The following is a 144,179-nucleotide window of genomic DNA, read 5'->3' as shown; positions in this document are numbered from 1 at the left end:
CAAAGATCATATGTGATGAAAAACTGAGTCATCGGCATTATAGAATTTCCCTCAAGAAATTCCCCCAACTTTTAACCGAAATCAATTTTTTGGGTGATTTTACGTTGAATTCACGTTAATTGACAACTCAACCAAATGTAAATCAAAACTAGACTGAACTGACATCTGTTCACAGTGGGTTGATTTGAGTGGTGGATTAGAGAATTTAATTGTGATTACAGAAAGAAGAGATGTGATATTATGTGTCATCTCACAACCATTATCATAAGCTGCTAACAGAGTTTTAAAGTTCTAATTTGTCATTATATTCTAGAATAGAAATGCTATAAATAATTTATTATAGCATACTGCAGATATAGGGTAATTTAGTTTCTTTTTGCATATTTTATAAACCGGTTGAATATCTCATGATATAGCCTATTTTACCAATTTTCTCCTTATTATAGCGCCGTGGGGTTATCGTCATTATAGTTATTACCATGGGTACCAGTCTCATGGTTGTGTACAACAACAGCTTCACGGACACGTCAGGGACAGCGTATCCCACGGATGCTGCTGCTACTGGGCCGCAAATGGATAAGCCCAGGAAAGCGCAGCCTAAACCAGGAAGAGCCCTGTCATCAACCCTACAGGGCTACACTGGAGTCATCGATCAAAAGGTAAGCGGTATACTGACTATAAGAACGCAACATCTGTAGAAATGTGTCAAGACATTTAAAACATGTATGGACAACCAACAGTGGTTGTTTCCTGTGTCATTTATTCAAAAGGCTTTGTAGATATTTATTCCAAAGGCTTTGTAGATATTTATTCCAAAGGCTTTGTAGATATTTTGAAATTGTAAGTAGGTATTCGGCAAAAGTCTACAGTGTATTCCAAAGTACCATCAACAGCACTTCAGTCTGTCGCTTAAGGTTCAATCGTTTAGAACTAAGATGAGGGTTAATCGATTCAGTGTCTTGTGAGTGTAATTGTAATCAGTGGCCACAGCCAATATGTTGGACATTAAGCACCTGAGAGGCACATTGACTACTCTAGTGATGTTGTGCATGAATAACACGAGCTGCACCTCCTGATCTGCATCCAGCTGTTATTCAGGTAAAGCTGACCGGCCAGCTCACAGACAAATATCCCAGGTAGGCTACACTCGAAGTGGCTTATTGATATAGCTCGGGAGATTTCTTCTTGAAACCACACGAGTGGGTGGGACTTTGAAATTGGCAACCGTTTGCAGTACGTTTGAATCCCTGTTCCAAAGACTGCAGCCAGTGAGGTTCCCAGGCAAGTTGATGGAAAGAGAGATAGGTAGTTCAAATCAAATCACATTTTATTTGTCACACGCTCCAAATACAACAGGTGTAGTAGACCTTACAGTGAAATGCTTACTTGCAAGCCCTTAACCAACAATAAAGTTTTAAGAAAAATAACAACATTTTGTATTTATTTTTAAGTAACAAATAATGAAAGAGCAGCAGTAAAATAACAGGGGGTAACGGTATGGAGTCAATGTGCTGGGGTATCGGTTAGTTGAGGTAATTGAGGTAATATGTACATGTAGGTCGAGTTATTAAAGTGACATAGATATGCATAGATAATAACAGAGAGTAGCAGCAGTGTAATGGAAGGGGGGGGGGGCAATGCAATTAGACTGGGTTGCCATTTGATTAGATGTTCACGAGTCTTATGACTTGGGGGGTTGATTAGAAGCTGATTAGAAGCCTCTTGGACCTAGACATGGCGCTCCGGTAGCGCTTTCCGTGCGGTAGCAGAGAGAGCAGTTGTTTTGGTACCTTTGAGTTTTTGTTGGTTGTTATTCCTAAATAAGAGACACACACAGCGTGCTGGCTTCTGTATGGGCTGACTTTAGCAGCATGGCTCCAGAGTGGGAGAGATACGGGAGTAGAGAGCGGTAGCGTGGAAGGACACTGCGTCTCTCAGGTGGCACCGGACAAGAGAGGCTACAACGGAGAGGAGTTGAGAACAGGATTATATGGGGGTCTGTGTCTGGAGCGGTTCTGTTCACTGCTCACTGTTTAACGACTATTAAAAGCGTCAGAGAGTTGTGTGATTTGTAGCCATTGTACTGTACATGCCCAGCACAATGAAGTTGTTTGTTCTTGCCCAGCCCAAACTTTTCAATAGATTCAGCAGCAATATGAAGTCCCCTTCCAGCCAACAGCTAGAATATGATGATGAAAGAACTTAGTAACTCAGACCAAACAGGACACACAGAGGTCTTTCTTTGTGTCCTATTTGGTCCCAGTCCAAGAAAAGGCAGCACAATGAACACATCTGGATTATATTTCCGTTCTCACCCCGTCCCCTGATATGAATCTTCTCTCCAGTCGTTCCCTGCCATCGTATTACTTAATTAATCCGCAAACTGCCCCATCTCAGGTCTGCTCTCCACTGTAGGGACTCTAAAGTACCGCTGTAGTGTAGCTGCCATTACACCCTGAAAATCACGATCTGGACTATCTGAATTCACAGACCATCCCAGTCAGTTGGTATCGGCTTTAGCTGCGGGGCCTCTTGACTCTGATCACTTAACATACACAAAGCATTCATGCATGCACCCCCCCCCCCCATGCACACACACACACACACACCACCGTATTTACAGTATTTACTGCGCCTGAAGGATTCTGGTTATGCCCCCCATTAACTTATGTGCATAACTTTCTCTTTCATGGGCCATGATTCCACTGAGCTGGGTGTTGGACCTGTGAGTACCACCACTACTCCTCTAGCTGCTTTATGGCTCATACTGGGGGCTGAGAAAGGCCACACATTAATCATGGAGAATACACAGGAAAGGTCTGCCTCCACCTACGTGCCATAGAAGGTTATTCGTTTGCTCACAAGCTACCCAAAGCAAACCCTTTCTACTTCGATACCTGGGAACATGTCATGTATCTCTTTCTAGTTTCATCTCAGCATTTGTGAATTGGGATGAGACATAAGATATACAGTACCTGTATACTGGTGGCCTTTGAATATTTCAGGACAAATCATTTATGATAGCTGAAACGCTGCTGATACATGTAGCATAAAAGGAAATATATAAAAAAGGAAATAGGTGTATCTTAGATGTAATCATAGAATTTAGAATGAATCAGTGTGTCTACCCCTTTGTGTTACTTTCTCCACTGTCCGTCACAGTGGTTTCTTTTCTGAGAATGTCCCTCCTTTATGGCTTTCTCACTTTTGACAATCTGATTACAGCTGCAGTCACACGCACGCACGCACACATACACACGCACACACATACACACGCACACACATACACACATACACACACACACACACGCCTGGTGGACTAGGTACAGTTAGTGACAATCCCCCCTCCTCTGATGTTTTACCGATTCCTATTAAAGAGATGTTGACCTTTAACACATGGCCATCAGCATCAATATGCACTGGCCTTTACACATGGTAATCACAAATCATGTATTTTCTGTAAATCTCCTCACTAAATATGTGTGTTTTTGCACCAGTGCTGAAATCCACCACTTTGCTTTCAAAGCCTTGCTTTTTGATGTAATCTCTGATGATTAGTTGGAACTAGAAATGAAAATGTAGATAACCAGAGAAAGTCAGAAATGAGTTACTTGTGAGACTCCCTCTTAATGATGCCCTTTACAAATCCCAGTTGTATAGAACAAATATAGACAAAGGATCCAGAAATCCCTTTAAAAAACGACTACCTAAGACGAGAATCAGTGCATTCCTCCCGAACATCTAATATCTTTACCAGTATAGGCCTAGACAGAGACTAGAAGATCAACGCTTAACTGAACCACGGCTAACCTTATTGGACATCATTCTCTGGATGTCATTAACATAAGTAGCCCATTAGCTGTGCACCCACCGCACTTCCTCCTCACTGAGAGAACTTCTTCTAAAGGATCCAAGTCCTCGTTAATCCAAGAGGACCTACTCCCTCATAAACGGATAGATAGACAGGGCTAATCAGAGCCTTGAGGAAAGCTGACAGGAAGCAATGAATATCATCATTTTGTAAGAGGCAGCTGTTGACTCCATCTTGGATCTAAGTGGGAATTGACGGTTTTTAGATTTCACTGTTAAAGACGAACTTTGACATTTTTTAAAGAACAAAATGGCAGTGATATATACAGAAAATATCGCAGAGCTGTGAGAAGAATGCTGGTGCCCTCATCATTAAAAAGCAGTTGTAAATCAAACAAATACACGTGTGAACACCAAAGATGATTTCAATTTCTACTTATTTGAGAAGAAATTGGGAAAAGTGCAACGCTGCCAATATATTTGACCGTATCTGTTAATACAGTAACCCCCCCCCCCCCCAAGACAATTCCCCCTTGTCCCTCAAATGCCTCAACACCCTCAATTCTGACATTTCCTCTGATATGTTGGCCTACTGTCTCTAGTCATCATAAAGGAAGGGCTCTGTGCGCCTGGTCTCACTGTCAAACCGTTGTTTTTGAAATATTACATTTACCAGAACTGCGAGACATGAAATCGAGGCTACTGTCCGCCTTGGGTGCTGTGAGTATTCTGGGAGGTAGCTAGAGAGAAGCTGAATGGACGCGGCTGTTCTCAAAAGCAATTATGATCCTGCTTTCCTCTGGGGAGGAGTCTAAGCAGGATGATAGTGATGCGTCTGGAGATGCTGTGTGGATGGTAATTGACTGGGTTGAGGCACTACTCATAACTGTGTGTTGTGCTGTGAGCTCTGTGGTCTGTTTATCATGGCTCAGCTAATCTAATCTACTTCACATTAGAGGTCAATGAAGTCTGAACCTGCCAACGCGCCATTACTATACTAACTCTGGGACTACGTCCCAAATGGCACCTTCCCAAATGGCATTCCCTACATAGAGCCCTTTGGGCCCTGGTCAATAGTGGTGCAATGTATAGGGAGTAGGGTGCCATTTGGGATGCACAGTTTGAGTGGAATATGTATATTTTCGGTTTATGAATGATTTATGACATAGTCGTATTAGTCAAGTTCCTACTGCATAGGTAGGTGTGCTCATATTGAAATGAGTTCATAATCATATAAAACTATCAAACTATTTGGGTACAGGTGGATCCATGAAGACCTCTACCACAGACTACTCCCAAATGCATAGGCCTAATAAGGATCCTCCCAGTTATTATTGCTTTCAAGCAGGTAGCTTCCATAATGATGGAATATGTAATAACATGTGATTCAATTATCAATTAGGTTTCTCCCCTAAAAGACTCGGTTTCAACCTTTTCCTCAAAATGAAGGTCGATAAGTCATTGCTATTTCTGCCTAGAAAGAAGCATTGAGCTGACAGAAGCTCTGGGCTATGTCAAAGACAATTTAGTCTTCCTGTCAAAAACACTTATTACTGGTGCTGGGAGAATTTCCCTGGTGCTCTAGGCCACAAGGAGGATCCAATAATAAAGTTGAAAGTTATTGCTTGGGTTCTAGGTCCGCGTTTTGCTGCACTCATATTCCTGAGCGTTTTTTCAATTCCAAATATCAATCTTATCTCTTGACTCGTTAAAGGGGAAACGAATGTGCCGAGAAAATGTTCCCAGACAAACATAGTCCGTTCAGGTAAGAAAGCAGCAGAGATGAAAAGGAAAGAGCAAAATCTTCCAGGAATAAAGCACCTGCAGTTCATTAGAAGAGACAGGCATGAAGACTAGCCAATAGAGACAATGCAGAAACAAAACCGGCATGGTTTTCTTTTCTTGTATCGAACTGCATTAAGTAGGAAGTTGTAAGGAAGAGCGGTTCGTATTGCCATGGGGAGTACGTGTTCCATATCTGCAGAAACGTAAAGAATACGAAAAATAAATACGATTTATGTCCTCCCTAGTTATTTTTCGTAGCCTGGCAGGGGATTGTGTATAATCGTGTGACGTGGCGTGTCATTTTTTTCCTCGTCTACTTGTAGGATGTCTGGCTAGCGCGAGCAATTGATATATCCACACTATGTCGATGAAAGATGCGGTAGTTTGAAGTCGGGAAATTCAAAATTCACAACCTGCTACCATGACAGAAGAACCCGGATCACTCATCACACACACTTCCCACACCGTGCCCATTCCCTTCTCCGTTTCCTGGCAGCTTCCCTTGTTAATTCATCTGTGTGTAATTACAGAGATTACAGGAAGACACATGTGAACAGTAGAGCGGGATCATGAGGCAGTGAAGTCTGTAATCTCACCCGTATGCACAGTATGTATTTGTGCACAGGCCACACGGGCCACAGTCAAGCATGAAGCTAAGAGTACAGCTCTGAATGCCAATGGGCCTCGGCATTAAGCCTTGGAATAATTCATGAGAGGGTCTCAGGATTTTCATTATTAGATATAGATGCCCTTTTGCCTGGCCTTCTACTCTATGCTGTAGCAGGTATTGATTGTGCTGTTGAATTTTGGGGAACACAGTTTTCCTCTTGGCAGGGAGATCTGAATCTGGTGCCATGGATCTCAACTCTCCGTGTGCCCATTGACATCGATGAGAGAGAGGGAGGATTACATTATTTTTAAATGTTTTTACTTGTTTTGTTAACCTTTTACTTCGCGGGCTAAGTCAGGGTCACACATTCTTGGTAGTCTTAAACACAATGACTTTGAAACAAAAGTATACAGCTGACACACATGGTTATGGGCTTAAACAAAATAAAACACCTGTACCATGTCAGATATAGAGTTGAAATGTGTTCAATTTTGAGTGTGCATCCTAATATTACACTTTATATAACTCACAAAAGACTGAAACATAACAAAACCGTTTGACATAGAAACCGGATTCTCAGTGTGTTTTTGACGTAATGTTTATTAATGATGAAATTATGAAAAATATGAATAACATTCCACCCATGAGGCTACTAGGTCATTTGACTGCAGGAAAGGGCTACAGGCATCGTTACATACTCCAAAATGAATATGTGAATATGTCTCATATTTTATTTAATGATAATGGGTTGTGTGATTCCTGTAGAAGACCCTTTGGGCTTCAGTCAGCCCCAGAGAGCGCAGACTCTGTTTGAAAACTTCAAACATGCATCCTTCTTTCTTTTCTGCCTTCTGATAGGCTTGAGCAATGTGGTGGGTACCGTGGTTTCACTTGTCCAATGCTGTTAGCTACAGGTAACTGCCAAAATAAAGGAATAACCAACCTAAAGTGTCACATCCCTTTCCTGCAGTCAATGACCAAAAACACCTTCTTTGGCCTCATGGGTAGAATGTTATTAATATTTTAAATTCTTTCGTAATTAATAAAGATTATTAATAAAAAAATAGACAAAAATCCTGAATCAAACCTGATTTAGCCCACTGCAGTGTAAGGTTGATAGGGTGTTGGGCCACCACGAGCCGCCAGAACAGCTTCAATGCACCTTGGCATAGATTCTACAAGTGTCTGAAACTCTATTGGAGGGATGCGACACCATTCTTCCACAAGACATTCCATCATTTGGTATTTTGTTGATGATGGTGTAAAACGCTGTCTCAGGCATCGCTCTATAAGTATTCCATTGGGTTGAGATTTGGTGACTGAGACGGCTATGGCATATGGTTTACATCATTTTCCTTCTCATAAAACCATTTAGTGACCATTCGTGCACTGTGGATGAGGGCATTGCCATCCTGGAAAAGACCACAGACTAGAGGCCTTCACAGGTTCAAAAAGTTGGACCCGTTCCGCAATGGACCTGGGGCTTTCCCATCCGGACCCAATATGCATAAATCCATTTCAAACGTAGAGATCCGTTTCAAACGTACCCGAGAACAACTAGACCAATTCCGTATAGAGCTGGTCGGATCCAGACCCGATCCAATCCGAGTGGGGGAAGCAGCAGAGAAGTACATTTTCAAGCTACTTTATTATCTGGAGCTGATAAAGCGCGAGGGAGATGAAGTAGAGAGAGGTAATGCTCTAGCATAGGCCATGCTGTGTGTGTAGGCTACTGTGAGTGAGCAAGTGACACGGAACGGAGCTGGGCGGAAGAGATGAGAGACAGCAACCAACTAAGCCGACAAGTGCTATAGTAGACTAATAGCTGCCTTAGCTAGGTTATTTATCATCCAATATGATATAGGTAACCTGTCCTGACTGCATCAAACCGAGAGGAGCTTGTTAAGATAGCTAGCTAGCTGGGCTATTAAAGGCTATATGCGCATTCTCATCCTACACAGTTACAACCAACAATTCCATTCAGAATATAAAGTAGCAGCCTACCTGTTGGCTCTTGGCCATTGTAACCTATCCTTTTAATTCCATCATTTTAATTCAACATTTTCCATTGATTAGATATCTCCTAACTTTTGCTCCTAACAGAGGCTCTATGACTGTAGCCTATTGCTGTTTTGATGACTTATGATTGGCCAACAACAACAACAACAAGCTACATGCGCCACTCTCATGGAAAGCAAAGAGCAGCCGTATGAATTGCACATTTTCTCTCTCTTTCTACTGCAACAGTCACATTCAGGTCTGTATGGATCCTTACAGAAAAGTATTTTAAATTGACACATACCCGAGACATACCCGAGACAATAATATCAGATCCGACCAGACCTGTGACATTATTTCGACTTATGGATCCGGACAGGTGGATCTGTGAAGACCTCTACCACAGACCACTCCCACCAGAATAGAAATGATTCCCATAGGTTGAAGGTAATCACTCGGAATGGCTGTGTATTTGTTGGTAGATACCAACAAATACACAGCCATTCCGAGTGATTACCTTAATGCTCTTGCCATCTAAGGGGTTGAAAGGACCTAAACCATGCCAGGAAAATGCATCCCACACCATAACAGAGCCGCCAGAACTCTAATTTAAAGTGTTTCCTTTATTTTGGCAGTTACCTGTACATAATTTCAGTGCAAGGAAATAAGGAAGCATGCATTTTTTATGTTGTTTAATGGCCACAGTTGAACTTCTGTAACCTCTGACCTCACTTTACTATACCGTCTTTGACCTCTTGACTTTCCCCCCGAGCCTCTGAGGATGCACTGTAACTGCTGTGCCCTGGTGACCAGCTCTGGCCACCTTACCGGCAGCAACCGTGGGGACGAAATCGACAGCACTGAGTGCGTCATCCGCATGAACGACGCCCCGACTGGGGGTAGTTTCCAGCGGGACGTGGGCCGGCGTACCAGCCTGCGCGTCATCGCCCACTCCAGCATGCAGAGGGTACTGCGGAGCCGGCAGGAGCTGCTCAATGCCAGCCAGGACTCAGTCTTCCTCTTCTGGGGACCCAGCAGCTGTATGCGACGCGACGGCAAAGGCCGGGTCTTCAACAACCTGCGTATGGTCAACCAACTGCTGCCCAAACTGAAGGTCTACGTCATCTCCCAGCTCAAGATGCCGCAGTTCGATGAGCTCTTCAAGAAGGAGACAGGGAGAGACAGGTAGGGTTTTGACATTTTGACCCTTGGGTCAATGATGCCATTGGGTTTTGGCTTTGTGAGTCTGTCCGTCTGTCCAATTCTGTTCAAGAATGACTTCCGAAAAATACAGTCAGTGTGTTTGAGGACTTGAGCCACTTGAAGCAGGATTTGCCAGGGAAGTCGAATGCATTGTAGTCAGTGCTCTTGGGCATACACATTCTAATTCAAAAGCTGCTTTTGAGCATTTTTAACAAAAGAATAAGAAAGAAGTCCCAACAACCACCCAACCACTCACACTATCATTAATGGGATTTAGTTCAAAGCACTCTGAATATATGTTAGGAACTAAGAGGATTAGTTGTAGACGGTGGGGTATGAGAATCTCATTGAATGGGACAATGCAGCTGGAGAGGGATTTTAACAATCTGTAAGTACAGAAACTCTGTCCCAAACAAAATGCTGGATCATGTTGTGAATGGAAGTGGTTGAAGAAGAAGAAACAATAAGTTGTGTAATAACATTGAGACAACCTAATGCCAACTACCAATTTTACATTACCAAGTGTTAGGTTCTAATTCTCAGAGTAAAAACTCTACGGACACTGTGAAAGCTCAAACCAAGTGTATTCTTCCCAGAGGGCCAGTACAGCGGCATTAGACAAAGACATGGTTTCAGCCGAGGTAGTATACATACCCCACTCTGGGTGGAGTCTCCTCCTTATAGCTAAACATTGCATCATTGTTGCTGGGCAGGTAGCCTAGTGGTTAGAGCATTAGGCCAGTAACTGGAAGGTTGCTAGATCAAATCCCCGAGCTGTTAAGGTAAAAATCTGCCGTTCTGCCCCTGAAAAAGGCAGTTAACCCACTGTTCCGAAGACACCATTGTAAATAAGAATTTGTTCTTAACTGACTTGCCTGCTTAAATCAATGTGATATGGGCCTTAAATGGTTCCTTATCAGCACTGCCACATGTGACTGTTCTCCCTGCATTCACCCCTCGTGTCTCTTTTATAACTAATGATTAATAATATAAGTAATAATTAATAATAGTTAAAGCTCAGAAATCCAAAACCCATCACACGGCATTGCAGGCAATGTTGCGACAAGCTGACACATTGACCAAATGTTTCTGTGTTTCTGCGCAGGAAAATCTCTTCGACAACAGAGCGATCGAAATAAGATAGTACATTTGTACATGACAGTTACATATGCTACGATAATACGAGATAATTGGTGTCTTCATTAACTGTTGACAGGAAGTGACAAAAGCGCTACACAGCCTCACAAGATAATGTCACTGAGGCAAAGCTAGGAGCAGAAACCGATTGCAGGTCCTACCAGACTTTCACTGTCTGGCACTCTCCCTGGTACTCTCCCTGTGCCCCCCTGGCAGAGGCTGCCAACAGTAAACAGAATGAGCCCAGACAGAAGTGGCACCGCTGCCAGCTGGGATATCCCCCAGTGAGGGGCTGGTATGGCTGGCAGGTCCACCTCGACAAACTAGCCTTGACGGTTCAGTAGATGAAAGGGCTCCATTTTACAGGGGGCACTGCTTTGATGGCTGTTTAACAGCACTGAAATTGCGATTTCATGTCAAATCATGTAAATTAGGAATATGCCCGTGTGAAATCTTATGGTATTAAAAATTAAGCAATAAATTGAAGGCCTTGGGCAGAATGGATATCACTGCAAGCACCACATAGGGCCAGTTTTTTTCTCTCTCACAATTTCTCTCATTTAAATCTATCTGATTCATGCAACACATTTCGTTGAACATATAGTATATATTGTGTCTTGTTTCCCCTCACCTTGTCATCCAGGAAGAACTCTAACTCATGGCTGAGCACTGGCTGGTTCACCATGGTCATTGCCCTGGAACTCTGTGATACGATCAATGTCTATGGCATGGTGGCTCCTGACTTTTGCAGGTGGGTTGGGTTCAGCACAGGGCACAGTGGTGTCGGACCCAAGAGTTTCAATGACGTATGCCATAAGGGATTATTACCCCAATGATTACTGAAAGGCAACTTATCACTTTTATTATTAATATTATTAATATTATTATTTCTGTTCTGGCAAATACAATATACCTGCTTGTGTTCTAAATATCTTGACTATGCATCTTAAATACATGAGAGGGGAAGGTCTAATAAAACAAAAGATAGCTAGGTGGAGGACAACAGGTGCTCCAGATATCGAGCTGATATCCACAGGCAGGTCCATGGGACCAGATCAAATGTCTGTGTTATGTGAATTATTCATGCTGGCTCAAGCTCTCCTCTGGGGCCAGAGTGTACTGAGTCTAGGACTGAAGAATTATCACAGGGAAAGAAGTAGCTTTGATAAGCACATCTCGGGGCTAAGAAATATGATATGCAGGGCAATCAGAAAGTATTCAGAGCCCTTGACTTGTTCCTTGTTTTGTTACGTTACAGCCATATTCTAAAATTAAGAAAAAAAAAAATTCTCTCATCAGTCCAAACACAATACCCCATAATGACAAAGCAAAACGTTTTTTAGACATGTTTGCAAATGTATATATATATTTAAAAAAAATACAATATCACATTTACATAAGTGTTCAGATCCTTTACTCAGTACTTTGTTGAAGCACCTTTGGCAGCGATTACAGCCTCACGTCTTCTTGGGTATGACGCTACACGCTTGGCACACCTGTATTTGTGGAGTTTCTCCCATTCTTCTCTGCTGATCCTCAAGCTCTGTCAGGTTGGATGAGGAGCGTCGCTGCACAGCTATTTTCAGGTCTCTCCAGAGATGTTTGATCGGGTTCAAGTCTATGCTCTGGCTGGGCCACTCAAGGATATTCAGAGACTTGTCCCTGAAACCACTCCTGCGTTGTCTTGGCTGTGTGCTTATGGTTGTTGTCCTGTTGGAAGGTGAACCTTCGCCCAAATCTGAGGTACTGAGCGCTCTGGAGAAGGTTTTCATCAAGGATCTCTCTGTACTTTGCGCCGCTCATCTTTCCCTCGATCCTGACTAGTCTCCCAGTCTCTGCCACTGAAAAACATCCCCACAGAATGATGCTGCCACCACCATGCATCACCGTAGGGATGGTGCCAGGTTTCCTCCAGATGTGACGCTTGGCATTCAGGCCAAAGAGTTCAATCTTGGTTTAATCAGACCAGAGAATCTTGTTTCTCATGGTCTGAGAGTCTTTAAGGGCCTTTTGGCAAACTCCAAGTGGGCTGACATGTGCCTTTTACTGAGGAGTGGCTTCTGTCTGGCCATTCTACCATGAAGGCCTGATTGGTGGAGTGCTGCAGAGATAGTTGTCCTTCTGGAAGGTTCTCCCATCTCCACAGAGGAACTCTGTAGCCATGTAAGAGTGACCATCGGGTTCTTGGTCACATCCCTTACCAAGACCCTTCTCCCCCAATTTCGCAGAGCGGCCAGCTCTAGGAAGAGTCTTGGTGGTTCCAAACTTCTTCCATTTAAGAATGAAGGAGGCCACTGTTTCCTTGGGGACCTTCAATACTGCAGAAATATTTTGGTACCCTTCCCCAGATCTGTGTCTCGACACAATCCTATCTCGGAGCTCTACGGACAATTCCTTCGACCTCATGGTTTGGTTTTTACTCTGACATGCACTGTCAACTGTTGGACCTTATATAGACAGGTGTGTGCCTTTCCAAATCATGTCCAATCAATTGAATTTACCACAGGTGGACTCTACAATCAAATTGTAGAAACATCTCAAAGATGATCAATGGAAACAGGATGCACCTGAGCTCAATTTCGAGTCTCATAGCAAAGGGTCTGAATACTTATGTAAATAAGATATTTCAGTTTTTTATGTTTTATAAATTTGCAACAATTTCTAATCGCTTTGTCATTATGGGGGTATTGTGTGTAGATTGATGGGGGAAATAAAATATTGAATTGATTTTAGAACAAGGCTGTAATGTAACAAAATGTGGAAAAAGTCAACGGGTCTGAATACTTTCCGAATGCACTGTACTGCATCTCCACCATCTCTCCGTATTTTACAATCCCTCTCTCTCTCCCTCCCCTCCCCATTCTGTATCTGTCTCTCGCATGCATGCACACACACTCTCTCTTTTTCTGTTGATCTCTCTCCTCTCCATTCTCGCTCTCTCTCCCCCCTCTTCCATTTCCCCCCTCAAACTTCTCTCCCCCTCATTTCCTCCTTTCTCCAGGGCTCCTTCCCATCTCTCGGTGCCGTATCATTACTACGAGCCTTCGGGGCCTGACGAGTGCGCAATGTATCTCTCCCACGAGCGGAACCGGCACGGAAGCCACCATCGCTTCATCACAGAGAAGACAGTGTTCGCCAACTGGGCTCGGATGTTCGACATCCACTTCTACCAGCCAGACTGGACCCCGTCCTCTACTCTCAATGGAAACAGCTCACTCACACCAGCTTCAGATGGCTCTTGATACCAGACATAGACAGAAAGGTCCCCAGGACCTGGGGAAGATGTGACTGTGTGTTTGGACTCCAACATGCTGATTTTCCTCATCCTCCCCTTGGCTCCCTTATGGGAGTGTCCCTTATGGGAGTGTGTGGGAGGAGTGGAAAAGTACAAGGGTCATTCCACCAATTCAGTGCCCGTTGAGAAGTGTAATTTGACATAATTTTAACATTCTGACATAAAGAGCACATGTTCAACTTCATCTCAGCAGGTTAAATTAAAAAATGACTATAGTAAGTGCTAACTAAGTGGCAAATAAAGTAACAGGGTTGACTGTTTTCTTAAATCAGCCATAAATCCCCTTGTGACAGGGGGAATGGAAGCTCACTGTGTGCAACAGAGGGTGGCAATTGAATGTAAGCTTCACAAAAATATTATAAAAATTGTTTAAAAAAAAGAAAAGAAATGCCTGTCTATCTATGGGTAACAGGGTTGACATGTTATGTTCGACCCGCTCAGATTTCCACCACAAAACACCAGAACGTGGCAAAAAAAAAGAGTGGAACCAGCTCACCTGCTTTTACACTAGGATCTGACTATTAAATGAGAGTTCTGTTCGCGTAACGTGTTGACCTTCAAATAATGGACAGATGTAAATGAATCACTAATCACATGAAATAAATAATCATCTTCAGAAATGACTTAGTTATTTTGTTGCTTTGACAAAGGCTTTACAATGATGGTGATACTTTGAGAAATGTTGGGATTAAGTGGGTTAACATCTCCTTAGAAGTGACACAGGGCTGAAGGAGGGAAATGTCAAAATGCAGAATTTTGGCACTTTAGCAAGTGTCATAAAAAATTGGATTTATTGAATTATCCATATGGTCTATATTAAATATATTTTAGATTCATATAACAGGCTTTAAAAATATATTGGTGCACAATTCTTACTTAAAATATCAAAGGGACTCAAAAGGCACTCTTTTCATGGAATGACCCGCAAGCTGCAGTTGCTGGAGAAGCAGAAGTGGGTAGCTGCTCCTCAAAATAGTTGGCACAAACTTAGCTCCAACTTGAGAAAACTTGAGGTGTTTGCTCAACTTGTGTTCATTCTACTATAAAATATTATTTGGGCAGCTTAACTAAAAAAGGCTATACAACTGGTTACACACACAAACAGTGCTTTTAACACACATGATTAAATTGTGCTTTTCAATTTATACATGAATTATTATTCAACATGTCCTCACCTGGGATTTGAACTCACAACCTCTTGGTTCGTGGAATTCAGATCTTCATACTACGCCACCATGTCTGTGTCAATTACCATTTAATCAGACTTTTCTCTCATTATTGATTTGATTGACCTATTTCAGCAATTAGGCTAATTTATAACTCTGGGATATACCAACTCAAATAATAATGACAGACGCAATATCTCCTTCACAATACTTAAAATAAATGATTTTGTTGAATTATTTACACATTCTGTAAGTAACTACATAGGGCCTATATAAAACCAACTGGGCACAATAAAAGGAGAGCTCAAATACAAGGACAACTGGCTACCAATCTGTTCTTCCACACTGATACAAACTGGGAAGAGAGATTCTATGTAAAACTACATGATCGCATTGTGTCGTCGTAGTGCCCTTTCCTTTATGTTTATGGAGAAAACAGAGCTGGAAAAATATACATTCTTATCAACTGAGCCTGACTTGATCACCTAGATCACCTTGCCCCCCCCCCTGAATACTTTAACGTGTTACTTTTGAATCCTAATGCCAGTAGCTACCCTCCCAAACAGGATGTTGCCACAGCGGCAACCCTTCGGAATGATGGGATGTCATCTACACAGCGTCCACCTGAGACCTGGATCATGATGAGCATCCCGGAGGTGGACCTGGTTGGATTTAAGGGCTTCAAAGGACAAGCAGGGTTTAAAACAAGCTTGTTTTTTAATTAGTCCAGTCCCTATAATCACACTCTCGGGGCGACATGGTAATAACGTTTGACCTTACCTGGTAAAATAAAGATGAAAACAAAGGTTTGGAAATGCGGTGTAAATTTACAAGTAGGTTTTCGTGCTGACAAACTATTCGCCTCCAAGCCTCTTTATTTGTATTTTTGGGAAAAGGTTAGTCCCGAGTTTTTACAGGACCAAAGTGCCAAGGTGGTGTACTTGGTATACACAAATACACAAATAATAAGCAGTCTTGTCCTGACTTCATTTGGGTGAGGAATCCTGTTTCCAAAACCAACCTGACAAAACGGGCGTTAAAAATATTAAAAACAAATCATAAGCTATCCCCCCTTCCTCTTTCAACAGTGTTCAACTTTATCACCATTGACATCATACCGTTTGGGTGCATACCGTTTGCGGATGCAGGGCGTAGAGTACATTACAGTATGTGTCAGGATTTGACACCTCATTGAGCCGGAGGATGAACATTCAACGTTCCATATCATGGTCGGATCATTTCATCTTCTGAGCAGCAATTTCCATCATGACACATATCCCCATTCCTGACATAGATAAGCACTGGCGCTAAATTGCTGAAATTACAAATGTTTGATAGCCCCTGGTAGTGGGGGAGATGGTTTTGGGATGTTTTGGTGGTGATTCTTGAATGGTTTTATCAGTCAAAAGTGGCATCATTATCCAGTGGGACCAAACTGTTTCCTGCACATAGTTGAGATGAAGTATAAGATAAGTATAGGAAAAGATTGCATAGCCTACGCACATCCAATACGGAGCAGGTGCTGGAGATCAAATGACATGATCAGCAAAAGGTAAAAACAGAAGGCAGTGTACAGAGTCTGGTGATTTATGAGGTATTATAACTTGTCTTTTTCATCGGCCGTTAATAACTTTTAGAGGACCAGAAGGTAGGCTTAAAACAGACGGTCATTTCTCTAAGTGTCAAAAGCTAGTGGAAATTCTTGGCAAATTTGAAATGTGAAGGTTATGAGGCGTTTCAGGAGATATTACTCATGTTTGCCCTGACACCTAGTGGCTATTTGTGTCCTCCATCTGTATGGACTGGTCTGTGGGTGCGGGAGAATGAACGTCTTGTCGTCTATTACTGTTTTAACGTTGATTGTGGGCGTAGCGGGGGAACTTTGCACTGTGTGAGTGGTCTATATGGACAACAATTGTTCCAATCACCCGGGGAAAATTACAATTGCCATGTTTTCCGCCTTTATGTGTTTTTCACCAGTAGAATATAGGCCCAGCCTTTGTCTTTAGTGGATAGTTCATTGTTGACAAAATATTCTAAATATGGGCCTTACAGTCTGTGAGGAACCTTTATTATAGATCCATCTGCGAGGCCCTTATTTAAACTGGCAAGCCTGAAATGAACCTTTACCATGATAGACCAGCCTGTAAGGCCCCTATTTGCTCTGATCAGCCTCCGAGGAGCCTTTATTATAGATCCATCTGCGAGGCCCTTATTTAAACTGGCAAGCCTGAAATGAACCTTTACCATGATAGACCAGCCTGTAAGGCCCCTATTTGCTCTGATCAGCCTCCGAGGAGCCTTTATTATAGACCATTAGATCAGCATGTTAGGCCCATATTTACTCTGACCCGCCTGAGAGGAAACCTTATTATCGATTCGCCTGTAAGGCCCCTATTTACTCAGATCAGCCTCAGAGGAGCCTGTATTGTATTAGTTGTATGAATAGATAGCTCTATTTAACCAGCCAGCTAAGATACAGCTTGCTATATTAGCTCATTGCTCAAGAGAAAATAGCTAGCTATGAAGTTAGCAGTGGTGTAGTACTTGTGGAAAAATACTTTAAAGTACTACTTAAGTCGTTTTTTTGGTATTTGTACTTTACTTTATTATTTTTATTTTTGACCACTTTTACTTTTACTTCACTACATTCCTAAAGAAAATAATGTACTTTTTACTCAATACATTTTCCCTGACACCCAAAAGTACTTGATACATTTTGAATGCTTAGCAGGACAGGAAAATGGTCCAATTCACACACTTATCAAGAAAACGTCCCTGGCCATCCCTACTACCTGATCTGGCGGACTCCATAAACACAAATGTGTTGAGGTGTGGCACCAGCTATCCGTAAATTTGAAAAAAGTATAAAAAAAATGGTGTAGTCTGGTTTGCTTAATATAGGGAATTTGAAATGATGTATACGTTTACTTTTGATACTTAAGTATATCTAAAATCAAATACTTTTAGACTTTTACTCAAGTAGTATTTTACTGGGTGATTTTCCCTTTCACTTGAGTCATTTTCTATTAATGCATCTTTACTTTTGCTGAAGCGTGACAATTGGGTACTTTTTCCACCACTGGCATTGGTAGCTTTGATTGCTGCATTATGTTGTCAGATGAAAAACATCAGCAAAATAGTCAACTAAGATGCAAGCTCCTTTAAAAAGATAACTAACCAGCTAAATAGCTTAGATTATATATATATCAGCCTGTATAATGTCTAAGTAGTCTTGCTATTTCAGTGTTTTATATGTTAGCCAGTATCATTTGAAAACATTCCAGCCATTTCAGTGTTTTTGGATCAGCCAGCTTTCAAAATGATTATTCTCGCTCTCCCCCTTTAACAATTTTTAATTTGAATTGGCGGAGTTGCTTAAACATCAGCCTGTGAGGCAGCAGTGTGTAAACATCAGCCTGTGAGGCAGCAGTGTGTAAACATCATCCTGTGAGGCAGCAGTTTGCAAACATAAGCCTGAGGGAGCAGTGCCTCACAGGCATAAGTCACTTGTGCTAGTAGTAGATTGTATTTGTTTTTCGCAGTTATAGACTAAATTGTCGGTGGCGTGCTAAAATATGCTATTCCTGCCGTTGACCTGTGACCTGTTGTGTTCTTCAACAAAAAATATACATATTTTCACCCTGTCTTTGTAATTCAGCTACTGTGTGATGTGTATCCGTTTAGAAATAGCATCATATGGAACTGAATAACATTTAAATTAATACATTTTTCTCATGTGGGACAATGTCTTTACATTTACATTTTAGAAGGATATGCATAGTTTATGTGTGGCCAAACAACTGGAGTGGAGATTGATACGAGTCTTAAGGAAATAACAGTGGTTGAAGTGTGCTTTTAATCCAGCAGATGGAAATACAGTCCCACCCTTGGGAAAAACTTCCATCCAAATACATTTTGAATGCTGGAAGCCCCCACCCTTGAATTTACACACCGACCTGTTTTTCCTCCCTTTTTTGGGGGGTAATTATTGCGTTTAACCACACGGAAAGGAATCCTCAGAGAGGACAGAGCAAATCCTTTGGCTTACCACACCAGGATCAAGCTACAGAACAAGCTTTGCAGAGTTATTTCAGGAAAATGGACCCTAGGTCCTGATCCTGCGTTGACCATTATTTTAATGAACACATCATTTCAGTTAATCGTATAATAACTGCACACAGATGTGTCATATCAAATGTAGCTCATCATCCCTATGTGAGTGAGTGCCCTCTCCCATCTCTGACAGAGCAGTGTAGCCTATGTCCCTTTGCAACATTTCTGCAATGGCCATGTAATGTTTCTGCAATGATCCTGTAATGTTTCTGCAATGTCCCTGTAATATCCCTGTAATGTTAATGCAAAGTCCCTGTAATGTTAATGCAAAATCCCTGTAATGTTAATGCAAAGTCCCTCTAATGTTAATGCAAAGTCCCTGTAATGTTAATGCAAAGTCCCTGTAATATCTCTGCAATGTCCCTGTAATATTTCTGCAATATCCCTGTAATGTTTCTGCAATATCCCTGTAATATTTCTGCAATATCCCTGTAATATTTCTGCAATATCCCTGTAATATTTCTGCAATATCCCTGTAATGTTTCTGCAATATCCCTGTAATATTTCTGCAATATCCCTGTAATATTTCTGCAATGTCCCTGTAATATTTCTGCAATATCCCTGTAATGTTGCTGCAATATTCCTGTGTGTAAAGTTTCTGCAAAGTCCCTGTAACGTTACTGCAATGTCCCTGTAATGTTTCTCGAATGTCCCTGTTAATGTTCCTACATCAAATAAAAGTTTATTGGTTGTGTGCACAGATTTGCAGATGTCATCGCAGGTGCAGCAAAATGCTGTTTTTCTAGCTCCCACAGTGCAGTAATACCTAGCAATACAAAACAATGCACACATAATCCAAAAAGTAACAAAGAAATATCAGAACGAGCAATGTAAGAGTCCGTAATATGTCTGTGTACCCCATTCACCCTCTGCAATGCTGCTGGGTTTTTCACGCTCAACAGTTTCCCTTGTGTATCAGCAATCGGGGGGTGGAAATCAATGTTAGGAAGGTGTATATAATGTATAATGGTGTGTATGGACCGTATACATTTTTTATTTACCCTTTATTTGATCAGGGAGTCATACTGAGACCAAGATTTATTTTACAGGTGAGCCCTGAATTACATAAATGACATAAAATACACACACTGAAAAAAATATAAACACAACATGCAACAATTTCTAAGATTTTACTAAGTTACAATTCATACAAGGAAATCAGTCAATTGAAATAAATGAATTAGGCCCTAATCTATGTATTTCACATGACTGGGAATACAGATATGCATCTGTTGGTCACAGATACCTTAAACAAATGGGGTGTGGATCAGAAAACCAGTCAGTATCTGGTGTGACCACCTTTGGCCTGAGTGTCTGTGAGAGCATGGTGAGAGCATGGTGAGAGAACACAGTTCGAAACAGAGTGTGTTGGAGGTGGGGGTGGAGGGATGATTGCAGATAGAGAGGAGAGACCTCTCCAAACCAATGTGACTAAATTGGCTTTTTATCACCTAAGAAATATTGCAAAAGAGTGTCCATTTCTCTGCCAGGCCAACACTGACAATAATGCATGCTTTTATTACTAGTAAGCTTGATTATTGCAATGCTCTCCTGTCTGGTCCTTTCCCCCAAAAAAACATGATCCAACTCCAAATAATTCCCGAATGCGGCAGCACGTGTGCTAACGAAGACCAGAAGGAGAGCACACATTACCCCTATTTTTAAAGTCCCTGCAATGGTTGCTTGATGGTTTTACAATATATTTTATAGTTGCTTTATTGATTTTTAAAGCACTACGTGGCCTTGCAACCGAATACATGTCTGATATGCTTTTAGGATATGTGCCTGGTTGGTCCCTTCAGATCCTTTGGCACTGGCCTCTTAGTTGATCCAAAGGTCAGAACCAAAACGTTTGGTCAGCCACTATGGTCCTGGTCTTTGGAACAGCCTGCTGGAGGATCTGAGGGCCTCAGAAACTGTAGAAATGTTTATGAAACATCTTAAGACGTCTTTTTAGTCAAGCTTTTACATATGGTGCTTTTAGTCGTACTATGTATTTCATGTATTTTATCCCATCCTACATGTCTTATTCATTTGGTATTTATTTTATACATTAGTCTCTCGTGTCCATTGTTATTCTATTATTGTTTTACTATTTCAACTTCTCTCATTCTCTCACCTTTTATTATTTTATCTGTCAAACGCTTTGAAATGCATCCCCTGTAAGACATGAGCACTATAAATGAAGTTTTGTTTGATTTGAACAGTCTTGCTTTCACAAACTACTTCAGGCAGGTGATGCTTCATTCAAAGACTCAATCATGGACACTCTCACTGACCGTTGTGGCTGCTTCGCGGGATGTATTGTTGTCTCTGCCTTCTTTCCCTTTTTGCTGTTGTGTATGCCCAATAAAGTGTGTACCATATTTTGTGCTGCTACCGTGTTGTGCTGCTGCCGTGTTGTGTTTCTACCATGTTGTTGTCATGTTGTGTTGCTACCGTTGCTGTGTTTTCATGTGTTGCTGCCATGCTGTGTTGTTGTCTTATAGGTCTCTCTTTATGTAGTGTTATGGTGTCTCTCTTGTCGTGATGTGTGTTTTGTCCTATAAATATATACTTTTTTTATTTTTTATTTTTAAATTTTTACCCCAGCCCCTGTCCATACAGGAGGCCTTCTGCCTTTTGGTAGGCCGTCATTGTAAATATGAATTTGTTCTTAACTGACTTGCCCAGTTAAATTTAAAAAATTTAAATTAATCATAGCTATTGGGTACATATTTTCTGTACGTTTGTGTAATGATGTCAATGCCTCAATTGCTAATGATAAAACAGATTGTAGAGATTATTTAGATATAGTGCAGCAAACTTTGCTGGAATATGTAATAACAAAACAGGAACATTGTTATAGTGCATTATTTCTGTCCATAAATGTACCTTTAAGCAATTTGTAATCAAAAATGTGTAATGAAAAGGCTTGCTGGCTATACTATTTCTTGAACTTTTTTACCATTGGCTGTGAGCATCACTAAATGACCTCATACTCCTTTTCAGGAGTACATGATGCCAAAAGTAGTACACTATGTACAGAATAGGGTGCCATTTGGGATGCAGACATGGTCCCTGGCATCATGAACTTTGGCCCTACCACATGAAAGGGATTATGAGGTCATTTAGTGATGCTCACAGCAACTGATCTTGTAAGGATGAAGAAGTTCAAGAAATAGTAAAGGCACCAAACCTTTTCATTATCATTATACACTATACAGGTCTAGGTTCTTAATTATAATGAATGGACATTTTTGTTGGGGTTGGTACATTTTTCATAAGGGGAAATCAAGTCTGAAATCTCAAAGTGGAAATGACGAACTTCAGAAGCCTTTTTAAACCTCAAATACACCACAAGTAAAAAATACAAATAAAAAAGTCCTGCATTGCAGGAATGTTCTCCTGCCACACTATGATCAAATTACGATACTACATATGTATAGGGAATAGGCTCCCATTTGGGACGCAGCCCATAAATCTATGCTTGGGCCACGATTACACGGGCGTCATGGATCCAATCAATCTTGAATATGTTGATATCAGTCTATCGTGATTTTGCTAACATGGGAGATCACATCAATCGTGAATATGATTACTTTAACGATCTGTCAGAAAATTATGAGGAGATGAGTTTTAATATTCTGTCATTTACCTTACGTGACTCACCTTCTAAAGCCTCCCTGAGCGAGGCCGTCTTTTTCATCACAACACCTTCGATAAAGGCTTGTTTTTTAACGTGAATGTTTTTTAGATATCATTTTTTATTATTATTATAGCATTTTCCTTGTTTCAGGTCAACATCATAAGCAAATTGTACATACAGTATGTACATCTATTTACATCTATTTTAATAATTTGACTGTCGCAAAATGTGTGGCTGTAGTGTGTAAAATACATTTAACAGAGTATAGAGCTCTGTATGACAAAATGATTATTTTATACAAGAAAGCGAACAGGGTCCAGCTGACCCATAGATTCATTGAATTCTTACATGGACACTTATCTGCAAGATTAGGGGGAAGAGATAGAAAAAAAAGGGGTCCCATATTTTATAGAAATCTCCTTTCTTGCTATTATTTTCTCCAGTGGTAAGACTTTAAACATCTCACAATACCACTGATTTATTGTTGGTGGCTAGTCTTTTATCCAAATCAAATCCAATGTTATTTGTCACATGCAATAAATACAACATGTATAATACCACCACAGTATCACGGCTCAGAAAACAGACCCAGATGCAGACAGTTCGAATAACGGACATTTATTATATAAACAGGGGGCAGACAAAGGACAGGTCAAGGGCAGGCAGGGGTCGGTAGTCCAGGGCAGAGTCCGTAAGTTACAGAGCGGCAGGCAGGCTTAGGGTCGGGGGCAGGCAGAGGTCAGTAATCCAGGGTAGTGGCAAAAGGTACAGAACGGCAGGCAGGTTCAGGGTCAGGGCTGGCAGAATGATCAAAACCAGGATAACTAGAAAACAGGTGCTCAAAGAAACAGGAGTACGAAAAACACGCTGGTTGGCTTGACAAGACAAGACGAACTGGCAACAGACAAACAGAGAACACAGGTATAAATGCACAGGGGATAATGGGGAAGGTGGGCGACAACTGGAGGGGGGTGGAGACAAACACAAAGACAGGTGAAACAGATCAGGGTGTGACACATACAACAATACTACAATGTAGATTGAGCTGTGCTAAGGTAAGAGAGGGCCTATTCCCGACAACACCCAATACAAATAGCCATGGGTCCATTCTTATAAGACATATCAACATTCCCTCCAGCTCCGTTTTGACATTCTCCAAGAAGACTGTACTTAATGGGCAAGTCCAAAATTGATGGCCATGAGTGCCTTTTTCCTTCTTACACTTACAACAGGTATCTGAGAATTATGCTTTCATTTTACTACATATAATGGGAGTCGTATGAACCCTTTGTATAATCTTATATGGTGTCTCTTGCACCTTGTTGCAGGTGAACAGTTGCTTCGAGCATAGCCTTTGTCTATATTTGAATTTATGTGCCTCTTCCCAGCTCCGTTTCCCGTACCCTGATCAGAGCACTTGAGTTACTTTCATAGCAAGGGAATGTTAAACCTTGTCTGTTCACTTTCAACTTTAATCTTGCATTTTGAATTGAAACTTGTTTACTCTATTTTGTAATGTAAATCACAAGACTCCTTCTCTGACATGTGAGTGAATGTACAAACTTGAACGTGAACTTCGTAAAAGACAAGCTGTTATCGCAATTTACACCAGTGGCGATCAGTGCCGTTTATGATAAAGGAGGACAATTTATTGTTTAATGAGCATGGCCTTATTTCTATTACAGCATGTTGGATGACTGTCATTCATATTCCATTCAGCCAGTTCAATGTAATATCGATAGGTTTAGGCTACTACATGATACTCAAATTTTCGTAGGTGCACACAGGTCGAGATAAAAATGTGAGATGACAGAGTGACACATTCAATACTGCATGGCACACTCTTGCCTGCATCTGGCTTATCTAGGGTGCAATCATTAGTCCAACAGTTGCAAACGAGAGTTTATATGGGAAAATTCAGGTATTTTTATCCTTGTTTCACAATTCACTTTCATAGCAGTCACGTTGTATTCTTTCTTGCCTCTATGAACTCTCCTCCTCTCACCATTTCCTTTGTGGACTTCAATGAACAACACATCAGCTGTATGTGACCAGGTGAAAAAAAACGTTCCTAGCCAAACCATGTCATAACCACTACACACAGCCTACATCATTGTCTCCATATTAGCTAAAGTAACGTCATAGTCAACATAGCTAAAATAACTCATGCGTTAGTAAACCCACTACAATCATGCAGTTACACTGGCGGGCCCCGGTGGCAATAAATTAATACATCCAAAAGCTTGCCTTGACTTGGAAGAGTTCCAGTGTTGTGTTGGATAGTCATAGCCAGGTAACTAACATAGCATCCCTCTGTTTGTGCCGGGTGTTTGAGTAACTAAACTAGCCAGCTGCATTTTCTAGCTAAGTAAGTGAAACTGAAAAAAAGACAATCTCTTTCTCTCGCTTCTCTTTCTTTTTTGAGTAAATTAATTTGTTGAAAACTGTTCAACTATTGTCTTTCTCTCTTTTTGAGTCAACTACTCACCACATTTTATGCACTGCCGTGCTAGCTAGCTGTAGCTTATGCTTTCAGTATTAGATTAATTCTCTGATCATCTGATCATGGACAACATGTCAGTTCATGCTGCAAGAGCTCTGATAGGTTGGAGAAGGTCCTCCGGAAGTCATCATAATTACTGTATAAGTCTATGGAAGGGGGTGAGAACCAAGAGCCTTCTAGGTTTTGTATTGAAGTCAATGTACCAAGAGGATAACGGAAGCTATCTGTCCTCCGGCTACACCATGGAGCTATCCTACAGAGTGCTTTTGAGGCTGCTGTAGACCTTCACTGCAAAACAGTGTGTTTTTAATCAATTATTTGGTGAAGTGAATATATTTAGTAAAGTTTTAGCTAAAAAGGATAACATTTTCAATGTTTTACTATTTTTCTTTTTCTGAAATTCACTGAGGAGAAAGATTCTCCCCTTCCTCCTCTGAGGAGCCTCCACTGATTTACACTGTGCTGAATCAAATTGCAGTCATTACACTGAGCTAATCATTTATTTTACAGTTGTAATGGGGAATATGGGTGGAAGTTCTAAAGCAGTAATTCATCGGTGCAAATATATTGATCATAATTAATAATTGCATTTGTTTCCAGTCTACTGAGGTGTTCTGTTGGTTGTGTTGTCGGCCTACATGAGACCCAACCCAAAGAGGTCATGGTTATGTTGTGGAAATTCACCACTAAGGACTCAAACTCAATCAAAATTTCTCCTCTCTCAATGTACTGGGTGTACTGCCAATTGGTCTGAGGAGGAGGTCACAGTCACCTGCACGAACCAAGATAGAGTGAGAGGAGATGCTGTGTACAATTCAAGGCTATCTCTTCAAACAATAACATTTTCCCTCACAGTTATGTCTAACTGGATGCTGTGATCACTGGGGGAAAATAACTCCAAAGTAGAGACCATGTTGCTCTGCTGATTTCAGCGTTTCTTCATCTCTCAAAGCATCAGTCATGTTCAAATTGTAGCCTATTACCACAGAAAATAGATTGCTAGTATTAGATAGCTACCCCCTATTGCCAGACACCAGAATGAGATAGCTACCGCCTATTGCCAGACACCAGAATGAGATAGCTACCCCCTATTGCCAGACACCAGAATGAGATAGCTACCCCCTATTGCCAGACACCAGAATGAGATAGCTACCCCCTATTGCCAGACACCAGAATGAGATAGCTACCCCCTATTGCCAGACAGCAGAATGAGATAGCTACCCCCTATTGCCAGACACCAGAATGAGATAGCTACCCCCTATTGCCAGACACCAGAATGAGATAGCTACCCCTATTGCCAGACAGCAGAATGAGATAGCTACCCCCTATTGCCAGACACCAGAATGAGATAGCTACCCCCTATTGCCAGACACCAGAATGAGATAGCTACCCCCTATTGCCAGACACCAGAATGAGATAGCTACCCCCCATTGTCACACAACCCCAAAATGAAACGTGTATTACTTCCCTTCCAAATACAGACATCAGTGGAGCAGAGGTCAGTGCACTATGAGTACGGTGTTAAGGGTCAAAATGAAACGTGTATTACTTCCCTTCCAAATACAGACATCAGTGGAGCAGAGGTCAGTGCACTATGAGTACACTGTTAAGGGTCAAAATGAAACGTGTATTACTTCCCTTCCAAATACACACATCAGTGGAGCAGAGGTCAGTGCACTATGAGTACGGTGTTAAGGGTCAAAATGAAACGTTGGTTCTGATGTTATACTTTGTATTCCATGTTATAGAGCAGCTTCTCAGGAACATATAACACCTTACTTCACGAGGAGAGGACCATTGCTGAGATCTGATTTTCAAGTGATCAGAAAAGGTCAAAGATAATCCATGAATCTAAACGGCACAAAATCAGGTCAAAGATAATCCATAAATCTAAAAGGCACCAAATCAGGTAAAAAATAATCCATAGTCAAAAAGGCACCAAAATCACCTGTCTAGAATTTTAAATTCAACACTTTTTGTCCAGTATCAAAAGATAGGGTGGTCAAATTGTTATGCCATTTTCAGGCTGATGTAGAACACAGAGATGATTCAAATGAAAGTACAATTTACTAAATTAATATGCAAACTAGGCAGTATGGAATACATAATTACAGTCATTTAAGACCAATAATTGAAGGTAGGGTGGTCATATTATTAACAAGTCTACACTGAGGAGTAAGGTGCTGAGCGAACACACACACACACACACACACACCAGGGGTGGCAAAAGAGTACATATACAGTGCATTCGGACCCCTTGACTTTTTCCACATTTTGTTACGTTACAGTCTTATTCTAAAATTCATTAAATTGTTTTTTCCCCCTCATCAATCTACACACAATACCCCATAATGACATAGCAAAAACAGGTCTTTAGAAATGTTTGCTAATTCATTAAAAATAAAAAACTGAAATATCACATTTACATAACTATTCAAACCCTTTCCTCAGTACTTTGTTGAAGCACCATTGGCAGCGATTACAGCCTTGAATCTTCTTGGGTATGACGCTACAAGCTTGGCACACCTGTATTTGGGGAGTTTCTCCCGTTCTTCTCTGCAGATCCTCCCAAACTCTGTCAGGTTGGATGGGGAGCGTCGCTGCACAGCTATTTTCAGGTCTCTCCAGAGATGTTCGATCGGTTTCAAGTCCGGTCTCTGGCTGGGCTACTCAAGGACATTCAGAGACTTGTGCCGAAGTCACTCCTGTGTTGTCTTGGCTGTGTGCTTAGGGTTGGTGTCCTGTTGGAAGGTGAACCTTCACCCCAGTCTAATGTCCTGAGCGCTCTGAAGCAGGTTTTCATCAAGGATCTCTCTGTACTTTGCTCCGTTCATCTTTCCCTCGATCCTGTCTCGTCTCCAAGTCCCTACCACTGAAAAATATCCCCACAGCATGATGCTGCCAACACCATGCTTCACCGTAGGGATGGTGCCGGCTTTCCTCCAGACGTGACGCTTGGCATTCAGGCCAAAGAATTCAATCTTGGTTTCATCAGTCCAGAGAATCTTGTTCCTCATGGTCTGAGAGTCCTTTAGGTACCTTTTGGCAAACTCCAAGCGGGCTGTTATGTGCCTTTTACTGAGGAGTGGCTTCCATCAGCCACTCTACCATGAAGGCCTGATTGGTGGAGTGCTGCAGAGATGGTTGTCCTTCTGGAAGATTCTCCCATCTCCACAGAGGAACTCTGGAGCTCTGTCAGAGTGACCATCGGGTTCTTGGTCAACTCCCTGACCAAGGCCCGACTCCTCGATTGCTCAGTTTGGCAGGGCGGCCAGCTCTAGGAAGAGTCTTAGTGGTTCCAAACTTCTTCTATTTAAGAATGATGGAGGCCACTGTGTTCTTGGTGACCTTCAATGCTGCAGAAATGTTTTGGTACCCTTCCCCAGATCTGTGCCTTGACACAATCCTGTCTCTGAGCTCTACAGACATTTCCTTCGATCTCGTGGCTTGGTTTTTGCTCTGACATATATTGTCAACCTCTCGCATTTGACTAGAATCCAAAATGTGCTCAAACGGCTGCAGTTGCATGACCGTGTTTTAGAATCAGTTTCCACCTGTTATTGACAAACTGGACCTGATGTTACCGCTCAGATCTTCTGCTCTTTTCTGTACATTTGAGAAGTCGTGGTTAAATCAAGGTTTTTCATTGTTTTTGCTATTGTAATCTCTGCAAATTATTCAAATTCAATCATGAAGTTTGATTATCGCTTGCATTTGCATTGACGTCAGAGTGATGAGAAGGACAATAGAGTGCTGAGTGCGAGGCCATTAGTTACTTGATGGCTGTTGGCTAGTGCATAGAGTAACCTAGTTACCGTGAATCAACGGTCATGTGGAATTTGACTGCGGTAATGACTCGTGACTGCCGGTGCTGCGTAATACGGTCACCGTAACAGCCCTAGGTCTGCAAGGAAAACCGGTGGCGGATTTTATAAAGCTGTGGGAAATTCCTGTCTGACCATAAGACTACGAGACCTGCCCAAACTAGACCCTTACTGTGAGCTGCCCAGAAGTAGACAAATAATCTGCAAACAATTGAATTTTATAAATTCAAATTTAAAAAATATATAAAACCATTCAAATTAAGGCGAGTAAACGCATAAAAAGGTACCCATAGTCTTATAGAGAGAAGGCTATTCACTTGTCTTGTGAGAAGACTGTCTGTAGGCATTTAGAAGAGCCTTGTTTTGAGAAAGGGATATCTCAGATTCAAGGTCTCAGCTTAAAGAGAAGACGCCTCATGAGGTATTGGTCTGTCACATGCATGACCCAGTATAGGTTGTTCACATGAATGAAGAAAACGTTAATGATGAATTAATTATGAATGATGAATAAGCTAAATCATGCAAAAATATAACTTGCCCCGGGTAGAGCTCCTGATCGACATGTGTACTTGGTGCATTGAGTTGGTTGGAACCTCTCCAGCGCGCTGATAATAATGATTCATTTAAGATTGACTTTGACTGTCCCTGTGTAGAATTTCCATGACACATATCGACAGCCAGATGTACAGCCAGATGTCAGTTTCAACGCAACCACTGCTAGCTAGCCTACATTTCCTCTACCAAAACTAGCCTCTCACAACACAAACTGTAGCTAATACAACAAACTGTCTTGCTAAGAAACAGTTAGCCATGTTGAATCTAAAGCTGGCCAATGCACATGCAAGTAGTGTATCAGCTGTGCATTGCAGTGAGTGTACACATGCTAATTAGCTAGATCAACATACGAGACAGACATGTCGCTGTTAGATCACGCAGAAAAAAGGTCAGCCTTTACCTTATGATCCATTAATTCAGAACTCTCTCCTCTGCAAATGCAATTTTCTTTCTGTCATTTTAATCCATATTAGCGCTGACTGATCGATGTGTGCTGCCAAAAATATTAATCCACTAGGCAAAATTACTTTTAAAAGACGCTTTTCCAGACATTGAAGTTGCAATTAAAGTCAGAAGTTTACATACACCTTAGCTAAACACATTTGAACTCAGTTTTTCACAATTCCTGACATTTAATCCAAGTTAACATTCCCTGTTTTAGGTCAGTTAGGATCACCACTTTATTTTAAGAATGTGAAATGTTAGAAAATTAGCAGAGAGAATGATTTATTTAAGCTTTTTCAGCTTCATCACATTCCCAGTGGGTCAGAATGTCACGCCCTGACCTTAGAGAGACGTTTTATTTCTCTTTGGTTAGGTCAGGGTGTGATGTGGGGTGGGCATTCTATGTTCTATTTTCTATGTTTTGTATTTCTTTGTTTTGGCCGGGTATGGTTCTCAATCAGGGACAACTGTCTATCGTTGTCTCTGATTGGGAACCAGACTTAGGCAGCCCTTTTTCCCACCTGTCTTTGTGGGTAGTTGACTTTGTTAGGGGCACTATAGCATGTGTAAGCTTCACGGTTGTTTCTTAATTTCTTGTTTTGTTGGCATCATTTTAAAAGAAAAAGAAAATGTACGCTCACCACTCTGCACCTTGGTCTTCTTCCAGCAACGGCCGTGACACAGAAGTTTACATACACTCAATTATTATTTGGTAGCATTACCTTTTAAATTGTTTAACTTTGGTGAATTTTGGCCCATTCCTCCTAACAGAGCTGGTGAAACTGAGTCAGGTTTGTAGGCCTCCTTGCTCACACATGATTTTTCAGTTCTGCCCACAAATTCTCTATAGGATTGAGGTCAGGGCTTTGTGATGGCCACTCCAATACCTTGACTTGGTTGTCCTTAAGCCATTTTGCCACAACTTTGGAAGTATGCTTGGGGTCATTGTCCATTTGGAAGACCCATTTGCGACCAAGCTTTAAATATCTGACTGATGTCTTGAGATGTTGCTTCAATATATCCACATAATTTCCCTACCTCATGATGCCATCTATTTTGTGAAGTGCACCAGACCCTCCTGCAGCAAAGGACCCCCACAACGTGATGCTGCCACCCCTGTGCTTCACGGTTGGGATGGTGTTCTTCGGGCTTGCAAGCCTATCCCTTTTTCCTCCAAACATAACGATGGTCATTATGGCCAAACAGTTCAATTTTGTTTCATCAGACCAGAGGACATTTCTCCAAAAAGTAGGATCTTTGTCCCCATGTGCAGTTGTAAACCATAGTCTGGCTGTTTTATGGCGAATTGGGAGCAGTGGCTTCTTCCTTGCTGAGCGGCCTTTCAGGCCGTGTCGATATAGGACTTGTTTTACCGTGGATATAGATACTTTTGTTCCTGTTTCCTCCAGCATCTTCACAAGGTCCTTTGCTGTTGTTCTGGGATTGATTTGAAGTTTTCGCACCAAAGTATGTTCATCTCTAGGAGACAGAACGCGTCCCCTTCCTGAGTGGTATGGCGGCTGCGTGGTCCCATGGTGTTAATACTTGCGTACTATTGTTTGTACAGATGAACGTAGTACCTTCAGGTGTTTGGAAATTGCTCCCAAGGATGAACCAGACTTGTGTAGGTCTACAATTTTCTTTGATTTTCCCATGATGTTAAACAAAGAGGCACTGAGTTTATACGTAGCCCTTGAAATACATCCACAGGTACAACTCATATTGACTCAAATGATGTCAATTAGCCTAACAGAAGCTTCTAAAGCCATGACCTAATTTTCTTGAATTTTCAAAGCTGTTCAAAGGCACAGTCAACTTAGTGTATGCAAACGTCTGACCAACTGGAATTGTGATACAGTGAATTATAAGTTAAATAATCTGTCTATAAACAATTGTATGAAAAATTACTTGTGTCATGCACAAAGTAGATGTCCTAACCGACTTGCCAAAACTATAGTTTGCTAACAAGAAACTTGTGTAGTGGTTGAAAAAGGAGTTTTAATAATGTATATACAGTTGAAGTCGGAAGTTTACATGCACCATAGCCAAATACATTTAAACTCAGTTTTTCACAACTCCTGACATTTAATATGTAGGTACATTTTAGGTTCTGAATGAAAGGTGAATATACGTCTTTTCAGGAAGTTTAAGATATTTATATTCCTGATGTTGAAAATACGTCTTTCCGGACTTTGAAATCTGGTTCATTTTTTGGTTCTGAATGAATGTTGAAAAGACTTTCTCTACTTGTTTTACTGTAATGTATTGCAGTTTGCTGTGCTCTACTGCAGTGGTTCTCAAACCTCTTCTCAGGGACCCCGTGACGTTTCACAATTTTGCTGTAGATCTGATCTAGCTATTCAAGAGCTTGAGGATTAGTTGACAAGTTGAATTGGGTGTGCTAGCTATTAAATAGATTAATTACATGGAATGGTCTGGGTTCCCCATGGAGAGGTTTTAAAACCATTACTCTACTGTACTGTGCTGTTCAAACTTGTGAAACATAGATGTCTAGGATTGTTTCAGTTTTGGTCAAGTCTCGATCGGACCTAATCTGAATCAATCCTAGATGTTTATGTTTGTGCCAAATCAAGGTTGGTCCGGATCAGACTGGACCAAATCTTAACCAATTTTAGAGGTCTATGTTTGGACCAGACCTCTGTGGACTTTGAAATAAAGCCAAATCAAGGCCAATCAAGGCCAGATGCAATGCCTTAGACCACTGCGCCACTCGGGAGTCCCCCTAACCCTAACTTTAAACCTTATAGCTAACCCTTCCCCTAACATAACCCTAACCTTAACCATTTAACCCAACTGTCACGTCTACACCCGCTCCCCCTCTCCAGTGCTCGACATAACCGGTCCTGGAAACCCATCATTATGCACACCTGGAAATCCTTATTACGCACACCTGCGCCACTTTATGAAGTACACCTGGACTCCATCGCTATCCTAATTACTCCCCCTTTATCTAGCACTCCCTAGCATCACTCTTCAGGCAGTATTGGTTTTGTTTCCTTGTCCTTTGCCATCACCATAACCAGCTGGCAAAACTGGGAACAGCTATGGATGAGGTCCTCCGCATTCTTCAAGGTTTTGACATTTCCGGAGTGGCATCACCTCCAACAGGTGGAGGATTCTCTTTCACATGTCGACCAGCCCAGCGAGCTAGCACCCCAGACCATCCAACAGTCCGCCAAGGTCCATGATGCCCATTTGTCACTCCCAGGCAAATATGACGGGTCTCCATACAAATGACGTTGCTTCCTACTCCAGTGCTCCCTATATTTCACTCATCAGATGTGAGCCCCCACCACCGAGAGGTCCAAGGTTGCCACGGTTATTTCCCTGCATTGGAGTGGGCTATGGCCATCTGGGAGAGAGGAGGAGGAGCTGAGTTCCTGTGAGGGATTCATGGCTTTGTTCAGGGGGTCTTCGACCATCCACCGGAGGACAGAGAGCAGGGTGAGTACCTACTCCAACTACGACAGGATGGCCAGACAACGACGGAGTATGCTCTTCGGACAGTGGCAGCATCCAGCGGATGGAATGAGCCGGCGCTCTGCACACTATTCTGTCTGGATAACCTTCTTCGGGAGCATTGGCACCCCCATCGCCTCTCTCCCTCCTTCGTTGACCGTCAGAGCCTGAACCCATGGAGGTAGGGGCCACACCTCCCCGCAGCTGAGTGAGGCTGTTGTAGACAGTTTGGGCCCTGCTCCTATTGTGGCCAGGAGGGGCACCAGCTTCAACAGCGTCCGGGAACGTCACATCCCGGAATCCACGAGAGCAGAGGGACGGCCCCGTGATCATCCGTCTCCTGGGTTAGGCGTGAGTAATCCATCATCATCACTTTCCGCCAAACCTTTTTTAGTATCGATTTCACTAGCTGGCTGTCCATCATCTATTGTTTCTACAGCTCTAGTGGATTCTGATGCGGCAGGACATTTTATTGACCAGGTCCTTGCCTCCTCCATGCATGTCACCTCATACCCGCTCTCCTCTCAGTTTTTGGTCCAAGCTTTGGATATGTGTATTACGCACGTCACAACTCCACTCACCGTGTGACCAAAGCAGCAGGAAAGCCTTCCCTTCCTTATTTTGTATTTTTGTACATAACCTTTTATTTAACTAGGCAAGTCCGTCAACGGGAAAGTTGTAAATCATGCAGATTAAAAAAATCATGCCATTTCATCCCTCTCTCTGGTCTCCCTACCGCTCTCCAGGTCGCTGACGCACTGTTCCAGCAGGTCTTCCGGCACTATGGCCTTCTGGAGGATATCGTCTCTGATCGTGGTACCAATTCACATCACGTGTATGGAAGGCTTTCATGGAAAAGCTGGGGGTCACGGTCAGCCTCACTCCCGGGTACCATCCTCAATATAACGGGCAGGTGAAGAGGATGACCTAGGAGCTGGGGAGGTTCCCTAGGAGTCACTCCCAGGACCGGCAGGGGGAGTGGGCCCGATTCCTTCCTTGGGCTGAATATGCCCAGAATTACTTGCGACACTCCACCACCGAGCTGACTCCATTCAAGTGTGTTCTGGACTACCAGCCAGACCGAAGCTCCTGTGGTGGTTGAGTGTTTTAGGTACGCAGAAGAGGTATGGAACGATGCCCACGTGAGACTCCAGTGTGCTGTCAGAAAGAGCAGGCGGATCGCCACCAGATTACAACACCCCGCTAACTTCCGTATTTTTTCATGTTTCCTCCCTCAGGCTAGTGGTTCTTGGTTTCTTGGCTGATGTCATCCCCCATGACACTCCTCAGCCTCCCTTGGACATTGAGGGGAGCCCTGCCTATGCCATCAGATCACTCCTGGACGCCGATGTTGTGGGGGTCACTCACACCAGTACCTGGTGGATTGGGAGGGCTACGGTCCAGAGGAGCGGTGCTGGGTTCTTGTGAACAACTTTCTAGATCCTAACATCATCTGCAAATTCCACCTGCTTCAGGCGTGAGTAATCCATCATCATCACTTTCCGCCAAACCTTTTTTAGTATCGATTTCACTAGCTGGCTGTCCATCATCTATTGTTTCTACAGCTCTAGTGGATTCTGATGTGGCAGGACATTTTATTGACTAGGCCCTTGCCTCCTCCCTGCATGTCACCTCATACCCGCTCTCCTCCCAGTTCTTGGTCCAAATTCCACCTGCTTCATCCGGACCAGCCCATTCCTCGCCCCCGGGGCCGTCCTCCTGGCTGGCGTCATTCTGTGCGTTGGGGGAAGTACTGTCACATCTAAACTCACTAACTGCACCTGCTTCCTGACTCCCTGTGTCGACGTTACACTAATTCCTACACTTACCCTTAACCCTAGCCTAGTTAACATTAGCCAGCTGGGTAACGTTAGCAACCTAGCTCAAATTCGTAACATATCATACTTTTTTCAAATTTGTACCATTTTACATTTGGTCAATTCGTCACTTACAGGAACTGGTATGTGCTTAATGTAAAGCATGAATGCAAATAACCATGTCTATGAAGTAATAGCCAGGGCCCGCTTCCCGATAGCGATGGAACTAAAGCTCATGCGTGTTTTAACGATGCGTCTCTTCAATAACGGCCGAAGGACTCACATGCGTTTCCCAAAACACCACGTAGGGAGAACTTTAAATCATTGCATGTGTAAATACTGATACAGTAGGGTCGAAAGAAAGCCACCACTACTCTCGGATCCACGTTCTCCATTCACATCTTACCTTAACATTAAATACTGACGACGGATCAGCTCCTAGAACTAAATTAACAGCTATGGCTGCTAATATTGAGGCGGCTTATTCTAATGCTTAGGCTATGCCACAAATTGAATATTTGGCATATCCTTGCTTACATGTTGTTAGGTCTGAAATTGAGGCCAAAATTTGCCAGTAGCCTTCAATTAGCAAAATAGAACTCGATCGTATGAACGTGACATTTATTTCAATATGATTTAAATACAGTATATAGGCCTATGTAGCTTCATGTATTTGTCTTTTAAAGCAGTCATCTCGGTTTTAATTTGAAACATCTTTTTACCCTTTGCTTGTTTATAACAATTGCAAAGACATTGGCAACTTTGTATTGTAATCAGCTTGGTTCTGAAGTTATATATATTGGTTACGTAATATTTTTGAAAGGCCAAAAATGTTATTTAATTGTTTTGTTTTTTGTTAATTATTTGTTACACTTACTCAAAAAAATGTAGCATAAGCAAGTGAGTTGGGAGAAATTATTTTTGTTATTTTGTTTCCTAATAATTCTACACACTAATAGTTACCTAATAATTGTGCCCACTTATATATTCCCCTGAGAAAAACAAAACTCAGATATCCTTTGTTAAACATTCAGGTTAGAGGTTCAATAACATTTTGGATTGACTAAGAGCGATGTGTTTGTTCAACAATAAAATGAAAACTGAGGAATTCAATTTGCCTAATAATTGTGCACACAGTGTATTGCGCATTCATGAGGCACACAGAACCTAGCAACAGGCATGTTGCTTATCATTGACACACAATTAATGCCTGGATGAATATGGACCCCTGAGTTAACCTCATTGACTGTTGTTTCTAGCTAACCTATTACTGTACAGCACCACTTGACCTTGAAAGGATGAACTCTGCAATCTGCACTAGCTGTCAATGTTGTTTTTTTGAGTCTTCACTGTGATTTTCAGTAGTATTATGATAGATGCAGGTGCTCAGAACTAAAGAGATCTGCTACTCTCGAGGTCCCCAGAGCCCTTAGAGCCTGTGCAGAATGACAAGGCCAATTGATTGTTTCACGCTCTGTTTCAAGCTCGCTATCAGTCAGTGAGAGAGTGCCGGGCAATTTGAAACATCAACTCAGCGGGTGTTCCTCCGTTGAAGCTAATAGTTCTGTTTCACAGTCTTCTGGAATCCCAATATGGCAGCTATGCCATTGTTACCACGTGAAAATATGGGTTTTGAATTCTTAAGAGACTTTTCTGGCTGGCCCAGCCGTTGAGGTTGCTGTTGTGTCTTGCAGATGGTTGGCCTATCTCTTTGACCTGCTGTGGTACTGTGGACTGATGAAAAAAAATGGTTTTTGACACATTTGAAATTCATGTCTGTCTGTTCTAACTGAGAGTACTCCGTTCTGCTACCTCAGGTCTATTGGCCCTACCCACCCCTACGGGAGGGCAGCTCCCTCTCAGCCCAGTCCAACTCTTCCTCTGTCCTGGCAACCCAATGGTGGAACCAGCTTCTTCCTGAAGCTAGGACAGAAGAGTCCCTGCCCATCCTTTGAAAACATCTGAAAACCTACCACTTCAAACAGTATCTTAAATAATCCTCCTATGCCTGTGTTATGTGGCTGTCCCACCTAGCTATCTTAAGACGAATGCACTAACTGTAAGTCGCCTGGACAAGAGCATCTGCTAATTGACTAAAAGGTATATATATTTTTTTATAAAGTGTTGTACTTTTTGTACAACAAAATTTCTATATTAAGATATTTTTAGAAGGGATTCTCTCACCATGGGTGCTCAGCCAGCTTACCACTTACAGCGCAGTCAGTTTAGCTCATCTGATGATGAGTAGATCACCTCTATCCTTTCAGTGGTTTTAAAAGGATTTAATTTAACGTAACAGTGTTTACTTAAACCGTGTTGACATCACATTACGTATATTTATAGACTATGTATACAGCTGAAACAGAATGGGCAAAGGTATCCAATGAAAGTCACATCGGTGCAGTGTAACATATATCAAGTCACTGCAGTATAACTGTAAATGCCTCATCTGTGTTGAAACATGGCCTGGAAGTGTTTTCCAATCCCAAGGCTCAAAGTGGTTTGAGATTTGTGATTAATAAATTCATTATGTGTTCTTGAGTAAAAAATTAAATGTGCAGATGTTGTGTTTGTGTTTAACCATCATGCCAACAATATGCATGCCAAAGATCGGCATTGGTGAAAAACATCTGGAAATTAAAACACATTCATTGTATTGTTGAAACTTTGCATTGCTATATCTGCTCTTTCCTACTTGAAAAACAATATAGGCTACAAGTTCAATGATCCCTTTAGTATAAACTAAATGATATACATTTTTCTACAAATTGCCTTTTATGTTCAAACTGTGAATTTTAAGTGTTTTGCAAGTAGGCCTAGGCTATGTTGACAGGTAATAAAAATTCAGTTCAAATTAATTTGCCGTTATGAGGAAGTGATTTATAGAGACTTGTTAGAATAGTTCTGTTTGATTGGGTTTTAACACACAAAGCTTTTCAAAATGTTTTTTTTCTTTCTGACAGGTCAGCCTGTATATCACTCCCATACGGTAGGAGGGTTAATGAGTTTCCCCATTTCTCTCACATATGTGAAATGCACTTTTCAAACTGAAAGACAACTATACCCCCCCCCCCAAAAAATGTATAAATATAGGCTAAAACTGCTTTTCCAATAGAAATCCCCAATCACACTTGTAGGCAATGTCTTGGAGACATTGGCTGCATTCCAAACTCAAAGTTGACAGCCCTTGGCCCTAAGCCCTCAGCCATTGGGGGAATCCCCGCAGCCGTCGGTTCAAATGATTAACCAAGCAAGGGAAGTTTGCAACTTAAGCCCTCAGCCCTCGTTTTTAATGGAGTTTGCGAGTGTACAATTACGTTCACTTCGGGACCTGAAAGGAAAGTCTGCCAAAACTTTAAACCTCAACGTTAATATGGAGTCAACATACAAATGTAAGTTCAAAGAAATGTAAATAAGTTAGAAACTGTGCTACTAATGCACAAACACATCTCGTAAAAGTGTTGATGTGTTTGTTTGGTTATCTTTTGGAAATTGTAGAAATAAAACATTTTCTTTCTTCAGAAGTTCCAGCTAGGCAGGCTAACGCTAGTTAGTTAATTTGCTAGCTATCATACAGTAGGCGTATATTAATCATATCGTTAATATAAGTAAACATGCAATCATAATTGACTGTATCTCATATTAAGCTTCCGATGGCTGAAAACACAATCTTCGCGGGATGAAGGAATTTCTGCCACATCAGAAGTGTCCAGTGTTGCCAACTAATTTTCAGGGTATGTTGCTAGAGGCAGGTTGATTTGTTGCTGAATGACGTTGTGATGTCATTGTGTGATAACATAAAAACTGTCATTACGTAGAATACACAATAACGCTACTCAAATTGACTGGCCATCTCGGCAAAAAATATGATTTGACATTTGTTCAGGTACAGACTCCCACTCTTTTCTGTACTTCTGGCTGTACAATTGTGATTGAGACATGTTGATTGATGTAAGTTCTGTTCAAGATCAAACATTCATGACCAACTATATTCATTGGGTTTGGCTCGTCGAACCCGTACTACTGCTGCTGCAGTCCGCCAACAATGATTTGCAATTTACTGAAATTGCTGCTGGCCTGCTGCTGCTGTGAACTAGCTGAGCGCCTGCTGCTGACGTCACTCACAATGCACTTTTGCAGCCAGGCACGTGTGTTGTGACTGAGTGTGTGACAGACAAAATCATTTTTTTGTCATTTAGAGGGAAAATGCGTGCATTTTAGTGTTGGAGTCACTTTTCAAAAGTTGCTAAAATTTCCCAAAACGTTTTAAAATTAGCTCAATTTGTTGCTAGGTGCTGTTTGAAAAAAAAAGTTGCCAGGTAGTCTGAAAAGTTGCTGAATCTAGCAACAAAATTGCTAAATTTGCAGCACTGGAAGTGTCCACTTAATTTGAGGGGAGAGGGTGTGTCTTTTCAGTGTTTGGAATGCAGCCATTGGCTAGATAAGCTATTGCGTGGCCACACGTCATCGGCTCTAACGCTCGTCTCGCCCCGAACTGCGAATGTGCAAGCACTCCTTCAATATAAAGTTATTTTTGAGGAAAATGAAAACGTGTCAGTTTGTCACTTTCACAAGGTTGGAGTAATAACATGTTCAACTACTTAGGCCGTTTGCTCGAATCTTGGTTGTACTCCTCAAACACCGGCCTGGATATTTGGTCTATTTTCGCAAGCTGTTTCACGGAAGTCTTCGAATGTTGCGCTTCTGGGTTTAGAAACTCAATGCCAATACGCAACAAAGCGTCCAGGCGGCTGGAAAACCACTCGAAGAAGAAGATATGGGTCAGTCGAAGACCGCGGATTGGATGATGAGTTCGAATCAAGCAGCGCGTCGGGCAAAGTTTGTGAAGATGAATGTTATGAATGGACAACACTAGTGTCGAAAACTGGAACCGGTGTAGGGTTTTTTTAGCTGAAAAGTTTTGTGATTTAGTTCAGTTTATTTATTTTAGTTTGGTCGTTTATTTTTGTATTTTGTTACATTTTTGGGAACCCTGTTTCCATCCCGCACAGTAGGTGGCGGAATGCACATTACATTGTGCGATCGCCAATATACCATAGAAGAAGATCTTCGTCATATCCTCCTATCTTTCGTTGCCGCATGTTTCCTCTGATATTTGTGGATCAGGTCTGGTATATTGTTTTTACGTCCATTTTAGAGTGGTTTTATGGTAAACAATTACGTGTGTGTTTGATATTTGACTGGGATTGATGTACCTTAGATGAAAAGAGGCAATGACACTTCATAGGATACCCAGCAAATTCACTGTTTTCATTTTGTTAACTGGCTCGAGTTAGCGTGCTAGTCTGTCTGGTTAGCCTGGCTATATCTGGCTATTTGTTTGTGTCTTCAACAGACAGCATCCCTTTTGTGAAAGATGTCGCATGTGGATTAGGCTCGTTATTGAAATTGTAGCTATGTTCTTTGTTTCACTGTTCTCCGTGGGTAGTTAAAGTTCGATAGCTAGTAACAACGCCCTCTTGACAAATGTGGTTAACTAGCTCGCATATTGAGGTTCTCTAGCGTGTACAGTTGTTAGCTGGCTATCTTAGCTAGCAGCTAGTTAAGTGAGGAATGCTGAACTCCATTCTCTGAGCGTTTCTCGGCTAGTTGGCTTGGCAGCAAATGTATGTTGACGCAATCCATAATACTTCCAGTCAAATTATGGATGAAACTGGTCATCTGGAGCAAATAGTTCTGATACTAGTGTAGATAATTGACAAGATAACAACCCATATGCCTCCACTTGAAAACAGTTCAGTTGCTAGTTTACATGTTTTAGTTGAACTTCTACTCATCTGTCATTTTTCCAGGTAGAAACATGAACCAAGAAAAATTAGCAAAACTTCAAGCCCAGGTCCGGATAGGAGGAAAGGTAAGCAAATTTCCCTATTTAGAGATTCAACAGGAAGTACATAGAGTGCGTTCAGCAGGACCGAATGGTGTGCAATGTTTAAAGGTAGTCAGTGAAATGACGTAGATGCGCTAAGTAAACCGCATAGTGGGTCAATTTCCGCAACAACTAAGTGCATTGGAGCGCAAGACTAAACTTATCCACTGTTTGTCCCATGCCTACCTATAGAAGTTTGACGAGAGCCCGTGCACATGTTCAGATACTGTTTGAGAGTGAAGTCTTGCATCATGCTCATCGCAATATCTGTGGTGCTGCTTGTGCAATGTAATTTTGCTGACTCTATTTCAATAGAAACTACTGTTTTGTATGAAAAGTTGAAAAACGTGATTATGGAGTGTGCTGCACAATTCCGTCATGGTCTCAACTACTCTTGGGTTCAAATTTGAAGTTTGGTTATGCATCAGCATTCTTTCTCTTGTCAGTCACTCAATTAGCCCAAGGCGGCCACTCAATTTCGCTTAGGGCCCCCAAAAGGCTAGGGCCGGCTCTGTCTGCATGTGTGGGTATGGATGTGGGTACACGGACACATGAGCCACTCTGGCCCCTCATGGGGTGTTTTTTTTGTTTTTGTCCCATCCCCCACCCCCATCAAAGTTGCACATCCCTTTTCTACATGTTGGAGGCATGTTTGTTATACATTAACGTGTCTGTCTGAACATTCCAAAAACATTGTGTCCTGTTGAACGTGCCTCTGAAATGTGTATTAAATCAAGTCAATCTTGATGCGTTAGACCTATATAATACATTTTTATCAAATTACAATATAGACTAAAAGTTGTTTAAAATGGCACATTATTTTAGTCATTTAAGGTGACATGTTTAAAGTGAATTTTATATATATATGTTATATATTTGCAAATCTTTTATTTTTAATCATCAGCCGTATGGTTTCCGATACTCCTGATAGGTTGGTAGAGCACTGGGCACTCCACTGCTTTATTTAACCTCTATTGATGTACATTCTTACATCTCCCTGTGTTGTTTTCAGGGCTCTGCACGTAGGAAGAAGAAGGTCGTACACAGGACGGCAACAGCCGACGACAAAAAACTTCAGAGTTCGTTAAAGAAATTAGCTGTCAACAACATTGCTGGTATTGAGGAGGTAAACACAGCTACCATTATACATTTTGTGTCATCTTAAGTTCTTAAATGTTGTATTTTGTTAGTTTCATGCCTCCCTTATACAGTGCATTCAGAAAGTATTCATACCCCTTATTCCACTTTTTTTTTTGTTACAACCTGAATTCAATATGGATTCAATTAGGTTTTCTCACCCATCTACACAAAATGGCCCATAACGACGAAGTGAAAACCATGCTTTTGGAAATATATTGAAAATTAAAGAAAATATTTCCTATACATAAGTATTCACACCCCTGAGTCAATACTTTGTAGAAGCACCTTTTGCAGTAAGTCTAAGAGCTTTCCACTCCTGGATTGAGTAACATTTGCGTACTATTATTTTCAAAATTCTTCAAGCTCTGTCAGATTGGTTGTTGATCATTGCTAGACAACCATTTTCAGGTCTTGCCATACATTTTCATGTAGAGTTAAATCAACTGTAACTTGGCCACTCATGAACATTCACTGTCTTCTTGGTAAGCAACTACAGTGTAGATTTGGCCTTGTGATTTAGGTTATTGTCCTGTTGAATGGTGTCTGGTGGAAAGCAGACTGAACCAGGTTTTCCTCTAGGATTTTGCCCGTGCTTAGCTCTATTCTGTTTTTTTTGTGGGGGTTTTCGTCCTGAACGATCATACCCATCACATGATGCAGCCACCACTATATGGAGAGTGGTACTCGGTAATGTATTGGAATAGTTTATATTCAGGATAAAAAGTGACTTGCTTTGCCATATTCTTTTAAGCATTACTTTAGTGCCTTGTTGCAAACAGGATGCATGTTTTGGAATATAAAATTTAAAAAATCTGTACAGGCTTTCTTTTCACTCTGTCAATTAGGTTAGTACTGTGGAGTGACTACAATGTTTTATCCATCCTCAGTTCTCCCCTATCACAGCCACTAAACTCTGTAACTGTTTTAAAGTCACCGTGAGCCTCATAGTGAAATCCCTGAACGCTTTTCTTCCTTACCGTCAACTGAGTTAGGAAGGACGCCTGTATCTTTGTAGTGACTGGGTGTATTGATACAAAGAACTTCACCATGCTCAAAGGGATAGTCAATGTCTTTGTGGTTGAATCTGTTTGAAACTCACTGCTCGACTGAGGCACCTTACAATTATCTGTATGTGTGGGGTACAGAGATGAGAGTAATTCAAAAATCATGTTTAACCTTTTTATTGCACACAGTGAGTCCATGCAACTTATGTGACTTGTTAAGCAAATCACTACTCCTTAACTTATTTAGGCTTGCTATAACGGAGGTTGAATACTTATTGACTCAAGACATTTCAGATTTTCATTTTTAATACAGTTGTAAACTGTTTCTAAAAACACAGTTCCACTTTGACATTATGCGGTATAGTGTGTAGACCAGTGACGCAGTCTCAATTGAATCAATTTTGAATTCAAACTATAACACTCCAAATTCTGGAGAAGGTCAAGGGGTGTGAATACTTTTTGAAGGCACTGTAGATGTTGAAGTCTCCCCCCCCCTTACTGTCACCAGGTAAACATGATCAAGGATGACGGCTCAGTGATCCACTTCAACAACCCCAAAGTGCAGGCATCTCTGTCGGCCAACACTTTCGCTATCACCGGCCATGCCGAGACCAAGCAGCTCACGGAGATGCTGCCGGGCATCCTCAGCCAGCTGGGCGCCGACAGCCTCACCAGCCTGCGCAAACTAGCAGAGCAGTTCCCTCGACAAGGTGGGTTGGCCCTCATGTAAAATCATTAGGTTAGGGCTGGGGTATATTCACAAGGAACCAACTGGGACAAAACGGGGAGGGACCAAGCAAAATGTGTCAAATAGAAGCTCTCGGTTTTTGTTGCAAAAGGAAATTGGCACTGGGGATTATTTTGAGACCTGAGGAGCGTCTTGATGCTTACTATATATACAATTGAAGTCGGAAGTTTACATACACTTAGGTTGGAGTCATTAAATATCACTTTTCAACCACTCCACAAATTTCTTGTTAACAGACTGTTTTTGGCAAGTCAGTTAGGACATCTACTTTGTGCATGACACAAGTCATTTTTCTAACAACTGCTTACAGACAGATTATTTCACTTATAATTCACTGTCACAAATCCAGAAGGTCAGAAGTTTACATACACTAAGTTGACTGTGCCTTTAAACAGCTTGGAAAATTCCAGAACATGATGTCATGACTTTAGAAGCTTCTGTTAGGCTAATTGACATAATTTGGATCAATTGGAGGTGTACCTGTGGATGTATTTCAATGCCTACCTTCAAACTCAGTGCCTCTTTGCTTGACATCATGAGAATATCAAAAGAAATCAGCCAAGACCTCAGGAAAAAGTATCTATATCCACAGTAAAACGAGTCCTATATCGACATAACCTGAAAGGCCGCTCAACAAGGAAGAAGTCACTGCTCTAAAACCGCCATTAAAAAGCCAGACTACGGTTTGCAACTGCACATGGTTACCAAGAGTGTACTTTTTGGAGAAATGTCCTCTGGTCTGATGAAACAAAAATGACCATTATGTTTGGAGGGAAAAGGGTGAGGCTTGCATGCCGAAGAACACCATCCCAACCGTGAAGCATGGGGGTGGCAGCATGTTGTGGGGGTGCTTTGATGGTATCATGAGGAATGAAATGTATGTGGATATATTGAAGCAACATCTCAAGACATCAGTCAGGAAGTTAAAGCTTGGTCGCAAATGGGTCTTCCAAATGGACAATGACCCCAAGCATACTTCCAAAGTTGTGGCAAAATCGCTTAAAGACAAAAAAGACAAGGTTTTGGAGTGGCAATCACAAAGTCCTGACCTCAATCCTATAGAGAATTTGTGGGCAGAACTGAAAATGCATGTGTGAGCAAGGAGGCCTACAAACCTGACTCGGTTCCACCAGCTCTGTCAGGAGGAATGGGCCAAAATTCACCCAACTTATTGTGGGAAGCTTGTGGAAGGCTACCTGAAACGTTTGACCCAAGATAAACAATTTAAAGGCAATGCTACCAAATACTAATTGAGTATATGTGAACTTCTGACCCACTGGGAATGTGAAAAAAGAAATAAAAGCTGAAATAAATCATTCTCTACTATTATTCTGACATTTCACATTCTTAAAATAAAGTGATCCTAGCTAACCTAAGACGGGGAATGTTTACTAAGATTAAATATCAGGAATTTGTGGGGGGAAAAAAAGAGTTTAAATGTATTTGGCTAAGGTGTATGTAAACTTCTGACTTCAACTGTATATTTTTTTTTATTGCAGTGCTTGACAGCAAAACCCCTAAAGCAGAAGATATTGAAGAAGAAGACGACGATGTCCCAGGTAAGGATGATTCCATTTGCAAGGGAAGTATTTCAGACACTTCAGAGGAAACATTACATCATTTCAACCTGTAAAACCATCCTTTGTTTTTCTCTTCTCTTCAGACCTGGTGGAGAATTTTGACGAAGCATCAAAGAATGAGGCAAACTGATTGATCTTCCCCTTGAGACCCCATACAAGGATTGGAACTGCAATTAAGAAACTAAGGCGACTTCTGATGTTTTAACTTCTAGCTACGAAGACCTATCATTTCAAACACTATCCCGTCAACCAGAGACTTGTGTATTTTGAAATGTCCCAAGGATGCAGTCCTTATCAGACTTGCTTGCTCACTTAAACTCCCAACACATTGGTCAATGGTCCAGTACTTTTCACCACATTGTTAGTCTCGAACAGGATTGCGGTGGTCATTTTAATTAAAGCTAGTCTTAATAATCATTTTGTTTTTACGAAACAAAATAAAGGTGATTAACATTTTCTACATGGTGCTGTGGTCTTTCTGGCTGTTGAAAGGGGATATTTTGTTTTTGAAGACTTGTCACAACAGCTGCCACCCTGGCCATCATTGTGTCAAGATGCATAACTATTTAGTCACGATTTAATTTCAATCTGCCTTGCAGCGATGATGACATCCAATGTGATATTACACTGACATGGATGATATCAAAGATGGTCGTAAGGACTTTTGTGGTATTTTTTTAGATCCATATGTTTTCTGTGGTTTCATGTACACAGGTCATAATACCCATGTCATAACACTTAAACCACATAAAGACATGAAAATGTAATATGTCATATGTGCAGTAGACACATTTTTGGCTAGAAATAAGAGCACATTTTCTGTAATGGAATGATCTCATTCAGTAAACATATATTCTAATCCAGTGTACACTGCTTTAGAAAAGGACATTTAAGGACATCCTTGAGTTCACTTAAGACCTGCAGTGAGAGAGAGGGGGGGCGGGGGACGCAGAAGGAGAGCGGGGAATAGTGGGAGGGAAATCGTCCCTCTGCTAGTGAGCAGGACTGCTTTTCTTGTCTTCTTCGTCACTAATGTTGCAATATGTTGAAGTTCTTCAGTGCCCGGGACGATGAGAATGAAAGCCTATTGGGTTCATTGACAGAAGGTACGTTTGTAATTCTATTCCAAAATAAAATCCTACAGATAGAACTACATCATCTGGCGCTATCGTAGGGGAAATTGTAGCTGATCTGTGCAATCATGCGTCTTGCCGCGTGCGACACATTCATAGAAAGGCAGAAGCACACGAGAATATTCCTTCAGCCTATATGAATTAATGGGAAACTACGACTTGAATTATATGGAAATAACGCGATAAAGGGAATAATGCTGCGATATTAACCTGCAACGATTAATGAATCGGGATGGGGAGCAAATGTCGCATTGCCGTGTTCACTGGTTGAGGGGATTTAAACTGTTGCACGTGTGCTGGATGCGTCACCGTCCCGCGAAGCAAACGCTCAGTCAGCTGTACTGGTTGAGTCCTATTGTAGTTTATATGCGCCGTAATAAAGATGATATATTTACCAGTAATCTGTGATCGTCAGCATGAATGGTTGGGGTGCAATAACGGGGGGGGGGGGGGTAAAGCTGCAATGCAGTTTTACCCCGACAAGAATTCACCAACGCTAAAGGGTAGGCCTATCTGAAATTGTGCAATAGGCAATAACCAACCAAGGCTCAATCACAGCATAATGCAACCCCAAATCTGATTTATGAATTTTTCTTCCTCACAGGCGTAACATTTTGTCTTAGTTCAGTCGATAGCGGAGTAGAATGTTTAAAAAATATATAGAAAAATATATAGAATGAAATGTATAAATATCTTTATTTGTGTTAACATTAACATTTCTCGAAAATTCCAAACTAATTGTATGCACCTTTATTAATAATGTAACTCTTATAATAATAATAATGTACATAATCTAACATCCAGTTTTGCCACTGAAGCCTGTATTTTTTTAATGCTGGTGTTTCACTACAGCCCTATTCCCCAGAGAATGAGTCAGCTTTACCTGGCTCTCTGGACCTGTCTCCCTCTGAAATGGCACCCTATTTCCTATATAGAGCATACTTTTGACCAGACCACTATGGGCCTGTAGTGCACTACATAGGGAATAGGCTGCCAAAAGTAGTGCACTTCATAGGGAAAAGGCTACCATTTGGGACGTATCCTAGCTCTCTCAAGGATGACAGTGCACATATGTTGGCCTCGGTGGACGTTTTAACTTATCCAAACAATGAGATAAATGGCCTCCCATTTATTGGAACCATTACCACCTAGGAACACAGACTGTCCCATCTGGGATCATGGGCGTGAGTGAGTGCTTAGGTGCTCTTGTGGACTAAATGTCACGTTCTTCGTATATATGCCTGTTTGTTCTCTTAGTGAAGTAAAATGTCTGTGTCAGGTTCATGTCACATATACCTTTACATAGTATTGATCTGTTCCCGCGTCTTTGTATGAACAGATGAATCGGATGCTCCGTCTCTGATGGATGCTAAGCACCACTGGCTCCACAGACCCTGTCTGCTGATGCTCAAAGATGGGGATGTCACAAAGCCAGGACAGCTGGGCTGTGGACACATCGGATCAGATTCCCCTGCAAAACCCAAAGTCCATTCAGAGGGGGTCCTGAGCCCAGGGGTGGCTCCTGTTTCCCAACTGGAGACCCCCGCTCAGAGACTGATGAGACAGCTGGAGGAGGGAAACTGCACTGTGACCACTCTTTCAACATGGGGAGAGAGGAATTTTGGGGAGGCTTCTACCCCCCTAATGCTCAGCCCCTCCAAAGCTGCTGGGCCAGAGGTGGAGGTGGAGGTGGAAGAGGAAGTGAAGAACAAGCCCCAGCCAGCCTCCTCCAAGGAGGACTCTGTGGTTGAGGAAAAGGAGCTGGAGGAGAGTGGACTTGAGCTGCAAGACCCCCCCAGTGGCTCAGATGCCCTAGGCCCTTACATTGACGACCCGTCTGGTCCCCCTGTGGAGGAGCCCTATGGAGGCGGCCATGATGCCCAGATCCAAGGGCCTAGACTGGGGCTTCAGAGCCAGACCAAAGCCAACGGACTAGCTAATGATGAGACCAACGCCAACAGAGTTCAAGCAGATAGTGAAGAGGGAGCTGTGGGGGACTGCACACCTTCCCCTATGTCTCCATTGGTGGATCCAGACAATGAGCTACAGGCCGGCCCCGCGGGCATTCTGTCCAGGGAGCGAGGCACTATCCTCGGGGAGGTGGCCCCCGTGTGGGTCCCTGACGCCCAGGCGCTGGTCTGTATGATGTGTGAAGTCAGGTTCACCTTCACCAAGAGAAGGCACCACTGTCGCGCCTGTGGCAAGGTGAGGGTCTTGCACCACTATTTTGTGTGTGTGTGTGTGTGTGTGTGTAGGTTGTATTTAAAGTAAGAAGGGATTGGATGTTATCCCTGAGAAATTAGGTTGACCATTTGTGATCGTGTGTCTGTGCTACAGGTATTCTGTTCAGTGTGCTCCGGTCTGAAGTTTCGACTAACACACCTGGATGGGAAGGAGGGGCGTGTCTGTGTCTCCTGTCACTCAACTCTAGTGAAACGTGAGTATCACATGACAACACTGTTACCATGACACTACAGGGTAAATCCATTTAAATTCAATCACTTTTAGACAGGAACCCTTTTGATTTAAACAAAACCTTCCATACATATTTGCCCATTGTAGAAGTGCTCATAAAGTGATTTGGAGTCGAATGCCAAAACATGAGATTGATATAATTTAAAAGCTTACAAACAGGGTTGTCAAACTATTTCATAATTTCTGTGAATAAAAAAGAAATAATAATATGTGCCTTTTTAACCTTTAATGTAAAATGACCTAAAAAAAAAACTAAACCCAGATGTTTTTCATATTTGCATATGTTGTTGCTTATACACTATTTTACATTGTCTGAGGTTTTTGTCTTGTTCCCGCTATCAGTTGAGACACAACATGTTCCTGAATACAGGGTAGATGTCATGTTTTGGCTGATGAATGCACTAAAATGGGAATAAAATACAGATTTCTACTTTCAAATGGTACCACAAACACCAGATAATGTTGACTTGAATGGGAATATCTGTTGTTTGAAATTACAGTCCATTTGGAAGTATTCAGACCTCTTGACTTTTTCCACATTTTGTTACATTACAGCCTTATTCTAAAATTTATTAAATTGTTTTTTTTCCCTTCATCAATCTACATATATTTCCCCATAATGACGAAGCAAAAATTGTTTTTAGACATTTTAGAAAAAACAGAAATATCACATTTACATTAGTATTCAGACCCTTTATGCGGTACTTGTTGAAACAACTTGTACTCGTTGAAACAACTTTGGCAGCGATTACAGCATCGAGTCTTCTTGGGTGTGATGCTATAAGCTTGGCACACCTGTATTTGGCGGAGTTTCTCCCATTGTTCTCTGCAGATCCTAGGGAGTGTCGCTTCAAACCTATTTTCAGCTCTCTCCAGAGGTGTTCGATCGGGTTCAAGTCCGGGATCTGGCTGGGCCACTCAAGGACATTCAGAGACTTGTCCAGAAGCCACTCCTGCGTTGTCTTGACTGTGTGCATAGGGTCGCTGTCCTGTTGGAAGGTGAACCTTCACCCCAGTCTGAGGTCCTGAGAGCTCTGGAGCAGGTTTTCATCAAGGATCTCTCTGTACTTTGCTCCATTCATCTTTCCCTCGATCCTGACTAGTCTCCCAGTCCCTGCCTCTGCAAAACATCCCCACGGCACAATGCTGCCACCACCAGCTTCATTGTAGGTGCCAGGTTTCCTCCAGACGTGACGCTTGACATTCAGGCCAATGAGTTCAATCTTTGTTTCATCAGACCAGAGAATCTTGTTTCTCATGGTTTGAGAGTCCTTTAGTTGCCTTTTGGCTAACTCTAAGCAGGCTGTTATGTGCCTTTTATTGAGGACTGGTTTCGGATCTCTATGGACAATTCCTTCGACCCCATGGCTTGGTTTTTGCTCTGACATGCACTGTCAACTGTGGGACTTTATATAGGCAGGTGTGTTCCTTTCCAAATCATGTCCAATCAATTGAATTTACCACAGGTGGACTCCAATCAAGTTGTAGAAACGTCTCAAGGATGATCAATGGTACACCAATTTTTGTGGTGTACCAGCTAAATTACAGAAGGGATAGGTCCATTCTATGAGTTATATTTCTATGATTGAAATGACACCCACCCTGTCTTCAAGAGCATGTTGTGTCTCATGTTGTGTCTATAATTGATGTTAAAGGTTTAAAAAATGACGAGAATTCAAAAAAACTTTGTTTGACAACACTGTTTGTGGGCTTTTAAATTGATCAAACTCAACCGTTAATCTTTTCCAGTGATGAAGACACGGATGTCTCATGGTGGGGTATGCAAGACGGATCAACTTTGAGCACCGTTATCTCCTGAATGTTTTGGCATTCATTGTCCAAAAAGTCACTTTCTGACCACTTCTTCCATGGGCGAACGTGTATGGAACGTTTTGTTTAAATCAAAAGGGATTCTGTCAAAAAGTGATTGAGGCAATGAATGTCTTATAAAGTTAATTGGTGCAATATGTAGACATTTGTTCCCGTCTATATTATTGACTTTCTCTCATGTATGTTGTTCTTTAGGAACCCCTCCAAGGGGGAGGAGGAAGGTGTGGTTTGCTGATGAGATCCTATCCAATGAGAAATCCGACTCTGCACCTTGTACCCCAATCAGAGGCCCCACCTTTTCACCGCTGTTATTGAGGAGAAGTATAGCTGCTACAATCAGAAGCGCCACTGGCTCACCACAGACCAGCAGGAGGGCCCCAATAGCACAGGAGATGCCCCTGCTCAATGTATGTAAACATTTTTTTACAAAAAAACTTATCAGACCAGACTGATTTGCTACAATTTATACAATTCAAATCAAATAAAAGTTCTAAGGATGTAGTAACATGCTTTCTGTTGGTATCTTTGATATCCATAACCCCACAGTATTCCACAAGCTCTCTCTTTTTGACTATCTTTCTGCCTCACTATCTCCCTCCTAGTCCTCCTTCCCCTCCTCCCTCCACCTAGGGGCAGTAGGTAGCCGAGAGGCTAGAGAAGCAGGCCAGCAACCGGAAGGTTGCTGGTTGGAATCCTATGTCTGGTGGGAAAATCTGTCTGGGACTGTCCTCGATGCTTTCACCTGCCGTTAGGCCCTTGAGCAAGGCACTTAACCCCTAAACTGCTCACCCGGCGCCGTGTGTGTGTGTCAGAGCGGACCAATTTCTGCCTTAATCAAGTGTTCTCCTCCTCAATCCTTCTTCTCCCTTCTCCGTATAGCCTCTGCAGGAGGCGTGTGGGCCCTGTGGCTGGGGTACGGCAGCCTTGGTCAGCAGCCACATCAGCAGCTCTGCCAACCTCATCCCACTGGAGGGCCTCCCTCCCATCCTCACCTCCACCGGAGTCAAAGGAGGTACGACCAGGCTGCTATCACTGGAGATGCTAACGGCTAGCTTACTGCAAAGCCACGTTTGGGGAAACCCCAGGCTTACTGTACTGGGACTGTCGTACAGTTAGGTAGACAGCGTTAGAGGTGTTACTCTGGTTCGTTATCAGGCGTTATGTCTTCGTGTTGGGCAATTTAATAGGATGTAAACACTAGTGGCCAGCTTACACATCTTATTTAGACACAGAGGTTAAACTATGGCTGACTGTTTTTAAAGGCGGTATTTGCGTCTACGGGTGTCTAGCTCACAGTTTCCTCTGTCTCGCCCAGACTACACAGTCGAGGAGAGGCCCTCTGAGATGGTTCTCATCCAGGAGCTGGAGAGCGGCAGGCCCAACTCCCTGGTCTTTGTCCTCAACGCCAACCTACTGGCCATGGTCAAGCTGGTCAACTGTATGTGACCTTTCCTCTCATCCTTCAACCTTTTTTCAGTCACTGACAGAGTGTATACACTGTTTACATGTATTCCTAGCTCACCATTGACTCAAGTCACATGTATATTTTATAAGAGTGTCAGACCGTGTCACCAGCAGTGACCTCACATTGAAGCACTGCCTCTCATTGGCTCTCCCCAGATGTAAACAGGAAGTGCTGGTGTGTGACGTCCAAGGGCATGCATGCGGTAGGCCAGGTGGAGGTGGTGGTGCTTCTGCAGTGTCTGCCTGAGGAGAAGAGCTTCCCCAAGGACATCTTCAGCCACTTCATACAGCTCTACAGGGACGCCCTCACAGGTGAGACTGGCGCTGACATGGTCTGGCAACTTAGCTACCGTTGACCAGCACTGGACAAAGCTCTGAAGCAGGTCTTGAAAAGACTTCCAAGTCTGTTTAATGGTGGGCTTGTCCCTCTCTCTATATCTCTCATTATCTCCCTCCCTCCCTCCATCTCCCCCCCCCCCCCCATCTCACTCTTTCTCCTTCCATCTCTTTCCCTCCATCCACCAGGCAAGGTGCTAAGCCACCTGGGTCTCTCCCAGTTCTCCAGTAGTTTCCTGAGCAGTGAGGAGCATGCAGGGTTCCTCTGGGTACGCTCCACTCTCCAGTCCCTGCAGGGCCTGCCTATGCCCAACCAGCCCTTCCTGTTTGGCCTACTCGTCCACCGGGCTGAAGTACCCTGGGCCAAGGCCTTCCCCCTGCGCCTCATGCTCAGACTGGGGGCTGAGTACAGATGTGAGTCAGGGCTCTAGAAGCGGGAGAGAGATGTAGCTGGGTAGAGAGAGAGAGAGTGTGTGTGTGCGCGTGCATGTGCATGCAAGCAATACCCACATGAAGGCAGGATAGCTGTCGGGTTGTGGTATCTGTTACATGTGTTGCTCTGGCGACGCGGCTTTTCTCTTCTTTGTATGCGTTTCACTGCCACATCCATCCAGTTTCATCCCCATTAAGGCATTCCTCTCCCTTCCTTTCCAGTTTACCCCTGTCCTCTGTACAGTGTGCGCTTCAGAAAGGCTCTTTTTGGGGAAACTGGCCACACCATCATGAGGCTGCTAGTAGTAAGTAGCTTGCCTCTCATGACAATAACAGCAATCAACACCAAGGTTGTATTCATTGGGGCACACCGTACCAAAACGATTCTTACTGGACAAATTCAGATAGTCCCTGCCTGTTTCAGTCAGTTGTTTCCATTTGGTGCCTAATGAATCACACATTTTTCCCTCATTGCTTCCCAGGACTTCAGGAATTACCGGTACACTCTGCCAGTGGTGCCTGGACTCACTGTAGATCTGGAGGCTCAGAGGACCTGCATTAAAATCCCCACCAATGGCTATGAGGAGGTACAGCTAAACCATGAAACAACACTTGGTTAACTGTGACCAAGAAGCTGCTATAAATGCTTATAAATACTTTGTAAATGATAAAAACACTCCTTTATAAACAACTCTTTCATTAATAGATCAAGGGTTGACATCAATACATTCTCCCTCTCTTTCTCCCTCTCTCTCTCTCTCAGCTGATGAGGGCTTTGAATAAGTCCAATGAGCATGTGCTGGCCATGGGGGCATGCTTCAACGTGGCGGCAGACTCCCACCTCATCTGTGTTCAGGGGGACGATGGCCAGTACCAGACTCAGGCCATCAGCATCCACAATCAGCCTCGCAAAGGTGAGAAGCCCCTGGAATCAACAGACGGTGATGGGGACTATGGGAGACTGCAGACTGCCTGTCCTGTAAACAAAGAGAAATACCAGTAGAGGGGGAATGCTACACAAAGGGCAAGCAGCACATCACCTACCATCAGGGAGAGGGAGGGAGAGAGATTACAGTACAGAGAGGTAATATTTACTGCCACGTAATCTGGCTTTTGGCAGCCTAGGGGAAAATCGTATGCGTGATTTGTCATGTTTTTATATGCTCACTTGCAAAAACCGTGCCTTTGCTGTCACTTCTTTTCACCACTGGAGGGCAGTGTCGTGTCACGTGAGAGGGTGAACCATCCTGAGAAAGTTACTTGCTGTAGAAAGCTTACCTCTGTCATTAGTTTTGGTTAGTCCAACTGTAATATTTAGATGTTTCTATCTACAAGTCAGGTGGTTATATATGGGTCTGTGTTTTGTTTCAGTCACCGGTTCCTGCTTTTTTGTGTTCAGTGGAGCTCTGAAAGCAGCATCGGGATATCTTGCCAAATCCAGCATCGTGGAAGGTAGGATCACACTTGTGTATCTTCGCTTAAAACTGGAAAGTTGCCTTACTAGTCGTATTTAACTAAAACACAGAAAGTCATATTATGATTGCTTTACTACTAACTTATCCTAAATAAGATTTCCTTATTTAGTCTGTCAATGTTTGTCTGTATGTGTGTGTCCATGTGCACTCAAAGTTGTGTGTGTGGCTGTATGTATGTGCATGTGAGTGTGTGTGTGTCCTTGTTGGTGTCTCTCTCTCTCTCTCTGTGTGTGTGTGTGCGTGTGCGTGTGTGTTTTTTTTTTGCTTTTGCTGTCCCCCTCTCCAGATGGGCTGATGGTGCAGATCACCGTGGAGACCATGGTGGAGCTTCGCCGGTCGCTACGGGAGATGAAAGACTACACCATCACCTGTGGGTCGATTGACCAGTCAGACAGCCAGGAGCATGTCCAGGTCCAATGGCTGGATAAGGAATGCACTTTGAATAAGGGGTGAGTGTTAGGTCATTAAACTTCTGATCAGTGTCCCATGATTTGTTTTTGTTTTTTGCCTATCGTTATCCTACATTTATTCTACAGCGTTGTTGGGTGCTTGTTTCTGATTGGCTAGAAGGGCATTCTAGAATAGACATTAGAACCAGATGACGGGCCAGTGGGAAAAGATATCGGGACGTTGGAATAGATATCAGAACTCTGTGCGATCATGACTCAATAAGCACCTACACATGCAGACAGTACTTGCTACAAAGTTACAGAACACTAAACCAGCCACCACACAAACTGAACATGGATACATTGTAAATGCAGGTCCAACGAGAACCCGATGGTCACTCTGACAGAGCTCCAGAGTTCCTCTGTGGAGATGGGAGAACCTTTCAGAAGGACAACCATCTCTGCAGCACCAATCATCCCTTTATGCTAGAGTGGCCAGACGGAAGCCACTCCTCAATAAAAATCACATGACAGCCCACTTGGAGTTTGCCAAAAGGCACCTGAAGGACTCTCAGACCATGAAAAATAAAATTCTCTGGTCTGATGGAACCAAGATTGAACTCCTTGATGAAAACCTGCTCCAGAGCGTTCAGGACCTCAGTCTGATGCGAAGGTTCACCTTCAAACAGGACAACGACCCTAAGCACATAGCTAAGACCACGCAGGAGTGGCTTCGGGACAAGTCTCTGAATGTCCTTGACTGGTCTAGCCAGAGCCCGGAATAGAACCCGATCGAACATCTCTGGAGAGACCTGAAAATAGCTGTGCAACGACACTCACCATCCAACTTGACAGAGCTTGAGAGGATCTGCAGAGAAGAATGGGAGAAACTCCCCAAATACAGGTGTGCCAAGCTTGCAGCGTCATACCCAAGAAGACTTGACGCTGTAATCTCTGCCAAAGGTGCTTTAACAAAGTATTAAGTAAAGAGTCTGAATACTTATATAAATGTAATATTTCAGTTTTTTATTTTTAATACATTTGCAAAAATGTAGAAAAACCTGTTTCATTATGAGGTATTATGTGTAGATTGAAAACTATTAAATCCATTATAGAATAAGGCTGTAATGTAACAAAATGTGGAAAAAGTCAAGGGGTCTGAATATTTTCCGAATGCACTGTATTGGCACGGTTTTCCCGCCCTCGACGTGCCAATATATCCTCCAGACACCGGCTTTCGGTGATCACATGATCACTTAAGTCTCAACGAGTGTCCCCAACGCTGCGTCGTCAATTATTTCCAAGGTAACGTAAAGAACGTTGGCGTTTTATATCTTGCTTAAACCTCTCTCACTAACCCCACCCCCTTGTCGCTTCATCCACCTTTCAAGTCTTCCCCAGACTATCGGACCCTCTTGTCCATCGCCGTAGAATACCCTTTATCGTCGCTTGCCTTCTTTGTATGGCTGTGTGCGTGCGTGCATGCATGTGTATCTTGCAGTGTTATCAGCCCCATTGATGGGAAGTCCATGGAGTCCGTCAATAGTGTGAAGATGTTCCAAAAGTCCGAATACAAGTCCAATGGAAAGGTCATCCGCTGGACAGAGGTACGCACGTCCCAACTTTTCACCGCTACTCTTGGCTCTTGCGGTACTCTTACTCAAAGCCATTTGTCTCTGTACTGTATTCCCCTAAGTGCAGGCCTATGTCTTTGTGAGTCTCTTGTGTGTCTCCCAGGTGTTCTTTGTACAGAGAGGGGATCGTCCTAAGAGCCAGGGTGACCACCATACAGAACACAGCCGGCTGACAGAGCGACTGGCCCGGGCATTCTGCCTGGCACTGTGCCCACACCTCAAGCTGCTGAAGGAAGATGGCATGGCCAAGCTGGGGCTGCGTGTCACACTGGACTCCCAACAGGTGAGGGTGCCCATTGAATGAACATACTGGACTTGGACCATTTAGATGTTAAGAAATACAACTTTCTGGGAGTGGAATCTTTCAAATTGCACGTCATCTTACTTTAGTAGTTGTAGTAACTCTTGAATGCCTAAGATGTGAGTTGGGGACCACCTTTTTTTAACAGGAAGTTATTAGTCATGTAAACAGTGATGGGATATAAGCCTTCGTGATGTTGCCAAAGCTGGCAGTGAAAGCTATCGAGGTGTGGCGGGTTAACATCGCTGTTTCATGTTCCAGGTGGGGTTTGTGGCAGGCAGCAATGGCCTGCCACTCCCAGCCCCGTACCTCAGCACCCTGGACACCGTGCTGACGCCCATCATCCACAGCAGGGGGCGCAAGAGGAGCGAGGGACCCGTAGTCATAGAGCTCATCTTCTACATCCTGGAAAACATCTCTTAGGGGAGGGGGTCAAAGTGCACACGCTCATCTCCACATCGCGCCGTCCACTCACCGTCCTCTCTCCTGGCTCTCCATTTGTGCTGCTGTGAGTTCGAACGAGCTTCAAAACAGCGTTGGTTGAAGGAGTACGCTCATTTAATGGACATAAAAGCTCACCTCCAGGCTCTATATGTCTCAGCCAGCCTGTGGCAAGAGGTGGCTGGGTGGTAAGTGGTCTGACTCACCAAAGCTGTTCCATAGGTCACCCTGCCTTGGCCTCTAACTCAGCAGCAGAAAGAAATGCCACCCTCATGTTGTTTTTCCCACTGTCAGGCTTTGTACCAGTGTCACCAGTGTTACTGTGGAATAACACCAAAACACACACATGAAACCCGAAAGTGGCCATGAGATCAGGGTATAGTAATCTGCTTCATTTCGTGGCTTTAGACCAGTACGTCTGTATATTTTCAATAGAAATGCCCATATTTTGAGAATGCCTTTAAACTGGGGACTGGATTCAGCCCCTGACCTTAAAAAGCAATGGGAAAAAGAGAATGACTACAAAAGAAATATATCAGTAGATCTGTAGCTAGCCGTTTGATGCATACTGAATGAATGAATGTTTAAGAATGTTTTCATATTTGAATGTATTTGAATTCCTCTTGATTGCCCCTGAAATGCATTACTGTCAACCTAGGATGAATTAAACATGATATTAACACAAGGAAATCATACAAGGTTTTGATTTTTTGAACCAAATCAGATCTTTATTGGTTGCGTACACCTATTCTTCCGATGTTGTCTCAGGTGCAGAGAAATGCTTATGTCTCTCTTATGCTTCGACAGTGCTGTAATCCCGAACAATACAAAACAATATCAGAACAGGCAATGTCAGTCCGGAATATAAATATATATGTATATGATGGTGTGTATAGACAGTATATGAATAGAATTAGTGTGTACAGCAGTAGTTAAATAAGATGAGCCTTGACTAGAATACAGTATAAATATGAAATTGGTTAAAACAGTATGTCAACATAATTAAAGTGACCAGTGTTCAATGACCATGTACATCGGGCATCAGTCTCTACGGTGCAGGGTAGAGCAACGGGTGGTAGCCGGCTAGTAACAGTGACTAAGTTCACTGCAGGGTACTGGGCAGAGGCCGGCTAGTGGGGACTATTTAACAGTCTGATGGTCTGGAGATAGAAGCTGTTTTTCAGTCTCTCGGTCCCAGCTTTGATGCACTTGTACTGCCCTCGCCTTCTAGATAGTAGCGGGAAGAACAGGCCTTGGCTCGGGTGGCGGAGGTCGTTGATGATCTTCTTGCCCTTCCTGTGACACCGGATGCTGTAGACGTCCTGGTGGGCACGCAGTGTGCTGGGCTGACCGCACCACCCTCCGGGAGCCCTGCGGTTGCGGATTGTGCAATTGCTGTACCAGGCGGTGATACAGCCCGACATGATCGTCTCAATGGTGCATCTGTAGAAGTTTGTGAGGAGCTTAGGGGCCAAGCCAAATTTCTTCATCTGCCAGAAGATGTCTTTGTGAATGGACCATTTCGCGTTGTCAGTGAGGTGCACGCCGAGGAACCCTCTCTACTGGTCCCTGTCGATTTGGATTGCGTTGTGCTCTCTCTGCTGACCCCTGAGTTCCACAATCAGCTCCTTAGTTTAGTTGAGGGAAAGGTTATTTTCCTAGCACCGCTCAGCCAGGGCCCTCACCTCCTGCCTGTAGACAGCATTCTCACAGTACATTCGAGAACTATTCAGACCCCTTGACTTTTTGTTACATTACAGCCTTATTCTAAAATTGATTAAAACTTTTATTTTCCTTCATCAATCTACACACAATACCCCATAATGACAAAGCAAAAACAGGTTTTCAGTTAAAAAAATAAAATAAAATAAAAACTGAAATATCACATTCAGACCCTTTACTCTGTAATTTGTTGAAGCACCTTTGGCAGCGATTACAGCATTGAGTCTTCTTGGGTATGATGCTATAAGCTTGGCACACCTGTATTTGGGGAGTTTCTTCCATTCCTCTCTGCAGATCCTCTGAACTCTGTCAGGTTGAATGGGGATGTTGCTGCACAGCCTTTTTCAGGTCTCTAGAGATGTTTGATCAGGTTCAAGTCCGGGTCCTAGCTGGGCCACTCATGGACATTCAGAGACTTGTCCCGAAGCCACTTCTGTGTTGTCTTAACTGTGTGCTTACGGTTGTTGACCTGTTGGAAGGTGAACCTTCGCCCTAGTCTGAGGTCCTGAGCGCTCTGGAGCAGGTTTTCATCAAGGATCTCTCTGTACTTTTCTCCGTTAATCTTTCCCTCGATCCTGACTAGTCTCTCAGTCCCTGTCTCTGAAAAACATCCCCACAGCCTGATGCTGCCACCACCATGCTTCACCATAGGGATGGTGCCAGGTTTCCTCCAGACTTGATGATTGGCATTCAGGCCAAAGAGTTCAGTCTTTGATTCACCATACCAGAGAATCTTGTTTCTCATGGTCTGAGAGTCCTTCAGGTGCCTTTTGACAAACTCCAAGAGGGCTGTCATGTGCCTTTAACTGAGAAGTGGCTTCCGTCAGCCAGCTCTAGGAAGAGTCTTGATGGTTCCAAACTTCTTCTATTTGAGAATGATGGAGGCAGAATTTCTTTGGTACCCTTCCTCAGCTCAGTGCCTCAACACAATCCTGTCTCTGAGCTCTACGGACAATTCCTTTGACATCATGGCCTGGTTTTTGCTCTGACAGGCACTGTCTACCTTATATAGAGAGATGAGAGAACCTCACCAAATACAGGTGTGCAAGTTTGTAGCGTCATACCCAAGAAGACTCGAGGCTGTAATTGCTGCAAAAGGTACTTCAACAAAGTACTGAGTAAAGAGCTTGAAAACTTATGTAAATGTGATATTTTCTATTTGCAATCGTTTCTAAAAAACTGTTTTTACTTTGTCGTTATGGGGTATTGTGTGTAGATTGGTGAGGAAACAATTTAATTCATTTTAGAATAAGGCTTTAACGTAAAAAATGTGGGAAAAACGAAGGGGTCTGAATACTTTCCGAATGCACTGTATATAAAAGTCTGCTTATCATGATATACCACAAACAAAAGTTTAAAAAAAATGCTTTTGACCAAGATGACCGGTTCAATGGCACGAAACGTCGCGGCTTTCTATCAGCACCATGGACAGCGCCCTACACACTAAAGCAAGATTCTGACAAAAAAACATACCAGCAACATTGTTTCAATCTTACCATTTCAAAAAGGTTGCAGCTTCCTTGGTGCTCTGTGGAACTTCCTGAATAACCGATCATTCCATTCTCCCCAAAATGTTCTTGTAAGATCCCCCTCAAATGGCAGTTGGATTAGATGAGCTTTCCTTAGGTGTAGCATGCTTCCTCTGTGCTGACTGAACATGTTTGTCAAAGTGGGAAATGAGTTCTCGCATGTAGCTGTGGCCGCCCCAAGAGTCAGTCCATGTTGCCTTGCAGTTAGCATGGTCAGCATAGCGGAGAGAGCCCTAGAGAATCGTTGCAAGATAGATATCAAGTGTGGTCAATTTGTCCTCATTGGAGCAAGAGCGACACTTAACTCAAATTCCACCAAATCTGTTTTTGCTTAGATCTAACAGAGGTTGCACCACTGCCCCCTGTCTCTTGACTCAATCGCATCCAATGTCCCCCTCAGTTATTACTGGTTTGAAATAAGGAACTCAATAAAATCCACAATCGCCAACAAACACATGCGATTTCTTGCCAGCTGTCCATCAATAAGAAGTGTTGACAGTGACACTGATGTTCCCCAATAACACATCGAACTAGTTTTTCTTTCCAGAGTGCAGTGCATTACAAATGCCCTTTGCTTGATTGTGTGCCTAGCAAATCCTTTGGTACGATCAATAGCATTCTTCCAGTTAGAATACCCAGCTTAGGTGGAGGCCTTGTCTGCGTTAGCATTGGATCCAACACAGATCTTTGGACATGGGAAACAAAATGCAGCAGCTGCAGTAGCCGTGTATTCCAGCCACTCTCTTCCTATGAAACAGTTGCCATTAAATTCATGTTGTTTTTACAGAAAACCTGTTGGCTAGGATATGATTTCTAGGCTAACCTAGGCTGGCTCCTCTGTTCCAAGATCATCAGGAACAGTCAGAGGTGGAGGCGGCTGTGGAGCCTTTATGGCGGCGCTTGTGGAAGGGGTGGGTAGGTGGGTAGGCTCTGTACACGGCGCTAGCTGGAGCTCAGGAACATCATTGCTGCTGGTCTTGGCAGCGGCCTCGGTGGTTTGATGCTGCTTCCATTGGTCTCAGAGCATTTCGTATTATTGTGTACGTAAATCTGAGATACTCCATTTAGTATGATATATTCATTTGAGTATGTCCATCATCCATTTTCGTATGATATGTTACAAATTTGCTAAACGTACATTATGTTACAAATTTGCAAAGCATATGATATGTTTTTGCCTTAATACTGCAATATATAACATTTTGGGAGACCCAACCAAATTAAATAGGAAAGTTGAGTTGTAGATTTGTCATCCTCATTGAAAGCAAGTCTAAGAAGCAGTAGATATGTTCTATGTGGACAATTTCTATGTTCCCTTCCTAAGTTTGGTTTTTGTACACCAGTTGAAAATACAATATTTTTGGTTATGAAAAATATATTTCACAGTGGTTTAGATGGTACAATGATTTTCTACACAATGACTGTTGTTTTGTCACATAAACTGAAATTATGCAAACTATAAACATTTTAGCAACCAGGAAATGGCGGCACGATTTCTGCATTTGTGACGACCGCCTCGATTTGGTCTTATGTAGTGAAATTTGAAATTGGGTAAAAGTTGAGACTCAGAGCTAGATAATGGTATATCATACACTGTAGTTGAGGAACAAATGGGGAAAGTAATTATGCTTTGAAAGTTGATAAACTTTATAACCCCACTTTTGAGAAAATGGCCCCTGAATATTTTGGGACACCTGCTCGAGAGCTCTTCTTTGTCTACAGATATTCAGCATCGTTCACACCCTCTTAATCCTTAGTCCCACCCATCTCTTTACGGATTCATGTGAGGCCATGTGCTAAACAGTGAGTACGGTAGTGTACAACCAAATATTTCAAGACTAAAGGCTGGTTTAAACTATTTCTATTGACATGTCTATATACTGTTGTTGTCCCAGTGACATGAACATTCTATTGTAGTCCGACATCAAACTTGTCATTGTCGTTATGAAAACATATAAACACAAAACGACAGCATGCATGACATCAGCAGCCTGGGTTTCCAAAATGGCTTAACATCTTGTCGCACCGATCCCTTTAGCGGGATCATTTTCGTCAACATCCGGTGAATTGTAGAGCGCCAAATTCAAATTAAATTACTAAAAATATTTTATTTTCATGAAATCACAAGTGCATTATACCAAAACACAGGATAGCTTGTTGTTAATTCACCTGGCATGTCAGATTTCAAAAAAGCTTTACGGTGAAAGCAAACCATGCGATTATGTGAGGACAACTTTCAGCAGACAAAACATTACAAACAGCTAGCAGCAAAGTAGATTGGTCACGAAAGTCAGAAAAACATCAGAAAATCACTTACCTTTGATGATCTTCGTATGTTTGCACTCACGAGACTCCCAGTTACACAATACTTGTTTGTTTTGTTCCATAAAGATTCTCTTTATATCCAAAAACCTCCATTGGGTTGGTGCGTTTTGTTTAGTAATCCAGGTCACGACGGGCAGACAAATTCCAAATAATATCCATAAAAGTTCATAGAAACATGTCAAATGTTTTTGTATTCAATCCTCAGGTTGTTTTTACAATAAATAATCGATAATATTTCAACCGGACGGTAGCCTTTTCAATAGGAGAGAGAGAGAAAAGGTCTCGCTCCAGGCGCTTGCGCATGCACAAATCTGGGGACACCTAGCTATCCACTGACACGATGTGATCATTCTCGCTCATTTTTCAGAATAAAAGCCTGAAACTATGTCTAAAGACTGTTCACACCCTGTGGAAGCCATAGGGAAATGAATCTGGTTGATATCCCTTTAAATGGAGGATAGGCTTGCAATGGAACAGAGTAGTTTCAGAAAAACAGCACTTCCTGGTTGGATTTCCTCAGGCATTCGCCTGCAATATCAGTTCTATTATACTCACAGACAATATTTTGACAGTTTTGGAAACTTTAGAGTGTTTTTTATGCTAATCTGCAAATTATATGCATATTCTAGCTTCTGGGCCTGAGAAATAGGCAGTTTACTTTGGGAACGATTTTATCCAAGCATCAAAATACTGCCCCCTTGCTTCAAGAGGATAACTGTTACATTTTAACACCAATAAACCTAACTGTTTAAAAATGTATTTAGTATATGTCAATCTAGCAAACCAGGCAACTAAAAGCAACTTTCTAAACAATGTTTTAGGTTAGTTTCTAGCTTGTTAGAAGGTGTAAATGGTACAATAAAATGGTTACTTGCATATTGGACTCTTTTGTTTAGACATGTAGCTAACCATAATCCCAACTCATAACATTACTACCCGTCATGAATCTACAGGTAGCTAAAGCTAAACAACAAGCTAGGTTCAATGTTAGCTAGCTAGCTAGATTAGAAATGAATAATATCTGAAAATGTAGCTAGCTAGATTCTCTTACCCATATACATGGATGAACACTTCTCCCTCTCTTTCACTGATGCCATGGTTGCCCTTAGTTTGATGATGTAATCCAGACAGGTGTTTTATACAACAGCCTATACAACAGCCTTCTTCAGTGTTCTCTTTTTGGCTCCCTCAGCATTTGCAATCAAACATCTGAATTTTCACCTTCTCCTTCGCTATCATACTCTGCTTCCACCGGGCATTACACTGATTTCAAAACTCAGTCCTCAAGAAAGTGGAGAGCCTTAGCAACACTTGTGCAGTTCTTTTTTGACATATTTTTAAAAAGCCACATTAGAAAGCATACTAAGCAGCTCATGTTATAACCAGAAGCCTGCTACATGGCAGATCTGAACTCGGATCAATCTGAACTCATCTTTCAGCATTTCCAGCCCATCCATTATAAGCCAATCATGGCTAGGGGAAGGTTCCTTACTTCTTCCATGGCTAAACCAACTGGGTTCATAATTTAAAAATTGTATTCGTATTTACAGATGGCATACAAGTTTGTTTTTAAGGCACATTAAAGTTAATATGTTCCAGAAAGCATTTTTATCAAATAGAAAATGCACATTCAAATGGCTGTCCTGTAAAGTAGTGACGCATATATGCCTAGTTTCCTGACAAGAGTTACATATTGCACCTTTAACTAACCTTATGTCTTATGAAACCATACCAAATGTAACATAGCATACTAATTTGAGTATCCCGGATTTATATTTACTATGTTACGTCTAGTCAATCGGACCAGGCTGCCTACACACACTGCAGCAGTATGCCCTGTCCATTGTGCTGACACTGCAGCAGAGATTTTGGGTGCCAACAGATTTTTTGGGTGCCAACCTGTCATTCAATCTTTTAACTTTTTGGCTATTTTTATATAGGGACATAAAACTAAAACTAAAACTGAGGTGGCTAAGGTTTGAACTGAGGGGGCTAAGCCTTCTTTAGCCCCCTCGTGGTTACTGGCTCGCGCCGAATGCAATTGGTTTAGACTTTACTGTGAAATGCTTGCTTATGAGCCCTTCCTAACAATGCAGAGATTAAAAAGAATAATACAAATAAAAAATAGTAACACAAGAGGAATAAAATAAAATACACAAGAATGGAGCTATATACAGGAAGTACCAGTACCAGATCAATGTGCAGAGGTACGAGGTATTTCAGGTAAATACTCTATGTACATGAAGGCAGGGTAAAGTGACTAGGCATCAGGATAGATAATAATAAGAGTAAAATAAAGAACAGAGTAGCAGCAGCAAAGTGTATGTAGTTTATGTTAATGTGTGTAGGTGTGTCAATGTAGTGAGTTTGTATACAGTGTGTATACTGTATATAGTCTAGTGAGTGTGCATAGGGTCAGTGTAAGATAGAGTTAGTGCAGATTGTTCAGTACCAATAATTTACTATTTAGCAGTCTGCCTATGTAGCAGTCTTGTGGCTTGGGAGTAGAAGCTGACCCGGAGCCTGTTGGTCTGAGAGCCGATGCTCCGGTACCGTTTGCCAGACTATAGCAGATTGAACAGTCCATGGCTTGGGTGGCTGGAGTCTTTGGCAATTTTTTGGGGCTTCCTCTGACACCGCCTGATATAGAGGTCCTGGATGGCAGAGAACTCGGCTCCAGTGATGTACTGGGCTGTCCGCACTACCCTCTGAAGTGAGGTCAAAGGTGGTGCATTTGCCATACCAAGCGGTGAGGCAGCCAGTCAAGATGCTCTTGATGGTGCAGCTGTATAACTTTTTGAGGATCCCATGCCAAATCTTGTCAGCCTCCCGAGGGGGACTGTGCAGGTGTGTGTGAACCATGTTAAGTCCTTTGTGAGGTGGATGCCAAGGAACTTAAAGCTCTCGACACACTCCACAACAGCCCCGTTGATGTGGATGGGGGCGTTTTCTCCCCTCTTTCTCCTATAGTTTCAAGATCAGCTCCTCGTCTCACTGACGTTGAGATAAAGGTTGTTGTCTTAGCACCAGATTACAGATACTTTTCAAAAACTAGATGAATACTTTTTGGATTACTTTAAATCCCCCCTAAGATTGATGTCCGCATCCCTGTGTAAATCTAGTTAGCATATTAAAAAATCCCCATAACAAACAGTTTAAACTAGAGCAATTTTTTTGCGTTGGCGGTAGCTTCCGAGCAGTTTGGCCTACAAACTATTATGACCCCTCTATGGAAAGATGAGACTCTCACGAACACAAAGGTGTTCAATCTCTACGACCCTCACAAGCATCTTGGGACTTGTTTGGGACTTGTCTGAAGTCGGTACAGACAATCTGCCAACTTCTGTCAGTAGCATCCGGACAGTTTGGGCTACACACTAATGTGACCACTATGTGGAAAGGTGAGACTCCCACAAATACGTACATGTCGGTTGTTTTGCTCTAGGATGCCCACAGACCTCACAAGACTCGTATGAAGGTCCCCTGTTACCAGTTGAAAAAATAAATGTAAGTATACTTTATGTATGTAGAGACAGTTCAGTTCCAAAAATAATGGGTTAAATACATGCAAACAAACTGTTTCCTGATATTTCTTATATATCTCAGACATAGGCCAGGTACTTCAGAACAAACTTCTTTTTTTTGGGGGGGGGGGGATATCTGTTGTTTGTATGGGCTAATAGTAATAAGGCCAAAAATATTGTAATATTTTTGTTGATACTACAAAGGGTCTTAATATTCTAAATCAAATAGAAAAGGAGCATTGGTATGACATTCTTAAAACAATCCCATATAGATTAGCATAACCCCCCCTTCCCTTTTTAGACTCTTTGCGGAAAAATACATTATGACACCCTTCTGTTTTCTCAATGACATTAAATTCAGATTGGAAAAAACGTGCAAGTTTAAGTTTGTTCCACCTGGAGCGAGTCTGACCAGAATGTCGTATACCACTATTATGAAACAACAAATGCACATTTCTGTTTTCTCAACGACATTAAATTCAGATTGGAAAAAACTGGCAAGTTTAAGTTTCACCTGAGCGGGTCAGAGACCACTATTATGACACACCAAATGCATTCAATGGATTATTTTTATCTTCTTCTAACGCCTGTTAAGGGGAAAGTAATCCAAAAGAAAAGGAAAGTAATTCGATTAAGTTACCGAGTTTAGGTAATCCAAAAGTTATGTTACTGATTAACATTTCGGACAGGTAACTAGCAACTGTAACGGATTACATATAGAAAGTAATCTACCAAACCCTGTGTACAGTGCACTTGTCACCAGCTCCAAGTCAAACTCATACATATTGTGTTTGACCTAACCCAACCCTGAACCAGGCCCCCTCCCCCACACGGAGAAAGCTGTGGGCTGGGTGCTGACACTGAGCGGTCGGCAAGGCGCTCTGCTCCCCGGGTCTTCCGATGCATCTCATCAAACAAAGCAGAATGGGCCTCTTGTTTACATCCTACATGCTTGACGTAGTTTAGATGACTGAGATAACACTACAAGGCAGGCATGCTACTGGAAATGCATTCATACCCATTTGAAACAAAACACTGTTCTATTCACTTTGAGCCTAGGCACAAAGAAATTCAGCTAACCGTTTAGACAATAAGCGTTATGTAAAACCATGTGTGCCTACAGGACCAGAACATTAGCTAGTTTCATGAGAAAGTATGTCAAGGTTCAATCTCATAAGTATGGGACTATAATGCAAAGATGTCAATTAGCGTTTCTCAAACAGTTTAACTTATGAATTGAATCACTTAGCAGCCTCCAGCTACCAAGTAATTAACAGGACACCTTTATAAGACCTTCCACTGTACAGGTGAAATTATGTGTGAAATGCTTGATAATGTATGCGATATCAACATAGAAGTATATTTTCTGGGTGATTTAAATAATGGGGGTGGCAGGGTAGCCTAGTGGTTAGAGTGGTGGACTAGTAACCGAAAGGTTACTAGTACAAATCCCTGAGCTGACAAGGTACAAATCTGTTGTTCTGTCCCTGAACTGTTCCTAGGCCGTCATTGAAAATAAGAATTTGTTCTTAAACCTTTTGTAACTAGGGGGCAGTATTTTCATTTTTGGATAAAAAACGTTCCCGTTTTAAACGGGATATTTTGTCACGACACGATGCTCGACTATGCATATAATTAACAGCTTTGGATAGAAAACACTCTGACGTTTCCAAACCTGCAAAGATATTGTCTGTGAGTGCAACAGAACTGATGTTACAGGCGAAACCCAGATAAAAATCCAACCAGGAAGTGCCATATATTTTGAAAGCCCTGCATGCCAATGACTCCTTATATGGCTGTGAATGGGCTACAAATGAGCTTACGCTTTCTACGTATTCCCAAAGGTGTCTACAGCATTGTGATGTATTTTTACGCATTTATGTTGAAGAATAGCCGTAAGGGACCACATTGAGCAAGTGGTCACATGATGGCTCCCGCAGAAAATCTTGCGTAAAGTACACAAGTAGCCATTTTTCCAATCGCTTCTTATGAGAAACCAATTGTCTCGGTGGATATGTGAAAAACACCTTGAGGATTGATTCTAAACAACGTTTGCCATGTTTCTGTCGATATTATGGAGCTAATTTGGAAAAAAGTTTGCCGTTGTAGTGACTGCATTTTCCGTGAAGAACAAATGGAGCTATTTCACCTACAAAAATTATATTTTGGGAAAAAAGGAACATTTGCTATCTAACTGGGAGTCTCCTGAGTGAAAACATCCGAAGTTCTTCAAAGGTAAATGATTTAATTTGATTGCTTTTCTTATTTTCGTGAAAATGTTGCCAGCTGGTAGCAGAGCCTAGCATAGCATCATGCCATGATAAACTTACACAAATGCTTGTCTAGCGTTGGCTGTAAAGCATATTTTGAAAATCTGAGATGACAGTGTGATTAACAAAAGGCTAAGCTGTGTCTCAATATATTTCATTTGTGATTTTCATGAATAGGAACATTTTCTAGGGATATTTATGGCCGCTGTGTTATGCTAATTAGTTTGAGGCTATGATTACGCTCCCGCATGCGGGGTGGGTAGTATCAAGAAGTTGTTCTTAACTGACTTGCCTAGTTAAATAAAGGTAAAATAAAAATATTGACAGTCTGTCATCAAGCTGCCCATTCAAGAAAAGACGTCAAACTGTAACCAGTGTCTGCAACCTGGTTCAGGTTGTCAACCTACCAGGGTATTTACAAACAGCACAGGAATGAAATCATCATCATGTATTGATCACATCTTTACTAATGCTGCAGAAATTTGCTCAAACTAAAATTGTATAACTGCCTTAATTTTGCCGGGTCCCAGGAAGAATGGGGATCCATGATATAAATAGAAAATACTTAAGAAAACAAATGAGTTGTACAAATATATTCCTGGGCAAAGGTTGCACTACTAAACTTCTTCTGAGGATAGAAGGGAAGAGAGACCCACTACAGAGACGAGGCCATTGGTTAACTCCTTATTCGAAGTATACTTGGTCATTGTCGGTCACCGATCGTCAGGGAAGGCTTTTACAGCTTTCATAGCCATAATGCGTTTTTAATGCAGACTGAAATGTGTCAACTAAACTTGTGTGTAAAAAATAGGTTTTTGGAACGCTGTCAACCTTTGGGTCTTTTTTAAAAAGCTACAGTATTCAACAAAGGTTCAAATTGTCATGAACATTTCCACAGGTAATACCAGTTACTTAAAATGTAATTTATTGGTATTTCATTTAACATAGATAAAGTAACAAAATTCTAAAGCATACCATCATTAGTTGTTTTTGACAGTAAAACTATTTACAAAGGTGTGTTCAAGTTTGATGATAGAAACTGTACAGTGTAATCTGTCCACAGGGGGTCAGAGGGACATGATCGTATGGCGACAGGTGAGTGGGTGTAGGAGTGTTTGTGCGCACATATACATACAGTGTGTAACCTTTCATGGGAGCTGTCTTCATTGGCAACATCAGTGAAGATAACATTAGGCCATAATAACATGTCTTCTCTTCATACATTGTGTTCCATAGTTAGTTTCCCAGTTTAAATTTAAAAACTGTTAATGTGGGACCCCAACTGAGGAAATCATTGACCACGTCATTTCCCCAGGTTGTTGTGCGGAATAAAACATAACGATCAGAAAATAAACATAACCAAAACATTCTTTGGAATCCATGGTAGTTTGTGCGGGGGATCTCATATTCATGCGTCTTGGGTGTTCTTTTCCGAAGATCCTAGGACTTCTTCATCTTGTCCGCATGGGCACTGCCATTTTTGTGGTGACTGGAACTGTTGCTGGTGCCATTGCTGGTACTGTTCTCATGGTATTTGCCATTGGCGACCAAGGTGGTCCCGTTGGCCTTGCCATTGAGGCTGGGCTTGGTATCCTGCTTGGGCAACCTCTTGCCCTTTACGTAAGCCTGGTACCAGAAGTTGGAGAAGAGCACAAAGAAGAAGGTGCCATACATCCAGATGAGGTGGATGAACAGGGGGACCTGGTAGTCACAGCTATTCATGAAGTAATACTGGGTGGCGTGAAGGGACACCATCACAAACTGAACCTGTTGGGTAGAGTTGGTGGCATGATGAGGAACAATGCATATATGGGGATGGATGTTCTGAAGTGGCACAGTGCTTGCACTGATGAACAATGGTATTTACTACTTTAGTATTCTGCATCTACAACAGTCCCCCCCCCCAAAAGAAACTAGTAAATACAACCTTTTGGAGAAACAACTAAAAACTAAACGGCAATAGCAAACTACTCATAGTACAAATCCACACGGGAAATGACAAAGCCATATACATCCGTTTAAACTAACAAAAACATACCAGCTGGATGGCGGTCATGTACTTCTTCCACCAGAGGAACTTTTGGAATTGTGGTCCAGCCGCAGACAGGCCGTAGTAAGAATACATGATGATGTGGACGATGGAATTCACCATGGCATGGAAAGAGCCCATTCCCCCTGGGGTAAAACACACAGAACACTTCAAAGCAACCCTGCCCACATTACACGGGGTCCACCAACAAAATACCTGTCTACCAAGAGTTTCTTTAAAGTCCTGAATGAATGGGTGATGAGCAGTTTGTGGTCTGTATTAACAGCTAATACATGACAGTCATTTATGTTGTTTCGGGAACCCTTCTCGGGTAAGCATGTAATCACGGGTAACACAAACACATTTTTTCGAAGGCATGAACTTTTGGACTACTACACTTGAATTGAAAAGGCTCAATTTCCTCCAATCGTTTGTCTACTTAAAATGGAATTGTCTTCCCACCCTTTCACACATCCGGTATTACAATACCAGGGGGCAACATGACGATAAATGTTTTCCTTTTTTTTTTTTATGTCAAAAGTTGAACTAGTAGTCCAGTTGACTGGTAGAAGGCCAGGCGGCAGTATGGACTGACCGGGAGCGAAGCTGACGCCCCACCACCAGGTCCAGGGCATGAAGGAGTGGTGGAAGACATGCAGGAAGGTGATCTGGCCATGTTTCTTCCTCAGAACGAAGAACACCTGACGAGAGGAATGTCAAACACGGCGATGATTACCTCAATGTGAACAGAGGGAGAGAGACTCCAAATTGAAGGGAAATCATCTGAAGTCTTACCGTGTCCAAGAGCTCAATGAATTTGGAGAACAAGAACAACCAGGCCACTCGAACCATCTAGTGAGGGGAACAAAACATGAAAAGGGTGAGAATTTGGACAAAACAGCCTCGTCTAAAGATAGTATTGATGCAATGGATCGCTAGGAATATTGTAAGAATGTTGACCTTGTCATGCATACTTTCTTTCAAAGAAGATGCATCTCATGACCATCACGGGGAACCCATGAAGCGCGAAGATTCAACACTTACTCTAAGGCCTTGGGGGCTGTCTGAGTAATCAATTGCGTCACATCTCCATGTGTATGTTGTGGCCCAGCCAGACATCAAGAACTAAGAACACAAGAGGACAAAATCAGTTTAGACATACTGTAGCTACCGGTAGTCAAACTGGATTGGTAGATTGGAAAGAACCCATACTGTTATTGACATAAGCAAGTGTATTTAATTTAATTTACCTTTATTTAACCAGGCAAGTCAGTTAAGAACAAATTCTTATTTTCAATGACGGCCTAGGAACAGTGGGTTAACTACCTGTTCAGGGGCAGAACGACAGATTTGTACCTTGTCGGCTCGGGGGTTTGAACTTGCAACCTTCCGGTTACTAGTCTAGCGCTCTAACCACTAGGCTACCCTGCCGCCCTGTATATTGACTATATGGAAGTATATCGGTTGTCTTTATGTACATCTTAACTCTTATTTGCCTCCTGCCTATCTAGGCAATAGTAATTTAGCTAGTGTAATTATCCAACACAATCTGGCCAAGGAGGCGAATGACCCATTTAGATAGAGCAGCCACATACCAAACACCCAATATACTGCCAGGGAAAAGACTAGCTCCAAGTGCTGTTGAGATGCCTCTCAAAAGAACCAATCAAGAACCTGATCTTGGAGAGACTTCACAGTGTCTCACCTCATAGACAATGAAGGTTGACATCGCCACCATGGTAAAGTTGTAGGCGATCATGGCCTCCTTGAGCTGGAAGGGCTTGCGGTTGGCCATGAAGCGTGGCCCAGCGACCAGCACAAAGAAGATGTAGGTCAGCAAGATGGCCGTCATGTTCACCGGACTCTGCATGAGTGGGTAGCCCCACAATCGCGGGTCTGAGAAAAAAGAACATTCTCAGAGTTGTAAAAACACACTACAAAACAGGTCTATGAGCAATATGTCAGTTAGCGCTTTCAAAGTACACAAAGCAGAGGTATAGTCAGGTAATTAACTATGTCGAAAAAATACCTCACCTGTTCCCTTCAAGAGGAACTCGTAGACCTCCATGGCTCTAGCACCAATGTCCTGAAGCATTTTGACTAGCTTCCCCCTGTGGTATCACCCAATCACCTGTGGAAAAGCAAATGGATGAGTCATTATGTCATTTTAATAATAGCTACTACACTCAGCAAATACATTATACTGTATATAGAGGTAAGTGTAATATGCTACTGCAATACCCTTACATATTGGCTTACAGTGCATTCCAGAGGTATTCAGACTCCTTGACCTTTTCCACATTTTGTTATGTTACAGCCTTATTCTGAAATGTATTAAATAAATAAAAATGTCCTCATCAATCTACACACAATACCTCATAATGACAAAGCAAAAACAGGTTTTTAGACATTTCTGCAAATCTATAAAAAAAAGAAAAAAATGCAGAAATAACCTATTTACATAAGTATTCAGTCCCTTTGCTATGAGACTCAAAATTGAGCTCAGGTGCACCCTGTTGATCATCCTTGAGATGTGTTTACAACTTGATTGGAGACCACCTGTGGTCAATTCTATTGATTGGGCATGATTTAGAAAGGCACACACCTGTCTATATAATGTCCCACAGTTGAGAGTGCATGTACGAGCAAAAACTAAGCCATGAGGTCGAAGGAATTGTCTGTAGAACTCCGAGATAGAATTGAGGCACAGATCTGGGGAAGGGTACCAACACATTTCTACAGCATTGAAGGTCCCCAAGAACACAGTGGCCTCTATCATTCTTAAATGGAAGAAGTTTGGAACCACCAAGACTCTTCCTAGAGCTGACCAAACTGAGCAATCAGGGGAGAAGGGCCTTGGTCAAGGAGGTGACCAAGAACCCAATGGTCAATCTGATAGAGCTCCAGAGTTCCTCTGTGGAGATGGGAGAACGTTCTAGAAGCACAATCATCTCTGCAGCACTCCACCAATCAGGCCTAAAGTACTCTCAGACCATGAGAAACAAGATTCTCTGGTCTGATGAAACCAAGATTGAACTCTTTGGCCTAATGCCAAGCATCACGTCTGGAGGAATCCTGGCACCATCCCTACGGTGAAGCATGGTGGTGGCAGCATCATGCTGTGGGGATGTCTTTCAGCATCAGGAACTGGGAGACCAGTCAGGATCGAGGGAAAGATGAATGGAGCAAAGTACAGAGAAATCCTTGATGAAACCTGCTCCAGACTGCTCAGGACCTCAGACTGGGGCAAAGGTTCACCTTCCAACAGGACAATGGCCCTAAGCACACAGCCAAGACAACACAGGAGTGGCTTCGGGACAAGTCTCTGAATGTCCTTGAGTAGCCCAGCCAGAGCCCAGACTTAAACCCAATCGAACATCTCTGGAGAGAACTGAAAATAGCTGTGCAGCAACATTCTCCATCTAACCTGACAGAGCTTGAGATCTGCAGAGAAGAATGGGAGAAACTCCCCTAATAAGGTACAGGTGTGCCAAGCTTGTAGCGTCACACCTAAGAAGATTCAAGGCTGTAATTGCTGCCAAAGGTGCTACAACAAAGTAGTGAGTAACGGGTCTGAATACTTTTGTAAATGTGATATTTCTGTTTTTTATTTGAAATACATTTGCAAAACTTTCAAAAATCCTGCTTTTGCTTTGTCATTATGGCTTATTGTTGAGACGGGGAAAAAACAATTTCATCCATTTCAGAATAAGGCTGTAAAAAGTCAAGGGGTCTGAATACTTTCCAAATGCACTGTACATGCTATGCTATTGCAATACCTTAATTTACTGAATTTACAATGTCATTACAGTGTCATTACCCAAACATCATTTATGGTATTAAACATATCAGTGCTGCCTGCGTCAAATTAATCATTTTGTATTTCCCCAAAACCATCAATCCTTGTTACTCCCCAAAACATAAAATACAATAGTACGTCATAGCATAGCATTACTATGGCATCACTTTATAGCTGGTATTTTAGTTGGTTTCATGACATGAGAGAATGAGAAAGGAAATGTGTGCGCGGCAGTCGATAGTCCTTGTTCAGTGGCAGAGTGCTCTGCTTCTGAACGAGTATCACTGACCCAAACGGGTTGTCGTCAATGACCCAGCATTCCACACTCTGCCCCTCACATCCCAGCATGCCTTGCCCCTGTCCCTACCCCTCGGCAGACATGGCCTGACAGTAGAGGGGAGGGGCTACAGGAGACAGGCGAGCATCTCGATCCCACAGCACAGAGGCAGCCCTCGCCTCAGTTTGGGACTGCCAAGTACAGGAACCAGGCCAAAACACAGAACAACGGCAAACCACAAACTCTCCCTCTGTGCTCTCTGCTCTCCCCAAATGACCCCGGCCGTGAGAGAGAGAAGGCAAAGGCAACAGTCTTTGATGTTTAAATTTGTTCTAGACCGGTCTCAAGCGATCAAGGTGCAGACATAACCACACTGACTGAAGAAGGGAGATCATACAGGCTTATTTGAAGACATGTTATCTCTGGAAACGAACAGGGTGTGATGGTTTTATCTCAGGTTTATGAGGACAATTCAATTGAACTAATTGACCTGCAACTTTTATCCTCTACCAAACTACAAGTATTTTAATCAAACTAAACAGTAACCATCTGATATTTGGATGACAATGAAATATGTGGATAAAGGGAAAAAAGTACAACTGTAAACATTTGTGTTCATTTATTTTGTTGAAAACAAGGAATGTTTTTTCAAATGTGAAGAGGTTTGTGCGTGCGTGTGTGTGTGTGTGTATGTGAATGTTGCTGACTTTGTCAAACAGATTTTGACAAACAGGTCTGAACCAATCTTAGACATCAATGTTTCACAAGTTTGGACAGCACAGTATAGAGTGAGTACAGTACAGTACAGAACAGTAAAGAAAAGTAGAGTGTATTCAGTACAGTAGAGTAGACTTTAGTTCAGTACTGTAGAGTATGGTTCAGTGCAGTATAGAGTAGAGCACAATAGAGTAGAGCAGGGTTTCCAAACTGTCTCACTTGGGGCCCCCCTTCCAGCATTGGGGAAGATCCCGTGTTCACATTCTGTCATGTGGTGCAAAGAAATTTGAGCAGTTTTTACGCTAATCTTCTTGCAATTCTTTACATTTTGTCATGTCAGAGACCTGGCCAGGTGGTGCCAGAATAAAAACCTATCCTTCAACGTGACCAAGACTAAGGAGATGATTGTGGACTACGGGAAAAGGTGGACCGAGAACGCCCCCATTCTCATCGACGGGGATGTAGTGGCATCAACAACAAACTAGAATGGTCCAAACATACCAAGACAGTCGTGAAGAGGGCACGACAAAGCCTATTCCACCTCAGGAAACTAAAAAGATTTGGCATGGGTCCTGAGATCCTTAAAAGGTTCTACAGCTGCAACATCTGCAACATCATGGTTGCATCACTGCCTGGTACGGCAATTACTCGGCCTCTGACCGCAAGGCACTACAGAGAGTAGTGCGTACGGCCCAGTACATCACCGGGGCTAAGCTGCCTGCCATCCAGGACCTCTACACCAGGCGGTGTCAGAGGAAGGCCCTAAAAATGTTCAAAGACCCCAGCCACCCCAGTCATAGACTGTTCTCTCTACTACCGCATGGCAAGCGGGACAAAAAGGCTTCTCAGCAGTTTTTACCCCCAAGCCATAAGACTCCTGAACAGGTAATCAAATGGCTACCAAGACTATTTGCATTGTGTGCCCCCCCAAACCCCTCTTTTTTACGCTGATGCTACTCTCTGTTTATCATATATGCATAGTCACTTTAACTATACATTCATGTACATACTACCTCAATTGGGCCGACCAACCAGTGCTCCCAAACATTGGTTAACCGGGCTGTCTGCATTGTGTCCTACCACCCACCACCCGCCAACCCCCCTTTTACGCTACTGCTACTCTCTGTTCATCATATATGCATAGTCACTTTAACCATATCTACAATGTACTTCCTCAATCAGCCTGACTAACCGGTGTCTGTATGTAGCCTCGCTACTTTTATAGCCTTGCTACTGTATATAGCCTCTCTACTGTATGTAGCCTCGCTACTTTTATAGCCTTGCTGCTGTATATAGCCTCTCTACTGTATGTAGCCTCGCTACTTTTATAGCCTTGCTACTGTATATAGCCTCTCTACTGTATGTAGCCTCACTAATTTTATATCCTCACTACTGTATATAGCCTGTCTTTTTACTGTTGTTTTATTTCTTTACCTACCTATTGGTAATTACTTAATTAAAACTCTACTGTACAGTACTCTAATGTACTGTACTCTACTATACTGAATTAAACTGCACTTTACTCTAATATACTGTACTCTACTTTGCTCTACTGTACTGTACTCTACTGAATTAAACTGTGCTGTACTGTGCTGTCCAAACTTGTGAAACATAGACGACTTTTCATTGTCATTTAGCTTACTGGGTACATTGTTACAATGGGGATGATTGTGACAAGCAACCCTGACATCAATGCTAATTAAGATGCTAGTTACCACATGGCTTGACCTAGAAACTCACAAATAAGCTTGAAATAAAGCTCTCCCTTTCCACCTTTCAATAAAATGGATTGTTTATGGATACTCCCATCATACAACTATTTATGAAAGAAGGTTTCCACCCCCCCCCCCCCCCCCCACAGGATAGACCAAACCTAGTTGACCCTATTTCTGTTCTTGACAAGAGCTCTCTAGGCCTATTCCATATAGGGTGAGCAGTCAATGTTATTGGTCATCAGCTGGGATGTGTGTGTGCGGTCCCATCCCACTACACTACGGAGCAATAGGGATCCATTGTTCAGAGCAGCCTACACTGCGCTCTCCCTGCACTTGGAGTACAGTCTCGTCCACCCTAAAACAACACCATTAAAGGTAATGATACAGTAGAATGTGCAGCGGGAGAGTTTGAGGCCAAATGAGAGGGATATCAGGGCCAACAAAAGACAACATTGCGGAGAGTATAGAAAAGTGTCTTACCATGCAGCAAAAATACACAGTACAGAATCGTCATGGAATGAATCAAACAGTGATGTCTGAGCATACAGAGTATAGACTATAGCAGTATAGAAAACATTGTCAAAGTGCACAAGGTGTGAATTAGAGGAACCCTGCACCAATACAACAATAGTCCAAGTGGAAGCTCCCATCCGCTGGTATGCTCACGAAAAGCCCTTTCAATAAACCAAACACTAGGCTGGAGGTCTTTAATACAGCAAGAATGTCAAACAACAATGCTTTTCAAGGGGGAAAACTGAAGGCAAGTGCTTTGTTGAGGGTGGCAAACACAAACGTCTTTTTTTTTTTGTGTGTACATGTCAATGGTTACCAGTTCATGCACTTCCACACCGTTTGAAACTGTGACCGAGGTGATTCAGATTTATTCAAGTGGTGTAAATGACGACCCGTGACCTACCTATGACAAACAAAAGTTTGTCAACACTAGGTTAAGGGAACTAGCTTACGTATGCACTATTCTGAAAGGTGTTGACTAGCAAGCCATTCCCTTTAATCTGTTTCACCATCTGTAGTCTATCATGAGGAAAATACAGTGTCTTGTTCTTTTCCTTTTGACAGTGGTGACCCACTGGGCAAAAACTGGTTGAATCAACGTTGTTTACATGGCGTTTCAACTAAAAATCCACGTGATGACATTGAATCAACATGGAAAGATGATTGGATTTCAAAAAAGTCATTGGCGTAAGGGAATTGTCTTTTTTTTCAACCAACTTTGGACCTAAATCCAATGACATGGTGACATTTGTTTATTTCAGGTTGAATTCAAGTTAGTTGACAACTCAACCAAATGTAAATCAAAACTAGACGTTGAACTGATCTGATCTGTGCCCAGTGGGAACGAACTTGAATTCAGCAGCCAGCCATTTTCAGACCAACAGAGCTTTCTATAAAAGGTATGGACTGTAATCATCTGAACTGCAAACAAACCTGTATGCAAAGGTAACTGGCATTAGGTTATCTGCACTGTACATCTCTTGAACCCTGGTAAAGGTGAGGAGTACCAGTAACTGTAGCCACAAGGCATAGCAAATGCACACAGCAAAGAGGCAAAGGAATGACCCGTTTGCGAGATCCAATCTAGTGGCCAATGGCATCTGCACATTTTGTTCACCTGGATCAAGGACACAGATTAAAACGGCACGGCAGGGGATATCAGGTTAATTTCCCATTGTCTTGATTCCGTGTGTGATCATGGCAACATTCCTGAGCAATGTGAGTGGAAATCTGACACGTAGGCCTCAAAATGTTAATGACACATGTCACATGTCACATTATGGATACACCACCTGGAAAGGTCAAGGAAATGCCTGCAACTAAAGTAGAGGTTAGCATTTACGCAAATCACATTTTATTATGAGTTTCAGGCAAAAAAGCGGAGCGTCATGGACGCCTACAGGTGACATAGGGCAAAGTTCACAGTATGTAGGTCTACAGTGCATCGGCAGGCCTCGGAGCTTCCTGGCTGTTGAATGAATGCGCACGTGTCGGTGTGATTGCCCTTTCCATTCCGATTCATATCAGAGACCAAACATTTCAGGAAGCTCTTACATGAAAAGCTGCGGAGAACGCGGTGAGTCGGCATGAGCAACATATCTGTGGTGCCGGCACACGTCACAGTGCCTTTAACTCATCTACCGTCTGTCTTGTTCTGAGGAAAAGCACTTTCATATTAAGTAATCACGTGAACATTCTGACAACTGTTGGAAATCTATTGTAATAATCTATTGGTCCTTAGAACCCTAGACAGACTTGTGAGTTGTTAAAAATCTCACTGAACAACTGGATCTATAACTGAATGGAATTTACTGCCAAAGATCTGAGGACGGTGCACAAGAGGATCAGTTCATATCGAGAGGCTTTCTAATAAGGATGTAACATTCTCTGATATGCATCGGTCCCCGATTCAAATGTTTCAGGTACAAGTGAATCGCCGGTTCGCTCAATTCTTTTGCTCATATTACATTCTTTCTACCTTCCTAAAATACCTCTCGTCTTCTGTGACAACTGATGAATCCTCTCAGTCAGTGTCGAACTGAGTGTAACTGTGTTGACAGTCATTAATCTACAGAGTAATTCTTCATGCCGAACGACCCCAGGCAATGTCAGTGGCCTAGTCGAATTGCGCACTGGGCACAAACTGATAGAATCAATGTTGTTTCAACGTAATTTCTCAAAGTATTGTGATGTGGAATCTAAGTGGAAAATACAATGTTTTTTTTTTTTAAGTAATCAATGTAAACTGCTGTTTTAAGAGTGGAACTTCAACCACAGGATTATTTCAACTGGAGATCTATCTACAGCTATTCATTTGGTCTCCCATCCAGGGTTTAAACTAAGCCCCGTTTTGAGATTACCAATATGCTATCATGAGAATGATTATTGAGAGAGCTGTTAATAACTAAATAGATTCACTGTTGCTAGTAGAGTCACTCCGAGAGGTAGGTTTAACAGAGAAAATGTAATGTAACCATACTTTGTAAGTATATCATCAATGATACTATTTAGGATTATACAGCTTTTGTTTCAATTCAACCCAGGATTCAACTGGCATAGGGCTTCAATCTTTGGATGATTTCAAATGGAATCTTCAAGTTAATCATTAATATGTTGGATTCACGTCTCCATCTCATCTACAAGTCAAAGTTTAAAAATACGACTCAAATCAAATCAAACCTTACACGCATTTCACTTCAAGTTTGAGTCCTATTCTTGAACTTTGATTCTTGGTTGACATAATTATTCATTTGTAGACAAACTGGAATTAAAGCCAGACTAAGTCAGTGGCACAAAACATACGTCCTTTTCAAATGTTGATATTTTGTTGCGTTGACAACTGAACACAATTCAATATCACTTTTGCAATACAATAAATAGCCTACTAACTTTAACAAATGATATGGTGGATTCACGTCTCCAACTAAACCAAAAATGAAAGTCCAAGGGTAGGATTAAGTCAGTGGCTCAGATTAAACTATCCAAGCATTAGATATCCTTTAAAATGTTGATATTTGGTTGCATTGTCAACCAAACACAACTACTTTTGTAATGCAGTGAATAGCTTAAAGGTAAGGGTGGGTATCTTACAAAGTAATGTCACAGAATTAATCAACTTAAAATGAGTAACACATCCATGGCCACATTTTGAGGTTAGCCTACAGTATCTATGAACATCTTCTTATGTAATCATAGAAAGCCGTGCATGTTCAAGATAGCATGCAAAGGTCGCAGGTCGGTGGAGATCTTCAGAATTGCTTTAATATTGATCACTTGCACTATGCTGCCATCCAGGTCATTTGTTTCTGCTATTTGATGAAGTACAGTGTTATCACATTTAAGGTGTTGTATAAATACAAACTATCTGACATTGTATTCCCATTTAAACGTTGTTGTGTTTTTAAATGGTTGAAAGAGTGGCGATAAACACATTTAGATGAACACTAAACTAATAATCAGACATTGTTTTTACAATGGAATTTGTCTGTGCTTTTAGATGGTTGAAAATATAGCGATAACACATCAGGAATTCAATTTGACTGGGTGAATAAAGGTTGAAATGTCATTGATCAACGTCCCAACCAAATATTACCCAGATTTCCACGTTGAAATGATGTGGTGTTCCCAGCGGACGGCTTCGCGCGCTGACAAATACGAGGTAGGTGGGCCTGTTCCTGATCTTGCACATCCATGTGACACCTTCAGCATACAAACACTAAAATGGCTTGGGCGATATGAGGCTTTAATAGTTGAGTGACAACCTATGTAATTTGCTAGGTTATTGTTATCTATGTGCTCTTGTGTTTTACTGGAATAAAAGTCCATTTAAAGTCTTTCCATAGATTTATAAGGCCATTTAAAGTCTTTCCATAGATTTATAAGGCCATTTAAAGTCTTTCCATAGATTTATAAGGCCATTTAAAGTCTTTCCATAGATTTATAAGGCCATTTAAAGTCTTTCCATAGATTTATAAGGCCATTTAAAGTCTTTCCATAGATTTATAAGGCCATTTAAAGTCTTTCCATAGATTTATAAGGCCATTTAAAGTCTTTCCATAGATTTATAAGGCCATTTAAAGTCTTTCCATAGATTTATAAGGCCATTTAAAGTCTTTCCATAGATTTATAAGGCCATTTAAAGGAAGATTCCACCAAAATTAATTTGATTTAGATTGTTCAGATTCACCATCAGCAATAATTATTGTTTAGCTTTAAACAATCAGTGCATATGGTCCTTTTTATATACTCAGGGTGAAGTTTATAATTTCATAACAACAATCACTTTTGCGAGAAGCACTGCATGGCCAAAGCAAGAGAATTTTGAGATGGGGTGAAATCCAAAAATTGTGATTATACATTCATTGGCTACGTCATAGCTAATTTATAAATGATAAATATTGATACATTTCTAGCTCAAACCCTTAATCTGCAAAAATTACAAGTTAATTAGTGGGTGATGGTTAAACTTGGGCGATATATACCGTTTATACCATATACCAAGGTATTTTGAAGTACAGACGGCAGGATTTAACTATAAATTAAGTATAACTATAAGAAATCGAAGATGTGTGAAATAAATGATATCCAGCTCAGGGCTCCAGCTATGCATTTGGTTTTTGCTAACACACACACACACAGAGACACACAGCTCATGAGCTCCATCAGCAGCAGATTTTAATTTAGAATGGAAAATGGATGAGTTTATTCACATCGAATAGTATCGCAGCAGTTGAGCGCGAGATAACTGGGACGCTGATCACATTTGTTTGATTCATTATAAAACCATTTTGTGGGATAACAGATTCAGTTATAATCTGACAGCGTCATCACTTCAATCTGGCCATCTCTACCGAATGCCTCAAGACGTACCAATCACATGAGCTCACGACAAACTCTTGAGCTTTGAAACGCCACCTAAGACTCCCCACTGACAATGTAACAAAGCTCTCCGAATGTTGTAAAGAAGTAAAGACTTCCAAGGAGAATTTCCTCAATGTGTCGTGACTGCGAAGTCAGCAATAGTTGTTTTGCTGTGACTGCGAAGTCAGCAATAGTCGTTCCCCCAGCAGACAGTGGTGGATCCCAAGGTGGCAGGGCTGGCGTTATGGGCGGGCCTTAGGGGGCCTGGCCAGCCAAAACATACCTCCTGGCCCGCCCTACCTTGCCCATCCAAATAAAATATTTAAATATTGATCCTTTATTTGACCAAGACACGCTCTGACAGAAAGACCCATCATTGTCAGATAAAGCATCCAAGCGAGCGAAACAGCGCCCCTCTGTCTCAGTATGTGTAGCCCATGTATATGATGCTGTCTGGACTAAAATAGTATGGCATGACATTCTCTTTTTTGCCAGACCACTTTAGATACACAGGGCTACATATTGCAAGACAGAAGGGCGCTGTTTCAGTCAATTTGATGCAATGTTGGACTAAGGTGTGAAGGCAATCTACTTTTTTTTTTTTTACAATCAGATACTTTTTTTTTTTTTTTACAATCAGATGAAATCATCATGACTGGTTGTGTTCATGCCACATTGAAAGATAGGCTAATACATATTTACAGTTAAATTGCATGTCGTTACTATAAAAGCCACAATACAACAGCTAAAGCAGTCGTTTGTACTGCTCATGAATTTTGTAAAAATGTATAACTCTGCCATTTTTTTAAGTCATGCCACCCTCTGTCCTTGACTTTTCCTAAATACATGTAAGTCTACAATACACACTGTCGTTGTTCTAATTCTAATATGACAAACAGAACTGTTGTTGTAGACATTTTGTATATGGTTTTCCCCGTTGCCCCTCCTTCTCTCGACAGTAGGGCCTGCTCCCCCTCTTCTCCCAATAGTTGAAGAGGCCGTGCCCAGTTGAAAATCACCCCGATAATTGCCTCGAAAGTGAACCCGAAACTAATTTCACACATATAAGAGATTAAATAAATGAAGTAGCCTCAAGTATGATGGGGAAGAACGGATAAGTTGATGAACGAGGGGAAGCGAGCGATGCATAATTATGTGATCACCAATGTTGAATGAAGAACAGGCATTCTAATGTATTGATCTATTCTAATTATAATCTCAAAATGTTCTGTCCTCTATCATTCTGCTCCGGCCTCCTTGGAGTACACGAGAGCGTATGTAATTTACAACGCCAAGATGAATGGATGCACTAGTTAGCATTGCTACAACATCTGAAGGAAAACAACTCCGAAGGTGGGGAGAAAAAAAAAATCATTATGACATCTCCGATGAGAATTCTTCTGATTCTGAACCTCAACCTGAACCTACACCTCTGAGGCCTAAACGCAAAAAAAGGCAGAATTGTGCGCACTGAGCAGGTGCCCACGCCACCACCAAATGAAACGGTGCGACTGGAGAGGGGACGGCACCGTTTGGAATAGAACACGCCGGTGAGAATTCTACGGGCTACTATCAGCACATAATGTCGTCACTGCGGGAGTAGGCCCTACATATCAAGCAAGAAATAATATCATCAATGCACTCAACAGATTTTGTAGTTTAAGCTATGTGAAATGGACATGCTGTCTTATCTACACTTATATTCATAATGACATTATTGCCTTTGTGATGATTTTCACTATTATCAAGCACACTTGGCGCTTGTAATGATGTTTAGGCTACTGATGTTTTCATCTTGCTGACCGTGCATCTTGGTGGTTGGGGTATTCATTTTTTTATTTAGTTTAAAAATAATCTTATACCGGGTTCCAACACCAATGCTTTCTGTTTCATAGCTGTAACAAAGGCACTCCACGAATACAATTTATTGAACACTTATTTTTTAAATGTACATACATCCACATAAGAGGCGGAGTGAAAACAACATGCCCCCCTATGGAAATCAAATGACCATCCAACAGATTCGGTCACCTTAACACCTTAACCATAGGGTCACAAAGTCCATGTGCTACACTACCTCAATTCCATGAGGGAAACACCACATAGGCCGAGCTAACCAGCTAACCTTACTGTAAACAAATAGACAAATGTAGCCAATTGATTTACCCCTTGTTGGTATTTAGAGACTGCCTGCTCCAGAATGGATGGAGGAGATACTTCCACGAAGCTATCAACCTCGACCTGTCATGTGATGATAAGCCGTCTCGAAACCTTGGCCAGACGCTATTCTCAGTGACTTCACGATTGACATTGAAAACCCAGAGGAGAGGCAGAGGAGAGGGGGGAAAAAAACATCCACAGGGAGAGGGAGTCAAGGAGGAGCCCATTAGAACAAACACACAGTGCAGCATCTGTTTACCAGGAGTGTCTGCAAGGCTGCTACACCTACTGTACACACACACCGGGTTTTCTACCTCTGCACACACACACACACACACACACACACACACACACACACAACGTCCAAACAATATCTGTGTGTTTACCCCAGCCTGTTAAGACACAGAACAGAGCTATTCCCTGAGGTGATACAAAGCCTAAAACCAACTTAGGGACACAAATGCGACCGGTAAAAACCATTGGCTCAACAAGTGTGCTAAAATTTTAGAAAGGGGTTAGGGTTAGTTTCCTGGGTACTCCATCTTGTGCTTAAGTGGGTGGACTTACCTCGTCGTTGCTGTGGTAAACTTCCTGTTCTCCTCAGAGCGGGCTAATGGATGCCAGTGTGGACGCCAAGTCCCGTTCACCGCAGAGGACAGCTTGCTAGCTCTCCCTGTCCTGATGGAGAGAAGGGCCAGGACAGCAGTCGGGGGAGAGATATGGAGAGAGAGAGAGGGAGGGACAAAGAGAAAGAGAGGAGGGAGAGGGAGTGAGTTAGAGAGAGAGAGAGCAAACTGACAAAGTGTGACTGGTACTGCTGCCCTCCAAGTCCCCACCCTTCCTGACTCATAAACACAGTGGATGAATAACTAGTTCAGAAAAAGAGAGCAAGGCATAAAGAGAGGGAGCGCAAGGGAGGGAGGGAGCCGTGTATATGTGTCAGTGAGAGTGCACGCCAGACAAGTGAAAAAGTAAAAGCAAGAGGGAGCTGGCCTTCTATTTCACCCAGCGGTGTGAAAAATAGTATAAAAAGGTGCCCTGGTCTTGCTGGAGTTGCCCCATCCCCCTCCTCTCTCCCCCCATTCCTCTCGCAGAGGTAAACACAGCAGAATATGGTATCCTCCTGCGGCTGGTTTCTCTCCCAGGGGGCGGGCTGATAATATAATTCTCAGGCACAGCAGCAGAGAAATCACTGGCGACTCTGTTATCATGAAGGGGGCCATTGTTGCGCCGCTAGCGTCTCTGTCCCCCAGCCAACACAAAGAAAGCGAAGCTAACATCCATTTCACCCTCCATCTGGACTGGAAGTCGAAGTCTTTCCTCAAATAAACATGCACAACCCCACAATGACACCTACAAAACAGTCATGAGATTTCTAAACGTAATTGGAAAAAATGCATTTCTCATCAAACAACATGGAGCCCTTCCCCTAGTCTATAGAGACTGTGACATTCAGAACACATAAGAGAAAGAGACCAGTTGGCGGATGCAATAAAACATGTCATTTTCCTGTTTACTCAAGGCTGGTGGTCGAATCTTAGAACACAGACACAGCCATTATGGTTCCTACTACACGACGACAGTGACTCACTGACTAATACCACAGTACGTTGTAAGTGCTGCTTGCTCTCACTCGTGTGAAAGCACTTAGTCTGATCTCCCTGCCACGCCCCAGATTTAAAAGGAGGAACAGATGTTTAGGTGATCTTTAACGCTGCATAGTTGTGACATAGCTATGACGCTAGAAGAAACATGTGCGACACACACACACACGTCTTGGTATACCAGTCCTGGGCAACACAGAAGAGTTAGGTCGGAGTAATTTTAAATTGACAGCGTAGCCCTTTCCTGCCTTCATTCACCCCACTCAAATTGAATTCCTGAAGTGTCATCACTGTGTTTTCAGCCATCTAAAAGCAGAGTCAAATTCCATTGTAAGTACATGGGTGGAATGTTATTCATATTTTTCATCATTTCATAATTAAATAAAGATGATTGAAAAATATATATCTATTTCAGATTTTGGTCATGTACATAAAGTGTAATATTAGGAGGCAAACTAAAAATGGAATAGCTTTCAACTCTATATCTGACATGGTACAGCCACAAATAACCGTGTGCATCAGGTCTATACTTTTTTTTCAAAGTAGATTTGTTTCAGACTACCAAGAATGTGTGACCTTGATTTAACCCACCGCGGTAAAAGGTTATTAAGTAGCCTACTAATTTCTCCCTACTTTCAGCAAGCTCTTAGATTATTTGTGATGTAAAACAGTTGGCAAACAAGCCATCACTAATTAAGAATGAATCTACTGTAACGAGGTACTTAGCCATGACTAAGACCTTCAAGTGTGCATCACAAATGGCACCCAATACATATTCACATCAACTGTTAATAGTTGTGCAGATGTACTTTAATGGCCTCTTAGTTTCTCTGTCAGCCAAGGCCATGTTACCCTGTCCCATAGGATAGAGTAGAGATGAGGGATACAGAGGGTTAGAGGCAGGTCTCTCCCTCCCTCCCAGTCCCTCCACTGCTCTTATCCACAGGAAATAAGGTTAAGTGCCTTGCTCAGAGGGAACATCAGCAGATTTTTTTCACCTAGTCGCTCAGGGACCTGCTCTTAACTGCCAGGCTACCTGCTGCCCTCAGATTTTTTTTTTTACCACAATGCTATATGCCTGCCAGTATAAACTGCAACACTAACCCATCTCTTCATGTAGCCTAGTGTTGGGCCAGAAACCGAAAGGTCACTAGTTTGAATCTCTGAGCTGACAAGGTGAGAAATCTGTTGATGTACCATTGAGCAAGGCACTTAACCCTAATTGCTACAGGGTCACTGTTGATAATGGCAGACCCTGGCCATGGGACCCCACTCTCTGAGGGTCTCTTAGAGAGAGTAGCATATGCCAAAAAACATATATGTGTGAAATAGGACCAATATGAACACCCACCAAATTATGAATCTGTGCCCTGCTGACCTGGTGTGTGAGAGTGTGTGTTTTAATACGAAACAAGTAAGCATTTGTCTCCGAGACTTCTCTCTGTACCCTAGACTGTGCTGTACCAGGGCCTTCGCTATTCTCACATTCCACTGAATGGAATGAGGGCCCAGAAATGTTTTGGGGTGAATTTCCCCTTTAACAATGGTTTTCCAATCATATAAGAAAGAAATCACAATGAACATTACACACATATGCACACAACATTATGAACCAAGAGTAATCGAAGAGTGACCCAAGACTGTACTGTACATTCTGGCAACAAAAAAATCCTTCCAATCTTTGCAATATGGCTGGACTCTCAATGACCGACATGTTTATGCCACCACCGCTAGCGTTTTTGGCTGGGAGTAAGCCTGGGGAAGGGGTGGCCTGCACCGTAGGAGTACAGCCCCTACCTGCAGGAGCAGACCAGACAGAGCATGCACACTGTACGCTGGTCTCGTTCTGTCGGCGGCGGCAGCGGCCCCCCCTCCCCCTCCTTGTTGCTCCCTCACTGAGTACTCAGGTTTCTGGAACTTTCCACAGAAACACAAGGTCACGTTCAGGGGCAGGCTGAATGCATGTGAATGTGTTCCTATGCATATGAAACCTGGCTGTAAGACATTTTACTACCCTCTAAAAGGTGTGGGTGGGGAGGGTGGATAGTTTGAGTCAGAGGTGTCCACCCTTCAGAGGGATGCGAGGTGAAAGTGCTCCACCCTATGCTGAAACACAAAAATCAATGAAACTTTTCTGAAATGAAGGTCATGCTACTGAAATTCTAATATCGTCATTCCAGAACATTGGTAAATGAACAGTCTTGAAATAGCTAAGATATACCAGATATGTACCCAATTGTGTAGGTTGTGTTTTATGTACCATGCCATGGCGGTCTTCTGCATGCCCGGCCACACAAGGTTTGAGACATCTATCTCCACTTCCCTTCTGATCAGTAGCAAGGGATCTCAACACTTCTAATTGGATTGATGTTCTAATTATGTTCTATTTGTGATATGTTTACTGTATTTGTGTATGAACTGTACTATGAGAGAGCTCCAACAAAAAATCCCATGAATGTTACTTTAAAAAAAAACATTTGTAAAATTTTTATTTTATTTTTTAATACCGGCAAATGGCAAATAAACGACTTAAACTTGAAAAAAGGAGTTACTAGATCTTTCCTCACATCCTCTCTCCTCAAGGTACCTCATCTTGGACTTCCTTCTCGAATGCATTTTGAGACTGGGGAGAGAGAGAATGCAAGATAAGTTGCTTTCAAAATGTCAGCCCAGTTGCTAGACATTGTTCAGTCTGTTTTTAGTTAGCAGTGAGATCCTAAGCTAAAATTGAGCTGTGGCTCCCTTGCAACATGGTCATTGAGATAAAACTAAGCAGGTAAAAGGTAATACCCTGAAGGTAGACTTGACCTATTTGTGTAGAGCAGGTCTGGCAGACAGCGTACTGTAGGATTATGTAAGACTATGTATATATCGAATGAAATGACACCATTCATGATGAATGTGAGGAATGCCTTGCCTCTGGTATGAAAATAACTTCCACAATCTGATGTGTCCAAATCAAATTCATTCATTCACTCATTCAACGCTCATGGTGAACCTGGGATGATGTATATGCTTGGGGAAACATACTCATGCTCGATCCAGGTGCAGTTCTCTCGGTCGTCTGAGGTGATTGAAAGGGAAGGTTTGTCTGCAAAAGTCTTATGAAAGAAATGATTGTTTAGTACCTTCTCACTACTCACTGTGCTGAGACAAATTAAGCGATTTCATTTCTGCCATCGTGTGGTTCACGAGGCTCCTCTTCAGGACACAAGCAAATGTCTGCTTAATCTAATGGGAAAGTAGAGCACATAGCCAACTCTTAAGTGTAACAAGTTAAGCCATTGTCCTCTCTGTATTCCTGTATTCCTGGATGACTGGAGAAAGCCAGTCATCCACCCAGGAGAAAGCCAGCCCATTGCTTAGTGGCCAGTCAAACAATGAGCAAGGGGCATAAAATGTTGACCCAAAGCATTTTATTCAGTCCAGTCAGGGTCGTCCTTCCCTTGAGAAGCTGTAGAGGACCGGTTTCCCTGTACAAACAGTCCTGAACTAAAAGGCATGCTCAATGGACAATCTCAGTTGAAATAGATTTTATTTCAGGCTTAATCTGTGACCGGGAAACTGTCTGAAAATGTTCTGACACATCTGACGCAATCGCTTTGCACAATTAGCCTGGAGACAAGGCTATCCTTTAGGCAGCAGCCATTGACACTTGACACTGATTGGGGGAATAGCAACATTCAAACTAACTGTGTAAACCAGGGGTGGAAAACATATTGTCACACCCTGATCTGTTTCACTTGTCTTTGTGCTTCTCTCCACCCCCCACCAGGTGTCTCCCATCTCCCCTCATTATCCCCTGTGTATTTATACCTGTGTTCTCTGCTTGTCTGTTGCCAGTTCCTTTTTTTTCGTCAAGCCTACCAGCATCTTTCAAGCCTACCTGTCTTTTCTATAGTTCCTGTTTTCCATTTTTTGACGATTCTGCCTGCCATCCGGTCCCTTGGCCCGCAACACTGGATTATTAACCTCTGCCTGCCATGACCATAAGAATGCCTGCCATTATGTACCTTTTGAACTCTGATCTGGATTAATGACCTCTGCTTGACCTGTCATTTTACCTGCCCCCTGTTCTAGTAATAAACTTTTGTTACTTCAACACTGCATTTGGGTCTTCCCTAAAATGTGATAGTATGAACTGGCCATGACCGACCCAACAGACTCAGACCAGCTCAAAAATGCTGTCTCCCTGCAAGGAGCCATTAATGCACGACACAAGGAGTTACTGCAATGTCTTATGGAGGGACTCCATACCCTGGCAGAACGTCATAAACAGGCATTCAAGACTTTGCTGGAGCAATTCCCCGGATTCATCACTAGGCAGCGCGTCACATCTGTAATCTCCCAGCCTACCCCAGTGTCCCGAGAACCCTGCTTACCTCCTCCGAAGCTCTATGCTGGAGATTCTGGAACCTGCCGGGCTTTTCTCTCCCAGGGCTCCCTCATTTTCGAGCTGCAGCCTTCTTCGTTCCCCTCAGACAGCTCGGGGATAGCGTACATCATAATGCTGATTTCCGTGAGGGCACTCGCCTGGGATACAGCGGTGTGCGAGCAACAGTCCACCATCTAACTCAGTCTAGAGGAGTTCGTAGCGGAAGTTCGGAAGGTGTTTGATTCTACGTTGTCCGGGAGATAAGCTGCTCGTAAGCTGCTCCAGCTACGCCAAGACTCCCATAGTGGCAGACTACACTGTGCATTTTCATATGTTGGTGGCTGAGAGTGCCTGGAACCCGGAAGCATTGTTCGACATGTTCCTTCACGGATTATCGGAGGTGGTCAAAGATGAGCTTGCAGTCCGGGTGCTGCCCATGGATCTTGACTCCCTCATAGCCTTGACCATCCGGGTTGATGGGCAACATCTAGAACGTGGGAGAGAGAGGGAATCTATGCCCTGTCGCCCTCGATTCCTGCCTTGCCTCCGAAGAATCCTGAGATCCCCGAAGTCCACATGTCCGAGTGACCCCGACGTCACCCAAGTTTCTCTCGGGAATCACCGTGGGCTGTCAACTCGCCCCCTTCGGAGTCCAGGCACCTGGGCAGGGCTAGATTGACTCCGGCTGAACGCTTACGCCGACTCCACACTCAGAGCTGTCTATGTTGTGGAGCCAAGGGACATATCGTAGCTACCTGTCCATAAAAAAACTAGGCTCATCAAGAAGGGGCTCTGGTGGGCCATATGGAGAACTTTTTCTCTCCCCTTACTCGCACCCCTTTCCATGCCATCCTGCTGTGGGGGAACCAGTCGAAATCTCTCCGGGTACTCATCGACTCTGGGGCCGATGAGAATTTTTGGGATGCTACCCTGGTGTCCGAGCTGGGCATCCCCACTCAGCCCCTCTCCATTCCCATGGACGTTAGAGTGCTGGATGGGTGCTCTATAGGCCGAGTCACTCACAATACCTCTCCCATCAACCTACGAATGTCAGGGAACCACAGCGAGGCAATCCAATTTATGCTGATTAAGTCTCCTCAGGTTCCCGTGGTATTGGGATTCTCTTGGCTCCAGCAACACAATCCCATCATTTTTATTTGTTGAATTTTTATTTATTTAACCTTTATTTTATTTAACTAGGCAAGTCAGTTAAGAACAAATTCTTATTTACAATGAAGGCTTACCCTGGCCAAACCCCAACGATGCTGGGCCAGTTTTGCGCAGCCCTATGGAACTCACAATCACGGCCGGATGTGATATAACCTGGATTCGAACCAGGTACTATAGTGACGCCTCTTGCACTGAGATGCAGTGACTTAGACCACTCAGACTGGAATGCTGGTGCCTTTAATGGGCTGGAGCCCGTTCTGCCATGCCCACTGTCTGAAGTCAGCGCAGACTGCCCCAGGATTTCTTCCTGTGGACTCGGAAGTTGCCCCGGACCTCTCCGCCATTTCCGCAGAATACCAGGACCTCCGGAAGGTGGTCAGTAAGGCCCGGGCCACTTAGCTTCCACTGCACCGACCCTATGACTGCGGGATTGACCTTCTCCCAGCCACCACTCCACCCCGGGGACAACTGTACTCTTTGTCGGGGTACGTATACCAGGGCTATGGAGACCTACATTGAGGACTCCCTAGCTGCAGGGTTCTTTCATCCTTCTGCCTCCCCCGCTGGCACAGGGTTATTCTTTTTGGAGAAGAAGGACAAAACCCTGTGCCGGAGCATCGACTACCGGGGCCTCAATGACATCATGGTGAAGAACCACTACCCGCTACCACTCATCTCCTCGGTCTTCGAGCAGCTCCAGTGGGCCACAGAGTTCTCCAAGCTTTGGGGCGAATATGCCAGCAACACCCTTGCTCTGCCACGGGTCTCTCTCCCTTTGGGTGTTCCCTGGGCTATCACCCCCCGCTCTTCCCTGAGGAATACCTTCAGCCCAGATGTTTGTCCGCAGCTGTCGTCGTACCTGGAAGAGAGCCCAGTCGGCCCTTACGACCACCTCCACGTATCGACTACAACCGGACCACCACCGGACCCCGATTCCCCAGTATGTCTCAGCCCTTTGTCTCCTGTTTCCAGGCCCACTCCTTTCCCCGTCTCATCGACGGCCAACCGGCATACCCGGTGAGACGTCTTGCTGAAGGTTCGACCTCTGTGTAGGGGATTCTAGTACCTGGTTGACTGAGAGGAGTATGGCCTGGAGGAGAAGTGCTGGGTCCCAGCTAGTGACATCCTTGTCCCAGGCCTCATCGCTGATTTCCAAAATCCGCACCCCGGTCAACCAGGTTTTCTCCCAGGTAGGATGCCAGGTGGCGCCCTTAGAGGGGTGTGTGTGTGTGTGGGGGGGGGGGGGGGGGGTTCTGTCACACCCTGATCTGTTTCACCTGTCTTTGTGCTTGTCCCCTCATCTGGTGTCTCCCATCTCCCCTCATTATCCCCTGTGTATTTATACCTGTGTTCACTCTTTGTCTATTGTCAGTTTGTTTTGTTCGTCAAGCCTACCAGCGGTTTTCCCCTTGCTCCTGTCTTTTCTATAGTTCTTGTTTTCCCGGTTTTTACCATTCTTCCTGCCCTGACCCTGAGACTGCCTGCCGTTCTGTGCCTTTTGGACTCTGATCTGGATTACTGACCTCTGCCTGCCCTTGACCTGTCATTTTGCCTGCCCCCAGTTCTAGTAATACACTTTTGTTACTTCGACACTATCTGCATCTAGGTCTTCCCTGAAACATGATACATACGGCCTGAGGGCCAGATTCGGCCTGAGAGTACACTCAATCCGGCCCGCGATCCCACTGAATCCGGCCCAGGTAAGGTTTGAGTAAACTTGTTTATTTTTTAAATCTAATGTCTCTGCCCAAAATGTTGGGACAAATGTTCCACTGTCCAATAAATCCATATTTTTGTTGTTGTAAACAGCATCCCTCAAACATTGATTTATGGCACAGTGGAAAAATGCATTGTTGTCAATTGCAAGTGATGGCTCGGCACAATGTGACAACCAATTTTCTCTGTAACGAAACTGTGGTTTGGGGGATCAACTACTAGCACAGAGTAGGCCAGATTCAGTGGGGATTTTAGCATGTAAATCTTGGTGGGGCAAACAATTACATATTTGTTTATGCATGCCAGCAAAGCCACTACACTACACAATATGGTGACAAACGGTGCCCCAAACTGTTAGGGCCTACATAAAGCTGTCCCAACACCTTACCACTGCTACACCTGTCCGTCAGCGGAGCATTTTCTGGCAGTGATCAGTTCATTCAGCCTCATTAACTGTCTTTAAAAAAAACATAACTGATATGACTGACTTGCTTAAACAAATGTGATTTATACGGAGAATTGAGATGTACAAACTATGGCACAAGGAGACGACGAGCGGATAAGAGGCAATCCGTAATTTTGATTAAGACCTTAATGAGTGAGCTAGGACGGATGTAATAGTTCAGCACTTTTGAAATGTACAGCGACAGAATTAGGAACATGGGCTGTTCATACAGTATTCTCCCTGCACACCAAGTCAGAATCGTAGGATAAATAAAGAGGGCATATAAGCAGACAATGAAAGCTCTTGCAATTTATGGTGCTTTCGGAAAAAAAACCAAGGTAGAATCATGATGACGTCAGTGATCTTTAGGTCAGAGCTCTAGAAAGTGACTTGAGTTCCTGACTTGCAATACAGAGTTGGATGACCTTTCAAAATGTATTTTACCAGTTGGAATTCGTTGTCTTGAACTGAAGTCAGATTTCCCAGTCCTTAGTTTTCAGTTGTTTGAGCTCGGCAGAAGTCATGCTGAATTGACAGCATGGCCAATGTTGAATGTTTATCCTTTTAAGCTTCGAAAAGAGACCCTTAAACACAGACTTGGACCACACATCCACTCCACTGAATAGCAGGCTAGTGATTGCTTTGCAACTCTTGCAGTTAGCCACTGATTCCTTCCAAACCACTCATTTGCGATTTGAGATTTCCAATTTGTATAATACTTATGTCCAATGGCCGATGAGCACCGATACGTTTTAACTATAATTTCTCTTCTTATTTCTCTTCATATGACAAGGATTAAAAAGGATTTGCCTGTAGATTGTTGACTTGATTCATGATGATGTCTGCTAGCTTGCTAGCTAAGATTTTGAAAGTATGATCCTGTAGATATAGCTTCATTTTATCTGTGGCCAATGACCTTGAGCCTTCTTGGATGGGCACTTCTATTGTAACTCTATGGCAGCACCCAAGGGGAATTTTTGAGCTCTACCCTTAGATTAGGAGGTGACGTTGCGTCCCCAAGAGTGACAGAACACTGAGCCAATCATGGCACAAATAGAGTACGTTACCAACCCCTATGCTCCACATTTTCTGCTGGCTCCCCACCAACAAAGAAGCACTGAGCTAGGCTGAAACACCTACATTTTGGAGCTGCTTTACTCAAGAAAGCCAAAATTAGAGACCAAAGTTTGTGTGCAGCTTTATTAACTCAATATTCTTTTAGTATTTTTTTTTTTACATTGTTTGCAAACTGATATGTGACACGTGGTAATTCCAAAATAACATGCAAAACGGGCAACCCCCATCCCCCTAAAAAATGGTCGCCACTGGCCAGATGTAAAAATGACACAAATGGCATTGTGATTGCACAATTGAAGGGCCACACACTTCCTGTTCATGTAGTAACAGTAGTAGCACGCGCATGATCTTGATTACAAATATGACTGTAATTTGTAGGAATTAGGAATAGCATATTCACATAGTAAGTACATAAAAAAAACTTGTTACTTCAAACTTTTACAAGTTTATCAAGTCAAGTGGTTTTTAAATCTCCTACTATGACTAATCATATGTATGCATGCAAGTATAATAGGCAACTGTTGTGACATTGTGACAGCCTAGCCAACAGTATAATTTAGATACCCTGCAGCCACATACCTATAGGTTACCTGTTTTACAATAATAAAACTACAATAGTTATACTATACTACAATAGTTGTACTTTTGATTCAAATTTCAAGTGGAATACGGCAAGTATCTAATGATCTGTCAAATGAAAGTATTACCCACCTGGAACAAAGTGGTGGAGAGCGTGACAACTTGAAGAGGGAACCGTTAAGTGTGTCGTGTTTCAAGTGAAATGATTTAATCCCTTTGATGGAGCAGGAAAGGGTGGAGTCGTTTCTCACCAGAACTAGACCGGTGAGAGCATTTTATGTATTTATTTAACTAGGCAAGTCAGTTAAGAACGAATTCTTTATTTACAATGACGGCCTACCCCGGCCGAACCCTAACCCGGATGACGCTGGGCCAATTGTGTGTCGCCCTATGGGACTCCCAATCACAGCGGTACTGTACACACACGGGCTTATTTTATTAGTAATTGACGATACATTCTTAGGTTAAACTTATTTGATTGAGTTCTGTTATAATCTGTTTTATTATCTCTAATTAGTTTATACTGTCCTATTCAGTGGTGGTGTCATTTAACAGATTACTTTGCTGTAATTTGTGTGGTAAATTTCTAATCTTTCTCTTTTTTTATTTCACTTAGTGTGAAAGGAGAAAAAAGTAAGAAGACACCCGAAACACTGCTCTTGATAGCGTTACTGCTATTCAATAAACTTTACGTATCGGCCTCACGGCCTTCGGCAGAGCTTGTACTTAGTGTGAAAGGGAAAGGCTTGTCATAGCATGGCAAGGCTTGACAATGCACATCATTTTTGTAAATCTAACATTCATTTCATAATTGATTATTGGCAATGACTTATTGACCGTAGCTTCTGTTTAAGCTCTGGATTTCATGAGAAACTTTTCTCGTTTCTGAGCCCTCAAGACCAAGAGATATGGAGACGCTGACACCCAGTGGATGTTGTGGGTCACTGCATGGAGACTTTTACCCGTAATTACATGAAAACCTCTTCACTGCAGCTGTGAGATACAGAATTCATGATTTTGAAATATGCACTTTGATGATCAATATTCAACATTTATTTGATTGGGTGGAGGTCTATTTTTGCTTAATAGGTTGCAAACCTGTTATAATCGTTGTGTAAAACACAGTACGTAACATGTTATGGCCAATTACAATTGGACTGTTTATTCACAGCAACATACCAAGCGGGTTAGTGTCTTCCCTACATGACATGCACTTCAGAGAGAAAGGCCTGCTCTCTCTCTCTGCCGCTCCCTCCCTTTCTCTCATGCTGCAGGCCTGGAGCCCACTGCTTTATCACGGCACTGCAGGAGGGTCCACTGAATGCAGCCAGTGTCTGACCAGGTAACTTTAAACTACAGAGAACTCTTCCTCTGGATGGTGTCCATAGCATCGTTAGACCATTAGGGAACAAACAAGCCTTACCCTTTTACTGTGGAAGGGAGCTGGTGAACAAGAACATATCTGCCAAACATGCTGAATTTGATTACTCACGGCTGTTGTCTCTTTAATTCGTCTCCTTTGTAGATTTGTGACACTTGCTTGTGTACGTGTGGCACCACGCGATACATTTCTGCGGGCCAAAATTGATGGATTTGGTTATGACTTGGCAATGACAGTGAAATGATATGTTTTTGAGAAATGACAAAGGAGAGAGCGAGAGACTGCATGCCAAGAGGCCCGCAGCACTTATGCGCAGTGTGTGTCCGCTCCCCCTGCTCTGGCTCTGTGGGATAATAAGAGGGTTTGTTTTCCCAGAGCTCCCACATGAGGGCTGGGCCTCGTTGGCTAAGGGGGACGGGCTGCCTTCCTACAGGATAAGTAGACAGAGAGAGAGAGAATGAGGAGTGGCAGAGAGGGAACCTCCTTTGTCGATTTATAGGTCTTCCATGCACACATACACACACACACACACACATAGATAGACACACACAGACAGCAGGGGCCTCTCAGACAAAGTCAGGATGTGACATCACTCACAGGAAGAGAAGCCAAACAACTTTTTGACTTGTACTTTTTTGTCTGCGCTGCTGTGTCGCTGGCTTCTCAGTGAAGTTGGAGCCTCGAGGTCTGTTGGTAGCTGGGAAGGAGGGAGTATCTGTAGGAACCGGAGAGGGACAGATCTGCCTGGATCGTTGTCCATATTCCCAAGTCGTCCACATTGGGAACCCAGCCAGGTACTGTGGGGGAAACTTCTCCCCTTTTTTTTATGTCTCTGTTGATCTCCTTGTATCTCTTCTCACTCTTTCACTTTGATGCATATAACTGGATCCAACTGTGTTTGGTCCATTGCATTAGCGACTCTTTTCTCTCCCACATATGTGTGTAGGATCTAGAAAGAGCTGCTGTTATTCTCCACTGTCCGAAGGAAATTCCATGGAAAACTCAGTAAAGTGTGCAGTGTGCACAGTGGGTCTGGTCCGCCATCCCCCGTACGTGATCAGACATGCACCAGTCTGTAATTGGAGAGGCATGTGGAGACTGAGAAGCAGTGAAGTCAACAAAGCGAATGTATCCCAATCCCTTGGCCTGTATAGAAATGTATCCTCTGTGCACTGCGAATGTTAAATACAGTAGTACTCTGAGGTGTACGGTCCACGACTGTTATTCACATCTGTGCATCTGAAAGTTAGATACCATAACTAATGGAGTGTAGTAGCCATCACTAAATCAGCCAACTATCCAGTTGTGGACCAGCACATATTTTTTGGTCATTCTCCAATGGACTACAAACTCAGTGCTTTCCCAATGTTGAATGCCTGTATTATCGCCAATAGAAATTCACCAGTAGAGCTAATACAGTGGGGCAAAAAAGTATTTAGTCAGCCACCAATTGTGCAAGTTCTCCCACTTAAAAAGATGAGAGAGGCCTGTAATTTTCATCATAGGTACACTTCAACTATGACACACAAAATGAGAAAAGAAAATCCAGAAAATCACATTGTAGGATTTTTTATGAATTTATTTGCAAATTATGGTGGAAAATAAGTATTTGGTCAATAACAAAAGTTTATCTCAATACTTTGTTATATATCCTTTGTTGGCAATGACAGAGGTCAAACGTTTTCTGTAAGTTTTCACAAGGTTTTCACACACTGTTGCTGGTATTTTGGTCCATTCCTCCATGCAGATCTCCTCTAGAGCAGTGATGTTTTGGGGCTGTTGCTGGGCAACACGGACCTTCAACTCCCTCCAAAGATTTTCTATGGGGTTGAGATCTGGAGACTGGCTAGGCCACTCCAGGACCTTGAAATGCTTCTTATGAAGCCACTCCTTCGTTGCCCGGGGGGGGTGTTTGGGATCATTGTCATGCTGAAAGACCCAGCCACGTTTCATCTTCAATGCCCTTGCTGATGGAAGGAGGTTTTCACTCAAAATCTCACGATACATGGCCCCATTCATTCTTTCCTTTACACGGATCAGTCGTCCTGGTCACTTTGCAGAAAAACAGCCCCAAAGCATGATGTTTCCACCCCCATGCTTCACAGTAGGTATGGTGTTCTTTGGATGCAACTCAGCATTCTTTGTCCTCCAAACACGACAAGTTGAGTTTTTACCAAAAAGCTCTATTTTGGTTTCATCTGACCATATGACATTCTCCCAATCTTCTTCTGTATCATCCAAATGCTCTCTAGCAAACTTCAGACGGGCCTGGACATGTACTGGCTTAAGCAGGGGGACATGTCTGTCACTGCAGGATTTGAGTCCCTGGTGGCGTAGTGTGTTACTGATGGTAGGCTTTGTTACTTTGGTCCCAGCTCTCTGCAGGTCATTCACTAGGTCCCCCCGTGTGGTTCTGGGATTTTTGCTCACCGTTCTTGTGATCATTTTGACCCCACGGGGTGAGATCTTGCGTGGAGCCCCAGATCGAGGGAGATTATCAGTAGTCTTGTATGTCTTCCATTTCCTAATAATTGCTCCCACAGTTGATTTCTTCAAACCAAGCTGCTTACCTATTGCAGATTCAGTCTTTCCAGCCTGGTGCAGGTCTACAATTTTGTTTCTGGTGTCCTTTGACAGCTTTTTGATCTTGGCCATAGTGGAGTTTGGAGTGTGACTGTTTGAGGTTGTGGACAGGTGTCTTTTATACTGATAACAAGTTCAAACAGGTCCCATTCATACAGGTAATGAGTGGAGGACAGAGGAGCCTCTTAAAGAAGAAGTTACAGGTCTGTGAGAGCCAGAAATCTTGCTTGTTTATAGTTGACCAAATACTTATTTTCCACCATAATTTGCAAATAAATTCATTAAAGATCGATCCTACAATGTCATTTTCTGGATTTTCTTTCTCATTTTGTCTGTCATATTTGAAGTGTACCTATGATGAAAATTACAGGCCTCTCTCATCTTTTGAAGTGGGAGAACTTGCACAATTGGTGGCTGACTAAATACTTTTTTGCCCCACTGTAGATGTAAAGTACTGAGGAAGAGGAGGATCCTGTTCACACCACACGTACTGTGTACAAACACCATGCGTATGTGGAGGAAGCTGTCAAGAAGATGGATGACACTCTCCTCCTGAACAGTCCAGGGCCCCTCATTCCTACACGTCTCGAGAGTAGGAACGCTGATCGAGAATCAGTTCTGCCTTTAGACTCATAATGAAAAAGATTGTATGGAGAGGGGGGACCGGATTCTAGGTCAGCACTCCGACTCTGAGACGCTTTATAAATACAGGCCACGAGGAGTGAAAGAGGAAGCTCTTTGTCAAAGTTCTGCTAAAGTCTAACTGCTCTGTCAGACCGACAACGTCATTGCATCAATACTGCGTAATAAATTCTGCAGTCAAACTTTTTTCATTATGTAATCAAACATTTTAGTGGATATGAATGCAAGAGAAGTTCAACATTCACCTTTTACTTACTAGTTCTGTCAAGTCGATGCATACAATGTTATGCGTATCTTGTATAAATCCAATGTATGCACGACCCAGAACACAGAACGCACTGCAACTGCCTCTGCAACACAATACTGCAAGGCAAACTGAGCTTTCCATTGGAAATGAATGTACTTCTGGTGTACCAAAACCCAATGACGCTATTGGTCTAATCGAGGCGTAATAGCAAAACGACAGTAAAACGACACTAAACCAAGTGTAATGCAACATTTCTACTTGCACTCATTCTGCATGACTCTGTAGATTTCAGACTCAGAGCACATGAATAAGCGTAACTTATATAGAAAGACAAATATTTCCCACTTAAACCACACACGTTGCACCATAACAAAACCAGGAACTGTTGAGAGCAGGAACTGTGTGAAATGGAACGTGGGACACAAATGTGGATACAGTCACGTACAGTCATAAGGGCACGAGACATATGTGTCATATAGAATGAAAGAAGAAGCTATTTTAAAAGAAGCTTCAGAAGCATTTTAGAACAGCATACTGTCTCTAGTTTATTCAGCGTATAATATTTGGAACAAATACCTGCATGACTTTATTGACAGCTGTATAGCTTGCCTTGACTTTTCAGAGCACTCCACATGAAAGTCATGGAAACTCAGTCAAGTTCAGATCCTTCTTAACCATTATTTATTTACTTTTCTGCTCTTTTGCACACCAATATCTCTACCTGTACATGACCATCTGATCATTCATCACTCCAGTGTTAATCTGCAAAATTGTAATTATCTGCCTACCTCCTCATGCCTTTTGCACACATTGTATATAGACTCCCCCTTTGTTTTCTACTGTGTTATTGACTTGTTAATTGTTTACTCCATGTGTAACTCTTTGTTGTCTGCTCACACTGCTATGCTTTATCTTGGCCAGGTCGCAGTTGCAAATGAGAACTTGTTCTCAACTAGCCTACCTGGTGAAATAAAAATAAATAAAAAAATGGAGCTGAGTAGCCAGTTGGCTACTAAACCTGCCCTGTAACTGAACTAGTTTGCTGGGGAGTTCTCGGTAAGATCTGATCCACCACGAGTTATTCTCTTCTCTCTGGTGCGCTTGACTTGATTGATATACGGGTTGTTGTGATGACTCATCCCTCGAAATGACTACCCCCCCCCCCCCCTGCTTCATCCCCCCCCTTTTCATACGATATTCTGATACGGACAACCGTTTGTTATTAACCCTTATGATTAAAAAAACAAAAGCAATTTAGTCTAATAGATTTTGTCCCTCTGCAACATTCACTGTCTGAAAAGAAAATGTCAAACCCATTCAGGCTGTTTGATCCTTAACCAGTCCAGGACACTGCGAAATGATCTCCTCATGGTCTGCCAGATGGTTAATAGCTAATAACGACTGGATGTATGACGCCATTACAGTAATTATCTACTGTGCTATTGTCCATCCCTACAGGGGAGTAGACCTCCGTCAATATTGTATCAGGTCAATGGCGAAGGTGTTAGACAACTCATGGTGCTTACAATTGAACTTGAGGCAGTGTAGCTGCGCTGCGCAAGTGGGTTTTCTCCAATGGAGTTGTATGACCAGTGAGAGGTAGTGTTCTGCATAGTTAATGTTGAGCGTGTGGGTGGCGGCTTTTAGGTGGAAAGTTCAAAGTGTCTCACGTACAGACGACGTAAAGAACCCTTTCACCACGCTTCCTCTTAGTGAAGTGCAGCATGCTCTTCATTTACACAATTACCTTTGGCTATCCCCTCTGATCTGATTTCACTATTAGATCACACTGGGCCTATTTCAAGGACACTATGGTTGTTGGTCTTGTGACATTCAACGCATAGTGGCCGCCAGAAAATAAAAGTTCACCAGAAATGAATTCCGCAAATGGATTCTTCTCACCTCATATTTGGGGTCATATTTTCTGTTCTGAGCAGTTTCACAATCCCTACATGCTTTGCTCATCAAGTCCTTCAAGATATGCCCTTTGTAAACAAGCTTACAGTATTGTTTCTTACTTTGCTGTTTTCATTTCCTGATTTCTATCATGCTGCCTGATAACATTGTGAACGAGCTGAGCATCTCTAACCTCTCATGACCTATTTTGTTTCCTCTATGTCTCAGAGAGGGGTCCCTCCATTCTCAATCATCCCCAATGTAGAGGTCACTGCCCTCTGAATAGAACAACTCCTCTGCGACCTGCAACCTAAACAAACGTATGTTAGTGAAACCTGTCCATAGAGTCCACCATTAAGACAATGGCGCTCTGTCTCGGACAAGTCTTCAGCAAAGATAAAACGTTTAGGCCTCGGAAGCGCTTTGAGCCTGGCACACAGCGGTTTGAGCTGTACAAGAAGGCCCAGGCCTCTCTGAAGTCAGGCCTGGACCTGAGGAAAGTGGTCCAGCTTCCCGAGGGAGAGAACATCAACGACTGGATCGCCGTGCACGTGGTTGACTTCTTCAACCGGATCAACCTGATCTACGGCACGGTCAGCGAGTTCTGCACCGAGCGCACCTGCCCCATCATGTCGGGGGGCCTGCGCTACGAGTACCGGTGGCAGGACGGAGACGACTACAAGAAGCCCACCAAGCTGCCCGCCTTGAAGTACATGAACCTTCTGATGGACTGGATCGAGACGAACATCAACAACGAGAACATCTTCCCCACGAGAGTAGGTGTGTAAAGGCAGTGGTTCCAAACTAGGATAGTGAATGCACCTGTGATGTGGCTTCATGCCCACTCTCTCTGACAGTATCTTTAATGGATCTAGAAAGGTTCAAAGAAAGGTTAACGAGATAGGTTAATTACACAATGAGGGTGGCAGAGTGTGAATTATGGGGGGCCAGTATGAGCTAAGCTTCCATGAATGAGACATGAGCTCCTCTAAATGCAACAAAAGTCCAACTTTGGGGGGGGGGCTCTAAATATTGATAATTTGACCAAGATGGGCCGACAGCAAGATGCCCTGGCCGCAAGACGCATCAGTCTCACTGGAGAAAGCATCCGAGTGAGTAAAACAGCGCCCCTCTGTCTCAGTATGTGTAGCCCATGTATCTGATGCTGTCTGATCAAAAAGAGTATGATGCATTCTCCGGTGAGATAGATTCAGACACTTGCGAATTGAAGGAAAATGATGAAATATAATTTCATAATTTTTTAAAATTTGTTTATAGTTTTTTGGGGAACCATAGATTCCCTCGGCATCCATGAATGCACACCACTATAATAGGCCTAATGAAAATCGCCAAATGTCATTACATTTATGGTGTTTGTAACAGATGTCTTTTTCCATTCATCAAATAGCAAGTGTACAGTGTGCACGGTTTGGATGCTGGGATCATTTTTGGAGTAGACAAATGCGTGCAGCTGCAGTTAGCCTACTTCTTGAAGTGATTTATTTGACAATCAGATGAAAACATCATGACTGGTTGTGTTCATGCCACATTAAAATGTAATACTTTTTTTTTTTACTGTTAAATGACATCTTTACTGTGAGGCCCATAAAAAAAAAATCCCAAGTGAGCCTCCCCCGAATGTCACGGTATAATTTACACTCTGGGGGGTGGCATTTGGAAGAAATTGAATGGGGTACTCTGAGTCTATTGTTCATTGTCAAAGGGTTGTTATCAAGCTCTGTTTGAGGAGGGAGATTATGTGCATGAACAATCTATTAAATTAACATGTAATCGGCTGCCGAGAGAAATTGTACAGTATACGATCTACCTACAGTATAGGATATTGATGTCCAGTGTGATTTGAATGATCTCCAATGGAAACGAATGTGACAGCTTTTAATGCTAAGTGAGATGTAATTATGAAACATAATAGAACATAATTATGGAACATAATGACATTCTGATAGTTACAAATAGATTTTCATTAATGCATCCAGGGATGGTCTCTAAAAATGAATTGAATGGGGTGGCAGTCTTCCTCACTGACAGTTCTTTCCTCTTTGGTCCCAGGTGTTCCTTTCCCTAAGAACTTCCAGCAGGTGTGTAAGAAGATCCTGAGCCGTCTCTTCCGGGTCTTTGTGCACGTCTACATCCACCACTTTGACAGCATCTGCAGTATGGGCGCTGAGGCCCACATCAATACCTGCTACAAACACTACTATTATTTCATCTCTGAGTTCAGCCTCATCGAGCACTCTGAACTGGAGCCCCTGGTGAGAAAGGAGGTGTGGGGGTGAATGGAGGGGGAGGGGGGGGGGGGGGGGGGGTCAAAAGTAGTGCACTAAATATGGAATAGGGTGCTATTTGGGATGTATCCTTAGATAGAGCTTGGGTGGAAGGTTCCATTTCTATGTCCTGTAAGTTCATATTTAGGACAGGGGTAGAAGGGTGTCTGGATATGAATGTATGAGGGCGTATCCCTCACATTACTATCCTTCAGACTGACTAGTTTTGCCGTGGCCCAATAAGGGAGGAGCTTCCATTTTCCTCCATAAAACGAAGGCAGTGTATTGTCTGCGTTATTTCACACCACAACAGAACATGTTGTTTTGAGTGTCTGCGCAAACCACATAAACTGGGTGATTATACAGAATCAACTCTGGGCATTGAGCATATTACCCAATCACAGCCCAGTAGAAAATAATTATACGATAGCAGTGTGTCTTTCATTTTCCCTTTGGCACAGTCATTGGAATTAATGATGCACCACTTATTTCCCCAGTTTGCATCATAAAAAAAAACTTGTTAAACTCTTTGTAAGAAATCTGGTTTGGTTTATATAACCATCATAAGTGAAATTGCAGTCTAGCCAGCCATAACTGAGAATCATGTCACGTTCAAGTTGTTTTCTCTAGTGCAGAGAGCTTCGTTACATCTGAACAGATGGAGGTAGGTGCTCCAAGGTACAATAAAATGCCTCTGTTATCATCATTATAAAAGACAGACTTTTACTTCCCCTCCTGGTGAAAACGTATTGAAACTATATCAACAACATAATCAGGGGGGAAATAAGCTTTTGGATGACTAGAGGTAAGATGGGAACAGACGAGTGACTTCTCATCAGATGATGACTGTATTGTAGCCTATCTGTTCGAATATATTCGTGGCCTCATACAGCGTGACGGTAGGTGTGTAGCATTGTCGGTTACGATAAATTAAGCCTGGGGCCATTTACCGGTCATTTGTCAACATCATATGAATTGCTTGTCTCTCCTCTCTTCTCTTTACCCCCAGAGAGCAATGACAGAGAAGATCTGTAACTAAACCACATGGACAATGGAGTGTACATCATTTCAAAAAAATTCCCCGGAGCCCTTCAAGAGACCCACTGCTTAAATACCATTCCAAACACTCACTCAAACCAAAGGACAGTCAAATGGATTTTGAGTGGATTTGAAGAACTTAAGTGTTATCCATCAAGCATTAGAACGTTTATTCACATATGTTTTTAGGAAAAAGGACTGTTCTGCTTCCTAGATTTTGTGCTGTGACATGCAGCATTTCAGTATTTTGTGTTTTATTTGAGTAACTGTTCTAGCTCTGTTTTACTAAGCATGAATATGTTTTTCTTGTGCATGTTCTTGACATCATTAACTTCCAAAATGTGCCTGCGGTTTCGAGGTGTTTGAGCCATTTTGTGATGGACAGAAGGCGACATCACAAGACCCCTCTCCAGTATTTAGCATTTTGTGACAAGTACGTGTCCAATGTGTCCCAGCCAGAGGCAACAGAGTTAAGGACTTTGAAAAACAGACATTTTGTGAGGTGTCTGGGTAAGTACAGGGTGACAACCGGAAGCAATACTTGTGAAATATTGACTTCATTTTCATTTACCAAAACTAGTTCAACTGGGATTACTCTGGGAGACTAATCTGATTGAGATGTGTGACTGATTAATTTGCCAAGTGTTATGACAAGTAAGTTCACCCACTACAATTGGTGTTTTTGTTGCATGCCCTGTTAATTTGCATTTTATTATTAAGGAAATGTTTTAGCTGTGATCACACTAAATATCAGACATAGGATATTTTCATTCAGACAGTGACCAATTAAAACCTGCCTCATTGCTTTTGTAAAACCTTAAAGTAACTGTCCAGTGTTTCCAGATTTCTATGAAATGAATTACAATATGAGTGAAATCGTTTTTCTTCCCCCCAAAAATGGTAATTAAGTATGTTATAAAGCAGCTTTTCTGTGTTGCAGTGGTGTGGGCTTACCTCAACAACAGAATGGTGTGGGCTTACCTCAACAACAGAATGGTGTGGGCTTACCTCAACAACAGAATGGTGTGGGCTTACCTCAACAACAGAATGGTGTGGGCTTACCCCAACAACAGAATGGTGTGGGCTTACCTCAACAACAGAATGGTGTGGGCGTACCCCAACAACAGAATGGTGTGGGCGTACCCCAACAACAGAATGGTGTGGGCTTACCTCAACAACAGAATGGTGTGGGCTTACCTCAACAACAGAATGGTGTGGGCTTACCTCAACAACAGAATGGTGTGGGCTTACCCCAACAACAGAATGGTGTGGGCTTACCTCAACAACAGAATGGTGTGGGCTTACCCCAACAACAGAATGGTGTGGGCTTACCTCAACAACAGAATGGTGTGGGCTTACCTCAACAACAGAATGGTGTGGGCTTACCTCAACAACAGAATGGTGTGGGCTTACCCCAACAACAGAATGGTGTGGGCTTACCTCAACAACAGAATGGTGTGGGCTTACCCCAATAGCAGAATGGTGTGGGCGTACCCCAACAACAGAATGGTGTAGGCTTACCCCAACAACAGAATGGTGTAGGCGTACCCCAACATCAGAATGGTGTAGGCTTACCCCAACAACAGAATGGTGTGGGCTTACCCCAATAACAGAATGGTGTGGGCTTACCTCAACAACAGAATGGTGTAGGCTTACTCCAACAACAGAATGGTGTGGGCTTACCCCAACAACAGAATGGTGTAGGCTAACCCCAACAACAGAATGGTGTAGGCTTACCCCAACAACAGAATGGTGTGGGCTTACCCCAACAACAGAATGGTGTAGGCTTACCCCAACAACAGAATGGTGTGGGCTTACCCCAACAACAGAATGGTGTGGGCGTACCCCAACAACAGAATGGTGTGGGCGTACCCCAACAACAGAATGGTGTGGGCTTACCCCAACAACAGAATGGTGTGGGCTTACTCCAACAATTTTTCAAAATGCATGCAGATTGTAACAATACTTTGGAAATCTGTTTTAAGATAAATGCTCCAAATTTGGCACAGAGGTAGATTTCTGGACCCTTAAAATATTAAGATATGGAGCCAGCCCAGATATGCAGCAATTAAAAGATAGATTTATGTAGCCTGGAAATATTTATTTCTGGAGCCACCACAGATTTGACCCCTGGGGACAGTTACTTTAAACAACTTTGCGATTCTCTGTGTGTGTGTGTGTGTGTGTGTGTGTGTGTGTGGCCCCTGTCAGTAATAAAATGTTAGAGTTCTGAAGGCCTTTTTTGAGATAAACACATAAAATTTGGCACAGAGGTAACTTTATTTAGCCTAAAAAGATTTAGATATGGAGTCATCACATATATGTGGTGGCCATCTTACAAAATGGCCACTGTCAGTAATACACTGTTAGAGTTCTGAAGGCCTTTTTTGACATAGACGCACCAAATTTGGCACAGAAGTTGATTCATGTACCCTGACAAGATTTGAGTATGGAACCACTAAAGATTTGGCCCCTGGGGGCCTTGGAAGTCATCTTATGAAATGGCCACAGACGGTAATACAATTTACAGTTCAGAAAGCCTGTTTTAAGATTAACAACCCAAATTTGGCACAGAGGTATATTTATGTACCCTGAAAAGATTTAGATATGGAGCGACTCCAGACTTAAGTGCATAGATGACATGTATTTTTTCCCCACTTATAGCCTACTGCCATGTGCGCATTGCAGCACTTATAATGTGAATTAATAGCCTAATAGTTTATCATCATTTAAAGCTAAATGTCCTGATCTGTTGCGTCAGCCACATTGCATCAAAAAGGCCATGGTTGTATTAATTTGGGATCTATCGCATCCCACACCTTTTGAATTATGGGCGATAGTGGATTGGCATAGGCTAGTGCTTTTGCTGTTTGTTAGGCCTACTCATCTTGTTGGCTGACGAAAAGTAAATGTGGACAGTTCTTCCAACATCTTCAATATGCACCTCGGAATTGGATAAGGACGAGCAGTTGCATCCCCAATGTGTCGGTCTTCACTTGTAGCCTGTGAGAAAGACCTGATCAGGTGATGGATAGCCATGTGAGTGAGAGGTGCTTCGGAGCGCGCAGCAGTCATTGAGAAGGGCACAAAGTAGCACTCCAAGGCCAAGGGCATAATGGCCACTGGCTGCAAAAGGCGTACCCCAACAACAGAATGGTGTGGGCGTACCCCAACAACAGAATGGTGTGGGCGTACCCCAACAACAGAATGGTGTGGGCGTACCCCAACAACAGAATGGTGTGGGCGTACCCCAACAACAGAATGGTGTGGGCTTACCCCAACAACAGAATGGTGTGGGCTTACCCCAACAACAGAATGGTGTGGGCTTACCCCAACAACAGAATGGTGTGGGCTTACCCCAACAACAGAATGGTGTAGGCTTACCCCAATAACAGAATGGTGTGGGCTTACCCCAACAACAGAATGGTGTGGGCGTACCTCAACAACAGAATGGTGTAGGCTTACCCCAACAACAGAATGGTGTGGGCGTATACCGTTCAAAAAATCTTAATGCACGTAGACCACTCATTGGCCAGGAGAATAACATCATCCTGTATTTGGAAATAGCATGCATTTTTGAAACAGTCTATTTGAGATACAAGTTTGAGGTGTTTTTAAAAACAAACATTTTAATGCTTTGGCCACAAATAAGAGTATAGGATGAGTCAACAGCATTGAGAATGAGTTAACAGAATTTTCACTGGGCAGTTAGTTTAAACAACTTTGCCATTCTCTCTCTCTCTCTGTGTGTGTGTGTGTGTGTGTGTGTATGTGTGTGTGTTCGTTTTGAGGAAAGCTATTTGATATTAAAATACTAATATGACTCATGGATATAACTAATAGGACGTCCTATTTATAGGGCAAGAGTATTATAGGGCATGGGGCCCTATAATAATATGGATATACCCCATATTTGACCCCTGGGAGGCATGGCAACCATTTTTCAAAATGCATGCAGATTGTAACAATACTTTGGAAATCTGTTTTAAGATAAATGCTCCAAATTTGGCACAGAGGTAGATTTCTGGACCCTTAAAATATTAAGATATGGAGCCAGCCCAGATATGCAGCAATTAAAAGATAGATTTATGTAGCCTGGAAATATTTATTTCTGGAGCCACCACAGATTTGACCCCTGGGGACAGTTACTTTAAACAACTTTGCGATTCTCTGTGTGTGTGTGTGTGTGTGGCCCCTGTCAGTAATAAAATGTTAGAGTTCTGAAGGCCTTTTTTGAGATAAACACATCAAATTTAGCACAGAGGTAACTTTATTTAGCCTAAAAAGATTTAGATATGGAGTCATCACATATATGTGGTGGCCATCTTACAAAATGGCCACTGTCAGTAATACACTGTTAGAGTTCTGAAGGCCTTTTTTGACATAGACGCACCAAATTTGGAACAGAAGTTGATTCATGTACCCTGACAAGATTTGAGTATGGAACCACTAAAGATTTGGCCCCTGGGGGCCTTGGAAGTCATCTTATGAAATGGCCACAGACGGTAATACAATTTACAGTTCAGAAAGCCTGTTTTAAGATTAACAACCCAAATTTGGCACAGAGGTATATTTATGTACCCTGAAAAGATTTAGATATGGAGCGACTCCAGACTTAAGTGCATAGATGACATGTATTTTTTCCCCACTGCCCCTGTTTCGAGACAGGTGCATGATAATGGTCCATTCTAAATCAAAACAAATTTCACACATATATAATTTAGTATATGTAAAGACAGGATTAAATCAAGAATAGTCTGATATGGGTGACAATATTAACCTATCACTTGTGAATTATATATTATCACTTGTAAATGACGCCCAGCATAAGACAAGAAACAATACATTTATCTTATCATAGTCACACACCTCATGTAGCCTAGCCCATAGATCTATATGTGTTGATAAGGTTTGCATCACAACTAAAGTGGCCAAATAACTCCTTAAAATTAAAAACATTAATCCGCTTTACAAGTGGTGTATAGGCTAATTGGCATACATAAACAGAGCGTGAGTTTCAAGTTTGGGGAAGATCAAATTTACCATAAAAATGCAGCTTTATAATAAAAGCGTTACATGCATTTGCAGTCATTTTTGATAATGGTGTTTTCCCTTTTGATAATGGTGTTTTCCCTTTTGATAATGGTGTTTTCTCGCTAATGGAACATTCGTGCTTATAGCCTACTGCCATGTGCGCATTGCAGCACTTATAATGTGAATTAATAGCCTAATAGTTTATCATCATTTAAAGCTAAATGTCCTGATCTGTTGCGTCAGCCACATTGCATCAAAAAGGCCATGGTTGTATTAATTTGGGATCTATCGCATCCCACACCTTTTGAATTATGGGCGATAGTGGATTGGCATAGGCTAGTGCTTTTGCTGTTTGTTAGGCCTACTCATCTTGTTGGCTGACGAAAAGTAAATGTGGACAGTTCTTCCAATATCTTCAATATGCACCTCGGAATTGGATAAGGACGAGCAGTTGCATCCCCAATGTGTCGATCTTCACTTGTAGCCTGTGAGAAAGACCTGATCAGGTGATGGATAGCCATGTGAGTGAGAGGTGCTTCGGAGCGCGCAGCAGTCATTGAGAAGGGCACAAAGTAGCACTCCAAGGCCAAGGGCATAATGGCCACTGGCTGCAAAAGGCATGGATTTTTTTTAGGATGCATTACGGCCACACAAAGGGAATGTCGCGGTGAAATTCGAGGCATTGTGAAGTGCTTGTCAAATTGAGAATGAGAGACTGATAAAGTGTGTACAGCCTGCACAAAAAAAAATCGAAGCAGAGTGCCTGCCATCATTAGAGTCGCTTCATGCCGCCTTACATTTGTATTACAAATCAAAACATATAGCCCAACATTTGTAGAACAACTAAAGTCACATTAATAACTCTAAATTAAGCATATAGGAGTACCTATTTCTTTGTTAACCGGTCAACACAAAATAGCTGCATGTACGCACTCCCTGAAATCGTTTGGAGAAAATATCCTTAATTTTCTATTCAGCTTTGTTCAATTATGTTCTTCATACTATAAAATAATGCCATGGAACTTTAAGCAAATCTTGTCTGCTAAACGAGCTAGTGTAGTCCACAGCCATTTTGGCATAACCAGATCAGAACCTAACATAAGGACATCTCAGAGTATGCTATTCTGTTCTTCTGAAATAGACTCCATCTTCTTCATGTCATGCTTCTTTAGACCTGTCTAACATAGATAATGGATTTATTGTAAAAGTGTAGGCTATATTATATGGATGTATTAGACTTTTTTAAATGTAGATGTTCCAAAGGTCTGCATCAGTGGCTTGTAGGCTATGCGTGGAAGCCAGGAGATGCTAAATGTGTTTATGTTAATTAACGTCAATTACTCTGAGACCAACAGTTATTTGCTTGACAATCACCGGCTGACGAACATTTGGGACCGCCACAGCCCTAATCTACACCTCGATTAGGCGGATCGAAAACCTCATTCTTTTGTTTCATGGTTTTCAATTTGAGTGTCTTCTTTTCTATGTAGCCTACACTTTCTCATTCTGAACCTCTAATGCAAGTGGCTTAATGACAATGATCAGAAGAGCAGCTATTCAATGATTTGACAGCTCCGACACAGTTACCCCGTCATTATGTGGGTGTCAGCGATCGCCGGCTAAGCCCCTAGAGTCGATGTCCGCGCCCCTATGGAAATCAAATTAGTAGAATAAAATACTTTTCATCAAAATCTGTCTGTTTAAGATAGAGATATCAGTTTTTTTGCATGGGCTGCATCCACTGTATCTGCCAGTGGCGGCCTTCCGTAGCTGTGGTGGAGGTGGCCGAGCTGGAGCGGTGTTTGTCAGACCATGACACATCCCGAATATCTGTCTTCTCACAAAAATGTCTGTAGCGTCCGAATGGCATGGAAAGATGAGACTCTCGTGAACAAGATGGTGTTCTCCGTTTTGCTCTACGACCCTCTATGACAAGCGTCAATGGACTCGTCTGATGCGCCAGGAACAGTTTGGCCTACACACTAATATGACCACTCTATGGAAAGGTTGAGACTCTGTTTTCCATGTATGAATCTATTATTCAATGCATTTCAATGGGCTAATAGAAGTAAGGCAAAATTCAATGTTTCATGACAAAAACGGGGGAACCAAAATTCACATCAATCTACTTTCATCACAATATGCACGATTGTTTTGCTAAGCTGCCCCACTAGCAGTGGCTTCTTCTTTTCGTCTAATGACTGAACTATAGACATGGGAGGGGGCGGGAAAAGGCAGGAGCTATGTCAATAACGGTATTTAAATGTGGAAGTCATTTTGCATGGCCCCATGCCCCAGTTGAGGGGAGATTTCCTAAGGACCAATGGAATGGTTTAATGTGCAAACCACGCTCAAACAGGGCACCGGGCCATTAAAAACTAACAAGCCCATGTTGTCCACCCATCACAACATCCAGAGGATGTCAGAGGCTCTGATGGAGCATTTAAAACATTTTTTAAATTTATTTAACCTTTATTTAACCTGGCAAGGCAGTTAAGAACAAATTCTTATTTACAATGGCGGCGTGGAGGTTAAGGGAAGTCACAAGTGTGTTTTGACAAGTTAGTAAGCTGGATATTAGCTATTTCTGACAGCAAGTTAAGTTACCTGGAGAGAGTTCTGGAAGGCTTGCAGCTATGCCATCGTGCTCTGCCTCACCCTATTTACCAACTGAAAAAATAATGAAACATTTCAGGTTAGCTATCTACTGGAGTAGTACATCAGTATGTGAGTGGGGGGAAAACAAGACAGAAAATGTAACAAGAGAAGACCCGATAGCATAGAGCTGGCTTTCCCAAAATAATGATATGGTATGCTCTGACTTGAACACACATTCTACAGAACTGGTTGGGCTTTTTCTTACTGTTTTCGCAAATATGCAGAGCCGTTTGTACAGTTTAACTGCGGTAGGCTATGTGTCAGACATATCTGGGTCATTCATTGGGTGAGTTACCTAGTAATTCAAGCAAACCCAGCTCGACTTCTTACTGGTGAAAGCAGTCACGACTTGTGCCAGACTGGAGGCAATAAACATAGTGTGAACTAGCTATTACAGATTTTCGACCTTATTAGCTAACAATCTAGCTAACCATATAAAGTTATCAGCTATATGAAAATAATTTAATGACAAGCCAAAGCAACCTTAACCAGACATTTGCGCTAGTTGAGTCAGCTAATACGTCTTGCTAGCCAATGTTAGCTAGCTAATGAAGTTATGAATTACTTATGATATAAACAAAATTCGAACCTGGAATCTGTGTCCAAATAGGCCAAAATCCCAAGTGGATTAAGGCACTGCATCTCAGTGCTAGAGGCGTCACTACAGACCCTGGTTCAATTCCAGGCTGTATCACGACCGGCCGTGATTGGGAGTCCCATAAGGCATCGCACAATTGGCCCAGCCTCATTAGGGTTTGGTCGGGGTAGACCGTCATTGTAAATAAGAATTTGTTCTTAACTGACTTGCCCAGTTAAATAAAGTTTTTTTTTTTTTACGTTCCTGTTGCCTCGGAGATAATAACAGCAGAGTTGGGTAGTACCAGACCGCTAGTTATTTCACTTATCTTGATGTTAAAGCAGAAATGTAGCATCATTTTCCATGAGTAATACAAACAGGCCTACACTATCACTGGATGCAAAAGTAGGTTTTTCTCAACTGTTTGTCAGCGTTCAACTGTGCTCCTTCTTGTTCTTTCTCTCCCTCTCCACCGCCTGATCTGTCTGGCTCTGCTTGCACTTTCTTGCTCTCCCTCCCAGATCATTATGAATACGGGGCCGAGCTTCACAACCAACTCACTGTCTGCTGGGTTATCACATTGGCACATAGTGCATAATTAGTCAGCATGCACATTGCCCACACTGTGCAATTTAAGCAATAATTGCTTTATTGTCAAATTGGCACATAGTAGTCTAACATGTTAGTCAGTATACACAACGCACACTCTGAGATTGAAGCAATAATGTATTATCTAATTGGCTAATAGTACATAGTTAGTCAGTACATCGCCCTCACTTAGTCCATTAAAGGATCTATCAATGAGCTACGATTCAAGCAATCATTCGAAACATAAGGAATCCGTCTTTCCGTTGAGCAGCTAACCCCAGCGGTTGACCTGAATTAACAGTTGACTTGTTTATACAGAGGTGGAGGCCAGCCAACCAGTGAGCATTTCAGACTCAGCCAAACGAACGAAGAACAGGGGGACAAGAGCAACAGACAGTTTTACAGGAAACTTTGACAGTGATAAGGATTAATCAGACGGCTGTGTCAAATATCTGTTTCCAAATAGCCTGATCTGCGGGAGAACAAAGCATTTTATTCCCAAAGTTGTTTCTCTGACCGCCCGCAGCATGAAAAATGCCAACTGCGCCACAATAATCTCTGTTGGGGCCCACAGGTCTGCAGGAATGCAAATGTTTCACTTTTACTGTAAAGAGTGTTGTGATTTTAAATGCATTTGAAATCAAATTTGATTTGACTCATGCCTTAACTGTGTGTGGAATTTGTGTTCTCCACGTCAGTGTGGCTCGGCAGAGTACACGGCCCCAGAGGTGGTGGAGGTCTTCACAGAAGAGGCTTCGTTCCACGTCAAGTCCTGTGACCTCTGGAGCCTGGGGTCATACTTTATATTCTGTTGAGCGGCAGCCCCACCTTCACCGACCACTGGGGGACTGACTGTGGCTGGGACCGAGGAGAGACCTGCCACATCTGCCAGGTACACACACATAGTGTACATACCCCCACACACAACATCCCCAGTTCACCTTACACAGTACTACTACAGCGCTATTTGTATTAAGCATTTATTTGTTGCATTTATAATGAATGAGTCATGTTATTATGGTGAAGTCTATGTCTATGTTGTCGATGTTGTGTCCGACCCCTGCAGAATAACCTGTTTGAGAACATCCAGGAGGGGCAGTATGAGTTCCCAGAGAGGGACTGGGCCCATATCCCTGCCAAGGACCTAATCTCCAGGCTACTGGTACGGGACGCCACACGCCTCAGTGCTGCCCAGGTCCTGCAGCACCCCTGGGTGCAGGGGGTGAGTGCCAAGGCCAAAACTTAACTGGTCCTCTGAGTACTGTATGGGTGTATGGCCATAACATACTGGATCTATTGATTGGGTAGGTCTCAATCGTCTTAACTGGCTTCCTTGCCTTGTCCCCTCTGCGTCATCTATTCTACACTGATCTGAGAAGGCTGAATGGGTGAAAGCCACCTATAAGAAACCAGAGGGCTTGTTTTCACCAGTCCATTTCCTCCAAACTGTACATCATTGACGAAGGAAAGGATACATTTAAAAGAAATTGGCACTGTTGTATTTAAACCTGTTATTTATTTCCCCCAATTATGCACCAGAGAGAGGTCTCCCAACTCCACACTTCCTCCAAAGGTAATCCACTCAGCTCTCATTGGACAGATTGTATAGTACATAACGGCAAAAACAAATCTCAAAAAGTTGTGGAGAAGTACAGATCAGGGTTGGGTTATATAAAAATGTCCAATACTTTGAACATCCCACAGAGCACCATTAAATCCATTATTAAAAAATGGAAAGAATACGGCACCACAACAAACTTGCCATGAGAGGGTCGCCCACCAAAACTCATGGACCAGGCAAGGAGGGCATTAATCAGAGAGGCAACAAAGAGACCAAAGATGACCCTGAAGGAGCTGCAAAGCTCCACAGCGGAGATTGAAGTATCTGTCCATAGGACCACTTTAAGCCGTACACTCCACAGAGCTGGGCTTTACGGAAGAGTGGCCAGAAAAAAAACAGCGCTTAAAGAAAAAAATAAGCAGACACATTTGGGGTTCGCCAAAAGGCATGTGGGAGACTCCCCAAACATATAGAAGAAGGTACTCTGGTCAGATGAGACTAAAATGTTGCTTTTTGGCCATCAAGGAAAACACTGTCTGGCGCAAACCCAACCCCTCCCATCACCCCAAGAATACCATCCCCACAGTGAAGCATGGTGGTGGAAACGTCATGCTATGGGGATGTTTTTCATCGGCAGGGACTGGGAAACTGGTCAGAATTGAAAGAAGGATGGATGGCGCTAAATACAGGGAAATTCTTGAGGGAAACCTGTTTCAGTCTTCCAGAGATCTGGGACTGGGACAGAGATTCACCTTCCAGCAGGACAATGACATACTGTTAAAGCAACTCTCAAGTGGTTTAAAAATCTTAGAATGGCCTAGTCAAAGCCCAAACCTTAATCCAATTGAGAATCTGTAGTATGACTTAACGATTGCTGTACACCAGCGGAACCCATCCAACTTGAAGGAGCTGGAGCAGTTTTGCCTTGAAGAATGGGCAAAAATCCCAGTGGCTAGATGTGCCAAGCTTATAGAAACATACCACAAGAGACTTGCAGCTGTAATTGCTGCAAAAGGTGGCTCTACAAAGTATTGATTTTGGGTGGGTGAATAGTTATACATGTTTTCCATTTCACAATAAAACAAATATTTTGCATCTTCAAAGTGGTAGGCATGTTGTGTAAATCAAATGATACAAACCCCCATAAAATCTATTTTAATTCCAGGTTGTAAGGCAAGAAAATAGGAAAAATGACAAGGGTGTGAATACTTTCACAAGCCACTGTATACTTGCAATGGCTGCCTGGTATTGTGATGCAATCATTTCCATGGTTAATGTAGAATGTTCATTCAAATTATGCTAACTGATGAGGCTCATGCAATGGAATGTACTTTTTGTCAATTGAGTTTAATCAACAAATAACAACACATATTGACGGGTACACTTCCTGCTTTTACTTCATGCTTTTCTCTGATGGGTACACTCGCAATGGCCACTAGTCCACCCATTATGCCAACATTGACTAGAATGGGGATTCCTGTTCTATTCATTCTATTTCTATGGCTGCTACTGCAGGCTATTAGGTGGAGTTTTCTTCTTAGCTTCATTCCCACCTGGTTTATCCTTCTAATATCGTGGTGTGGTTCTAAGATCCTTACAGGTCAAATTCACCCTTTTTCTCTACCCAGTTCCCCTCATTTCCCTCCTCAATTCCCCTCCATCTTGGTGCTAGTCTCCCTTCCCCGTCTCTTCCTCTCTATGTGGTGTTTGCCATGGGTCCCCTCCAGGACGGAGTCAACGCACACTATCTGAGAATTGACGATAGCTGCCATTGTCAGCAGAATCCTGTGTAGCTTCACTGGTTGGTAGCCCCATTGTGCAAGCCCTCGTCATGGCCAGTCGTCTTCTTATCAGCTAGAAACAGAGACACAGGAGCACAAAGGGAAGAACTTTTATCTTCTACTAAACTAACACATGCTTAGTCACAGCTTTGTATCAGTTGCGGAGTCTGGTTTCAGTGACTGGTTTGGGTTGAGGTTGGTTTCCTGCATTTGATAATAACCTCAAACTACACGGACCGCAATCCCATGTTAAGACCACAGAAACCGAATCACTAGAATGTCTGATGAAGGGATTCTATTTGTATGATTAAGACTGCTAGTGCTGGTGGGTTTATGCTAGCTATACTTAATTGCACGGCTATTTCAATTAAGGAATGGATCCTTGATCATATCAGTATGGGGCCTTTAATTCATACAGTATATGTAGCTCGGCAGTCTTACTGTTAAGATCCTGTAATATAAAACAGTTGTAATTTATGTTGTGTTGGTCAAGCTGTGAAAAGATTTCTGTACTGAGAAGAATATGGTATCATTGATAGAGTTACTTAATACTGCAAAAGTAGAGCATTACTTTTCAGACACTTGGGAATGCTGCTTTTTGCATTGGTTTTATTAGCCTATATAAACTATGAGTAGGGCTGCACAAATATCAAAACGTTCCTAAAATGTCCAGGGGGGTTTTCTCCGAAAATCTAGCTGGATGATTTCTGGAACCAGCAGGGAATAAACTATAAGGGAATCCTCCAACTTGGAATTTGTCGACCAAGATTTCTGACAAGCCAGGGAATTTTTGGAAGGTTTGGGGAATTCTGCAACCCTAGCTGTGACTTTCCCAAATATGGAGACATATGAAATATATCTACACCATTAACTAGCATGACAAGCAAGCAGACACTGTTTACATGCACACAATACTGCAATTATTGTGGATAATCTGATTAATATAATAGTTTGATTGAAATGTTTACATGCTTTGCAAGAAGAACGCATACATTGTTGTTTTCCCGGACTCACTTCACTCGCACTAAAGAGGGAGGCTCGCTCGGATGGTGCTAATATTTGAAGTCTTGATAAAAACTACAAGCATTACCTCACATTTCCTTTCCAAATGATATCAGGACAATTGTGCAATTGCTTCTTTCAATTATTTATTTTTATTTTTCAATAATACCACTAACCTGTTGCTCCATTTACTGTATGTGAATTCATTGTTGTTTAGTCTATTCACAGACATTGTCATAATTAGTGATTTGGAAATGTGAAAATGTCTATTTTTGTTAATTGTCAAAAATTATGTGTTTTTAAACGTTTGTGACTAGTGTTTAATATGTGTGTAGTTTATATTCTAGACGGGATGGTGTAGAGATACCTTTCTCTGGAGGAAAGGGAGTTTTATTTTATATCTATCAGTATTTTTATTAAATGTTTTGTTGTTTGCACAAACATTTAGCTGGCTTGTCTGTAAATGGATCTGAATGAATGTGCCAAAGAAATCATGGAGATATAAATACCTTACCATGTGAAGACTGAAGGCTAGCCTGTCACAGTAAATTAGTTTCGTGTTTTTAAGAATGAAATTGGTCAGATGGCCATTTCAGCCTGTACAATATATTTGTTCAAATCCACCTAGTTACTGAAATACTCTTTAGTTACTGAAATGCTCGTGCTTTTTTTTTTAAAGATTCTTTATTTTTACCGAATTGATTTATCTCTACCAGTTGACTTTTTCACCCCTGTAAGAGCTTGTCCTTTTATTAACGGGGACACTGATGGAAGTCTAGCACTTATTCCCCTCACCCTATTAACTTAATGTATTACCCGGCTAATGTCAAATGGCATGTACCGACTACCCGGATCTCACCCGGTTGCCACGGATACTCCATCGCTATAGCAACTAAGGGGCATTCATAAACGGGCATGACTCAACAAAGGGTTGCCGTCAGAGAAAGTGCAACACATTAGGGATCAGTCAGTGGCTATGGTAAAGCCCGCTCACTCTGTCCCTAATCCCTATTGGCCCTAGTCAAGTAGTCTACAATATAAGCAATAGAGAGCCATTTGGGACGAATCAGCCTAACCTCAAATTAGATGGGATGAGACACACTAATTGGCATAAACTATCAGCGAAATACGATGTCCACTGTTTGTTGTTTAAGCCCACGTGTATGAGTTCCTAAATATGCATATGTTCTTATGTTGCACATGAATAGCCCCATGCGGTATGCTGTTTTCCCAATATAACTCGTTTATTTATTTTTTAAATGATTCAATGTTGTTGTCGTTTTGTCTCACCGTCATTGGCAGAACTCAGACGTGACATAACAATTTGATCAACGTCCAGCATGAGTAGATAGACAGATGGAGAGAGCGAGAAATAGCGGTCTACGGTTAGAAAAACGGAGTGAATTGGTTTATTTCGGGCCCATCACTCACCAATTGCTCATAGAGTGTGAATGGTGAGTGAGTTGCGAATGGAGCAAGGACATTGGATAGAGGACATGGATGGAGTGATCGCGATTCACCTGTCCACACTCCTAAAAGAGCTCCTTAAAGGAGAAGGTAGCTGTGAAGATGCATGAGCAAGCAGACACTCATGACGAATTAGTTGGACGGGCATTTGATTTCAATAGGCGGGCGCATTGTTTTCACGTGACTTCCTAAACTGTGTACAATGCGTGTAATAGTAATGACCAGGCAGCTCGTGAGTTTCAAGTTTGGGCAAGTTTATAGTACGTATCCTACAATTTCTACTGACCTGCGTGCCAATTATGCACAATTTGGTGCAACATTTTCGTTTCAATAGCCTAATAACGTTTACGCGTTATTTTTTTCAAAATCATTGTCACGTGGTTAATCATACAAATCTGAAGTACAATTATACAAATGTAACTATTGGCGAGATCACTAGCCTCTGCCATATGCTAACATTGATACGGCTAAAGACATGAGAGCATATAACTCAAATATACTATAGTCTATAGGCCAATGCAGCATTAGGCCTATAACTTCGATCATCAACTAAGTAAAATGCATAGGCCTAAAGCCTACAGATAAAAACAGTAGAAAGTACCCTGATGAAAATGAAATCATATTCATATCTCTTCTCCGCCGGTCTGCCTCGCTTTCTATGTCTTGACTTGAGCTATTGCTAGTGAAGTTCAACATTCTATGAAATCATCACACCGTCCAGCCAGAACTGTCCTCACGAGCTTGCAACATTGTACCAACTAGCCTTAGCCTGTCTTACGACAGTGAGCTCCTGATAAAAAAGCTTCTTTTTTTAACGTTTCCACTAGATATATGGAATCATCAGATCATTATGTTTTGCTTGGTGATCATTATGAGGCTTGGTGATTATCGAGGAACTATGTTTAAAAAAAAAACAGACTTTGTTGACGTCTGTGAGGCGAATAAAACATTTGTGGTGTACGTAGTGAGTTGGTCAATCAGCGATAACCGAAGTAAAGCCAGATTCAGGTTGGATATTCGACGCATATTCGCCTGTAGTTTTCCTTACGTCCACCAACAGCAGTTAGGGACCGTGAACATAGTGACAAATCACGTTTTAAAATTGTAATAGCTCTTTAACCATTATTCCTAAAACGTTCAAAACTGGTTCTAGTTAACCCAATGGCATAGACACATATTGCACACACTTTTTTTTGTCGATTTACATCTCACACTATTTTAAATTATTTATTAAAATGTTTGAATTTCAATAGCTCTTTGGTCATGTGACCTACTGACCTACTGACCAAATTCATGTTTTTACATGAATTTTTCAAATGTTCAAATTTCAATTGTGCCTTGGTCATGTGACCTACTGACTTCAAACAAGTTTCAGAATGTACACTCGGCAGGCATAGACATTGCACACCATTTAGTTTGTCAAAATACATCTCACACGTTTTAATATTTGTTTTTACTTTCTCATTTCAATAGCTCCTTGGTCATCTGACCTACTGACTTCAAACAAGGTTCAGAATGTACAGCCTACACATTGCACACCCTTTAGTTTGTCCATTTTCATCTCACAGAATTTTACATGAATTTCCTATGTTTTTCAATGTTTCTCAATTCAATAGCTCTTTAGTCATGTGACCTGCTGTCCTGAAACAAGGTGCAGAATGTCCACTGACGACCCTTCTATATTGCACACCCTTTAGTTTGTCCCTTTTCATCTCACAAGTTTTACATGAATTTTTCAAACTTTCTAATTTCAATAGCGCCTTGGTCATGTTACCTACCGGACTCAAACTGTGTTCAGAATGTACAATCAGTGGGCCTACACATTGCACACCTTTTAGTTTGCCCGTTTTCACATCTCACACGGGTTTACATACATTTTTCAAAATTAAACATGTAAAAACCTTCATGGCCTTTGTGCTGCCCCCAGCCCCTGAGTCCGTCCGCCCCTGCTCGGACTCTGAGTGCCCCCCGCACAACAAACTTCCAATGGTGGCGAGAGGAGGGCGATGGAGCGACTGCTCCCCCAGCCGCAGCTCGAGCCCAGCCTCGCTTTGCACCCCAGCCCGACCGACCCAGGCCTTAGAGCCAATACATATCACGAAGTTACGGTCTTTTTTTGCCAACTTCCCTTACCTACATTGTCCTAACATGCCAGAGGCTGTTTACCTTGGAGACTGGCTGTAGATATTGGTACGGCCCGGCGTGAGATTTACACCCTCTCCCCCAGATTTTCAAGGGTCGGGGAGAGCTCACCGGACGATGCTTTCCAGGGCTATGGCCCCTCTGTCAGGGCAAACCCTTTCCAGGGCGCCCTGCCTTTCACAAAGAAAAGAGAACTCTCCCCGGGGCTCCCGCCAGCATGTCCGGGATCGGTCGCGTTACCGCACTGGATGCCTCGCTGTGCTCGTCTCCGCCAGTCCGTGGACATTCTGAAAGTAGTTTGAGGTCATTAGGTTACATGACCAAGGAGCTATTGATATTTTTTATATTGAAAAATGTATGTAAAATTGTGTGAGATGAAAATGGACAAACTAAAGAGTGTGCAATGTGTAGGCCCACTGACTGTACATTCTGAACCTTGTTTGACGTGAGTAGGTCACATGACCAAGGATCTATTGAAATTGTACATTTTGAAAAATGTATGTAAAAACGTGTGAGATAAAAATTGACAAACTAAAGGGTGTGCAATATAGAAGGGTAGTAAGTGGACATTCTGAACCTTTTTTGAGTCCCGTAGGTCACATGACCAAGGAGCAATTGAAATTCAAATGTAAAAAAAGTTTGCACTTTGTTTAAGCTCCCTAACTAATTCAACTTGGAATAGGAAATGCTGCTCACATTTCCACGCTTTTCACTGACTGCCGCAACTTACTCAGCTAAACCTATTGCCTATTACCCAAATTGCCATCTTCCCAAACACACTTGTGATTAGAAACAATCCACAACAAAAACATTTAAGAAGCGATTGATCATCTGTGGCTAAGTCATGCTCCCTGGTGAAGGGTGAAGTATTTTGAAATTATTTCATTTAGACAGGAGTAATTATATAATTTTGACGAAACATCAATTCGCTTTAGGGCAAGTTTAGGTCTGCATATTATTCCCATAGAAACGCATTGGGCTTACACTGGACAGATTTTGGCCCATTACGCCGGCGGTGCTGGAGAGGAAGGCGTTTCACAAATAATGCTTTATTGGTTGCACTGTGTTGCTGGATAGTTCTGAACCAGGTGTGGATTCATTTGTCTGGGCTATAGGTCTACAAAGCAGCTTTCCAAAACAAGCTTTTCACATTGCTAACGCAATAATTTAATTAACAAGAATGACCCCCCTAGTAGGCTACATATTGAGCTTTTTCAATTTCTGCAAAAAAATATAATTTTCCTGCATATGCCACAGATATATGGAATAGAATGAAAGAGTTATTTGAAAAACTATCCTGTCTGTGTTGGTTTGTTTAACCGTTAGTCTATGTGGTTTAACAGTTTCGTGGTACTGTAATTGAACAGCGAGTGTTCATCGGTGAATGGCGTTGAAATTGTGCCCCTAGTGGTTTAGCGTTAACCATGCATGAAACTAACGAGCGCTCTTCTCTTTCCCTCTATGGTACTTCACCTTATTGGCTGTGTGAGCGCACCAGAGGAGTGTCACCTAAAGTCGACGATTCGTATCGAAATGTGAGGCAAACGACGGGGAATTTCAAACAACATTGCCTAAATGATGGAACTGATCAAATGTAAGTAAGATCAAGGGCTCTCAAAGGCGTTGTAGACTATTTGATGTTTTCATTGCCAAGAGAGGAGTTATTTATCTATTCTATTCTAAAGGAATTGTTAAATGACAATCAGTGATTTTAGAAGATACTGTATGTTGCTCATTAAAGAACGAGTTAAATGAGAGAACTATAATGGTACTAACATTTTTCATTTTTAGGGTAGCCAAATGTGTAAACAATTCAGACAGTTTAGTTTATTGGCTTCGTTAGTCTTAAACTGATATTGCACATTTATGTAGTCTAGAATACACTTTTAATAAGATAAGATCACTACCACAATGTTGTCTATGAATGTCTGCGTGTAGCTTTGCAAATAGGACTATAGAAGCAATTATTTATTTGACTTGCAGAACAAAGTGTGATTGTAATTGTTCTTTCTGTACCTATGAACAATAACAATAAGTCCTGAATGTGTGATTCTCTGTGAAAAAACGGGGCATCAGTGTGTTGCAGAGCTAAGGATAATAATACCCTTGATTTATCTAGTCTTTGTAGAATTTCTTACACATGGATGCATAATGCATCAGATTTTCTCCCTCAATGTCAGTTCAATTACCTTTAGACCTGTGTGACAATGACCTATTTCCAGAAAACCTATTTCTATGGAAGGAACACATCATCTGACTCTTCTGTCTATCTCTTGTAGGGCAGAGAAAACCATGACCTGACCTGTATCTGGGCTGGACTATCTTGTCATTAATCAAGCCTATTACATTGTATCTGAATCCATAAGACAATTAAGTAATATGCAATCATAAAAAGATCTGAGTTACACAGTACCCATCATCAAGCCTAGAGAGATGGTCCTTTCCGAGAAGAGCTCCAGGGCCTCGGGGCCGAAGAAAGCATGCAGAAAATGGGGCCTATGGCCCCAGAGTTTCCCCTCCCCGGCCCTGTGCTGCGCCTGTGGCCTGGGGATCATGCTGGCGGGCATCAACATCACCTTGGTGGGGGCTTTCACTTTCAAGTCCTTCATCCCCGCCAGCAACCCATCCATCGTCATTGGGCCACTGCTCCTAATAGTGGCTCTGTCCTTTTTTGGGGCATGCTGCATGTGTAGCCGACGGGCCCCGGCTCGCGATACCCGTAAGGCAAAGGGGGGCGAGAGCTGGGGGCTGATGCGGATGGGGGCCGGCGCAACGTTTGAGATGGAGACGAGCGAACGCACGCTGCAGGACACCACCGCCGTGCAGCTCAGTCCCACCAACTCCCCGACCTCCTCCCACAAGTCTAGTAACTCCACCCATAGGGACACCCCTGCACTGCAGGCTTCTGAGGATGACCCTGCCTCCAGGGCCTGCGAGCTCACCACCTCAGAGACCTATAATATAGATGTGACACCTGATGACCAGGTCTTGACCGCAGAGGACCAGGCATTGACCACTGAGAACCAGGCATTGACCTCTGATGACCAGGCATTGACCTCTGAGGACCAGGCATTGACCTCTGAGGACCAGGCAATGATCTCTGAGGACCAGGCAATAACCTCTGAGGACCAGGCATTGACCTCTGAAGACCAGGCATTGACCACTGAGGACCAGGCATTGACCTCTGAGGACTAGACATTGACCTCTGAGGACCAGGCATTGACCTCTGAGGACCAGGCATTGACCTCTGAGAACCAGGCATTGACCTCTGATATTGATTATATATAAGGAGAGCATCCAGATGAAGGCTATACACAAGCCTTACCTAACGTAGCAGGGCTGTCTCCTGGCTATTACATAAACTGGTGCCGTATACTCCTCTGGTACTATATACAGTGCATTTGGAAAGTATTCAGACCCTTTCACTTTTTCCGCATTTTGTTACGTTACAGCCTTATTCTAAAATGTATTAAATCATTTTTCAATCTACACACAATACCCCATAACGACAAAGCAAAAACATTTTTTTTAATATATAAATATTTGTATTTTATTTATTTAAATGGCAATATAACATTTACTTAAGTATTCAGACCCTTTACTCAGTACTTTGTTGAAGCACCTTTGGCAGGAATTACAGCCTTCGAGTCTTCTTGGGTATGACACTACAAGCTTGACACACCTGTATTTGGGGAGTTTCTCCCATTCTTCTCTGCAGATCGGCAGGGTAGCCGTAAGGCAAAGGGGGGCGGCAGGGTAGCCTAGTGGTTAGAGCGTTGGGCTAGCAACCGGAAGGTTGCAAGTTCAAATCCCCGAGCTGACAAGGTACAAATCTGTCGTTCTGCCCCTGAACAGGCAGTTAACCCACTGTTCCTAGGCCGTCATTGAAAATAAGAATTTGTTCTTAACTGACTTGCCTGGTTAAATAAAGGTAAAATAAATAAAATAAAGATCCTCTCAAGCTCTGTCAGGTTGGATGGGGAGCGTCACAGCACAGCTATTTTCAGGTCTTTCCAGAGATGTTTGATTGGGTTCAAGTCCGGGCTCTGGCTGGGCCACTCAAGGATACTCAGAGACTTGTCCCGAAGTCACTCCTGGGTTGTCTTGGCTGTGTGCTTAGGGTCGCTGTCCTGTTGGAAGGTGAACATTCGCCCCAGTCTGAGGTCCTGAGCAGGGGGGTTTTCATCAAGGATCTCTCTGTTCTTTGCTCCTTTCATCTTTCCCTCGATCCTGACTAGTCTCCCAGTCCCTGCCGCTGAAAAACATCCCCACAGCATGATGCTGCCACCTCCATGCTTCACTGTAGGGATGATGTGATGTTTCCTCCAGATGTGACACTTGACATTCAGGCAAAATAGTTTAATCTTGGTTTCATCAGACCAGAGAATCTTGTTTCTCATGGTGAGAGTTCTTTAGGTGCCTTTTAGTAAACTCCAAGCAGGCTGTCATGTGCCTTTTACTGAGTAGTGGCTTCCATCTGACCACTCTACCATAAAGGCCTGATTAGTGGAGTGCTGCAGAGATGGTTGTCCTCCTGGGAGGTTCTCCCATCTCCACAAAGGAACACTGGAGCTCTGTCAGAGTGACCATCGGGTTCTTGGTCACCTCACTGATTGCTCAGTTTGGCCGGGCGGCGAGCTCTAGGAAGGGTCTTGGTGGTTCTGAACTTCTTCCATGTAAGAATTATGGAGGCCACTGTGTTCTTGGGGACCTTCAATGCTGCAGAAATGTTTTGGTACCCTTCCCCAGATCTGTGCCTCGACACAATCGGAGCTCTACGGACAATTCCTTCGACCTCATGGCTTGGTTTTTGCTCTGACATGCACTGTCAACTGTGGTACCTTATATAGACAGGTGTGTGCCTTTCCAAATCACGTCTAATCAATTGAATTTACCACAAGTGGACTCCAATCAAGTTGTAGAAACAACTCAAGGATGATCAATGGAACAGGATGCACCTGAGCTCAATTTCGAGTCTCATAGCAAAGGGTCTGAATACTTATGTAAATAAGGTATTTCTGTTTTTTTTAATATAAATTTGCATTTCTAACATTTCTAACACATTTCTAAAAACCTGTATTCGCTTTGTCATTATGGGGCATTGTGTGTAGATTAATGAGGATTTTTTAGAATAAGGCTGTAATGTAACAAAATTAGGAAAAGGGGAAGGGGTCTGAATACTTCCCGAATGCACTGTAAACTGTGGGTACTGGAGTCTCGAATCAAATCATCCTGGATATTTTGGGGGGGATCATTTGAACTCATTAATGGCCATGATCTACGGTGGGCTGTGGTCATGAACCCAATTGTAAAATGGGATGAAGTGCATGTTCGAAAAAACGAAAAACAAATCAATATGTTCTACTGTGCATATTTTTAAAGGACTGTTACATTATGTATTTAAACTTAACCTTGTCCCCAGACTCAATTGCTATGACAGAAAGCCGGCTGAAGGATGAGGTTAATTCAGACGTGGAAAGAGGTGTTGACTAGATTATCTCAGATATTATAAGAGCAAGCTCTGCCAGTCAGTCTCAGCGTCAGTTAATGTATGCGTCCCAAATGGCACCATATTCCCTTTAGGGCTCTGGTTTAAAGGAGTGCACTATAATGGAAATAGGTGCCATTTGGGACACGTTAATATGAGGAGGGAAAAAAATGAAGAAGAGGAGAACTAAGCCTCTGATTCGTTGTAGATTGTGTCGGTCTCCCTGTCTGGCTAAATCTAGTCCTCAGTATGAGAAAAAAATAATGTTAATCTTGTTGGATGTTGCACTAAGATCTGGGGACTGTGGGGAGGATGATGGCTACATTTACAGCAAAACCTCCTTTGGCGAGGAGCTTATATGAAGTACAGTTAATGAATTTAAAGGGACAGTTCACCCAAATTAGACAAATCCAGTAAGCAATCTTTGGACAACGTAAAACAGCAATCTGTGCTTTGGTTTTGTGTACCTGGCCACCTGACTGCATATCCGGTAAGGAAAGCAATATGTAATGTAGTAATTTGGGTGAACTATGCCTTTAAGACTGTAAAAACATCATAGCCAGTACCAGCATAGACCCTGCACAGACCCTGTCCTACTATTTTTAGGTATTCTTCTTTCTTTTCTTGGCCTATTGGTAAATCCTGTTACCTTGGACACCGTATGTACAGTACAAAGGGACAACTTAGTATTTACAGCAAAGTAAGGCTCCCTGAGTCATGAAAGCTGGTGAATCATTGGCTAGCAGAAACTGTGATTCCTGTCATTTTCTCTCTGTGTCACCTGCAGATATTGCCTTGTAGTACTAATGTAGAGCATTAAAATATGTCCTTTGTATTTTATTCTTATACGGTATGCTAGGATGTGGGAGATGTTATTTGATGTAACTGTTGTACAACAAATGTGATGGGTTTGTTGGGAAAACATAAAGAAAATACTGTTTGCAACCTAAAACTGACTCCGATATACAGTATGCTCACATTTCAGATGTACTGCAGGACAAACATTCTGGGAGTCTAAATGTAGCAAGCCTCCTAAACCAGATCTCCTCCTTGTAGCCTGGGGATGAGATTAACATGTAGCTGACACCAGACAGTAGACAAGTTTCAGACAAGACAGTATACACCGAGTGTACAAAACAATAGGAACACCTTCCTAATATTAAGTTGCACCCCTTTTTGCCCTCAGAACCAGGGGCACAACTTTCACCAGTTTTGTCATTGGAATGTGATACAAAACGAGGCAACGGTGGACGCCATGTGGACGCCTCCGAGAGGGCGAGGAGGGTTGGCTGTTTGGAGTGTTTATCCGCTCAGATCAAAAAATGATGCCCCCCTTTTCTAAAACCAAAGTTACGCCCCTGCTCCGAACAGCCTCAATTTGTCGGGGAATGGACTCTACAAGGTGTCAAAAGCGTTCCACAGGGATGCTGTCCCACGTTGACTCCAATGCTTCCCACAGTTTTGTCAAGTTGGCTGGATGTCTTTTGGTTGGTGGACCAATCTTTATATACACAGGAAACTGTTGAGCGTGAAAAACTCAACAGCATTGCAGTTCTTGACACACTCAAAACGGTGCGCCTGACACCTACTACCATACCTCGTTCAAAGGCACATAAATCTTTTGTCTTGCCCTTTAACCCTCTGAATTGCACACCGAACAAACACAGAACAAACACATAACACCATCGACGTCTCAAGGCTTAAAGATCCTTCTTTAACCTGTCTTCTCCGCTTCATCTGCACTGATTGAAGTGGATTTAACAAGTAACATCAATAAGGGACATGGAGTCACCTGGTCAGTCTGTCATGGAAAGAGCAGGTGTTGCTGATGTTTTGTACACTCAGTGTAAACTAGACCAGGCAGGATCTGGGGATAATTCTGTCTTATCAGCAAGGATCCTGTGCAGTGAATACAAAACACCACCTTCAGCTCTTTCCACAGCGTTTTGCCCACCACCACCACTTGGCATTTCACCCAACAGGCCGTGGCAAGGCGAGACTGTCTGTTTACTCATCGTTACACATCTGCTGTCCGCAAACACAGCTAGCCACACAGCCATACATTACAACGAGCAGAGTTCACAGCAGACAAGACCAGTGCAGAGGAAGCAGATGCTCCGAGTTGACACAAAATGGCCGTCTGGTATTTCAATAACACATTAATACAATGTCTTCAGAAAGTATTCATAGCCCTTGACTTACTCCACATTTTGTTGTGTTACAGCACGTGTCAAACTCCCTTCCACGGAGGACCGAGTGTCTGCGGGTTTTCGCTCCTCCCTTGTACATGACTGACGAATTAAGGTCACTGATTAGTAAGGAACTCTCCTCACCTGGTTGTCGAGGTCTTAACTGAAAGGAAAACCCAGCAGGACCTTCATGGAATGAGTTTGACACTCCTGTGTTAAAGCCTGAATTCAAAATGGATTAAATCGATGTGTTTTCTCACCCCTCTACACATAGACCAGGGGTCTTTTCACAGTCCCCAAATCCAGAACAAATTCAAGAAAGAGTACAGTATTATATAGAGCCCTTATTGCATGGAACTTCCTTCCATCTCATATTGCTCAAATAAACAGCAAACCTGGTTATAATAAAAAACAGATAAAGCAACACCTCACGGCACAACGCCTCTCCACAATTTGACCTAGACAGTTTGTGTGTATGCATTGATATGTAGGCAACGTGTGCCTTTAAATAAAATGTATGCAGTTCTGTCCTTGAGCTGTTCATGTCTATTGATGTTCTGTATTCTGTCATTCTGTATTATGTATCATGTTTTGTGTGGACCCCAGGAAGAGTAGCTGCTGCTTTTGCAACAGCTAATGGGGATCCTAATAAAATACCAAATACAAAAACACATAACACCACAGAATGACAAAGTGAAAGCATGTTTTTAGAAATTTGAGCAAATTGAAAATAAAATACAGAAATATCTCATTTACAAAAGTGCTCACACCCCTGAGTCAATACCTTGTAGAATCACCTTTGGCAGCGATTACAGATGTGAGTCTTTCTGGATACGTCTTTCCACACCTGGCTGTGCAACATTTGCCCATTATTATTTTCTAAATCCTTCAAGCGCTGTCAAATTGGTTGTTGATCATTGCCATACAACCATTTTCAGGTCTTGTCATAGATTTTCATATAGATCAAAACTGTAACTTGGCCAATCAGGAACAATCACTGTCATCTTCTTGGTAAGCAACTCCAGTGTAGATTTGGCCTTGTGTTGTAGGTTATTGTCCTGCTGAAAGATGAATTCATCTCCCAGTGTCTGGTGGAAAGCAGACTGAACCAAGTTTTCCTCAATGATTTTGCCTGTGCTTAGCTCCATTCTGTTTATTTTTTATCTTGAAAAACGCCCAAGTCCTTAACAATTACAAGCATACCCGAACCCATAACATGATGCAGCCACCACTATCAACATTCACATCAACAGGAGCTGGTAGAGAGCTTAAAGTTTCCACATCACTAAGGACCTATCATGGTCCAAACACACCAAGACAGTCGAGAAGAGGGCACGTCAATGCCTACTCCCCCTCAGTAGGCTGGAAATATTTGGCATGGGTCCTCAGATCCTCAGAAAGTTCTACAGCTGCACCATCGAGTTGCATCACTGCTTGGTATGGCAACTGCTCGCCATCCGACCACAAGGCTCTACAGAGGGCAGTGCATACGGCCCAGCACATCACTGGGGCCGAGCTTCCTGCAATTCAGAACCTCTATACCACGACGTGTCAGAGGAACTCCCTAAAAATTGTTAGTCTCCAGCCACCCAAATCATAGACTTTTCTTTCTGCTACTGCACGGCAAGCGGTACTAAAGTGCCAAGTCACGGGCCAAAAGTCTCCTTATCAGATTCTACCCCCAAGCCATTAGACTGCTGAACAGTTAATCAAATGTCTACCAGGACTATTGACAACCTTATTTTAGTACTATTTATTCATTATTCTTTTTTTGCACTGACTCACTTGCACAGACTCTAACCACACACTACACTTACAGTCCAACACACACACACACACACACACACACACACACACACACACACACACACACACACACACACACACACACACACACACACACACACACACACACACACACACACACACACACACACACACACACACACACACACACACACACACACACACACACACACACACACACACACACACACACACACACACTCCTTCACACTCTGCTACTCTCTGTTTATTATACATGCATAGTCACTTTACCCCTACCCACATGTACACTACCGTTCAAAAGTTTGGGGTCACTAAGTAATGTCCTTGTTTTTTTTTGTCCATTGAACAAACATAAAATTGATCAGAAATACAGTGTAGACATTGTTAATGTAGTAAATGACTATTGTAGCTGGAAACGGCAGATTTTTTATGGAAGCTGCCAGTTGAGGACTTGTGAGGCATCTGTTTCTCAAACTAGACACTCTAATGTGCTTGTCCTTTTGCTCAGTTGTGCACCGGGGCCTCCCACTCCTCTTGGTTAGAGCAAGTTTGCTCTGTTCTGTGAAAGGGGTAGTACACAGCGTTGTACGAGATCTTCAGTTTCTTGGAAATTTCTCGCATGTATTAGCCTTAATTTCTCAGAACAAGAATAGACTGACAAGTTTCAGAAGGAAGGTCTTTGCTTCTGGCCATTAATCGAACCCACAAACGCTGATGCTCCAGATACTCAACTAGTCTAAAGAAGGACAGTTTTATTGCTTCTTTAAATCAGCACCACGGTTTTCAGCTGTACTAGCATAATTGCAAAAGGGTTTTCTATTGATCAATTAGCTTTTTAAAATGCTAAACTTGGAACCAGGAACACAGGAGTGATGGTTGCTGATAATGGGCCTCTGCACGCCTATGTAGATATTCCATTAAACATCTGCCGTTTCCAGCTACAAATTGTCATTTACAGCATTAACAATGTCTACACCTGTATTTCGGATCAATTTGATGTTGTTTTAATGGACAAAAAATGCACTTTTCTTTCAAAAACAAGGACATTTCTTAGTGAACCCAAACTTTTGAATGGTAGTGTACACATGACCTAAATTACCTTGACTAATCCGTACCCCTGCACATTGACTCGGTACAGGTACCCATTGTACAGTAACGTCACCATCCAAAGTCTAGTTGATAACTTCACCATGCTCAAAGGGATATTCAATGACTGCTTTATTTTGTATTTTTACCCGTCTACCAATAGGTGCGAGGCATTGGAAAACCTCCCTGGTCTTTTTGGTTGGTATGTGTGTGAGTGGTGTAAACACTATTATTGCACACACACTATCCATGCAACTCATTATGTGACTTGTTTAATCACATTTTTACTCAAGACATTTCAGCTTCTCATTTGTTATGGTTTTGTAAAATATTTGAAAATCATCATTCGACTTTGAAATGATGGGGTGTTGTGTGGAGGCCAATGACAAAAACAAAAACAAAAAACATTTTAGTGCATTTTAAATTCAGCCTGTAACACAACAAAATGTGGAAAAAGTCAAGGGGTGTGAATACGTTCTGAAGGCACTGTAAATCTCGCGACTGGCATTGGTGCCACTTGAGATGGAGTAGGGACAGCGCACACGAAGTTCGGTTGATTTATGTTTGCAGTGATCTAATTTGGCTGGATGCATCCAGAGAAGATTAGGGTTTTACGTCCCAAATGGCACCCAATTCCCTGTGTAGTGCACTACTTTTGACCCTTTGGCCCTGGTCAAAAGTGGTGCACTTTATAAGGAATAGGGTGCCATTTGGGACACCGCCTGGATGTGTTACGATGAACCAGTCACAGGGGCCGTAGATTCATTTGTATATCTTCATGGGAATATTCATTAGATAGGATCTGAATTGCAATCACTGGCGACAATAATTGCTTACGGAGGCAAAATTCTAATGTGATTTGGGAGCTCATGTCACTTTCTCTTCTCTCATTGTGGGGCAGTGCTTTGTGTATTTAATAATGCTGGCATTGGGACTAAAGGCCTAATCGCTTGGTCATGTCAGGGCCAGAGCACAAGGTTATTGCCTATATAATTCAGTAAAGCATTGCATTTGTCATTAGCCTGTGCTCAGGGCCATTACACACTTACCATGCAAGCCTTGTCATGCAAATGTGATGCTTTGAATGAAGAACGCGTTCAAAACTCTGACAAATAAAGTGGGGTATAGGAAATACAAATAGCCTCATATGAAGATTTGATAAATGGTGAATTCTGGTTTAAATTACATTTGAATTATTGTCCTAAAAAAAAATTGAATGATTTGTAAAAGACATGCAATTATTACTCAGACAAGCATTTTATTTGACAGTCAGACAAAGTTATTTGAACCCCTGTCTCCATCTAGTGAATAAAGGTGGAAAAGACACCAGAGGTCAATTTGTACGTAGGATACTGTACAATTCTGTCACTAGAGGGAGATCTAACCATTCACAATAGAAGGAAGAGAAAGTGTGAGACTGTGCAAGGCTTGGCACAAAATACGTCAGTTATATCTAGATGTTATTTTTACACCTGCTAAATGATGTTATTAATAGCCAGCAGCATACCACCTGCATCCCACTGCTGGCTTACCAATGAAGCTAAGCAGGTTTGGTCCCTGGATGGGAGACCAGATGCTGCTTGAAGTGATGTTGGATGTCCAGTAGGAGGTACACTATCCTCTGGTAAAACAGAAATCCCCCAGGGCAGTGATTGGGGACATTGCCCTGTGTAGGAAGCTGTCCCAATCTGGCCCTAACAACATCATGGCTACCTAATCATCCCCAGCTTCCAATTGGCTCATTCATCTCCCTTGTAACTAATTCCCCAGGCTGTTACTGTGAATTATCATTATTTTCTCAGTCAACTTACCTGGTAAAGAACTGGTAATAAAATATATGCTCTGTATTGTATTCAATTGTCTGACCAAATGAATCACCAGATCATTTATTCATAATCTTCAATACTTGTGAGAGTTGCTTTGATCATAGTGTCTTTGTAAGGTCTAACAATCAGATCAAAACGATCATGTCTGTAATGGTATCTTAGGAGTCATTACGTTGGACATAACATATTGCTTTCTTCAATGTTGTACATCCAAGGACTCTGGAGTCGGAAAATATAATTTATTGACATATAGTCATGTAATAATAGGGATGAGAAATTATTGTACATTTTCCCAAAATTCCCAGGTTTTCCAGAAATCCTGTTTTGAATTTGGCAACCCTGGATAGGAATATTAATGCCAGATTTTGTCACTGTCCTTGGGCCCCAATTTCTTCAACAACTTTTTGTTCAGAGAGAAAGAGAGAACGTATCCTCCAGTGGCCCTGAACCGCTCTAGCCTACTGACTTGAGATGCTAAACACACTTCTCCCATGGGAAATATACCCAGATGATTCTGGTAGATAGAACAATAGCAAGGTGAACTGTCTTCTGACGCTCTTTGCACAAAACGATCAGCTGCAGGTGAATGACCAGGAACATGAGCGTTTGTAATGACCTCACTATATATTATAATAGCGCTTTTATAAGGATAAACATTATGATTTCAAAATGGACCACTTTCAGTCAAAGTCAAAATGTCAAACATGATTTTGATTCTCTTAAAATTCTCCACCTTTTCCGAAGCATCCAGTTTCCAGTTATATTGCACGTGTCCTTCCTTCCTGTCATAACAATATAAAATAAAACATACAAACAATGTTTAATTGACATTTTTCATTACAAAAAAAGAGATCAATTTTACATTAAAGAAGGAGTGCCTTCTCTTTAGAAAAAGCGTAAGGCTATTAACTAATTCATGTAGCTATTGTTTCGAGCCTTGTGGTGTCTTTCACCAGCCCGATTACAAAATGAGCTGCGTGGTGCACTTGTCTTCTCGCTGCAGTGGGCTCTTCTATTCCTGATGACTGCTATGGTATAGGTGCTGCTGAGTGCTGACTCGGCTATTGTAAAACAAATGATATGTCTGTCTTCTTGTCACAATAATCCACATCTATTTCAACAGGGAGGAGGAACGGCATTAAAGCCGAATGGAGGATATTACTATTATTATTCATCTCATGATAAATGCATAAATATCCACCAAAGCTGAATCCGACATCGTATTCTAATGGCCTGATTGCTCTATTCAGATATATTAATTTCTTGCCTCATTCTCTAGCAGCCCTGCCCCCTCCTTTTAATGCCAAACTGGTCATATTTTGTCCCCAGATTAACATAGAGGCAGGCTGACAGTTGCCTCTGCTCAAGGTATTTAGGAGACATAATTCATTCATAGATATAGAAGTGCTCTCGTTTGTCATCCCCGTTTTTCTGCCGACTGACGCTTTCCACCATTTCCTCTGGGTGGTGGTGGTGTGTGTGTGTGTGTGTGTGTGTCAGGGGAGGGGCAGCCCATCTGATGTATTAGCTGGCATATGCAAGCAATGAATTATCAAGGAGGAGGAAAGGGAAAAGGAGTCAATGATCCCCTCCTAGAGAGAGAGTCCAGGCCTGTGTGGCCTAAGGGGCCCTTTCTGTATTCACCCAATCATTTCACAGGAAAGTGTGCAGAGGGACCTAGGGAGTAGTGTAGGAGGGAGAGAAGATGGAGCACCAGTGCTCATGAACATACCCGCTCACACACTCTTTCCTTTCCTCAAGCTTACTCTCACTCTTTGCCCCCTTCTACACACACACACACACACACACACACACACACACACACACACACACGGCAGGAACTGGAGAGGAGTCCTGATCACTTCAGTGATAATCCATTTTTATACACACTTACTCCTTCTGACTGATTCGGCTGAGCTGGAATAGCCACGCCGTAACCGGCAGCCATTTTGCCATCATGTCCCAGTTTTCCTCCTTTCCTCTCTGCCTTTCCTCAAATCAGAATGTGGCCCTGATTGACTGTACTGCTCTGACTAATAGAGTGGATACGGCAAATGGAATAACAGTTTTTCCCCCCTCTATCTTTCTCCCTCTCTCCTTCTCTCCCTCACTCTCTCACATGTCCACAGATTGAGCGTTTCGATCCTGTTTTTGATGAGGACGAGCCACTCGGCGCCGGCGGGTGGCGGATGCCGACGCCTCAGACGGCGGCGGCACGTGGTGGCAGCCTGGGCCGGCGGAGCCTCCCGTGACTGACAGGGCTGACAATTAGGTCGTTAGACAGCATTATTGTACGTCCCAAATGGCACCCTGTTCACTTTGCAGTGCACTACTTTTGACCAGTGGCTATATGTAGGGAATAGGGTGCCATTTGGGACGCAACCCTATGAGTGGGCTGATAGATGGCTGATAGCTCCGTAATGGGTTTTTAATGCTGGAATCTAAGCGGAGCGCCACCGGGGACAGCAGGCATTATGTGCAACCAGACAGGTGGGTTCCTCCACAAGAAAGGGAGAAACTCTCCTGGGTTCTGAGGGAAGGGTGAAGGGAGGAGGGGAAAAGGGGAGGAAAGAGGAGGAGAGAGGCTCTAAAAATAAAACAGCCCAGCGACTGATCCTGTTCAACACAAGGAGAAAATAAAGTGTTTTTCACTGGATGACTGACCTGGTTTTAGATCCTCCATACTCCTGTGTGGTGTCCATAACAGGACTTGTTTCAAGGTCAAGCTGCACTAATATGGACACCGTACTTCTGCTCTTCACTTTCATCTGGTAGAGAAGGCCCTGTTTATAAAAACATTTTTTGCCTTCTTTTGCTTTGGAATAATTTGTTAATTGTAGTAGGGGTCTTAAGGAAATCACAAGGGAGGGAAAATTGTTCTCCACCTTCCAGATGATTGTATTTCCTAAGAGGTGAAGTGGTGTTTTAAATCGTTTTAATCTGAGATGGCTCAATGGCAGTAGGGAACTAATTTTAAAACAATGGACAATATCCCCGTCCTTTTGTGTTGTTGTATTGTAAAGATTTATCATTCGGCACAGTGCACATTGAATCTAAGCTGCCCAGAGTTTTAAAATCAAGAGTAAAAAAAAAAAAATCTTCCCATATAACGATAAACTTTTAAGTTATAAGACATAGGCTAATGTGTACGGGGTGTTACAGAGGGATAGTTTAAGGAGAGATTAGGGAGAGCGAATCAAAGCCTCTAGTAAAACTCCGTCAGAAACGGAGCGGTTGTTTGGTGCTTGGCATCGACTGATGCCTGATGCTTTATGCTTTTAAAAGGAGGGGCTTGGAGGAGAGCTTTGCCAGCCAGCATTGAGTGACTGACTGAGTGTGCATCCCAAATGGGATCCTATTCCCTATATAAAGCACTGCTTTTGACCAGAGGCCTATGGGTGGGCTCTGGTCAAAAGTAGTGCACTATATAGGGAATAGGGTGCAAATTGGGGACACACACTGACTCTATCTACTACCAAAGCCGCGCTTCTTTCTCCCTTTGGCTCTGCCATTGAGAATGAATGGGCCTCTTCACAGCCATCGTGGACCTGGAGAGCCCCTAGTGGTGGTGTTGGGTAGAAGAACTCACAAGAGGGAGGAGATGGATGCTGTTTCGAAGGTGAATAATGGTGGTTGCTTTCTCAGGCTGTTTCTGATTTGGCCACATGAAACATACCGTGTCACTGTGCTTCATCGAACAGCAGAACCAAATGACCTGGATGGCAGTTGAGATTATAGTAAAAGTACACGGTGAAAGTGGTCAATGCCGTTCGAGATTCTGCAAAGATTATTACGGCAATTATTATGAAGATCTCCACAGACCTTCATGCTTTATATGATTACATAGGAAGACATGTAGACTTGCAGTAGCCTCAAGCTGTGGCCATGGATGTGCTATTCATTTTAAGGTTGAACGGTACATTAGTTTGTAAGAGAGCCTCACATTTAGGCTATTTACTGTATTGCAAAAGTCATATTTCATTGTGTTTGGTTGACAACACAAGCAATTATCAGCATTTAAAGGAAATGTATTTATTGGTTGGATAGTTCCACCTGTGACACTGACTTATTCTAGCTTTAATTCCAGTTTGTCAAAAAGTAATTGACATGTTGGATTAACGTCTCCATGTCAACCAAAAAAATGGAAGTTATAGAGTAGGACTAAATCACATCAAACTTTCAATGCACTTTAAATAACATGGATTTGATTTAGTCATGTTCTTTAACTTAGACCGTTGGTTGAGATGGAGATTTGAATCCAATTTGTAGACAAACTGGACTACTGTCAGTCAGTGGCACAGATGAAACTATCCAAACAGAAGACTACTGTCTAATGTTGATACTTGGTTGCGTTGACAACCCAAAGCAGCTCAATATCACGAAATATCATTACCTTTTAAAGAGCTTGAAACCCTAGGCCTGACAATTGTATTGTCTATTGTCTGTTGATGACTTTGCCAAATGCTAAGGCTAATAACATCATTAATAAAGTAGGATCACACTTCTGTTGCTCTGTTAAACCTACTGTTTGGACTGAATCAGATAGCAATAGTGAATCTACACTGAACAAAAAATATAAACGCAACATGTATAGTGTTGGTCCCATGTTTCATGAGCTGAAATAAAAGATCCCTGAAATGTTCCATATGCACAAAAAGCTTATTTCTCTCATTTTGTGTACAAATTTGTTTACATACCTGTTAGTGAACATTCCTCCATCCACCTGGCGTGGCATATCAAGAAACGGATTAGATAGCATGATCATTACACAGGTGCACCTTGTGCTGGGGGCAAGAAAAGGCCACTCTAAAATGTGCAGTTTCGCAAAACACAACACAATGCCACAGATGTCTCAAGATTTGAGGGAACGTGCAATTGGCATGCTGACTGCAGGAATGCCCACCAGAGCTGTTGCCAGAGAATTGAATGTTCATTTCTCTACCATAAGCCGTTTTGTCAGTACGGCCAACCGGCCTCACAACCGCAGACCACGTGTAACCACGCCAGCCCGGGACCTTCACATCCGGCTTCATCAGTTCAGTGTTGTAACAGACTTCAGTGGACAAATGCTTACCTTTGATGGCCACTAGCATGCTGGAGAAGTGTGCTTTTCACAGATGAGTCCAGGTTTCAACTGTGCTAGGCAGATGTCAGACTGCCAATATCCAGCAACTTCGCACAACCATTGAAGAGGAGTGGGACAACATTCCACAAGCCACAATCAACAGCCTGATCAACTCAATGCGAAGGAGATGTGTCGCGCCGCGAGACGCAAATGGTGGTCACACCAGATACCGACTGGTTTTCTGATCCACGCCCTTGTTGCTTGTTGCGTGTATGTTTTTGTTTAGTGTATTTCGTTTTTAAAGTGGTGATATCTCAACAATCATTCTCACAATAGCACATTGGTAATAGTCAATGATACAGTAAATATCCTAGCTGGGAGACCAAGGGGTAGCTGGAGATACATTTTCCAGTAGGAGGTGCTGCCCAGCTGTTTTTTTCTTCCTGATAGTGAACGTAACATTGAAACGCTGAGATTGTTTTAAAAGGTACAAATACAACATATTTTATACAAGGTCTATGTTGACATTTGGTTGCCATGATGACGTAATCCCGTGGTTGAAATGTCACCCTCAAAACAGCAGTTCATAACTTTTTTCAAATCCAATGTATTTCCCACCCAGATTCCACATCCCAATACGTTGACGAATTACATTGACACAACGTTGATTCAACTTGTTTGTGCCCGGTGGGCAATTTCCTCTGCAGGGATCCTACTAGTTGGAGATGAGAACGGCTGATAACAATGCAAGTCAAGTCATTGAGCTGCAGTCTGTGCCGTGGCTCTCTCACCCGCCAGGCCCCGACCACCCGTCCCTCCAGAGAATACACACCACTACAGTACGTACTGAACCTAGTTCGCAAACATTTCATATGTGTATGTGTACCTGCCTGATTGTGAGTGTTTAACCCATACTCCATGTGTCGGGTGTACATGGTCAGCCTGGTCTCATAAACTAGACGTACCATAGTAAAGGTTGACATGGTTTCTTAAACCCTTCCTTTGTGTTCCTTGCTCAGTATCTTTTCATCAGAATTGCATTTCCTGACAGTACTACCTCCATGTCAGATGTTCAACTGAGTTTATAGAAACACAGATCTTTGTTTACTAGTTAACTTGTCCATCTGCCCACTTTCTACTACGCATAGGGTCCGTCCCAAATGAAACCATACTCCCTATACAGTGCACTACGTTTGGCCAGGGCACATAGGGCTCTGGTCACAAGTAGTGCACTATGTTGGGACCCGGGTGCCATTTGGGACGCATCCAGTCATCACAAAGCGTCCATTCAGACCCGTGGCTGAGGAGTGAGAGGGAGTAACACAACATTGTGTGTATGATTGCTGCAGCGGGCTTTTAAGTGACAGGTAAATTGCAGGTTAAGTGGGGAACACAGCCTTTTAACAAGAGGCTTCGGGCTCCTGCAAATCCTCCTTAGACTCTAATCTGAATACAAAAGACAGGGGCGGAGGGGGATTAAAGTTGACCCCTCAATGTGCTGTTTGTTTCCGAGTGGAGGGCTCCGTTTGGAGAGCTCGGAGAGGAGGGCGAGGCCCCCTAGGTTTACGTTTCCCTTTGTGCGACGCGGCGGCATTTAAAAACAACGGCGCCCACAATAAAGCCTCTTCAGTCGCTAATTTCACCCGGGAGGACAAAAGAAAGGCTTGAGTCCTTGGCTTTGCCCCCAGAGTTCTTAGTCACCAGGCCTTGGGAAAGGGAGGAATGGAGGCAGGAGCCTGAGCAGGCTACGGTGGAAGAGAGAGAGAGAGAGAGAGAGAGAGAGAGAGAGAGAGAGAGAGAGAGAGAGAGAGAGAGAGAGAGAGAGAGAGAGAGAGAGAGAGAGAGAGAGAGAGAGAGAGAGAGAGAGAGAGAGAGAGAGAGAGAGAGAGAGAGAGAGAGAGAGAGAGAGAGAGAGAGAGAGAGAGAGAGAGAGAGAGAGAGAGAGAGAGAGAGAGAGAGAGACACAGAGAGAGAGAGAGAGAGAGAGAGGTGGAATTCAGAGATCTTCAAAAGGACTGTTTATTTAATTGCGGATGAAATGCTGTATAACGTGGCAGCCATTATCACAAGCTGCGAAAGGGAAAACAAATCCTAGCTTTATTTAGCAGTGACGGATGGAAAGAGGAGAAGAAGAGAGGAGAAGAGAAAAGGGCCGGGGTGAGGCAGGCGGGTGGTAGGGGCTCGAGGAAAGAGAGGAGAGAGAGAAAGGCGCTTTGGGTTGTCAACGTTTTAGAGGCTTACAGTCAAACCTATCCAGGCTCAGGAGAGAGGAGGCTGGGTGTTAGGAAGGCAGAATGACTCCTGATAGAAGGAGTTTGCGGCTCAAGTCTCCGGGAATCGTCTTGGCTTCCGGATGAGGGGAGGACTAATTGATTCTCTGAAGTTTCCTGTCGCAGAGCCCGATTACAGGTGTGACCGGATTAAAAAAAGGAGGGGAAAAAAAACAAGGGATCTGGAGGAGGAGTGTTGAGAAATCAAAGAGAAGAGATGATGAGGGCTGCCACCATACGGATCAGTGGGAATGTTTGTCTGTCTGTCTGTCATATGTGTGTGTGTGTGTGTGTGTGTGTGTGTGTGTGTGTGTGTGTGTGTGTGCATGCGTAGAAGGGGGCAAGAGTGAGAGTGAGCTTGCCTGTCTGTCTGTCTGTCTGTCTGTCTGCATACATGTGCACCTGCATTTGATCTGCATGCTCACTAGCAATCTATAGGTCACGTTACGAAGGCCCCCCTTCTCAGTGTATCCAAGCGCACAATGTGCTTTAGCTCTCTCTCCCTCATCACTCTTACGGTTACAGCATCTCAGAGCCAGGGGCGTGTGTCCACTCACCACCCCCACCACCGTCCACCCTGGCTGGGGGAAGATTGAGTGCTGAGGTATGGGGGAACCACCATACAGAGCTCTGAGAGAGGAGGCTCCAAGAGAAGGAGAGTTAGGGCTCATACCCCACATATCCACACCTAAGCTGTCACGCGCCCTGGCCTTAATGGCTTGTTTAGTGGCTGAAGCCCAATCTGGGGCCCCGGATAGCCATTATTCAGAGGAGGATCGATCGGGCCCCTGGGCCACTGGCGTCTCGGGGCCCCTGCGGTTCCCTGTCCCTGAACCTGTACTGTAATAAGCGTACTCATGTCAAGGCGGTAATTATCATTGATCTGGAGCTGCTGTGACAGGGGCCAGGGTAGGGGCCTTGCTGTGTGATTCATACTCAGCATGGAGCTACTGCTGTACATGGGGACAGCCACTGCCCAGACACCCAAGCCACCATTCTCCCATAGTCTATCAGCCTTTGTGGGCCCTGCTATAGCATGGATTAGCCCTGTGGATACTAAAGGGAGGGAACGGGAAGGTGGGTGTAGGGAGTGTACTTACCATGTCCGTGCTAGATCTGATCACAAGCTCTCCTGCATGTAAAAAATTAACTCTGCAAGACAAGAGTATATCATTATGATACAAATGTTTGGTATTACTCAATATCTCACTCACATATTGGACTTTTATGGTATTCTATGCACGTGAACAAGAACAGACATCAAAACATTTATTTTAATAATACTACATGTAGTGCTCACACAGTGTGTGATGTCACATGCGAGGCCCAAGTCACTCTCCTCTTACTCAGCTGCAGGTGACCACACAGTGTGTGATGTTACATGCGAGGCCCAGGTCACTCTCCTCTCACTCAGCTGCAGGTGACCACACAGTGTGTGATGTCACATGCGAGGCCCAGGTCACTCTCCTCTCACTCAGCTGCAGGTGACCACACAGTGTGTGATGTCACATACGAGGCCCAGGTCACTCTCCACTC

The 144,179-nt window shown here is 42.7% G+C and overlaps 6 protein-coding genes and 1 long non-coding RNA gene across 15 annotated transcripts in view; 6 read left to right on the top strand and 1 right to left on the bottom strand.

Annotated features, from left to right (window-relative positions):
- The window catches only part of LOC109902297 (alpha-N-acetylgalactosaminide alpha-2,6-sialyltransferase 5), an 18,121-nt gene extending 499 nt beyond the window's left edge, over positions 1 to 17,622 (top strand). For 2 of the 3 annotated variants that reach the window (XM_020498554.2, XM_020498555.2), the window contains exons 2-5: positions 447 to 659; positions 8,976 to 9,388; positions 11,187 to 11,294; positions 13,545 to 17,622. In XM_020498554.2, the coding sequence (XP_020354143.1) occupies positions 447 to 659; positions 8,976 to 9,388; positions 11,187 to 11,294; positions 13,545 to 13,785 (975 nt within the window). In that variant the 3' untranslated portion in view covers positions 13,786 to 17,622. The remainder of the gene's footprint in view (positions 1 to 446; positions 660 to 8,975; positions 9,389 to 11,186; positions 11,295 to 13,544) is intronic. The other variant, XM_031786344.1, reaches the window with a different exon arrangement.
- Positions 17,623 to 32,124: 14,502 nt separating this feature from the next.
- Positions 32,125 to 38,059, top strand: LOC116353083 (uncharacterized). 2 transcript variants are annotated; one of them, XR_004202419.1, is made up of 5 exons: positions 32,125 to 33,905; positions 34,301 to 34,678; positions 34,793 to 35,031; positions 35,120 to 35,290; positions 37,189 to 38,059. It is a non-coding gene; the product is annotated as an uncharacterized LOC116353083 (long non-coding RNA). The 2 variants fall into 2 exon arrangements; XR_004202418.1 differs by having other exon boundaries at positions 32,126 to 33,905; positions 34,301 to 34,665.
- Positions 38,060 to 38,598: 539 nt separating this feature from the next.
- On the top strand, positions 38,599 to 46,190 carry LOC109902300 (transcription factor BTF3 homolog 4-like). 4 transcript variants are annotated; one of them, XM_020498559.2, is made up of 6 exons: positions 38,599 to 38,763; positions 41,185 to 41,246; positions 42,274 to 42,387; positions 43,914 to 44,115; positions 45,653 to 45,712; positions 45,817 to 46,190. In XM_020498559.2, the coding sequence occupies exons 1-6, from the start codon at positions 38,610 to 38,612 to the stop codon at positions 45,861 to 45,863; spliced, it is 639 nt and encodes a 212-aa protein (XP_020354148.2). In that variant the 5' UTR covers positions 38,599 to 38,609; the 3' UTR covers positions 45,864 to 46,190. The 4 variants fall into 4 exon arrangements, with proteins under 4 accessions (XP_020354148.2, XP_020354150.1, XP_020354151.1 ...); XM_020498561.2 differs by lacking the exon at positions 38,599 to 38,763 and adding an exon at positions 39,036 to 39,105; XM_020498562.2 differs by lacking the exon at positions 38,599 to 38,763 and adding an exon at positions 39,836 to 40,498.
- Positions 46,191 to 46,674: 484 nt separating this feature from the next.
- LOC109902296 (zinc finger FYVE domain-containing protein 9) lies at positions 46,675 to 58,338 on the top strand. Of its 3 annotated transcripts, none has more exons than XR_004202417.1 (16): positions 46,675 to 46,839; positions 48,206 to 49,071; positions 49,204 to 49,303; positions 51,367 to 51,578; positions 52,051 to 52,183; positions 52,487 to 52,609; positions 52,792 to 52,947; positions 53,161 to 53,385; positions 53,626 to 53,708; positions 53,886 to 53,990; positions 54,167 to 54,317; positions 54,775 to 54,855; positions 55,033 to 55,327; positions 56,769 to 56,874; positions 57,005 to 57,184; positions 57,464 to 58,338. XR_004202417.1 is itself a non-coding variant. In XM_020498551.2 (16 exons), exons 1-16 carry the CDS (start codon positions 46,776 to 46,778, stop codon positions 57,623 to 57,625), a joined length of 2,910 nt encoding a protein of 969 aa, XP_020354140.1. In that variant the 5' UTR covers positions 46,676 to 46,775; the 3' UTR covers positions 57,626 to 58,338. The 3 variants fall into 3 exon arrangements, 1 of the variants encoding a protein (XP_020354140.1); XM_020498551.2 differs by having other exon boundaries at positions 46,676 to 46,839; positions 55,165 to 55,327; XR_004202416.1 differs by having other exon boundaries at positions 55,033 to 56,874.
- An 11,577-nt stretch (positions 58,339 to 69,915) lies between these two features.
- On the bottom strand, positions 69,916 to 96,321 carry LOC109902298 (elongation of very long chain fatty acids protein 1-like). Its single transcript, XM_020498557.2, has 9 exons — positions 96,182 to 96,321; positions 85,651 to 85,761; positions 73,077 to 73,173; positions 72,748 to 72,938; positions 72,087 to 72,167; positions 71,838 to 71,894; positions 71,638 to 71,743; positions 71,052 to 71,188; positions 69,916 to 70,780 (listed from the first exon to the last, which is right to left on the bottom strand). Exons 3-9 carry the CDS (start codon positions 73,135 to 73,137, stop codon positions 70,454 to 70,456), a joined length of 960 nt encoding a protein of 319 aa, XP_020354146.1. The 5' UTR covers positions 73,138 to 73,173; positions 85,651 to 85,761; positions 96,182 to 96,321; the 3' UTR covers positions 69,916 to 70,453.
- A 1,528-nt stretch (positions 96,322 to 97,849) lies between these two features.
- LOC109902299 (MOB kinase activator 3C) lies at positions 97,850 to 107,057 on the top strand. Its single transcript, XM_020498558.2, has 4 exons — positions 97,850 to 98,224; positions 103,027 to 103,578; positions 104,869 to 105,071; positions 106,093 to 107,057. Exons 2-4 carry the CDS (start codon positions 103,161 to 103,163, stop codon positions 106,120 to 106,122), a joined length of 651 nt encoding a protein of 216 aa, XP_020354147.1. The 5' UTR covers positions 97,850 to 98,224; positions 103,027 to 103,160; the 3' UTR covers positions 106,123 to 107,057.
- A 17,122-nt stretch (positions 107,058 to 124,179) lies between these two features.
- Positions 124,180 to 126,406, top strand: LOC116353082 (transmembrane protein 275-like). The gene is made up of 2 exons (XM_031786342.1): positions 124,180 to 124,525; positions 125,211 to 126,406. Exon 2 carries the CDS (start codon positions 125,365 to 125,367, stop codon positions 126,124 to 126,126), a length of 762 nt encoding a protein of 253 aa, XP_031642202.1. The 5' UTR covers positions 124,180 to 124,525; positions 125,211 to 125,364; the 3' UTR covers positions 126,127 to 126,406.
- Positions 126,407 to 144,179: the final 17,773 nt, after the last annotated feature.

This window comes from Oncorhynchus kisutch, linkage group LG13 (genome assembly GCF_002021735.2).
Source record: "Oncorhynchus kisutch isolate 150728-3 linkage group LG13, Okis_V2, whole genome shotgun sequence".
NCBI lineage: Eukaryota > Metazoa > Chordata > Actinopteri > Salmoniformes > Salmonidae > Oncorhynchus > Oncorhynchus kisutch.
This window is presented reverse-complemented; position numbering and strand designations above follow the sequence as displayed.

Excerpts from the sequence above, each read along its gene's own strand:
- LOC109902300 (XM_020498559.2), top strand. The coding sequence starts at position 38,610 with ATGATTAACCAAGCAAGGGAAGTTTGCAACTTAAGCCCTCAGCCCTCG. Across the intron at positions 38,764-41,184 it reads TATGGAGTCAACATACAAAT|GTAGAAACATGAACCAAGAA; the intron begins GTAAGTTCAAAG and ends TCATTTTTCCAG. Across the intron at positions 44,116-45,652 it reads AGAGCAGTTCCCTCGACAAG|TGCTTGACAGCAAAACCCCT; the intron begins GTGGGTTGGCCC and ends TTTTTATTGCAG.
- LOC109902296 (XM_020498551.2), top strand. The coding sequence starts at position 46,776 with ATGTTGAAGTTCTTCAGTGCCCGGGACGATGAGAATGAAAGCCTATTG. Across the intron at positions 51,579-52,050 it reads AGGAGATGCCCCTGCTCAAT|CCTCTGCAGGAGGCGTGTGG; the intron begins GTATGTAAACAT and ends TTCTCCGTATAG. Across the intron at positions 53,386-53,625 it reads ACTGGGGGCTGAGTACAGAT|TTTACCCCTGTCCTCTGTAC; the intron begins GTGAGTCAGGGC and ends CTTCCTTTCCAG.
- LOC109902298 (XM_020498557.2), bottom strand. The coding sequence starts at position 73,137 with ATGCTTCAGGACATTGGTGCTAGAGCCATGGAGGTCTACGAGTTCCTC. Across the intron at positions 72,939-73,076 it reads GTTCCTCTTGAAGGGAACAG|ACCCGCGATTGTGGGGCTAC; the intron begins GTGAGGTATTTT and ends CTTTTTTCTCAG. Across the intron at positions 71,895-72,086 it reads ACAGCCCCCAAGGCCTTAGA|ATGGTTCGAGTGGCCTGGTT; the intron begins GTAAGTGTTGAA and ends TCCCCTCACTAG.
- LOC109902299 (XM_020498558.2), top strand. The coding sequence starts at position 103,161 with ATGGCGCTCTGTCTCGGACAAGTCTTCAGCAAAGATAAAACGTTTAGG. Across the intron at positions 103,579-104,868 it reads CATCTTCCCCACGAGAGTAG|GTGTTCCTTTCCCTAAGAAC; the intron begins GTGTGTAAAGGC and ends CTTTGGTCCCAG. Across the intron at positions 105,072-106,092 it reads ACTCTGAACTGGAGCCCCTG|AGAGCAATGACAGAGAAGAT; the intron begins GTGAGAAAGGAG and ends CTTTACCCCCAG.
- LOC116353082 (XM_031786342.1), top strand. The coding sequence starts at position 125,365 with ATGGTCCTTTCCGAGAAGAGCTCCAGGGCCTCGGGGCCGAAGAAAGCA.